General features: G+C 52.8%; 5 protein-coding genes across 9 annotated transcripts; 3 read left to right on the top strand and 2 right to left on the bottom strand.

Annotated features, from left to right (window-relative positions):
• Positions 1–24819: 24819 nt before the first annotated feature.
• NDN (necdin, MAGE family member) lies at positions 24820–26728 on the top strand. The gene has a single exon (XM_036355832.1). The coding sequence runs from the start codon at positions 24965–24967 to the stop codon at positions 26012–26014; it is 1050 nt and encodes a 349-aa protein (XP_036211725.1). The 5' UTR covers positions 24820–24964; the 3' UTR covers positions 26015–26728.
• Positions 26729–39898: 13170 nt separating this feature from the next.
• Positions 39899–44388, top strand: MAGEL2 (MAGE family member L2). The gene is made up of 2 exons (XM_036355870.1): positions 39899–40210; positions 40508–44388. Exon 2 carries the CDS (start codon positions 40617–40619, stop codon positions 44127–44129), a length of 3513 nt encoding a protein of 1170 aa, XP_036211763.1. The 5' UTR covers positions 39899–40210; positions 40508–40616; the 3' UTR covers positions 44130–44388.
• Positions 44389–55289: 10901 nt separating this feature from the next.
• Positions 55290–58453, bottom strand: LOC118679243 (probable E3 ubiquitin-protein ligase makorin-3). Its single transcript, XM_036355772.1, has 2 exons — positions 56351–58453; positions 55290–55782 (listed from the first exon to the last, which is right to left on the bottom strand). The coding sequence occupies exons 1-2, from the start codon at positions 58421–58423 to the stop codon at positions 55777–55779; spliced, it is 2079 nt and encodes a 692-aa protein (XP_036211665.1). The 5' UTR covers positions 58424–58453; the 3' UTR covers positions 55290–55776.
• Positions 58304–138099, top strand: OTUD7A (OTU deubiquitinase 7A). 5 transcript variants are annotated; one of them, XM_036355767.1, is made up of 17 exons: positions 58304–58529; positions 63209–63370; positions 82348–82486; positions 105257–105429; positions 123688–123782; positions 124677–124769; positions 125543–125697; positions 126075–126257; positions 126957–127175; positions 128013–128114; positions 128873–129000; positions 130072–130187; positions 131125–131252; positions 131676–131825; positions 133351–133465; positions 133581–133665; positions 135055–138099. In XM_036355767.1, the coding sequence occupies exons 7-17, from the start codon at positions 125547–125549 to the stop codon at positions 136504–136506; spliced, it is 2829 nt and encodes a 942-aa protein (XP_036211660.1). In that variant the 5' UTR covers positions 58304–58529; positions 63209–63370; positions 82348–82486; positions 105257–105429; positions 123688–123782; positions 124677–124769; positions 125543–125546; the 3' UTR covers positions 136507–138099. The 5 variants fall into 5 exon arrangements, with proteins under 5 accessions (XP_036211660.1, XP_036211661.1, XP_036211663.1 ...); XM_036355768.1 differs by lacking the exon at positions 123688–123782; XM_036355770.1 differs by lacking the exons at positions 58304–58529; positions 63209–63370; positions 82348–82486 and adding an exon at positions 103966–104109.
• On the bottom strand, positions 69310–92304 carry CHRNA7 (cholinergic receptor nicotinic alpha 7 subunit). Its single transcript, XM_036355773.1, has 10 exons — positions 92170–92304; positions 91823–91962; positions 81580–81624; positions 79341–79450; positions 77719–77798; positions 76984–77151; positions 75711–75905; positions 74573–74659; positions 73820–73929; positions 69310–69843 (listed from the first exon to the last, which is right to left on the bottom strand). The coding sequence occupies exons 1-10, from the start codon at positions 92213–92215 to the stop codon at positions 69310–69312; spliced, it is 1515 nt and encodes a 504-aa protein (XP_036211666.1). The 5' UTR covers positions 92216–92304.
• Positions 138100–140931: the final 2832 nt, after the last annotated feature.

Below are 140931 nucleotides of genomic sequence, written 5' to 3'. Positions count from 1 at the left end.
TTGTTCCACTTATTAATGCATTCATTGGTTGCTTCTTGCATGTGGCCCGACTAGAGATTGAGCCCGCAACCATGGTGTATCGGGATGAGGCTCGAACCACCTGAGCCATTAATTTATCTGAGAAGCTATTAATTTCTGTGAGAAGCGATTGATTTCTGTGAGAAAAAATGCTCAGTGTTCCCAGGCTCCGAAAATAACCCGAAAATCATACCAAGTATCACATGAAATCTGCAATCACAGCAACACACAGCACGCGGAGGAATGCACAACGTAAATTGAGATAAAGCCCAGATGTTTAGACGCAGTTCTGAGAGCAGCGATGGCAGTGTCATGCTTACACTAGGGGTCTGGTCCCTGGGAAGAGGCCTGCCATGGCCATTCTCACCGCCTCTATTTGTGGCTGCAAAACAACACTGGACACTGTGTTTGCCTTTTGCCCTTTTATGGGTAAAAGTGAAAACCCTCTTTGACTTCCTGAACTCAGTGAAAACAGGTACTGGTGTAGGCCTTTTGGGAAAGGGAAGTGGTGTTTGCAACCTTTCGAAAAGCAAGAGGTACCTGGTTCTACACGGGAATACTATTCAGCCATAAAAAGAATGAAAAACCTGTCATTTATGACAACCTTGAGGGCATACGCTGAGTGAAGCGATTCAGCCAGAGAAAGACAACATGGATGGACCTAGAGCAGCGGTTCTCAACCTGTGGATCGCGACCCCATTGGGGGTCTAACGACCCTTTCACAGGGGTCGCCTAAGACCATCAGAAAACACATAGATAATTACATATTGTTTTTGTGATTCATCACTATGCTTTAATGATGTTCAGTATGTAACAATGAAAATCCATCCTGCATATCAGATATTGACATGACGATTCATCACAGTAGCAAAATTACAGTGATGAAGTAGCCACGAAAATAATTTTATGGCTGGGGATCACCACAACATGAGGAACTGTATTAAAGGGTCGTCACGGCATTAGGAAGGTTGAGAACCACGGACCTAGAGGGTATTATGCTAAGTGAAATAAGCCAGAGGAAGAAAGAAAAATACCGTATGAAATAAACCAAACAGAAACAGACTCCTAACTATAGAGAACAGACAGAGGGTTGTCAGATGGGACAGGGGTTGGGGCACTGGGTGGAAAAGGTGGAGGGACTGAGAAGTGCAGCTTGGTAGAGTCGATAACTATGTGACAACTATGCTTTGGTGCCAGGTGGGTGCTGGAATACGGGGGGACCAGTTTGTAAAGTTTCTGATTATCTAACCGCTTACGCTGTACACGTGAAGCTAATACACAATAATACCGAATGTCAACTGCAATTGAAAAAAATAAAAATCATAAAAGATAGATAAAGAAAGAAATAAATAACAAAACCAAAAACACACACGAGAACAGACTGGAGGTTGCAATCACAAAAGTTATGATGGGTATTTCAGGTTTCAAGGTTATTTCATGCCTTTTTGGTCATAAGGACAGTTATAGTTATGCCAACAGGAAGCCAATAATTGTCTCTCAAGTGGTTTTCATGTACTGCCCTGTCTGGAAACTTTCTGGTTGAAAACCTCAGCAATCACGGTGGGGTGAGTCCCATAGGTTTTTGCCATAAATTCCAGTTCTGCATAACTGCAATTTCCAGATACTTTCAAAATTATATCTGAGTGTGGATCGTAAGGGCCCAAAGGCATTGATGGGAGACTGGATAAAGAAGATGTGGTACATGCTATACATGGTGGAATCCTACGCAGCCATACAAAAGAATGAATCATGCTATGTGGAAGAAGTCAGATGGAAAAAGATAAGAAGCATATGATTTCACTCTTATGTGGGACATAAGACAGGAAGCAACAAATGAAAAAAGCAAACTCACTCATAGACACAGACAACAGAATGGTGGTTACCCGAGGGAAAGGGGGTGAGGAAAGATGAACAGGGTACAGGAGTCACAGATATAGTGACAGGAGATTAATCTTTGGGCAGTGGGCACACAATGCAATATACCGATGATACATCATGGAATTGTACGCTGACACATATCATGGTATTAACCAATGTCACCCCAACGCAGCAGAACCTCGTTTCTTGAATGTCTCCCATCTTGAACAATTCGCTTCTCAATCTGACCACCCTTTCATGCTGATATGATCAGTCACGCATCCCTCAGGCGACAAAGGAGAGAATTCGCGAATATGAGTCAGTTTCCCACTGTTCAAATCTCAGGATATTGTGCTGTGAATATTTTCATGAGTTGTTATTTTTTGTGTTTTTGTTTTGTCTTGTTTTGTTTTGTGTTTTTTTGCTTTTGTTGCTGCTTAGAATGATTGTTAAACTTTTTAAATATACATTTCCTTTCTGTCAAATGTTCATTTACATTCCATGTCTTTCTTGTTTTTAAAGTGTTCACTTCTAGATGAAACGGTACAATAGACATGCACAGGGAAAGATTATCACAGGGAATCACTGGGGGGGTTGGAATGGACTCGTTCCACTTACATTCTTTCTAGTGGGAAAAGATGGTTCGGATTTCGAACAGCCTTCCGGAATCAACGAAGTTCGAGAAACGAGGTTCCACTGGACAATTAACGATGACAACCACAAAAAAGGGGGTGCCTGGGCGAAGTCCGAGAGCAATCACCAGCAAGCTTTCAGTTGTCCTCTCCCAGGGGAGCCATAAGGATGGGCCCATTTCCTGGGGCAGCAGCGTGTGAGCACAGGTGGGAACCCCTATCCATGAGAAAGCTCGTGGGAACCTTTGTGTGGGGGGGAGGGGGTGTCCCGAGGGCCACTCATGGGCGCCCCATCCTCAGAACTAACCAACAGCCCTGCAGAGCACGCTAAGCTGTTGACCATCAATCACACAGTTAGAATAAACTATCTTATCAGCGTGGTATGATGGGGTCCAAGGCCGCCCTACAAAACCGCGGCTTATCAAGACAGGATATTCCAAGGGTTTTAAGAGATAATCTCCCGAGACTGGCCAAGGATGGGCCCTGAAGACATGTTTTTCTTGGGAAATATTCAGGGTTGAGCAACTGTGGCCTGCTGGGTTAACCCTTTCCTGCACATTCCCTCTCGCATGGTATGAATCCATCATTACCTGGATTTAAAAAAAAAAAAAAAAGGAATTACAGAAATGAAAAGGCCAAGATGGAACACCAATTGTCCCCATGAACACAGCCGCAAAAATATTTAACAAACCGTGAGTAAATTGAGTCCCAAAATATTTCCAATGTCCAATCCATGAGGACCAAATAGGGTTTCCCTCTGAAGTATAAAGTTAGCTGCACACTTAAAATTAACCAACGTAGCCCTCGCTGGTTTTGCTCAGTGGATAGAGCATTGGCCTTTGGACTGAAGGATCCTGGGTTCGATTCCGGCAAAGGCACATGCCCGGGTTGTGGGCTGAATCCCCAGTAGGGTGTGCAGGAGGCAGCCGATCAATGATTTTCTGTCATCATTGATGTTTCTATCTCTTGCTCCCTCTCCCTTCCTCTCTGAAAGCAATAAAAATATTTTAAAAATTAACCAATGTAATTTACCATATTTATATAATAAGTGAGAAAAATCATATGACCATCGTAGTAAATGCAGAAAATTCATATAACTAGATCACAGCCATTTATGATAAGATTTGTCAAAAATATATGATTAGAAGAGAGGTCTTCAAGCTGATTTTTTTTAAAAATCTATGAAACAACTACAAATAGCATTAAAACTTACTGGAGGAAATATTGGATGCGTTCTGCTTAAGACGAGAAACACAGCACAGACATCCTCTCTCACCACTTCTTAGTCAATGTTGTATCCCAGTTTCTAGTCACTGAAATCAAGCAAGAACAACAAATAAAAATCCAGACAGGTTAGAATATAACAGGCAAAACTTCCTTTATATGTAGATTAAACGTGTATCTCTGTGGAGAAACTTATTCTAAGAAATCTTAAACAAAAAAATAACTACCAGATTTAGTAATGAGTATAGCAAGTTTGCAAGATTAAAAAATATGCATAAATCGACTGGCTGGTGTAGCTCAGTTGTTTGGGAGTCATCCTTGCACCAAGAGGTTGCCGGTTCGATTCCTGGACAGGGCACATGCCCAGGTTGCTGGCTCTCTCTCTCTCTAAAATCAATAAAAACATGTTTATATATATATATATATATATATATATATATATATATATATATACACAAATCAATTTTATAGCTATACCATTTAAAGTTGGAAAGTATAATTTAACACAGCATTTAGAATGCCACTGAAGTATATATTAACTATATATTATTTTAAATGCCATGTGTGTGTGTGTGTGTGTGTCTGTGTGTGTTATTCAAGATAAATGAAAACTTGCACCTGATTTCTATGGGACATCACCCTTTTTTTCTTTTTTTAGACTTTAACATTGTATTTTACTGTAATAAATAACATTGTGAGTAAACAGCCTGTCTGAGTCCTGTGAGTCAGTTTAGTTAGTCACTGGGCCTGAGGGACTCATTTTATAAACCTAGTTCTCAAGTTGGTGCCAGAAATATATATAATATTATCTATAAAATATTAGTAATAAGTTTAACAAAGTGTGTGCAGTAGTTCTACATTAAAAACTACACCTCATTGCTAGAATAACTTAAAGATAACCTAGCCTACCCTAGCCAGTATGGCTCAGTGGTTGAGCATGGACCCATGAACCGAGAGGTCATGGTTCGATTCCCAGTCAGAGCACATGACCAGGTTGCGGGCTCAGTCCCCAGTAGGAGGTGTGCAGGAGGCAGCCGATCGATGTTTCCATCTCCTTCTCCCTTCTCTCTCTAAAAAATCAATAAAAAAAAATACTGAAAAGACAACCTAAATAAGTTCATACACTGGAGACTCAGTTTTACTGAGGTGTCAGCTCTCTGAAACAGATCTACAGTTTCAATGAAATACAAAATAAATCCCAGTAGGGTTTTTGTTCTGTTTTGGTAGAAATTACCAAGCTCCTTCTAAAATGTACACAGAATATGAGAAGTAGGCAAATATTTTTCCGATTGGCCGTTTTCTTAAAAAGACATACAATAAAGCCACAGTGAGAGAGTTGGTTCCTTGCCTCAGGATAGACATGGAGATGAATGGATAAGAAAAATAAATCCAGTCCGGCCAGCATGGCTCCGTGGTTGACCATCGACTCATGAACCAGGAGGTCACAGTTGGATTCCCAGTTCAGGGCATGTGCCCGGGGTGTGGGCTCGATCCCCAGTGTGGGCCGTGCAGGAGGCAGCCGATCCATGATGCTCTCTCATCATTCATGTTTCTCTCTTTCTCGCTCTCTCCTCTCCTCTCCTCTCCCTTCCTCTCTGAAATCAATAAAAAAAAATAGATTAAAAAAAGACAAAATAAACCAGCAATAAACCCACACTTCTCTGGTCAATCGATCTCTGACAAAAGTGCCAAGTTAACTCAATATCGAGTAAGGACCATCTTCTCCACTAATGATCCTGGAAGAACAGCCACAAATGAACCTCAAATATTTTTTCCCCCCACCGTCTACAAAGGGCCCAAAAAAATAAACCTTAGCCCTAAATGTGGGAACTAAAACTATTAAGATTTTGAGAAGCCAGAGAAAGATATCACCAGGCAGGGATCAAAGATCATCGCCGATGTCCGCTGGCAAAACCACACCCAGAGCGGGCCCCATAGCTTAAAGGCCATGCATGCCTACGGCTCCAGATTCCTGCACACACACCACCACCACCACCACCACCCCGCCCCCCCGCACATGGTGCTGTTTCTTCTCACATTCCATCAGCTCAGTCCCACTTCAGCCCCAGCAACACGGATTTCACAGACGGCCTTGCGTACCAGGTTCTGAAGGGAATCGTGTCTGCCTCCTAAAAAATATATCCAAGTCCTGGACACAGAACACGACGTGACCTTAATTTACTAAAAATAGGGGTGTGTTTTTTGCAGATGGGGTCAAGTTCAATATTGGGGTTCAGATCATCCTGGGTTTAGAGTGCCCCCGAATCCCAATTACCTGTGTACTTCTGTGAGAGGCGTGACAGGGAGTCAAGACTCGGGAACACGCAGAGAAAAAGCAGAGGTTGAGGAGCTACAGCCTGAAGCCAAGAAAATGCAAGGATTGCTCACAATGGCCGGAAGTCAGGAGAACGGCCTGGAGATAGGTCTCCCCCACAGCCTTCAGGGGGACACAAGCCTGCTGGCACCCTGATTTGGGATGGTTGCCCTCCAGAACGGTAGAGGGACAAATGTCTGTTGTTTCTGCAATCTTTTTTTTTTAAATATTTTTTTATTGATCTCAGAGAGGAAGGGAGAGGGGGAGAGAGATAGAAACATCCATGATGAGAGAGAATCGTGGATCAGTTGCCTCCTGCACGCCCCGCACTGGGGATGGAGCCCCCAACACAGGCATGTGCCCTGACTGGGAATTGAACCGTGACCTCCTGGTTCATAGGTCGATGCTCAATCACCGAGCCACGCCAACAGGGTGTGTATTATCGTGTGTGTTTTTTTTGTTTGTCTGCAGGATATTTGGTGATGCATCATCTTTTCATTTCTGAAATTTCTAATTTGTGTATCTTCTTAAATTTATTTGATTAGTTGTACATTTACCAACTTTATAAACCTTTCTAAAGAATTCATAATATACCATCCCACCAAGAAAAAGAAAAAGATCCCACCCATGTAGCTTCGCTGGTGAGTTTTATAAAATTTAAGGACGATTTTATATCAAACCTACCGAAACTCTCATTATAAAGGGAGGACGGAACCTTTTCCAACTTACATTTTTGTATTAGGATTATTACCCTGATAACAATATGAAAGACAGGCATTCCAGGGGAACTTCAAACTAATTTCCTCATGAGCACAGATATAAAACTTAATAAAATATTAGCATAATAAATCCAGCAACTGTACAAAATATAATAAATGAGGATCTAGCGAGGATTTTGCAAGTTAGGTTTAATATTAAAAAGTCAATCCTTATAATTCATCATATTTACAGACTAAAGGGAAGGGATTATATCATCATCTCAGGAGATGTAGAAAGGTCATTGGGCAAAATTCAACCATCCCGGCTTGATAAAATTTCTCATCAAACTCGGAATGGAAAAAGAACTCCCTCAAACTAATAAAAGGCATCGAAGATAAACCTACAGCTAGAATTATACTTAATGATAAAAGATTGAATGCTTTTTTAATACTTTCACGAATAAGACCGGGAAGTCCATTTTCACCATTTCTAGTCAATATCATACTGGAAGTTCTAGCTATGGCAATAGGTCAGAATTTTTTTTTTTAAATCTATATTTATTCCTTTACATATTAGGAAGGAATATTTATTTATTCATATATATGGGACCTGTATTATATATAAAGAAATAAAGCTGTATTTACTCACAGACAACATGATCATATATCATATATGTAGCCAGTCTTATGGAAACTACTTATACTACACTTGATTTTAGCCAAAAGGCTGAGAAACGATAGAACTACTTATAAATAATAAGTGAATTTAGCACAGTTGTAGAACACAGGATTCACGGGATGAAGTCAATAGAATGGACAGAATAGAGAAAAGTACCCAGGAACTTAATGACAGGACAATAGAATTTATCCAATCTAACCACAGAGAGCAAATAGACTTTAAAAAATAAAGAGAGCCTTGGAGACCTATGGCTCTATAATAGAAGATCTAACCTGTACATCTTTGGAGGTGACGTGAGAGACAGGGAGGATGAAAAAAGAAGTAATGGCTGATTCCACATAGATGTGAGATTGTGTGACATTTTTTTCTTTCTCTGATTGGCTTATTTTACCAGTCACACAACTAATCTCCAGGTCCATCTAGGCTGTCACAAAAGGTAAGATTTCCTTCTTTTTTATAGCTGTGAGGTATTCCACTGTGTAACCGTACCCACAGATTTTTTAATGATTCTCTCTCATCACTGATGTTTCTATCTCTCTCTTCCTCTCGGAAATCAATAAAAATGTTTTTTTTAAGAACCCATATAAAATAGAAAAGTGTGCCCTCGCTGATTTCGCTCAGTGGATAGAGCATCGGCCTGTAGACCAAAGGGTCCCGGGTTCGATTCTGACCAAGGGCATGTACCTCGGTTGTAGGCTTCTCCCCAGCCCAGGCCCTGGCGTCTGCAGGAGGCAACCAATCAATGTGTTCCTCTCACATCGATATTTCTCTCTGTCTCTCTCTCTTTTCCACTCACTCTAAAAATCAATGGAAAAATATCCTTGGGTGAGAAATAAAAATAAATTGTAATAATCTCGTCATATCTATGTGGGCACTTGAAACATCAGAAGGAACGCTTTGTACAATGTAAGATTGTCTAACTGCTGTACAGTACACCTGAGACTAACACAAAATAATATTGAATGTAAACTGTAATTGGGGGGAAAAATCACGAATTAGGCTCAACGTATTCTGCCTGCGCGCCACAAAGAAAACAGCAAAGTCTGGATGACAGCACATCTGTTTGCAACATGGTTTACTGAATATTTTAAGCCTAATTTTGAGAACTCCTACTCAGAAAACAAGATTCCTTTCAACATGTTATTGCTCATTTACAATGTGCACGGCCCTCCCCAACCCAAGAGCTCCGATCAACATGTACAACAAGATTAAACGCCTTTTTCATGCCTGCTAATACAACATCCTCTCCACAGCCCGTAGATCAAGGAGGCATTTTGACATTCACGTCTTATTCTCACCTCTCGCACGGGCCCGAACCATTTTCAGTGGCTGTTAGTCACAAGAGGCTGGCCTCGCCTATGCTGTAGACTTCCTTAAAATCTCCGGAGGGTCTCAAAACCCCAAACGAGCAGCATCTGGCTTCAGGGTGCCCGGTACCTCATGCTAAGTGGCTCCAGGCAGCAGCTGACCGGGGCCTCCACCAGAGCCTCACCCAAGAGGCCCAGAACCGACACACCTGCTGATGGGCTTCAGACCACACCAGAGCCCAGTGATGGCGAACCTATGACACACGTACTCATTTTTTTGGTTGATTTTTCTCTGTTAAATGGCATTTAAATCTATAAAATAAATATCAAAAATATAAATCTTTGTTTTACTATGGTTGCAAAGATCAAAAAATTTCTATATGTGACACGGCACCAGAGTTAAGTTAGGGTTTTTCAAAATGCTGACACGCTGAGCTCAAAAGGTTCGCCATCACTGCCACAGCCCCACTCACTTAGCTGGCAAATGACACACCCAGAGGGTTTGCAGAGAATCCCAGTCCATGGGGTCAGCCCCGTCATAACAGCTCACCTTCTGTAATCAGAGCCAGTCCTCGCAGCCTGTCAGCTTGGGGGTCAATTCCCAACCCACTGACCTGCCAACAGAAGTCAATAAAGAAATTTTTTATAAAAGGAAATCAAGGCTCACCTACATCACATCAATCTCAAAAAAAAAACAAACCAGAGGATAATTTAAGGGACAACATTAAGGATGCCAGCATTCACATCACAGGGGTGCCAGAAGGAGAAGAAAGAGAGCAAGGAATTGAAAACCTATTTGAAGAAATAATGACAGGGAAAATCTCCCTATCCTGGCAAAGGAAACAGACAAGTCCAAGAAGCACAGAGAGTCCCAAACAAAATGAACCCAAGGAGGCCCACACCGGATGCATTATAATTAAAATGCCAAGGGTTAATTAAAGACAAAGGGAGAATCTTAAAAGCAGGAGGAGAAAAGCAGGTCGTTATGTACAAGGGAGCTCCCACACGACTGTCAGCTGAGTTCTCAACAGAAACCTTGCAGGCCAGAAGGGACTGATGAAAAGCAAGGTCCTAGCAACCAAGATTACTCCACCCAGTAGGGCTATCATTGAGAATGGAAAGAGGAATGAATTTCCCAATCAAGGACAAAGCTGACAGAGTCCATCGCCATCAAACCAATATTACAGGAAACGTTAAAGGGATTTCTTTACGAAGGAGGGGGAAATTTTTTGTAATATGAATAATAAAATGGCAAAAACCACATCCCTATCAGTAATTACTTTGAATGTAAATGGGTTAAATGCTCCAATCAAACAGATGGATGGTTTCCAGGTGGGAGGGGAGTGGGGGGGCTGGGTGAAAAGGTGAGGGGATTAAGAAGTACAAATTGATAATTAAAATATGGTCACAGGGAGTAAAGGACTGCATAGAGAACACAGTAAAAATACATACACAATATTATATGTATGTATTAATACCTATGTATGGTGGACAGTAGGTAGACTTCTTGGGCGGATCACATCGTCAGTTATATAAATGTCTAACCACTATGTGCACCTGAAACTCCTATAATATTGAATGTCAACTGAAATAGAAAAATAGAAAATAAATAAAAAATTAAAAAATAAGATAGAATATGTTAAAAAAAATTTTTAATGATTGTAGGGAAACTTTAACCCAAAAAAAGGACATAACCCCTAGCTGTTTTAGCTCAGTGGATAGAGCATCATCCTGGGGACTAAAGGGTCCTGGGTTCGATTCTGGTCAAGCGCACATACCCAGTTGTGGGCTCTATCCCCAGTAAGGGGCATGCAGGAGGCAGCCGATCAATGATTCTCTTTTATCATTGATGTTTCTATCTATCTCTCCCTCTCCCTTCCTCTCTGAAATCAATAAAAATTTTAAAAACAAACAAAGAAAAGGACCTAAGAATATGAGGATGCAGCCATAGGAACTCCGTGGATACTTATGGGGTCTGTGTCTTGGCGCAAGAGTCATATCTTGAAGACAATGTCTGGAAGCTTCTACTTTGCAATTGTTGGCCCCTATGATAAATAAATAGCCTGGAAAAGTTGCAGGGGCGGGGGAGAATGAGGACGCTAAATAGCAGGAAAGCCTATAGGGCATCGGTTCTCTACCTGTGGGTCGCGACCCCTTTGGGGGTCAAATGACCCTTTCACAGGGGTTGCCTAAGACCATCGGAAAACACATCTATAATTACATATTGTTTCTGTGATTAATCACTACGCTTTAATTATGTTCAATTTGTAACAATGAAAATACATCCTGCATATCAGATATTCACATTACGATTCATAATAGTAGCAAAATTACAGTGATGAAGTAGCAACAAAAATAATTTTGTGGTTGGGGGTCACCACGACATGAGGAACTGTATTAAAGGGTCGCGGCATTAGGAAGGTTGAGAACCACTGCTATAGGGGAAAAAACAAAGAACTCCCTCCACCCCTGCCAACAACCCCTGCGCAGCGACAAAAGCTAAAAGGAACATAGCAGGAAATCTGCATTGTTGCTGTGTCCAGTCATCGAGTGTTCCCAGGGACTATAAGAACAGATAAGCAATGTATAATCAAAGGATATGAATGGTTTTGCTCCCAGTTACGTACACACACAGTAAAACCCGTAGATAAGTAGAACCTGGTAAATTATTAAACGAAATCAAAGATTCTACTTGCTATATACTCGTCCAGCTTAGGAACGGTGTTTATTCCTTAAATGGAACATGAGCTCAGGTCGCTGTCAGGGGTTTTCACGTCTTGCTTATGATGCGGTAACACACAATGATGACGTATTACGCAATAATACACAACAATGATGCAATGATGTCTTGAGAATGATGCCACACAAGTATTTTCACTCTTTTCTCCACGGACACTCTCCCATAAAGTTTATCTGCGAGTAAAATCAGTCAAAAATGGGGGTACAGGGAATGCCAACTTAGGCCCAGACCTTCCACATCCCTCAAAACAACCCTGAAGAATTGGAAGCAACCTGAATGTCTAACCACAGGATACAACGATTAATTGAATAATGGAGACCATGTGGTGCAGAAAAAAAAGAATGATTAGGGCTCTCCAGCACTCAGGAAAAGGCTTGTGAAATTATGGCTAGGTGAAAATCAGCATATAAATTATATAGAGTAATCATTTCAGCTACTTGAAAGACATTTTTTTTCCATATGCAAAAAGGACGGACCGGGCGCACACGCGATATTACAACGTGTATTAGGAGTGTGGCATTAAAATTCATTTGATGAGGGAGATAGAATAATGGGAGGGAATGAGAAGAGAGGGGAGAAAAACCGGTCCTCGGGCAATGAGTGGAAACTGTTGCCAGGGAGACCGGTTTCTAGGCTGAAATCGTGTAAATGGGAATTGATGAAATTCTACACCAAGGCAGAGGCGGTGGAGATTTAAAAAAAAAGAAAGAAAAAGAAAGAAAAGGAAGCATCGAGGCTTATTATTTTTTGTCAAAGAAAAGCCATGTCGGAAAGGAGGAAGAATTGTTTTTCTTCAAGAAAAAACTCACAGGGGAAAGAAAGATGTTCCGTGGCCCTTCTGACGATTAGAATAAATTAAAACGGTGATACTAAGTAGTGTTCATTAATTACTTCATCAGTGGTGGCAATTACCGCTTGTCATCTTTTTGTGCAGCCAATGAGGTTGTTTCCAACCGTATCTTCATTTTAAAGAGGAGATGATGAAGGTGGAGAGAGCCGAATGTCTTGTTCTATATTACACAGCCAGTGATTGGGGGTAACTTCTACCAGATAGCGAAACATAACTTAGACCAGCGATGGCGAACCTATGACACGCGTGTGAGAGGTGACACGCGAACTCATTTTTTTTTGGGGGGGGGTTGATTTTCCTTTGTTAAATGGCATTTAAATCTATAAAATAAATATCAAAAATATAAGTCTTTGTTTTACTATGGTTGCAAAGATCAAAATATTCCTATATGTGACGCGGCACCAGAGTTAAGTTAGGGTTTTTCAAAATGCGGACACGCCGAGCTCAGAAGGTTCGCCGTCACTGACTTAGACCCTGAACTACATGCTCAGAGCCTGGACAAGGATGGTGGGATACACAGGCCCGGACCAAAACTGACAGTTTAGAACCAACATTCCTTCCTTCCTTCCTTTCCTTCCTTCCGTCCTTCCTTTCTTCCTTCCGTCCTCCTTCCTTCCTTCCTTCCTTCCTTCGTTCCTTCCTTCCTTCCGTCCTTCCTGCCTTCCTTCCTTCCTTCCTTCTTTCCCTTCCTTCCTTCCCTTCCCTCTCTCCTTCTTCTTCCTTCCTCTTCCTCTTCTCCTTCCTTCTCCTCCCTCTTCTTCCTTTTTCTCCTTCTCCTCCTCCTCTTCCTCCTCTTCCGTTTTCTTCTTCTTCACCATATTTCTGGAATCCTTGCTCTTCCTCATGCTTGTTCCTTTGCTCTTCTGGTGGTGGGGCTTTGCAGTGTTTGCCTCTCTGGGCAAGGTGAACAGTTAACAGGCGTACAGAACGAAGACTTAGGAATTGTCTCCCAAATTATTCGAGTGAAAAGTAAAAGGGGAGTCAGGTTCACCCTTCAAATATTTGTTGGGGGTGGGTGAGGGGAGCTGAGAAGTCAGAGGTGCGGGTGGTGGGTCTAAGGGTCTATCAAAATGTGGTCTCTCGGTTGTGGCTCAGGGGTTGAGCATCAACCTAGGAACCAGGAGGTCAGGGTTCAAGTCCCAGTCAGGGCACATGTCCGGGTTGTGGGCTCGATTCCCAGTGTGGGGTGTGCAGGAGGCAGCCGATCCATGATTCTCTCTCATCATTGATGTTTCTATCTCTCTCTCTCCATTTCCCTTCCTCTCTGAAATCAATAATTACATATATATATATGTAATTATATAGACAAGAAGAGGAATACGATTCGCCCCCAAGCACACACGACGAAGATGGGCCCCAGGAGAACTCTCCCAAATTCAAAGCGGTTGCATCAGAGCCCATGGATCATAAGAGTGTTTTCTTTCTGTCCCGTGTTATTCACATCTCACAATGAAAATCTACACTAGACATAAAAGTGGCTGAAAACCCAAGGAACTGATTTGCTACCTTTCACGGCCTCGCCCTGGGACCGACGTATAGAAGCACGGACTCGGTCTCCAGGCGAAGCCGGGATGCCACCCGTGCCCTTGAATTGATCATCTCGTCGCGGGTTCCTCTCTCAGGTGTTTGTTCTTTGAATCTTCTCGTGCATATCCTCCAGAGTCACTAACCAAGGTCCTTTCGCCAGGACAGTGCCCCTCAAGGCTGGAATATTGCTCCCAGTGTGCATAACGGGTTTCATCCTATATCCAAGTGGAGAGAACAGCCCGGGGAAGGCCGGCCGTAGATGAAACAGAAGACGCAATCACAGCAGGAGACTGATTTTGACTTACAACTACTGTGCTAAATAAGAAACAGTGATACGATTGACAAGCAAGAAATAAAAATAATGAGGGATTATCTGCCCTCTATGTGGTCAACAGGTAGTTAAGATCCTGACCTTACCGATAAGTAAAAGGCAAATAAAAATTTTAAAAAACCATGAAAATCCCTTTGCAAAGTAATTCAGAGAAGCAAATATTAACTCAGAGAGACATCCATTGTAAGGTGGCTGGCCTCATTGGTATGGAATACATTTATCTTTAGACGGTGAGTTATCAGTAGACCGTGTTAATGTATGCGAGAGAAATCGACATGAAGGGCATACTGGTGGACTCCAAACTTGTGAAATGTATATGAAGGCAATTGGGCAATATATGAACAAATAAAATATAATTTATATTCTTTAATACAGCAATTCCATTTCCAGAAATATGTAAATTAAATATTCAAAAATGAGGGCGTCTATTGTGTCAATTAATACCAGTAAAAATGGAAAAATATTCCTAAATGTCTACCGATAAGAAATGTTTTAAATATTCTCTGCCTAGTGGACATAATAAAATGTTGAGCATTCCTTAAAAAGGTATTGGCATGCAAATACATTCTCAACATTACAAGTAATATAAACATATATATTATTCCTTTTTTTTTTTTTACAGTATATACATGTGCAACACCATTGCTATTACATAAGCTAAATTGTGGTTATAATGAAATATGGAATTGCTGGAGTGTTTTCTCTTTACACAATCTGTGTTGTCATAATAATTTACACTTTAAATTAATATATTTTAAATTTTTGTTTGTTTTTTTATTGATTGATTTTTTGAGGGAGAGAGAGAGAGAGACATCGATTTGTTATTCTACTTATTTATGCATTCATTGGTTGACTCTTGTATGTGCCCTGACTAGAGATCAAATCAGAAACCTGGGAGTATCAGGACAACAGTCTAACCAAAGCTACCTGGCTAGGGCCAAAGCATCTCACATTTATAAGACAATATTGTACTGTGAGAAAAATAAACCATAAACACTTAAAATGGGCAAAGACAGAAACATCAGAAATATAAATAAGTATAAGACAACTGTCTGGCCTTCCAAGTAATTAAACAAATTCAGAGTGATATACCACTTCCATATACCCAATTGTCAGCGACGAAAAAAATAGGCACTGCACTATTGAAGAGAAAACATAATATCTTTCGCCCCCCTGGACATTAACGAGGCAAACCCCAGCAAGTGCACTGAAAGTGCCTTACTTTTTCTGAGTCTCCACATTCAGGAATCATTATACAGCGAACAATAAGAGACTAGACACTAACTTCTTTTTAAAAAATATATATTTTTATTGGTTTCAGAGAGGATGGCTGAGGGAAGGGAGAGGGAGAACCAATGATCGGCTGCCTCCTGCACGCCACCTACTAGGAATCGAACCAGCCACCGAGGTATGTGCCTTGGACTAGAATCGAACCCAGGACCCTTTAATCCACAGGCCGACGTGACGCTCCATCACTGAGCCAAACTGGCGAGGGCACAAGGTGTATTTTTCTACCTTCCTAGGATGACAGTGGCACTTACCCTGATTCAACCCAGGGTTAACAACTTTCATGTACCTGGGGGCCATCTCTCCAGAGAAAACTCTAATGACATCTGGCTTGCAGGGTGACATTTTTGCTTACCCATTTATCAGGCGTCACGAGGATAATGTTCCTACTGTGGAACGCGGCTCGGGGCAGAAATATGAACTTTGTTTTTGAAAGGAAAGGTCAGGGCGCATTTTTCACCTGCCATGCAGTTCTTTGATGGGGCGGGGCAGGCGCCGACTCCTGTTTTTCCCCCACCTTGGATTAGAAGGCAAAGAAACATCACTGCTGGTGTTTCTACTTCTCTATCCCTCTCCCTTCCCCTCGGAGCTCAATAAAAATATATTTTAGAAAACAAGTAAATAAAGTGTACCCTAGATCTAATGACCGATGTGCTTATCGGAGAAAGGAGAAGACTATTCGAGCTACAGAGACTCAGGGGGAGGAGGCAGGCCTGGAAATACCCAAGGAAAGATGGAGGTAGAGATTGGAGTTACTTGGCCACAAGCCAAAGAATTTCTCCAGAATCTGGGAGAGGCAAGGAGGGACTCTCCCCTCCAGCCCTCGGTGGGAGCGTGGCCGTGCCATCACCGGGTCTATTGTATATTGACAGAAGTAGGAGAGAAAAAACTGTTATTTTCAGCCGCCCACTCTGGTAACTTGTTACAACAGCCCTAAGAGACGGATGTGGGGCAGTGGGCTCACTGTTGGCAAAACAATTAATGTGATTAACAGCCACCAAGCCAAGGATGAAAAATCATGTGATCACCTCCATCGACGACGAACACTTTCAGCGAAGTGGAGACAGAAGGAATTTACCTCAAAATGATACAGGCTACCTATGACAAGCCCACAGCCGACATCATACGCAATGGGGAAAAGCTGAAAGCTATTCTTACGTAAGACAAGGGTGCCCACTGTCACCACGATCATTCAATATAGTATTGAAAGTCCTAGCCACAGCCATCAGGCAAACCTTTTAATACGATTAATAAATGAATTCAGCAAAGTAGCAGGATACAAAATTAATATACAGCAATCAATCATGCTTCTACACATTAATAATGAATAATCAGAAGGGAAAAATGGAGAAAACATTCCCATTTACGACTGCATCAAAAAGAATAAAATGGCCCTAACCGGTTTGGCTCAGTGGGTAGAGCGTCGGCCTGCGGACTCAAGGGTCCCAGGTTCGATTCCGGTCAAGGGCATGTACCTTGGCTGCGGGCACATCCCCAGTAGGGAGATGTGCAGGAGGCAGCTGGTCGATGTTTCTCGCTCATCGATGTTTCTGACTCTCTATCCCTCTCCCTTCCTCTCTGTAAAAAATCAATAAAATATATTTTTTTAAAAAAAGAATAAAATGGCTAGGAATAAATTTAACCAAGGAGGCGAAATACCTGTGTTCTGAAAATGACTAGACACTGGACAATGGAGTGAACACAAATAAGTGGACGGATATTCCATGGATTGGAAGACTTAATATCATTAAAATGTCCATACTGCCCCCAAAAATCTACAGATCCAACGCAATTTCTATTGAAATACCAATGGCATTCTCTCAGCATTAGAAAAAAAAATAATCCTAAAATTTATATGGAACCAAAAAAAAGACCCCAAATTGCCAAAGCAATCTTGAGGAAGAAGAACCAAGTTAGATGTATCATGGGCTCTGATTTCAACCTATACTACAAAGCTATAATAACCGAAACAGTGTGGTACTGGCACAGAAACAGACACAGAGAACAGTGGGACGGAACCCTCAACAAAATATCAGCAAATTCCAACAATATGTGAAAAAAAAAAAAAGAATCATGCATCCCAAACTTGAACCCGGGTTTAACTTCAACAGGATTTAACTTCAAGAAGGGCGTTGAAGATGAAGCAATCTATTTTGATAGGTCCCATAAATAGATAGATACGGAGAGGAAAATCATATGACCATCTGGTAAGGGGCTAAAATGACCTGGGCCTGTTGGTCGTTTCTGATTGTGGGTATTTTTCCCCCAATGGTTCTCAAGTGGTGTCGGGAGAAGGTCACCTTTGGGCTCTTCTTCCACTTCATGTTCGTTTTCTCCATGCCTGGAGGGCATTTAATACGCGTGCATATGGGGACAGAGGTCTTAACCTCGATGGCGTGCATCACACTTTCACACAATGAAAAATTAATCCACCCTTGTGCCAGGAGGGCTCCCTTTGAAGACCCCCCCCGCCCTCGAGGCACTCTCTCTGGGTGATGTGATGTACTTCCTTCCCCTCCCAAACGCTGGTTCCCTCTATTCCCTGCCACAACATTGTGTCTCCTTCGCAGTATGCATTGCAAAAATTATTTTTTAAGAATATCCCATTTCTAGGAGACATACGTAATACTTTCAACAGTAAAGAATAATAAAAAAAAAGAATGTCGCCCTGACCGGTTTGGCTCAGTGGATAGAGTGTCGGCCTGCGGACTGGGGGGTCCCGGATTCGATTCCGGTCAAGGGCATGTGCTTTGGTTGCGGGCACATCCCCAGTGGGAGGTGTGCAGGAGGCAGCTGAATCGATGTTTCTCTCTCATGGATGTTTCTGGCTCTCTGTCCCTCTCCCTTCCTCTCTGTGGAGAATCAATGAAGTATATTAAAAAAAAAAAAAAAAGAATGTCCATGTCTTGTTTTTTTAAAATACTGTATTTTTCTTTCTATATTTTTATTGATTTCAGAGAGGCAGGGAGAGGGACAGAGAGAAACATCAACGATGAGAAAGAATCATGGATCGGCTGCCCCCTGCACAAGCCCCACGGGGGAGCGAGCCCACAACCCAGGCACGTGCCCTGAGCGGGAATCGAACCTGATCTCCTGGTTCATAGGTCGAAGCTCAACCACTGAGCCACACCAGCTGGGCTCAGTCAGCTTATGGACTGAATGCCATTATTTCATGACTCCTTTGCTTGTTTGCTTAGCGCCCTTTTCTTCCCACCCCTTCCCCTTCACTAGGGATTGCAGAGACCTCGCTATATCCCAGGAACAACGCCCCAAAGGCAGCAGCGTGTCACAAATAGTTGCACAGATAGTTGCAGAGCGAAGATGAAAGCCCTCGTTTTTCCTTCCCTCCATGGCGCCACTGGAAAGGCCTCTTATCCACCTGCCATCTTATCTCCGATTCCAGGTGACCTTTCTAAAGAGCAGGCCCTCCGTGCAGGCAGACCGGCTGGCTGCCTTGTGGGTCGGGGCGTTTCAGTCCTTGGGCCTCAGCTGGCCAGGCCTGCACAATGTCCCCCCTTAGGGATCCTGGAGAGGCCAAGGGGCCGAGGTGGAGTCCCCCTCCCCGCCCAACTGTGAAAAGCGGCAGTCCCTGGCCTCACTTCTTCTTTTCTAGCAAAAAGCGGCCAGGCTGCCAAACAGCTACTCCTCTCCGATGAACTTCTGCCAGCCCTGCTGGGGTGGCTCGGTGGTTGAACACTGACCCATGCATGAACCAGGAGGTCACGGTTGGGTTCCCACCTGGGCTTGAGTGTGGGGCGTGCAGGAGGCAGCCGAGCGATGATTCTCTCTCATCGCGGATGTTTCTCTCTCTCTCTTCTTCTCCCGTCCTCTCTGAAAGAAAAAAATGCATATAGATACATATTTTTAAAGAACTGAACTTCTCCCAGGCACATAATGGACATTGCTCAATAGCTGCTGAGCACATTCCTGAGAGAGCTCTTTCGCAATCCTCTGGCCTGTCTTTGGGGCCAGGATGGGGGCTCCAAGCTTGAGGCTGCAGCCAGCAGCCTATGTGGACAGGAGGGAGCCAGAAGGATTCACATTTCATGCGGGATAGGGGCAGGGGGGTGCAGGAGGGGGAGGCCTGGGCCTCTGTGCCGGGAGCATGCGCACTGTCCACTGGAGTCTCTGGGGGCGACCCCCCCTTCCCCTGGTCACTATGGAAACCAGCGCTGGGACAGGGCTTCTCCTAGTCCCGAGCCTGCCAAAAACAGCCTGTCCACAGCTGTGTGATCTGTTTCACATTACAGGGCTGGAGGGAACCCACCCCCAAAACCGTCCTGCACCAGAAGGTATCATGACAATGTCTCCCTGGACTTCCTGCACCCCTGGAGCCTGATTGACAGAATCCCGATGTAAAAGAGTCACCCCTTTTCCTGCGTGCGACTGGCAGGTGCTTTTGCAAACGCCAGGGCCAGGCTTTCGTTTCTAAGCCGCTGGCCCCTGAGATGACTTATCTTCCGTATCGAATAGGGTCGACCTGGGAGGACCCAGCCCAGCCAACGTCATCCCTGGAGCTCCAGACCCCAATCGTGACCTTGAACTGAACAAGTCGTGGAAGGCCCTGGCCGGGTGGCTCAGGTGGTTAGAGTGTGGTCCAGATACGCCAAGGTTGCAGTTCCCATCCCGGGTCAGGGCACACACAGGAATCAACCAAGGAACGCAAAATGAAGTGGGACAACAAGTTGATCTTTCTCTCGCTCTCTAAAAAAAAGAAAGAAAAAAAAATTTAAAAGGAAGTTGTGGCTGCCTTGTGAGGACTGGCTTTCTCTCCTTTCCCACAGGGACACGGGTCCTGGGAGAAGGTCTGCATCTCTGTTTTACGGGCAGGCACCTCATTCCATAGCGAGCAAGCTGCTGACCCCTCCCCACCCCCAATGATACTTTCTGTACGTGTGAAGCCTGTCCCAGGCTTTCCACTTTCCCCACCACCCGCCTCTCCGTGACTGTTCTTCTTGGTGGGAAATGCAGCCTCACCAATAGATCTTTTCCTGGGTAGAAAGGCTGTCACCTTATCAGACATACAGCTGGGCTCCCAGGATGGGCAGCACTAGGGGATCTGTCTACCTAGTACGTGGTTCCAAACTTGAGCCTCCGGTCCAATGCTTTCAAACCAGGGGTGGGGAACCTTTTCCTACCAAGGGCCATTTGGATATGGGTTAACACCATTTGAGGGCCAAACAGAATTTATCCACTGAAATATTAAGCCTGGTCGCGTATTTACAATAGCTAAGATCTGGAAACAGCCCAGGGACCCAGGGATCCATTTATCCCTATCAGTAGATAAATGGGTAAAAGTTCTGTGGGACATTTACACTATGGAATACTATGCAGCTGTTAAAAAAAAGGGGGGGGATCTCCTAGCCTTTGGGACAGCATGGATGGACCTGGAAACTATTATGGTAAGTGAAATGGGCCAAACGGAGAAAGACAAATTATCACATGGTCTCACTTGTTTGTGGAATCTAATGAACACAATGAAGGGAGACCAATAAAATAAAACCCGAAGCCGGGAGCCATGGAACAGACTGACATACCTGGATGTGGGGTTGCGAGATAAACCAAAGAACTTATATATGCATACGCACGGCCCATGGACACGGGCAAGAGATTAGTGAAGACCTGGGGGTGAGGGGGTGGGTAAGGGCTGGGAGGAGGGGGAGCAGGGGGGAAATGGGAGATATCTGTAATGCCATCAACAATGAAAAAATATATTTAAAAAATGAGGGTAAACATTAGCCTCCTCTATTTGGCCAAACATTTCATCAACTCGCCCCTCATGCCTTGGCAGGGCCAGACCAAATGATTTCGAGGGCCTTCTACGGCCCCCGGATGGATGTTCCCCACCCCTGCCTTAAACCCTCTGAGCGTAATACCTCCTAGTGGTCCTAACGCTCAGGCCCTGGTACAGTGTTGATATCTCCTGGCAGCGGGAGCTTTTATAACTTTACTTAGTGGCCCCGGTGCACGAAATTCGTGCACATTAAAAGGGAATTAATTAGAGGAAATATGTTAATGTTGCTGCTTGCCCTTTCTCTATAATAGAAGTGTCAGAAATGAAAGAAAATTGGTAAAATGTATATGAAAATCTCCCTACTGTCAGAGTCTGGGGCGCGGCCTCAGGTCCCCGGCCCCAGCGCGAGGGCGTGACAACCATTTGCATATTAGCTCTTTATTATACAGGATGACTGTTTTTATAATAACCACGTTTATACTTTTTTTAATATACAACAGTGTTCATGCTTTCACAATTGTTGTGCCCAAGTTTGAAGTGTAGTGTCGTGAATCCATTAAATCCAGGTGGGTAAAATAGGAGGATGCAACTGTCATAACCTTACAATGGCAAACACAATGGCCCATGGCCCACGCTGAGCTGAGATTTCAATAACTGGCTCAAAAATTTTCATTAGAGGGGAGAAAAAATTACTTTCCATGAACTAACTAGTTTGCGGGAGTCATTAAAAATAATAAATGTCCAAGTGAACAGAAGAAAAAAATAAAGGAAATGAATGGATATAAAATGCAAGAAGCGAGGATGATCTTGAAGAAGAACGTGGACAATAAGTGGATGCCGAGCCATTCTTAAATAATAAAAAATAATGTAACTGAAAGCACTCTTGTCGGATGTACTGAGAAAAACAGAAATCTACAAATTAAAGAAGGACATGAAAGATGGAAACAATCCAACTAGGACATATCTGAAAGGTAGGTAGGAATTAACCTTGGGAAGGGAAACGTTAGGAAATCCTATTGGAGAAACGGGGGTGGGGGTGACCCCCGTAAAAGTGATACAAGCGGGAAAATCCAAAGAGAGGGAAACAGTGTGGAAAATCCTTCCAAGTCAACCTGCTCGAGAAAAAAATAGAGAAATGAGAAATGGGATGCAAGAAATAGAGAGAGTCCTAGAAATGCCCAGACCACATTGGATATAAGCTTTGGGTTTCAAGGGACAATAATAACCAGACACAAGATGGCATATTTATTTTCTTCTCCCTTTTTTTTTCTTCCTTGTTTGGGTGGCATATTTAATTGATTTTTTTTTTTTAGAGCGAGAGAGGAAGGGAGAGGTATAGAGAGACAGAAACAGCATTATTGATCTGCTGCCTCCTGCATGCCCTGCCCCCCACCCAGGGAATCGAGCCCGCAAGCCGGGCACGTGCCCTGACCGGGAATCGAACCAGTGGCCTCTTGGTTCCTGGGTGGACACTGGACCCCTGAGCTACACCAGCGGGGCCAAGGCGGCTTATGTCATCGGCCCTGGCCGGTTTGGCTCAGTGGATAGAGCCTCAGCCTGCGGACTGAAAGGTCCCAGTTCGATTCCTGGTCAAGGGCACAAGCTAGGGTTGCGGGCTCCCTGCAGGATCCTCTCTGAAATCAATAAAAAATATTTTTTTAAAAAAAAAAAAGAAGACGCTTTCAGCTTGAGGAAGTCCAGGAAGGGCTCACGTCATGGATGCTTCCCTGGGGGGGTGGGGGGGGGGGGTAGTGGGGGGTGTCAGCTTTGTTTTGCCCTTTCCAGACCTGTTTTCAGAAATTAGAAAATACAAAAAAGAAAAAGAAAAGAAATTAGAAAATACAGCCACCAGTATGTCACCTCTCTTGCCCGTCATGTGAGCGGGAGGCCAGATACCATCTATGCTACGGGGTTGGAAAGCACGTTCCGGGCGTGGCGGGCAGGTTGGGACCCGCCAGGCGCGCGGGGAGGAGGTGGAGGCAACCTTTCCCCGGGGACACGGAGCGCAGGTCGCAGGCCGTCAGGGGAGGAAGGGTGCCGGGCACGCGGGGTACAGGGACCCTACAAGTTCCTGCGAGTCAACATGGCCATCTTGAAAGGATGGGCACTTTAATGAAAAAAAATAAATAAATAAAAATAAAAAACAAAAATGACCCCGGGGATGCGGGAAACAAAAACCAATGGCTTAGCCCCCTGGCCGGGTGGCTCAATGGTTAGCGTCCCGGCCCCGAGGGTCGCGGGGTCCCCTGGGGCGGCTGAGGTGCATGCTGGGAGGCGGCCCCTGAGGCCGAGGTGCATGCTGGGAGGCGGCCCGTCCAGGTGCCGCTCTCACGTCCATGTTCCTCTCTCCCTCCCTCCCACTCTCGCTAAAAATCAAGGGGGAAAAATAATCGCAGAGTGAGGATTAATAAAAATAAACATATAAATGGATATTTTTTAAAAAAGCAACGGAATGACTATGCCCTGGTAGGGTTCAATAAAATACGTTTTAAAAAAATAAAATCAGATCAGTGACGGCGAACACACTATACCAGCGTCGCCCTGGCAAGTCCCATGCGCCCATGGGGGTGGACGACATTCTGCATTTCTCTCATTTTTTTTTAAATTGTTATTGGTTGGGTGATCCGGGAGGGAGCGAGGGAGGGAGGGAGGGGGAGAGAGATGTGTTGGTGCCATTTATTTGTATTTCTGCAGCCCTGGCCAGGTGTGGGCCTGGACCCCGGGCCTGGGCTCGAACCCGCAACCACGGCGCCGCCGCTGGACGAGTGGCGCGGCCAGAACTGCCCTTTTTTTGTTTTACTTTTTAATTCTTTGCTGCTGAAAGCATTGCCTCTGCCCCCTCTGTTTGCATTTCTTCCTTTTGCACCCCCTCTGGCCGGTCTTTTCTCGGGGTCCCCAGGTCGGGCCGACCCCGGCTTGCCCGCCACGGAGACACCCGGACTCCACCATGGCGTCACCTCGCACCCTCGGGGTCCGGACCCCCACGCCGGCCGACACCCCGGCCCGGGTCTCTCTGGGGGGGGGGGGGGGGGGGGGGGGGACTCCTATCTCAGGTGATTCTGCGTAAAAACCACGGCCATTTCGCCTTTTCCTCAGAAACGCGTTTTCCTCAGCAGCGCCTTGCCCTGGCTCGGCACCTCAGCCGTCAGGGAGCGCCTTACCTCTTCCCTGTCCACCTTCGGCGGCGCTCAGCCTTCTCCCTCCCTATCTCCCCACGACGCGCTGAGGGCACACGGGACATTTTGGGGGGGGGAAGGGGGGTCATGGCGGCTATTCATTCCAGGGGGGTCTGTACCTTGTTGAGGGGGGGGGCCTCGCCTCGTTCCCGCCCCGTCGGGCGCGACGCCCCGCCCCGCCCCCTCCGCAGCTGGAAAGGGCGGGCTCGCGGCCGCGCATGCGCAGTAGGCCCGGCCTGGCCTTGCTCCCGCCCCGTCGGGCTCCGCGCCACGCCCCCTCCAGCAGCTGGAGCGGCTGGGCTCACGGCCGCGCATGCGCAGTGGCCCCGGCTGGCCACGCTCTGGCCCCGTCGGGCGCCGCGCCACGCCCCCTCCGGCAGCTGGAACGCCCGGGCTCGCGGATGCGCAGGCGCGGTGGGCCGTCCAGCCGCCGGCCCCGCCCTCTGCCCGCCCGCCGCTACGGAAGGCGCCGCGCGCCCAGCGACGCGCACTTCCTCTCCAGGCGCCCGTCTGCGAAGGAAGCGCAGAAGGCTCGACGAGCTGCTTTGCTGGACGCGGAGGCTCCTCTGCCCTGGTCGCCCGGAGCAGACATGTCCGAAGCAAGTAAGCAGGGGTGCGACCCCGCCTTGGCAGCCGAGGCCGCCGCCCAAGCCGAGGCGTGCGGCGGGCCCGGGGTTCCCGGGGGGCCCCCTTCGCCCGCGCTCGCGACCGCGTCCGCGTCCCAGGCCGCGGCGGGGTCCGACAGCCCTCCCGTAGGCTCCGGCGACGCCCCTGCCGCCTCGCCGCCGCCGCCCGAGGTCTGGAGCGACGAGGAAGACCCGAAGGCCCTGCTGCAGGCCGCGGAGCAGGAGCAGGAGCAGGAGCAGGAGCCGCCGGAGGAGGAGGAGGAAGAGGAGGAGGGGTGCGCCCGCCAGGCCCCGAACGCGGCCCAGCCGGGCCCCGCGCCGCCGCCCACCGCGGCGCAGCTGGTGCAGAAGGCGCACGAGCTGATGTGGTACGTGCTGATGAAGGACCAGCGGCGCATGGTCATCTGGTTCCCCGACATGGTGCGCGACGTGCTGGGCAACTACAAGAAGTGGTGCCGCAGCATCCTGCGGCGCACCAGCCTCATCCTGGCGCGCGTCTTCGGGCTGCACCTGCGGCTCACCAGCCTGCACACCATGGAGTTCTCGCTGGTGAAGGCGCTGGAGCCGGCCGACCTGGAGCGGGTGGCGCTGGGCGGCCGCATGCCCATGATGGGCCTGCTGCTCATGATCCTCAGCCTCATCTACGTCAAGGGGCGCGGCGCCCGCGAGAGCGCCGTGTGGAACGTGCTGCGCATCCTGGGGCTGCGGCCCTGGAAGAAGCACTCGACCTTCGCCGACGTGCGGCGGCTGCTGACGGAGGAGCTGGTGCAGCAGAACTACCTCAAGTACCAGCGCGTGCCCCAGGCGGAGCCCCCCGAGTTCGAGTTCTACTGGGGCGCCCGCTCCACCCGCGAGATCACCAAGCTGCAGATCATGGAGTACCTGGCGCGCGTGTTCAAGAAGGACCCCCAGGCCTGGCCCACCCGCTACCGAGAGGCGCTGGAGGAAGCCCGGGCCCGGCGGGCGGCCGCGCCCCCGACCCCCTGCCCCCGCAACAGCTTCTCCGAGGACTAAGCTGGGGTCCTCGGAGGGAAGGGAAGGGAGAGAGGGAGGTGGGGAGACCCGCCCCAGGTGTCTGACCCTCTCTCACCAGTCTGGAGGGGATAGGGGGGGTGGGGGGTGCGGGAAGGGGCATTTTAGCGTCTTAAGGGGGTTTCACGCTTGACACGTGTTAAGTTTTCCGTGCTTTTATACACCTCTGATTCATGCCATGTTATTCCTTTCTGTCCCCTTCTTAAAAAAAAAAAAAAGAACGAAAAAAAAAAAAGTAGTGAGTAGGGAATTCCCTCTGCATGTCTGTTTGATAGCAGTAACCTCTCTGTTGGTGCTTTCAGCTTTTGTGCTGCCTTGAAATTTTTTTTTTTCCTTTTTGTACCAGGGACGTGCTAAAAAACAAACAAACAAACAAACAAAAATAAACAGAAACCGCGCGCGCGCCCATTGAGAAGTTTTCCATCGCAATTCTCTTTCTCTGGGACGGATGACAGGATGTGCATTGGGGTGGACTGTGCCCCCAGGAGGGTCTTGATGGACGAGGAGGACTCCACCCGCAAAGAGCTGGCGACCCCGCGGCGGGCACAGGCGGCATCCGTGTGGCGTGGCCGTCGTGGACTGGACTGGTCTCTGTGTGGGCACTTGGCTGCCTTGTTTACGAAAACCCGAGTTACAGACCCCCGCCCCTGAGTACACTTTAACAAGCAGTAAAGGTTCTTGTGATAACGATCGTTTCTGGAGAGAAGCGTGCTTTTTTATCTTTCCTGCCGCCGCGTGCATGGGGGTTGGGTTGGGGAAACGGGTGGGTTTACAAGGGGCCACAAATGACAACTATTTCCGTGGGGGGTGGGACAGTCACGACTCCTGGTTACAAGCAGTGTGACCTTTTATATAAGTTTTATTTATTTTTTTTAATGCAGCCCACACACACAGGTTCAACACTCAGGCCAATCCAGAAAGGGGTAGAGAAAGCACAGATGCTCAAATCATAGTCCAGAGAAGTAGGAGTGATGAATACGGAGGGTCATTTCCTTTTTCTGTGGTCACTTAAACAGCACTTGCTTTTTTTTTTTTTTTTTTTTAAACTTTACCCTCACAACAGCCTTTTGCACCGGGGAGGGAGGAAGAGCGGGAACAAAGCCGGTATTTTACTTGCCCGAGATCGTAAAAGTTTAACGAGAGGAAGGGCTGGGATTGGAACCCACGCAGGAGACCTCCAAAACTTTTCCCCACCTGCCTACAACTGCCCCCTTCCCCGTCCCTGTTAGCTCATTCCTCAAAATTTCACGTTAGAGTCTCTACCCTTAGTGCCCTACCCCAAATGCATGTGCACACACACATGCACACACACGCACACACATGCACACACACACATGCTAAGGGATCCTCCCATTAATCTTTTAGAGAAAGCACTCACATTCTGGTTGTACACATTAAGAAACTTGGTCTCAGAGAGATAAATGGACCCAATCAAGTCACACTCGGCTTAGCAGTGAAGTCAAGCTTTGAAACACGGCCCTCCCTTGAAGGGCTGAAGTGGAGGCGCCAGAAGAAAATCCGTGGGACTCCCCGGGGAGGGAGGGAGGGAGGCAGGCAGGGTGGGGTGGGGTGAGGGTGGGACGGTTGCCTGTTCGGACATCTGTGGCCCAGCAGTTCTGGAGTTGCAAAGCGCCCCTAGGGAGTCCTCTGAGGGTGGAACAGGGTGAGGGTGGGGTGTGGGGTGGGAGATAAGTCCAGGAAGATTTCAGTTTAGCGAGCGGGTGGGGGGGAGAGAGAAAGGGGCCTTCGCTAGGGCCAGAAATCCTTCACGCTGCAGAAGGCTGGAAAAGACTGGATAAAGCGTGCAGCCACAACGGGTCCGAGGGGTGGGACAGTCACTACCCATCAATGCGTGAATTTTATATAGTTCTGTTTATTTTTAAATGCATCTCACATGCTCAGCCCTCCGACCAATACAGAAAAGGTCTAACTCAAGCACAAATTCTCAATCACAGCCCATAGAAGCAGCAGCTATTAATATCTGGTCAAAACATAAGACAATGAGAGGAATGCATCACCCCCTAAAAGAACTAAACAGGAAGTGATATTGGGGTGAGGGGGTTCTATCCTGCTTTGGGAGCTAGGGTTCCCAACACTTCATGGCAACACCCAACAGGTGGGTGGTTGCAGGTGCTAAAGGTGTGGACTTCGTCCCCAGTTCTGTGGTCTTCCTGTGACGTCTCCCGGGCTGGAGGGGGGCAGATTTCAGCAAAAACTCCAGCACCAGTGACCTGACTTGGGTTCCACCTCTCACCCAGAACCAAGGGGAGTGTATAGAAATCTTAGAATTGTTAAAAATGTTTTTACCCTGCCCAGCCAGCGTGGCTCAGTGGCTGAGCGTCGACCTATGAAGCAGGAGATCACAGTTCAATTCCCAGTCGGGGCACCTGCCCGGGTTGCGGGCTCCGTCCCCAGTGTGGGGTGTGCAGGAGGCGGCCGATCCCTGATTCTCTCTCACCATTGATGTTTCTAACTCTCCCTCTCCCTTCCTCGCTGAAATCAATAAAAAAATGTATTTTTAAAAAATGTTTTACCTAACCTCCGCCGCCCCCCCCCAAAAAAAAAACTTCCAAAAAGTCAAAATCCATTTGCTCCTTGGAATGTGAAGTGACAGCGCTATCCAGGAGGCTCCGTACCTGGGGCAGGACCAGGCCTGTCCCTCCTACCCCGGGGGCATGCTGGTTGTGTTTTCAAATGCCCTCATACTTGATTCCTTGTGCAGTTCTTTTATTCAAACCCAGTCACTGGGCGAGCAGGCCCCTCCACTCCCCCGTGAGCCCCCCGTGTTTGGACTCACGCTCATCTAGGCTATGCGTGAGGGTAGCGGGGACTCCAAAGCGGCCCCAAGCTCATGACACGGGGGCAGGAGCCACACCGTCGAGGACAGACCCTCTGGAGAAGAGTGGGGTCATGAGAATCAAGCAGCTGACCCCAGAAAGTCACATGGGCAGGGCTGCTCAGCTCCTGTCTGCTACGGGGAGAGACTTCCCAGATGTGGAACGGACTTCGTTTCTGATCCCTGGTCCTGCAGCGTCAGCAGCTTGGGGCTCAGGAAAAAGAACAGTCAACGATATCTCCAATTTTTTTTTCTACTTCTCCTTTTTTTTTTTTTTTCGGTCAGATTTTCATGCGAGGCTCCATTCCAACGTTGGAGGGTTAGGCAAATATTGCCCAAAAGGTGGTGCTCTATGTATCTATGAGTCCTTGGTTTGTCTGTTTTATTCATCCTCGCTGGAGGATATTTTTCCATTGCTTCTTTAGAGAGAACGGAAAGGAGAGAGGAAGGGAGAGGGAGAGGGAGAAAGGAGAGAGAAACATCGTCCACATTGATTGGTTGCCCCCCCCCCCCCCCCGCCAGTGCCCTGACCGGAGGCGGGGATCAAACCTGCAACCCAGGTACGTGCCCTTGACCGGGAATCAAACCCACGACCATCCAGTGCCCGAGTCAGCACTCTAACCACTGAGCAACACTGGCCAGAGCGTATGTGTTTGTTTTTCATTCCACTTAGAAGGGAGATGATGCCCTACCGATCTGACTTATTTTCCTTAGCACAACGCCCTCACATTTCAGCCACGTTGCCACACGTGGCAGGATTTCCTTTTTATGGCTGAATTACATACATAGATCTCCACATCATTCTACCCATTCATCGACCGACCCACATTAACGTTGTTTCTATGTCCTGGCTATTACAAATAATGCTGCAATGAGCATGGGGGTGCGGATATCTGCCTGAAATAGCAATTTTGTTCCCTTTAAGTCAGTGTCCAGAAGTAGAATCGCTGGACAATATGGTTTGGTGTTGTTTTTAATTTTTTTTTTTTTTTGAGGAATCTCCATACTGTTTTCCATAGTGGCTCCATCATTCCCACCAAATACTCACCCAGGTTCCCTTTTCTCCACATCCTTGGCAATGCTTATTTCTTGAGATATATATATATTAGCCATTCTAACAGGTGTGAGGTCATTTTTTTGAAGGAGAAATACTGCATCCCAGCTGGTGTGGCTCAGTGGACTGCGCATCGTCCCATACACCAAGAGGTCGCCGGTTGGATTCCTGATCAGGGCACATGCTTGGGTTTCAGGCTCAATCCCCAGTGGGGGGTGGGGGGGGGGCAGCCGATCATCTCTCTGAAATCAATAAAGATATATTTTTAAAAAATAAAATAAGTTGCAACAGCATGGATGGAGATGGAGATATGCTGCGCGAAATAAGCCAGTCAGAGAAAGAGAAGTGTCACATGATCTCACTCATATGTGGAATCTAATGAACAAGATAAACTGATGAACAAAATAGACCCAGAGACGTAGAGGCATGGGACAGACTATGGAATCGCAGAAGGCAGGGGGAGGTGGGGAGGTGGGTGGGTAGGAAGTTGTATGCATAAATGCCTGACCCATGGGTACAGACAATAGGGTGGTGGGGGCCTGGGGCAGGGGGTGATGGAGGCCTGGGGGCGAGGGGCAGGCTAGAAGAGGTCAAAGGAGGAAAAAAAGGGGCATATGTAATACCTTCAACCATACAGATTTTTAAAAATAAAGTAAAATCTTACTACTTTTCCAATTTGATGTGTAAGTGTATTTGCTTACCTATTGATTTAATAGAGACGATTGCCCTGTCACCATATGGCCACATGAGTGCTGGGGTACAGGTCAGTGAATTAGATCAAAATGGCCCGGGCCAATTTTATGGATAAGGGCATCTCGCTGATCAAGCCCAACACAAAGGAAAACAACAATCACACGATCCCTTAAGGACAATGTACACCTTTGGATAAGAAAATCGAAGAAATCACTTGTTCACTTCAGCCGGTTTGGCTCAGTGGATAGAGCTCCGGCCTGTAGACTGAAAGGTCCCGGGTTCGATTCCGGTCAAGGGCACGTATCTTGGTTGCGGGCACATCCCCAGTAGGGGGTGTGCAGGAGGCAGCTGATCGATGTTTCTCTCTCATCGATGTTTCTAACTCTCTATCCCTCTCCCTTCCTCTCTGTAAAAAAAAAATCAATAAAATATATTTTTTAAAAAGTGTAACCATCTTTTATAAAAAAAAAAAGGAATAAAACCTTCAGGTGAGGGTTAAATAAATAAATAAACAGATAAATAAATAAATGTGTTGGTGGTTTTTTTTTTAAAAAAGGAAAGAAAAGAAATGACTGGGTTCACGTGACAGGGCATGGTGGCTAAGGAAACGGACGCCCGCTTACCAACTCGCTTTCTGAAAAAGGTGAAATGTAAGCGGGTACTTAAAGGATTAGCTGGGATCTAAGAATGATCAAGAGGGAACATGAGTCCAGGCAGAAACAAACAAACAAAAAAACAAAAAAACAACCACCCAGCGCAGCACCCACGAAGGCCAGCGCTCGGGGAGGGGACCTGTGGCTTCCCCTCTCGGCGTCCTGGTCGGGCTGACCAGGGAGCAACACCCAACCACTCTTTTTCCCTGAGAAAGTCCAGGCTGCATACTTGGTTTATCAGCCTCCAGGCCACATTCCACACCGGCGCCCTAAGGAAATGTAGGCTTGCACTTTCCCTTCCCGGCTTCCTTTTATTATATATATATATTTTTTTAATTTCGTTTTATTTTATTTTATTTTTTTTAAAATATATTTTATTGATTTTTTACAGAGAGGAAGGGAGAGAGATAATTAGAAACATCGATGAGAGAGAAACACCGATCAGCTGCCTCCTGCACACCCCCCACTGGGGATGTGCCCGCAACCCAGGTACATGCCCCTTGACCGGAATCGAACCTGGGACCTTTCAGTCCGCAGGCCAACGCTCCATCCACTGAGCCAAACCGGTTTCGGCTGTTTTATTTTTTTAAATATACTTTTCTTGATTTCAGAGAGGGAGAGAGAGAGAGAATCATGGACCGGCTGCCTCCTGCACGCCCCCTACTGGGGATCGAGCCTGCAACCCGGGCCTGTGCCCCTGACCCGAATCCAAACCGAACCCAGGACCCTTCAGTCTGCAGGCGGACTCTCTACCCACTGAGCCTGCACCCTTGTATGTCACATGCACAGAGCAAAGACAAGAACACAGCAGGACCCGGCCAGTGTGGCTCAGTGGTTGCGTGTGGACCTCTGAACCAGGAAGTCACGGTTCGATTCCCGGTCAGGGCACATGCCCAGGTTTCGGGCTCCATCCCCAGTGGGGGGCGTGCAGGAGGCAGCCGGTCCATGATTCTCTCTCATCATTCATTATTTTTCTCTCTCTTTCATCGTCAATGTTTCTATCTCTCTCCTCCCTTCCTCTCTGAAATCAATAAAAATATATTTATTAAAACACACACACACACACACACACACACACACACACGACACAGGAGGGACCTCAGGAGCCGGTGCAGCTCTTGGGATGACCAGGATCAAAGAGTTGAACCAGCCCTGGCCAGTGTTGCTCAATGGTTAGAGCATCCACCCTGGGACCAAAGGGTGGAGGATTCGATTCCAGTCCCCAGTTGGGACGCGTGGGGGAGGCAACCCATCGATGTGTCTCTCTCTCACAGCATTTTTTTTTCTCTCTCTGTCACCCCTCCCTCCTCTCACTCCCTTTCACTCTCTTTAAAAAATGAATGGACCCTGGCTGGTGTGGCTCAGTGGATAGAGCGTCAGCCTGCTGACCAAAGGGCCCCGGGTTCGATTCTGGTCAAGGGCACGTACCTCGGTTGAAGGTTCCTCCCCGGCCCGGGCCCTCATTGGGGCTCACACAGGAGGCAACCAATTGATGTGTTTCTCTCACAACCATGTTTCTCTCTCTCTCTTGCCCTCTTTCTCCCACTCTCTCTAAAAATCAATAGAAAAATATCCTCGGGTGAGGATTCACAGAAATAAATAAATAAACATAAAAAATAAAAAATCAATGGAAAAAATATTCCCTGGTGAGGATTGAAAAAAATAAAAAAGAGCTGAACGAATCACAGAGGTGCTGGCCTCTTCAAGCCACTGAACAAATATCAATAGTCCTCTACTTACCTCTGTATCTCTTTTCCTCCCCACCTGGTTGGGATGCGTACGGGAGGCAACCGATCAATGTTTTTCTCTCTCTCTCCCCTCCCCTCTCTCTCTCTAAAATCAATAAAAAAAAATATATCCTTGGGTGAGAATTTAAAAAAAAGAAGAAGAAGAAGAAGAAAGAAAGGAATATCTTCATCGCACCCTGAAAATATATGTATATGAAACCATCACTGGGGACGTGAATCCAAGTCTAGCTGTAAACATCACCAGCCAGATCCCACTTAACTGCCTGCTAGATCATTTAAACGTTTAAATCCCACATACTAAAAAAAAAATTAAAAAAAAAAATAAATCCCAATACTAGTGCTCACACAGAGGGGAGAGTATACGTTTTTTTTCTGGGAGTAACTATTCTATACTTCAGTCTTTCATTGTTTTTAAAATATATGTTTACTGATTTCAGAGAGGAAAGGAGAGGGAGAGAGAGATGGAAACATCCATGATGAGAGAGAATCATCGATCGGCTGCCTCCTGCACGCCCCCCACTGGGGATCGAGCCTGCCACCCGGGCACGTGCCCTGACCGGGAGTCCAACCGTGACCTCCAGGTTTAGAGACATTGATTGGTTGCCTCCCGTACGCATCCCACAGGTTGATGCTCAACCACTAAACAGTCTTTAATGTTTTTAAATTTTCATTTATTGATTTGAGAGAGAGAGGGGAAGAGAGAGAGAGAGAGAGAGAGAGAGAGAGAGAGAGAGAGAGAGAGAGAGACATCAATTTGTTGTTCCACCTACTGATGCCTTCATTGGTGGGCTCTTGTATGTGTCCTGACGGGGATCAAACCCACAACCTTGGCATGGTCGGGACAACGCTCTAACCGACTGAGCCACCCGGCCAGGGCCCATCTTTGATTTTTTTTTTAAATATATTTTTATTGATTTTTTACAGAGAGGAAGGGAGAGAGAGAGAGAGTTAGAAACATTGATGAGAGAGAAACATCGATCAGCTGCCTCCTGCACACCCCCCACTGGGGATATGCCTGCAACCCAGGTACATGCCCTTGACCGGAATCGAACCTGGGACCTCTCAGTCCGCAGGCCGACGCTCTATCCACTGAGCCAAACCGGTTTCGGCTGATTTTTTTAATATATACTGTTTCACACACAATAATAATAATAAAAAAAAAATTCTGCAACATGGGCAGAAACAGGAAAACGTGACCCGTGGCCGAGAAGGGAAGCGAGCACACCCCAGGAAGCCTCGGGGACCAGCCAGGTGTGTAAACTGGGGGAGGAAGACTAGAAGCCCCAGGCTGATCAATACGTGCAAGGACAGAGCAAGATGGGTAGATACCCTACAGGACCAAACGAGAGGCTTCTGCAAAAAAAAAAAAAAAGAAAGAAAAAAAAAGAGAAAAAGAAAAAGATGGGGAACGACAGCAGGGAGTGGAAATGTCTGAGAGAAAAGCACAATTTCCACGCGAGTCATTTCCCCAACGGGCTTCGCAGCGGGCTGAGCCAGCCCGGGGACAAAGGGCCCGGGGACGGAGAGACAGGCTCGCAGAAAGCAGCGAAGCCGGGACAATGGAGAGAGCGGCCGCGACCCCGCGGGCACCGTGAAGATGGTTTTAATGTGCGTCTAATCAGAGAGCCGGCGGACTGACAGCGAGAGGATAATACCGAGAAATTATCTGACGAGATAATAGCTGAGGGTCTTTTTTGCGAAATGCATTAACCTCTCCATCCAATCATCTCAATCAGCTCCTCCAAGGATAAATAAGGGGGACCCACACCCAGGCCCATTAGGATGGGAGGATGAGGGCGGCAGAGAGGAGAGGGGCGCTCAAAAGCGGCGGGGTGGGGACCGTTACATCCAGAGCAAGGAGGCGAAGAATCGTGCCTTCTTGCTGAAATCCCATGGAGGGGCATCCTTAAACGTGCCCAGAGGAAAAGCCAGTGGTGCATCTCTTGAGTCCCATCCAGCAAAAAAAATATCTTTCAGGCCCTGACCGGTTTGGCTCAGTGGGTAGAGCGTCGGCCTGCGGACTGAGGGGTCCCGGGTTCGATTCCGGTCAAGGGCATGTGCCTCGGTTGTGGGCACATCTCCAGTTAGGGGGTGTGCAGGAGGCAGCTGATCGATGTTTCTCTCTCATCGATGTTTCTAACTCTCTATCCCTCTCCCTTCCTCTCTGTAAAAAATCAATAAAATATATATATTAAATATATATATATATATATATATATATATATATATATCTTTCAGGAAGGAAGGTGAGAGCCAAGAATGCACAAGGGAAAACAGCCTCTTCAAGAAATGGCACTGGGAACACGATGGGTAGCCAGCCACGTGCAAAAAGATGAAACTGGCCCTAGCCGGTGTGGCTCAGTGGGTGGAGCGTTGACCGGGAGGTCACCGTTCCATTCCCGGTGAGGGCACATGACTGGGGTTGCAGGCACCGTCCCCAGTAGGGGGCGTGCAGGAGGCAGCCGGCCGATGGTTCTCTCTCATTAATGTTTCTCTCTCTCCCCCTCCTCCTTCTTCTCTGAAATCAACAAAAAAGAAATTTCTAAGAGGGCAGATCTATGCATTTCATTGTCTGTCAATTAAACCAGATTTAAAAAAAAAAAAAAAAGTTTTGGCAGACATGGCCTAATGGCGAAGCATGCTGGCTCTTGGCAACCCCACACTGCAGGCTTTGGTTCCAGAGGGAGGTTGCCAGGTCTGCAACAAGTTCATCACCCACCTCAGCCTCGACTTCTTGATCTGTGAAATGGGCTCAAGCCACCTGTGGGTGTTGTGGGGCACATCCAATGTCTGTAAACTTTTTCGTATGGTATTTGGCCAGACAATAACCATCCAATAGACAGTCATTACACTGTTTTAAGGAACCCCTTGCAATGCTTTCCTGCGCCTCCTACTTGGGATACAGTCTATGTTTTTCTTGCAGGGCTCAGCCTGTTTACTGGGAGAACACTCAGGAATCTCCCCCTCTTTAGAATTGGTTATTTTTTTTTCTTTCTTCTTTCTCTTTTTTTGCTACAGCACACACCCCCACACTCCAAACAGGAGGGAGGATTCCTTTATTTGCAGCAACTGTGACCAACATGAGCTTTAAAAACAATGCGAAACAAATACTACGTGCATATTCTTAGGTGTCTGCAAGGATTTTGCTCTGTAGGTCCACCCAAAATAGATCCTTCGTAAAAGGCGTTTCATAAATAAATAGGTTTGGGCTTTGGGAACATTGTAACAGAGTCTTTGACTCGCTCCTAAACATGTAATTCTAACAGCCTGGGGGGTGGGGGGGGGCCGGAAGGAAGGAAGGTGTGTGGAACGTAGGCAAGCAATTGTGTTGCTACTTCTACACGTTCATCAACAGCTCGTTACTGGCCACTCAGGATGAGCTGGGGTTTGCAAGTGAACAGAAAAAGGCTCCTGCCCGGCCGGTGTTGCCCAGTGGTTGGGCATGGACCCATGAATGGGGGGGGGGGGGGGCGGTGACAGTCCGATTCCCCCATCGGAGCACATGCCCGGGTTGCCGGCTCGATCCCCAGTGTGGGGCGTGCAGGAGGCAGCCGATCCATGATTCTCTCCCACCAGGGATGTTTCTATCTCTCTCTCCCTCTCCCTTCCTCTCTCGCAAAAAAAAAAAAAAAATTTCAATAAAAACATATTTTTCCAAAAGAGAAGACTCCAGCCCTAGCTGGTCTGGCTCAGTGGCTAGAAGCAGGGGTCCTCAAACTTTTTAAACAGGGGGCCAGTTCACTGTCCCTCAGACCGTTGGAGGGCTATAGTTTAAAAAAAAACTACGAACAAATTCCTATGCACACTGCACATATCTTATTTTGAAGTAAAAAAAAAAACCAAAACGGGAACAAATACAATATTTGTATTTGCATGTGGCCCGCGGCGGGCCGTAGTTTGAGGACCCCTGGGCTAGAGCATGGGCCTGTGGACTGAAGGGTCCCGGGTTCGATTCCCAGTCAGGGCACATGCCTGGGTTTTGCGGGCTCCATCCCCAGTAGAGGGCGTGCAGGAGGCAGCCGGTGGACGATTCTCTCTCATCCTGGATGTTTCTGTCTCTCTCTCTCTCTCTCTCTCTCTCTCTCTCTCTCTCTCTCTCCCTTCCTCTCTGAAGTCAATAAAAATGCATATGTAAAAAATTTATAAAAAGGAGAAGAAAAAAAAAGAAGGCTGCAGTCCCTAGGGGAGTCTCCCTTGTTGTGGTGATGCAGATAGTCAGTACACTCACACATCCCCCCTGCTCCCAGCTCAGTGCCTTGCCTGCTTGTGTATACTCCGCCTTCCTCTCCCCGTCTTTCTGGTTTGTTTGGGGTTTTTTTTGTGGGGGTTTTTTTCTGATGAGGCGTGTTCCCCCTTTGGCGATAGACTTATGCAAATACGAGAGTCCTTCCTAATCAGTAGAAAAAACAGGCACGGGCATCCCATGGGTGCTCTGTGTTTGCCTGCGGTGTCCCACTCACCTTGGATTTTGGATCTGTCCTCTGGCGGAGCGAGGAGGAGGAGGAGGAATTCTGGTGCCATCTGGTTCCGAGGTCTGGGGTACAAAGAGCATATAGGCAGGAGAGGGGTTGCGGTGGGGGGCAGAGGGGGCTTCAGAAAGCCAGATGGAACGAGAAGGAGAGGGTTTGGGGGGGAACCTATGTAAAATCCGTGGCCCCAATTTCCCACTGGATTCAGGAGAGTATTGGGTTTCGCTGGCATCCAAACAGTCGATCTGGCCCTGGCCGGTGTGGCTCAGTGGATAGATCCTGAGCCTGTGGACTGAAGGGTCCCGGGTTCGATTCCCAGTCGGGGCACGTGCCCGGGGTTTGCGGGCTCCATTCCCAGTAGGGGGCGTGCAGGAGGCAGCTGATCCACGATTGTCTCTCATCATTGGTGTTTCTCTCCTTCCCTCTCCCTTCCTCTCTGAAATCAATAAAAATATATATATTTTTAAAAAGTCCGTCTCTACAAAGGGGCTGTATGCCACCTGCTTCCTCAGCTGTGTTTCCTGCTGGGAGTCAAGTCACTTGCAAGTCTCTCTCTCTCTCTCAAAAATCAATTTAAAAAAACACACACACATTTTAAAAAAATAAAGAGAGCAGACATGTCATCGGCTGAAATTCACTTGGAAACGTGAACCGACCCCTTTGTCCCCCCAAAGCCACCCATGCCCCGTGACTATCATGGGGACGAGCTGGTGATAGGGGAGCGTGTGGGTTAAGTGTAGACTTGGCCCCTCGGACGTGGTTCTAAACCCCTATCAGGTGGAGAGGTCTGGTGTGGACTGTTAACCCACGAGAGGGACCCAGAAACCCTAAGCCTGCCCGTATCCCAGGATGGGGGCGCCATGAAACATTTAGAGAGCACAACCCCGATTTCTCATTCCGTGGCTCATCGTTCAAACCACTGATCCCTCCTTCCCAAAAGGCTCTCTCAGGACTTCAGGCCAGTGCCCACCGAAACGTGTGGCCCCAACTCCCCCGGTGGACTTGGGAGTGTGTCTACGCTTCCATGGGGACTCAGAAACTCCCGAAATTTGAGAAACGCTGGCCAAGGGTATGCATTCAGGGGGAGTGGGGTAGAGCCCTCTCCGCTCTCTGATGCCCCCTGGTGGCCTTTTTCATATGGGTGTGTTTTTTTTCTGTCTGTCTTTTTTTGGGGGCGTCGCTGTGGACTCTTGCCCCAGGACTGAGTCTCATCCCTTCTAAACGAAACCACCTTAGGATTAGTGTTTTGTGTATTTCTAGAAAACCATTGCAGGAGGACTTGTTGGCAGGAAGCGGTGGAGTGTTCCCAAGTCATATTGAGGCCTCCTGGTGGCTCCTTTCATTCATCCCCTCTCTCTCTCTCTCTCTCTCTCTCTCTCTCTCTCTCTCTCTCGGGTTTAAGCTGATTTGGTCTACCAGGATCCCCCCCCCTCGCCGAGGTATGTGTTTTTCAGGCTTCACGTGGCGCTGTTTTCTTTCCCCTCTAGTACCAGTGGTCGGCAAACTCATTAGTCAACAGAGCCAAATATCAACAGTGCGACGATTGAAATTTCTTCTGAGAGCCACATTTTTTAAACTTAAACTATATAGGTAGGTACATTGTGATTCACTTAATGAGGGTACCCCTAAGGCTGAGGAAGAGCCACACTCAAGGGGCCAAAGAGCCGCATGTGGCTCGCGAAGCCGCAGTCTGCCGACGGCGGCCCTATACATTAACCCGGGATCTTGCAGGTTCGCCCGCTGTATTCCTTCCCGCCTTTGCTGTTGATTTTTACAGCTGCTTTCCCGCGCTGCAACAGATGAAAAACACCAGGAAGAAACCAACCCTAACCCTCCCATCCCGGCCGCGGCTCGGGAACGGTTTCCTGGTGCAAAAAAAAAAAAAAATGCTGCCTTCCCTTGATTTCTTCAACCTCTAGACCTTCTAGGATTTCTTTCCTTCCTCTCTGGACTCTTTGCCACCCATTTCCTCTGCTTGTGTCCAGAAGAAAAAAAAAAACACCCCAAAACACACACAAAAAAACCCCGCCTGTTATTTCTCAAGCCCTGTCTCCTGCACTTCAGGCGCAAACACTGTGCTTCTGCAAACCCTGTGCACGTGCCCAGCTCTCTCCGATTCAGTTTCCTTCTGCATCCCCAGCCATGATACAGGTGTCTGCGGGGTCACGCATTCCCCCCCCCCCCCCCCGGCAGCCCTACAGCCTGGGAGATGCACGCATCCTGATCAATATGCACGCAGGGGGCCTCCCACCGTGTCCCTAAGAGCATGATCTGCAGGGGGGCTTATTCCCCATCCCCCAGGGCAGCCCCGGGGGGGACAGACTTCTCTGCCTTCTCCATCAACTTTGACAATTAGATGGAAGGAGCGGGGGGGCGGGGGGCGGAGGGCGGGGGGCGGCTCAGGCTGACGCGCATCGTAGACGTCTGCTGTTGCTGCGGCTGCGGCTGGGCTGCGGCTGCGCTCAGCCCACGCCATCGCCCCCCTCCTCCTCCTCCCCCCGCGGGTGGATGCCTTCCCCTGCTCCGCGGTGGTCCGCTCCCACTCCGCACCGCAGCGTGGAGGGGTTGCGGAGGCAGAGCCCGGCTCCTGCTCGCCGCCCGCCTCGCTGCTGCCGACGCACCGGCCACATCCCTGGACAGAGCCGGCCCCGGCTGCTGCCTGGCGTTTGGAGACGGGACCCAGAGACAGACAGACAGACAGAGACAGACAGACAGAGGGAAAGAGGTACGTGGTCTCCCAGCCAGGGTGGCTGGTCCGTGCGCCCCCCACGCGCGGGATCCACTTGTGGTGGTCGGGGGGGCGGGGACGGGGCGGGATTGAGCCCCCTTTCCCTCCGCCTTCTTACTGCGCAAAGCCGCTGCGGAGGGCGAGCTGCCGGCGCTCACTTCCTATTCAGCAGCCGCTCAGCAGGGAGGAGAGAGCCGCCGACCAGCCACGTAGGCGCGTTCTCTCTCTCTTCTCTCCTCTCCTCTTCTCTCCCCTTCTCCCCTCTTCTCTCCTCTCCACTGCGCTTCGCTCCAGAGGAAAAAAAAAAGGAAGGAAGGAAGGAGGCCCGGCAGCTGTCGGAGGGAGCCCCATCCATCGGCTCGGCTGTCAGAGCGCAGCAGCGGCGGCAGCGCCCGCACCGGCAATGTCGCAGCTAAGTAAGAATCTGGGTGATGCCAGTCCCCCGGCCGAGGCGCCCAAGCCTCCGGTCTATAGCCGCCCCACCGTCCTGATGCGCGCCCCGCCCGCCTCCTCCCGGGCTCCGCCGGTCCCCTGGGACCCGCCTCCGATGGATCTGCAGGCGTCGCTGGCCGCCTGGCAGGCACCGCAGCCCGCCTGGGAGAGCGCGCAGGTCCAGCCGCCCGCCCCGGTGGCGGCAGCACTGGCTCAGCCGCCTGCCCTCGGGGGTCCCCCGCTGGTCCAGGGGCCCCCGCTGGGAGGGCCGATGGGCAAGCCCCCGACCACCGGGGTCTTGATGATCCATCCGCCCCCTCCGGGAGCCCCGCTGGCGCAGCCTCCAACGCCGGGGGTCCTGATGATGCATCCTTCGGCTCCCGGGGGCCCCCTGGCCCCGCCTCCCCCTCCCGGGACCCCAATGGCGCCTCCTCCTCCTCCCGGGACCCCGCTGGTGCCTCCTCCACCGCCTGGGACCCCCATGGTGCCGCCTCCTCCTCCCGGGACTCCGATGGGGCATCCGGCCCCTCCGGGGACCCCGATGGCGCAGCCGACGGCTCCGGGAGTCCTGATGGCGCAGCCTCTGACTCCCGGGGTCCTGATGGTCCAACCTGCTGCTCCGGGAGCTCCGCTGGCCCAGCCGCCGCCCCCGGCAGCCTTGATCGCCCAGCCTCCGCCTCCGGGAGCCCCGATGGCCAAGCCTCCAGGTCCGGGAGTCCTGATGCTTCATCCGACGGCCGCGAGAGCTCCAATCAACCAGCCAGCAGCGTCTCCAGCCCCGATGGCACAGCCGACGGCCCCCCCTGCGCAGCCCCTGGCATCCTGGGCCCCGCAGGCTCAGCCTCTGATCCTGCAGATCCAGTCGCAGGTTATAAGGGCGCCTCCGCAGGTCCCCCAGGGCCCGCAGGCGCCGCCAGCCCAGCTGGCCACTCCCCCCGGCTGGCAGGCCACCTCGCCGGGGTGGCAGGCTCCTGGGCAGGGCTGGCAGGCCACGCCCCTGGGCTGGCAGGCGGCGCAGGTCACCTGGCAGGCACCCACCATCGCCTGGCAGCCTCAGCCCCCGCTGCGCCAGGTGCCCCCGGCCATCCGCCCAGGGCCCCCGCCCATCCGCCCGGGACCCCCTCCGGTGCGCCAGGGGCCACCTGCGATCCGCCAGGCGCCGCCGCTGATCCGTCAGGCGCCGCCGCCCATCCGGCCTGCCCCCCAGGTCCTGAGCACCCCACCGCCGCTCTGGCAGGCCCTGCCGCCCCCACCCCCTCTGCGGCAGGCCCCCCAGGCTCGGCTGCCCGCCCCGCAGCTGCGGGCGGCGCCCCCGATGAGAGCGGCTCCGCAGGTGCGCCTGGCCCCACAGGTGCAGCTGGGCGCCCCGCAGGTGCCCACGGCGCCCCCTGCTGGCCCGCAGGTGTCCCAGGCTGCCCTGCAGGCCCCTCTGCCGGTCCCGCAGGCTGTGCAGTGCCCCCCCATCATCTGGGAGGCCCCCAAGGAGCCGGCTCCCGTGGCCCAGGAGATGCCCACCTCGATGGAGTTCCAGGAGGCGCCCCAGGCTCAGGCGCTGGCCTGGCAGGCCCCCAAAGCCCCTGGGCATTTCTGGCAGCCCCTGCCCGCCCAGGAGGCTCAGCGGCAGGGCCCCCCTCTGCTGCAGATGGAGGAGCAGCCCTTTCCGGGGGGCCCGGCCTCCCAGAAGGCACTGCAAATGCAGCTACCCCCCCAGCAGGCCCCGGCGCCGAGTGCGCAAGCAGAGCTGCCCGACATGCAACTCCAGCCCTCCTGGCAGCAGGGCGCCGCGGCGACCCTGCCGGGCCAGCCCGCAACCCCCCTAGTGGCGGGAAATTTTCCCGTGGGCCCTGTGAAAGCGCTGGTGACTCCATCGGGGGAATCCAGGGCCTCGTCCATAGACCGTAGGAACTCCTCGTCCAAGGAGCGCCGCACCTCCTCCAAGGAGCGCCGGGCTCCGTCCAAGGAGCGCATGATCTTCGCCGCCACCTTCTGCGCACCCAAGGGGATGGCGACGCGCGCCCCGCCGGCCTGGAAGAGCCTTCCGGCCACCCCGGAGGCCTACGCGCCCACCCCCAGGGGCTGCTTCCCGTCCACCTCCCAGTTCCAGCCGGCCTCGTCTGACGCCTTCAAGGGGCCCCCTGCCATCCCGGAGCTGCCCAGGTCGCTGCCGCTGGCCCCCAAGGATCCCTTTGCCTATGCCGAGGCCCTGCCTGCCGTGCCCTGGGTCCCCCAGCCCAATCTGAATGCCCCCAGCGGGTCCAAGGCGGAGCCCACCATGCTGATGGCCACGGCGGCGGCCCCCCAGGCCATGGCCTTCCCGCAGGAGGGTTCCAAGACCCCCGACGAGCCCCCCCGGCGCCCTGGGGGCAAAGCCACCCGGAAGAAGAAGCACCTGAACACCGAAGAGGACGACGACTACTACGACGAAGACAACGCCCGCGGCGGCCGGGGGCTGGCCATGCGCAACTGGCAGCCCCCGCGTCGCTGGGCCAACATGAACTATAATGACTGGGAGGTTCTGGGGAACTGGGAGGACCCGATCGCCGCTTCCCGCGATCTGAGTGGCTGGGAGGGGCCGAGCACTTCCAGGATCCTGAGTGGCTGGGAGGGACCGAGCACTTCTTGGGCCCTGAGCGCCTGGGAGGGGCCAGGCACCTCGAGGGCCCTGGGTGCGTGGGAAAACCCGGGGAACCCCCACTCTCTGATGCTTTCTGAGCTCTCTGGCATGCCCCTGGGGGTGGGGACCAGCCAGGATGAGCCCAAGGGGGAGGCGGGGCCCGTGTCCCCCCTAGATGAGAGGGCCAACGCCTTGGTGCAGTTCCTCCTGGTCAAGGACGGAGGCAACGTGCCCATCAGGCGGTCCGAGATGGTGAAGTTCATCATCCGGGAGTACAAGGACGAGTCCTTGGAGATTATCAAGCGCGCCAACCACAAGCTCGAGTGTGTCTTTGGGTATCAGCTGAAGGAGATCGACCCCCAGACCCACTCTTACATTATCATTAACAAGTTCGGGGGCGGGCCCGTGGCCTCGCCGCCCCCCTGCCTGGAGATCCCCAAGCTGGGCCTCCTGATGGCGGTCCTGAGCCTCATCTTTATCAAAGGCAATTGCATCCGGGAAGACCTGCTCTATAGCTTCCTGGAGAAGCTGGGGCTGGATGTCCGGGGGGAGCACGGTCTCCTGGGGAACATCAAAAAGCTCATCACCGAGGAGTTTGTCAGGCAGAAATACCTAGAGTACAGGGAGGTCCCCAACACCCAGCCCACTGAGTACGAGTTCCTCTGGGGCCCCCGGGCCTTCATGGAGATCAGCAAGATGCTGGTGCTCAAGTTCCTGGCCAAACTCCATAACAAGGATCCCGAGTGTTGGCCGTTCCACTATTTCGAGGCCCTGGCCGAGTGCGAGTCCGATGATGAGTGGGATTACGAGGAGCTGGGGCCCTACTATGGTCGCGCCGGGGGTCGCTTCCGCAGGTCCCGTCCCCGCTAAGTCAGAAACTTAGCCGCTCTCTCTGTTCCTTCGTGTCCCCCGGGCCAAGAGCCACTCACAGGGTCGTCGTGCGTGTGCGTGCGCGTGTGTGTATCGTGCAGGGTCGGGGGGGAGGGGGTTGTGTCGTTTCGTTTCCTGGTGTTTCTGTTCCAATCCTACCTATGTGTACACTTGGATCTCAGACCTGGTTCCTGTAATCTGCCAAAGCTTTGTATACATCCTCACGTGCTGTTGACTTTCAAGTGGCTACTGTTCTCCTGGGTACCTCTTGGCACTTGTGTACTTCAGTGAGTTGTATGTGATACTCTCTCTCTCTCTTGTTTTTTCGTGTTCGACTCGTTCTTGTGGCTGTACCCGGAGTTGTGCTGGCTTTGTGAAATGAATTGAGACGCAGCCATCCATCTCACCCTGGTGCAAAAAAAACTCTGTAGTGTTGAAAGTAGGTTGTTCTTTGACGTGTAAAACATGACTCATCAGTCACGCTGTCTGCAGAGAAATAAATATCTATATCTATATCTATATAAATATACTTTCAGCATAACACAGAGGAGTTTGTCTTCATTCTCATTTTTTTTACTCGCCAGGGCGGGAGCCAAGTTTTGTGTGTGTGTGTTTTCCCCCCTCTGAATACACCAGAACATCAACACTACGACGAGAGACATGGGGCTACATTCTTCCGAACAACGAAAGGGTTTTAATGGAGCTGGAGGGGGGGGGTGCTGGGGGGCGGTGGAACAGAAGATTGACATCAAACCAAGAGTCCAGACTTCACAAAACCCCTCACAGCGGGCGTTATTACTTCCCATTGTAGGCGAGTGTTTAAATGCAGGTAGATCCATTCAATGACACAGGCTGGGGCCAGGTCAAAAAGGTGGGCATTCAAAGCCGATTTTCTTGAGGTTATGTGGGTAAGAGGGGGCCCTCCACCTTACCTTAAGGTGTCCAGTAGCTCGGGGGGACTTGGGTTGTAGCAACACACGGATTTTGGGGTGGAAACATGCAAAATATCCAGGCTTCTAATAGGAAAGAGGAAACAACAGCCTTCAACCAATGAGGGGGCCTATATATTGGGGGTGATGGTGGAGGGGAAGGGGATCCTAGGGTTAGGGGGCTCAACCCTAACATGCAGGGGACGTCAGCTGCCAATATCGGAGCCCTGGGGTGCAGGGACTGGTGAGGGAGGGGTCACAAGGGGCCAATGTACCATCCTGGGTGTTTAGGTGGAAAGATATTCACGCCTGCACTGGGCTGATGTATAGAAGACTTTCTTGAGGTCATTCTCTCTTCAAGGGGACAGGGATCATCAGCCTTGCCGCCACCCCTACTGTCCTATAAGGATCATAGCCCCCCAACCCTAATCCACCTATCCCCCCATCTCCAGGTAAAGATGAAGTCCCAGGTAGGCGGTCATGGTGATGGTGGAATTCGCCTGCCACCTAGCGGTCGACCCTGGTTCTGTCGCTCCGGCAGCAGCTGGGTGTGGAACGTCGCCCCCCCACCACCACCACCACCAAACACCTGGGTTGTGGCTACTACTTGCCTCATCACCTTTGCCCAAAGCTGTCCCCCCCAAACATGCCTTATTTCCTCTTCTGTCATAGTACAAGGTAAAACCTCTTCTCCACACTTTCTAGGACCATGGGCCTGGCTACAGGGGGGTCTTTGGCAAGTTGTCCACGTGACCAGGGGTCCCTGAAATGTGGGGGCAGGTGGGTTTTTTTTTGCAAACATGCTGGGTCATGGAGTAGCACAGCGTTTCTGCCCCCAAAACAATAGTCAGTTATTTGGGGACCAGCAACTGCCATGAAAGGCAGTTGAGAATGATCCCCCAAAGAGGGTTTGCTGGCTCTTGTTTGTTTCTGCTTCATGCATTATTGTTTCTCTAGTTTCCTCTACATCATTCACTCATGGGTGCGTGGCTGGAGCAAGATGCTCTTTGGGCGTCGCCGGTTCGACTCCCGGTCAGGGCACTTACCCGGGTTGTGGGCTCGATCCCCAATGGGAGGTGTGAAGGAGGCAGCTGATGGTTGTTTTGATCTCACATCAATGTTTCTCTCTCTCAAAATAATTTTTTTAAAAAGGATGTTCTTTGTGTATCAACATTGGAAAGTAGCATCAGATGACACTTGTGATTTATAATCCATCTAAGGCAACAATCATATAGAAAATGGAATGAAGACCCACTTTTCACGGAAATCCCCCGAAATATGTAGTGTCTGGTGCAATGCCGTGGCTGAGCCCCAGACTACAGAACTCACGGCCTTCCCATCACTACATTTGAGAACTTTTTTGTATTCGACTGTAAGGAGAGACAAATTACAATAATAATGAATTTTTAAGTACAAATAAATTAGCCGGATATGCCACTGAAAAGTGTAAGAAAAGAGGGATGATATTATGCAAGCAGGGGCAGAAAACAACATCTGAGGACAGATAGGGTGAGAAGCGGTAAGAATAATTTCAAGACCCATTTATTCGAAAGCACTAACGTGTAGATAAATGTAACGCAAGGCTTTTTATTGTAAAACGGAGGAAAGAATAGAGTCCCCGTAATCAAATGGGGAAAAGTATTAAATGACAAAGAAAAAAGAAATATAAACAGGAAATAACTCTGAAAACTGCTGCACCTCACTAATATCCCAAGACAGAAACATCAGGCCAGTATTCCTGTTTTCATGTCTTAAATTGGCATCGAATAAAATAAAGGCCCGTGGAACACCTAATATACATAAAGTCATGCAACTGGCATCCTTAGGCGCTACGGACGGAAGTGCAAAGTACTACAACCTTCCCTGAGATAGTCAGCCCACTGCGTCTTTGAGATGTTTAACGATATGAATGCTCTTCTACTTAGGAACTCATATGGGACTAGAGCGAATGGAAATAACCTTCCGTGGGAGCAAAGATTTCTTCAAAAAACATGCTTATCAGGGTGGGAGACATTAAGTAGAATATGTACCCCCCCCCCAAGAGAGCCAGTCATACTAACACCAAGTTGGGCTAATGAGTTTTCTGCTGAAAAGACAAAGATTTCCCCAGAAAACAACTTGCCGTTTGCTCCAACGCTTATTGACATTCTGGGAGATCAGAAACATGACTACCTGTGCCTGAAAAATATTTTTTTAAATGTATCTTGATTGATTTCAGAGAGGAAGGGAGAGAGAAACATCGACGATGAGAGAAAATCATGGATCGGCTGCCTCTTGCACGCCCCACACTGGGGACCAAGCCCGCAACCCGGGCATGTGCCCTGACCGGGAATTGAACCATGACCTCCTGGTTCATAGGTGGATGCTCAACTACTGAGCCACGCCGGCCGGGCCTGAAAAATTTTTAAGTGGGGGCCAGTAGACTCCCATCAAAGCCGTAACATTATCTCAACAAAAGCCATTTCCCATGACGCTCTCTGACTCCTGGGGAAAGAGAAATTTAAGAATATTTCTCCAAGTGACCAAGTTCAGGATGTTCAGGTACAAGCGAGTGGCTATCTTAGGATATTTCTCTAAAAGGGATGATCTGATTTGGGGGGATAATTTCTACTCTAAGCGATGCTTCCGGAGAGCAATCAAGATGGGAGCTGGTGCCCGGCGGCCGTGGCTCAGTAGTTGGTCGTCGACCTACGAACCGGGAGGTCCCTGGTTCGATTCCCGGTCAAGGCACATGCCCCAGTGTGGGGCCTGCAAGAGGCAGCTGATCAGCGATTCTCTCTCCTCATCGACGTTTCTCTCTCTCCCTCTCTGAAATCAATAAAAATATATTTAAAAAAAATTTTTTTAAAAAAGACGCAGGCCCGTTACTTGTCAAAGTCGTATATAAAGCAACAACGTTGTCAGCAGACGGGAATGGATGGTTGAAGCTGTGATGGATGGCGCATTCTTCAGGGTCCCTGTGGCCTCCACGGGGCGCGCAGTCCACTTGTGATTCGTTTCCCTTCACACCCACAACTGTAGCACATGGCTCACCCACGGCTCTAAGACTTGAAAGGCTAGGGCGCCCTCTGCTGGGAAGTTCTAGCAACTCTTCGAGTTCCCACATAAAAGCTTGTCACCGTTAGAGAGGACCCCCCCCCCTTCTTAATTTTTTTCTTGTCCCCAACCCACCAAGGGGTAGGGGCACAGAAAAGACATGGTTGGCACAACAGGCATGGCCTCTCTGGATAGAATCTCCATGAGAAGGAAGACTCGAGCAGATGTACGTGGAGAGCCCAGGTTTTGGGTACCCTTTTTTTATTTTTTATTGTTTTATTGCTTAAAGTATTACAAAGGGTATTACATATGGGATTCCCTTTCTTTCCGCCAAATCTTCCGGAAGGTTCTCAGGGTGACTCCCAGGAAGGGACAGTAGAACACTACTAGCTATATTCTCGCTGGTGAGATGTCTGTCCATCCTCTTGGCCCCTTTTCTAAAGGATACATTTTTATTTCATAATGTGGGTTTTCGGGACGTCTTTCACCTGGATTTCCGTCTTCGTGAGACAGGTAAAGCTTGCAGGTGGCTTTTCCTCGTCGTAACCGGGCCTTTCACGCAACGGAAGTTTTCCATTTTGATGACGTTTAATTCGTGGATTTATTTTCTTTGTATGAATCACGCTCTTGATTTCATATCTAAATATCTTCCATCGGATCTTAAGTCCTAAAGATTTTCTCCTAGTTTTATTCTAAACGTTTAGGGGCTTTTGGTTTTTGTTTGTTTGCTTGTTTTTAGTGCTTTTGTACTTTATACTTAAATCTGTAATCCATTTTGAGCTTATTCTGTATACAAGCGTAGATTTATTTCTCCCTGTGCTTTTGCACCTTCGTCAAAGATCCGCTGGCTGCACTTGTGTGGGCTATTTCTGAGCTCTCTAGTCTGTCTCCTTGATGTATGTATCTATCCACCGACACTACCATCTTCACTACTGTAGCTATACAGTCAGCCTTGAAATTAAGCACAGTGATTCTCTATTCTTTCTTTCCAAATGATGTTTGCTATTCTAGATCCTTTGACATGCCACATAAATATTTAAAAATATTTCTTCAATGATTCCAGAGAGGAAGGGAGAGGGAGAGAGAGAGAGACACTTCAAGGATGAGAATCATTGATTAGCTGCCTCTTGCACACCCCATCCTGGGGATCCAGCCTGCAACCCGGGAACCTAACAGTGACCTCCTAGTTCGTGGGTTGATGCTCAACCACTGAGCCATACCAGCCAGGCATCCATTGATTTTTTTTCAAGGAATTATTTGCCAATACAGATCTGCTCCAAGACGGGGGAGTTTCTGCTGCATATAAGCAGTGCCGTTTAGTGGAAACTCCGAAGGGAAGATACCAGCCGGCCCCTTAAGATGATGCAAGAATGGGTGTTGTTTCTTAAACTGTTAGGAGAAGCCAGATTCGGCGTCAGCCCCTGCCTCATGTCTCTGGGCAAAGTCCTGACTCGTGTCTCAAATTCCACATCAGAAGACAGGGAGTTTGGCCTTGGTCTTTGATCTCTTCCTCTTCCTATCTTTTACCCCGTGGGAGGCTCAACCACCTCCCCTTAGGAATTTGTATAAAGAAAAACAAAGATACCAACACTCAACCTCCAACCCAGGAGATCTGGAATTGTTAAAGATACAACCAGAAGATAAAAACAGTTCTCCAATGCAGCCACAGGAAGGCGGTGAGTTCTAGTCTGGGGCTCAGCCACTGGTATCCCACCAGCCACGACCTGTTTTGGGGGTATCCATGAAAAGTGGGTCTTCATTCCATTTTCTCCGTGACCGTCAGTTTAGATAGGATTTTCTTAGCACCTGACTGGTTTTTGCTTTTTGAAGTTTTCCGGATAGTTTTCTATTTTCTTTGTTGTTGTTAACCCTCACTGGAGGATATTTTTCCATTGATTTTCAGAGAGAGTGGAAGGGAGGGGGAGAGACAGAGAGAGACACATTGACGGGAGAGAGACACATCGATCGGTTGCCTCCCGCACATGCCCCAACCAGGGCTGGGGATCAAACCTGAAACCAAGGTATGTGTCTTCGACCTGGAATCAAATCCGGGACCCGTCAGGCCACAGGCCAGTGCTCTATCCACTGAACCAAACCAGCTAGGGCAGTTTTTGATTTTCAACGTGCAATATTCTATCACCTGCTCAGAGAGATGACTTCACGTCTTTCCTTGAAATGTCTGTCTGTCTCATTTTTGTTTCTGTGGGCAACACATTCATTGTTGAAATAATCTTCACTGTCAGTAAAGAGAAGGGACCTCCTTGTTTGGGCCTGATCCAAGCCGGCAGGATTACTTCCCTTTGACTTATTCGAAAGTATAAAAATGCAGCAATATTTTTACTCGGATTTTTTTTTCTCTAATCTTTATTTTTACATTTTTCCAACACTTTTCATAAAGTGGATCACATGGGTGTAGGGGGCGGGGTGGGTGTGTGTGTGTACCGGTTATACTTTGGTGTAAATTATGTCCTACAATGAAATATTATTAAGCCATAAAAAATGCAAGGAAATCCTGCTATTTGTAAAGCCATGAATGATCCTGGAGGCCTTACGCCAAGGGAAGGAAGTTAGACACAAAGACTGTATGATCTCATGTATATGTGCAATCTAAAAGAAAACCACCCAAACTCACAGAAACAGACAACAGGTTGGTGGTGGTTTCCAGGGGTAGAGAGCGGGAGATGAGAGAAGTGGGTAGAGTGATGAGAGAAAAATTCTGAGATGTCCCTGAATGAAATGACATGAGTCAAAGGGTTAGACTGTGGGAGACAGAGACAAGAGTGACTGAAGTTCATTGCTGTGGGCCGGCTTAACCAGAGGCAGCTCACATTTCTGAAGGTATGTTGCAGGTTTTTATTTTTTATTTTTTTTTAATGCATGGGGGTGACATGGGTGAATAAGATTACATAGGCTTCAGGAATACAGTTCTACGGTACATCATCTGTATTTCGTCTCGTGTCCTTACCGTCCAAGTCCCCTCTCATCGCCATTCATCTCCCCTTTACCGTCTCCTATCTCCCCCCTTTCCTCCGGTAATCACCTCACTATTGTCTGTGTCCATGAGCCTTTTTTTTTCCCCAGTGACTCAATCCCGTCCCCCTTCTCACCCAGCCCCCAACACCCTCCCCCTCCGACAGCCGTCAGTCTGTTCTCTGTGTCCATGCGTCTGTCTCCACGTTGCTTGCTAGTTCATTCTTCACTAGATTCCACGGAGGAGTGAGACGAGGTGGTATGTGTTCTTTCTCTGACTGGCTTACTTCCCTTGGCGCAGTGCTCTCCGGGTCCATCCGTGCTGTCCGGCTTCAGACAATGAATGTTGGGGCTTTGAACCAACTTCCAGGCAACTGTCTAGAAAGTAGCTGACCACCCGGTACGGCTACGTCCTGCTTACGTGTGACCTTTCAGAACTGTTGCCCGGAAGCAGTTGAAAGTCATACAGGTGTCTTCCTTAGGGACAGCTGTACTTTCTCCTTTAACTTTGGGTCAAGTTACTACCTTATCTGTTTATTGATTTTTTTTTTCAAAGAAGCAGCTTTTACATTCCTGTTTCCTAACCCACTAATTTTTGCTTTAATCTTGTTTCTGATTATGTGTGTGCGCGTGCTTGCGTGTATGTTGTTGTGTCTTTAAAGTTTACAGATTTGGATACGGATACTTATTTTATTACATAATTGGTCTTTCTGGGCAATGCATTTTGTATCGTATTTAAAGTTGGTTTCACTCTGAGCACAGACCAGCACTATCCTGTAGATCACGGCGTGCATCATTTTTAATTACTCTATCCTGCTGAATGATTCTGCATTCATTCATTCTTTGACCAAATTATTTCTGATACTTAAAAGAATTGTCATGTGGCAGTCGCTTATTTCCTTGTATCGACATCAGAGAATGTCGCCTATACTACTAATTTCTCGATCTCAATTGACAGGCTCATTGTGATCGAATACAATTATTTTTGTTAGCTGTCATTCAACATGGAAAATGGAATTTAGTCTACATTTTCATGGTAAAAAGTCTGATGTATTTTTTTTTGGCACTAGTGCTGGGCCATTTCCCAAGCACCCCTCTCCCCATCTACACCCCAACTCTATTCTATGGGGAGGGTTGTACTTTAGCATCATCTATAGAAACAGAGACCAGCCTCCCCCCAAAAAACTGTTCACAAAACTTACCAAAAAAAAAAGTTTATGAACTGGAAATATTTCCCTTTCCATCACTGAAATTCCATCCATCAAACAGTGATGGGCGAGGCTTAGAGAGGAAAGAGTACCACATAAAGTTTTAGCATCTTTGTAAGTCTATACACCTACTAACTTGAGACACACCAAGTGTAGGCAAGTCAGACTTGCTTCACCCGGGCATTTTTCATGTGGTTACAATCAAATCTTCTGTTCAGACCCCAGGGCTGAGTGTATGAGTCCTCATGGAGGAAGGGCCCACACCCTCTCTGAATCCCTCAGAGCAAAGCTCTGTGTGTGGGGAAGGGTCCTTTTGTTCCTGACCCCAACAAGGGTGGCCAGTTGTCTCCATGGATGGGCCCTGGGGACATGTCACCCAGCCTTGGGGGTCAGTGACATCCCTATCAATTAAGCTCTTTCTGATGGAGCTGATGAGGGACAGGAAATTTCCTACTGGTAAACATCATCTTATTTCTTATTTGACTCATGTAGGCATCCATCCTAAAGAAAACATTTTTGTTGTGTAGTATATTTTCAGGAATAGAATAGCATTTTTAGTTCTACTTGGATGGCTTTTGCTGGGGGGGGGGGGGGGGGGAATTACTTGGGCCTCTTTGAAATTATGGCCAAATGGGAATGAGCCCCCTTTCTATGAACATAATAATAAAAGAATAATGTTACGTTAATTCCAGTTCCAAAGGTTCCCAAAAAGAAAAAGAAAAAAAAACATAGTGGACTGTCAATTCTTGTGTCAGCTCTGATCAGGTCCACAAACATACCTAAGTCCCACTTTCAAAACTGCTGCTTTAAACAATACCACAGGATTCAGGCTCCTTGCCTAATCATGCTTGATCCTCTCAACACCCCTGCAGAGTACGGAACCCAGGTCCCACGGCCCCTCCTGAATGTCATGATCGTTATCTGGTGCAAGATTCTATGGGAATAAAAAACCGTGGCATTTCACAACATCAGGTAGCGTCCGTTAGAACAGAGTTCTCCGAGCTTTTCGGGCTGTTTAAAAATCCCCCTCTGATGTCTTAGCCACCACTCAAAGCTCACGGAGCCTTTGGCATCGGCTCAGTCCTTGAGGGAGGGCACACGCTTAGATTTCACGTCGAACCACTCACCCTGCATGCCAGTAACAGCCAGGCAACCAGGGCCTCCTGATGGGGGAATTCTCTGGATAAGAAGGAATCATGAGGGAAGGGCTACGGCAAGGGTCACAGTGGACACAGGCTGAATGCTGACTCATCGTTGGCGTCACGTCACAGGGGAGAGGCAACGTAAACATACGGGAGGCTGCGAAGTGGACCAAGAAATACTGCGTCTGGCGGCCCACAGAGAAAGCCCAGGACTCCCACACTCTCCTGGAGTTTCGTGACGGCCCCCTTTGTCCCACCTGGCACACCATCCCTACTCAGAGACTGCAGGTGTGCTTCTGGTAGCTAGGGTCACGTGCTCCACCTGCTCGTGGCCATGTATGTGGGGGAATCACAGTGTCTGTGGCCTGGAAATACACTGAGTACCTACAGGTTATTTATACCCACAGGCCACAGTGATATCAGCAAGTAATTTCACCTCTTGGACTCATCAGGATGATGAGGCAGAAAACACAATAAGGGGGAGATGGGGAGTTCTGGGAACTAAACTCATGCTTTGTTGAGTGCTAAGCACATGGTAGAAGCGCTGCAAACACGTGAGATGTCTAATCTCCTGGGACGCGTATTTTCAGCTCCGTCAGCCCAGAGGAGAGCAATCTCAATGAATTCAGACAGGTCCACTCAATGGTTAAAACCATGTGCTCACCTCACATTCTTTCCTTGTTTGTTACTGAAAAGACAACAAAATTGTCTTTTAAAAATTGTTCACTCAAACACTGTAATTTTCCTATTCTTACCAATTATTTATTTGTGCATCTGATGCTGGGTTATTAAATGATTGCAGAGTTGGGGTAGTTTGATCTTCCTGGCACATTTTAACTGAATTATATGCCGTCTGTATTTATCTCCAGGGATGCTTTTATCCTTAATATACATTTTGTCGATAAGAAGGCACAGCCTCCTGTTGGATCGATTTCTTTTTTATCCTATCGCTTTTAATGTTCCTGTATTCTTACATTCGTAGCCGTGTCTTTTAAACAGCATAGAGTTTCATTTTCATTATAATTAAGGCTGGAAAACTGTGGCTTTTAGTTGCTAAGACATGCTCATGCAATCTAATTATGGGGTATTTGTGTTCTAAACTTTTGACATGACTGTTGCACTTAATTCGTTTTTGTTCATTTCTAGATTTCAATTTTTTTTGCCTTTCCAATCTTGTACTCTGACTGGTTTCAATTTTTTTTTTAATTTTTCTATTTGCTCTTTGAAAAGCTTTTCAGTGACATGTTGAAAACTTCTGTCCAAAGCCCCTCGTGCGGAATGTCTAGAGATAACACAAAATATGGACTACAGAGAGCTGTGTCCAGAATTGCGCTGTAATAAGGAAAAATGAGATGGTTGTAAACACACATTTCTTTATTGGTAACAGCAGAGTGAGCTAGTCAAGCCACCACAGAAATAACCAACGGCCTATTTAGCAAGTCCTTTAGGATCTGTGCCGTATTTGGCCAGATCCGTCTGAATAGCTTTTTTCAACAGATGCTAACCACTGACGCCTGTGGAAGGAACACAAGAATTATTCACCACCTCACACTCACACACAACAGCGAATTTCTGTTAGCCTGTGACCTTTAGCTTCCAGCTCAATATTTACTTTACTACATAAACATTATACGATATATCCTTTATAGAGACGTTTTCAAATAAATAACTTATTTGTGGTTATTCATCCTCACCCGAGGACATTTTCCCATTGATTTTTAGAGAGAGTGGAAGGGAGGGGGAGAGAGACAGAGAGAGAAGGAAACATCGATGAGAGAGAGAGAGAGAGAGAGAGAGAGAGAGAGAGAGAGAGAAAGAAAGAGAGAGAGAGACATCGACTGGTTGCCTCCTGCACTTGCCCAGACCAAGGCCGGGATCAGGCCTGCAACCGAGGTACATGCCCTTGACCGGAGTTCAAACCCGGGACCCTTCAGTCCGCGGGCCAATGCTCTATCCACTGAGCCAAACCGGCCAGGGCTCAAATACATCACTTGGATACTCACTTCTACGCACATCGATTGATACGCCAAGTCTGAAATACATACTTCCAAGTAGAAATACGTTCACATCAAGTTAAGCAGGATGAGAACATGTAAACATAGATACCTGGTTCACAAAAAACCACAAGGTCACCACAGTTAAGAAAGTGCACTTGAATCAGGGAAGAAACGCACACGTAAACAGCGGAGACGAGAGAGCAGCTGCCACAGGGCCCCCCCGGGGTGGGTCCAGGTTTCTTAAGGCTGTAGCAGCACAGAGTTCCTCTGTTCAGTTAAGACTTCTCCCTTCACCCTGTCCCACATACTCTCCAGGGGCTTCACAATGAGTGTGGAAGTCCTGTAAACACTAGCCTAGAACTGAGTCAATCCTGTTGAAAACAGAGATGACAAAATAAACCATAAACTGACAGTCAAGAGGCATTGCACCAAGAAAAAAAAAAACACAACACCACCACCACCACACACCAAAAAAACAACAATAACATTAAAGGACTTGGTGTTATTTTGGGGGGGAGGGGAGCACCACACTCCTGGGGGGGGGGGGCGAGTAATGGGGATGGGCGAGAACACGGATGAGTGGCCCAGAGAAATGGCTTCAACAGCTGCTGTACATGGCAGATGGGTCTATCCACGGGCGGATAAAACAACAGGCAACAGCGGATGGTCGAGCCTCAGCACAGAAGCAGTGAACACACGACACCACATGCCACAGGTTCAAGTTGCAATCTTTTTCCCCCCGACCGGCCTCCCCGCTCCTTCCCAAGGAAGCACGTCCCCACGGGTTCTCTGAACAACAAAAAAATGAAAAAATAAAAAATAAAAAGGAGGCTCATTCTCTCCCAGTGAAAGGAAACACTTACACAACCACAGACTGACCAGCCAAAGCGTGACAAGCTCTCGCTGACGGTGGATAAAGGGCATGCTGTCCTCTCCCACCTGCTTAGGCTCCAACTCTTGGCTGCTCGAGGCCCCAGAACCCTGCCTCTCAGGCTCAGGCTCAGGCTCCTGCTCCTCCTCCTCCTCCTGCTCCTCCTCCTGCTCCTGCTCCTCCTGCTCCTGCTCCTCCTGCTCCTGCTCCTGCTCCACCTCCTGCTCCTGCTCCACCTCCTGCGCCTGCTCCTGCGCCTGCTCCTGCGCCTGCTCCACCACCTGCTCTCCCTGGCCCTCGGGCTCCGCATGCCTGTAAAAACAGTTCTCGCCGAACGGGCAGCAATCCCTGACTACAGCGAAGTACCTGCAGGTCTTGGCGCGCATGGCCTCCTTGTACTGCCGGATCAGTTCCTGCTTCGCCGCCGGATCCTCCACCCAGAACTCGCTGGGGATGACCAGGCGCGAGGAGACCCTGCACTGCGGGCAGGATTTGATCACCCTGCTCCTAAACTCCCGGGCCGTCCTCCACGTGCGGATGCACCTGAGACAGTAGGTGTGGTTGCAGTTGGAGAGGATGCCGAAGCGGCGGTCGCCCTCGTTGGCCTTCTCGTAGACCACCTCCATGCAGATGCCGCACACTTTGTCGGCGCTGCGCTGCACGGCGAAGGACAGCTCCATATCCTGCTGGTGGCGGTTCATGCAGGCCTGGATGTGGTCTGCCCTCTGGGCGGCGTCCGCCGGGTGCAGCGCCTGCCGCCCACACAACTCGCATAGCTCGCCGTGGAGATACGCGCAGCTCTCCCCGCGGAAGCAGTGCCCCATGGCGGCGTCGCGGCACAGCCGCCGCTCCCTTTCCATCTCCAAGTTCTGCTGGGGAAGCTCGGGAGCGGGGAACGCCTCGCGGCCCCAGTACGGTTGCCCCGGAACAAATTCAGTGGCATTCGCCCAGCCTTGCGCACCGGCTGCCCAGCCTTGCGCACCGGCTTCCCAGCCTTGCGCACCGGCTTCCCAGCCTTGCGCACCGGCTGCCCAACCTTCTGCACCGGCTTCCCAGCCTTGCGCACCGGCTGCCCAGCCTTCTGCACCGGCTGCCCGGCCTTGCGCACCTGCTGCCCGGCCTTGCGCACCGGCTGCCCAACCTTCTGCACCGGCTTCCCAGCCTTGCGCACCGGCTGCCCAGCCTTGCGCACCGGCTGCCCAGCCTTGCGCACCGGCTTCCCAGCCTTCCGCACCGGCTTCCCAGCCTTCCGCACCGGCTTCCCGGCCTTCCGCACCGGCTGCCCGGCATTCCGCACCTGCTGCCCGGCCTTCCGCACCTGCTGCCCGGCCTTGCGCGCCTGCTTCACAGCCTTGCGCGCCAGTTTCCCAGCCTTGCGCACCTCCGGCCCAGCCGTGCGCACCTCCTGCCCAGCGTTGCGCATCTGCTGCCCAGCCGTGCGCACCTCCTGCCCGGCGTTGCGCATCTGCTGCCCAGCCGTGCGCACCTGCTGCCCAGCCGTGCGCACCTCCTGCCCAGCGTTGCGCATCTGCTGCCCAGCCGTGCGCACCTGCTGCCCAGCCTTCAGCATCTGCTCCCCCCACAGCTCCGAGCGCTGAATCGTCAGTCTCGGCTTCCAAGGAGACCCTGTCAGTGACCAAGCAAATCGCAGGCAAGGCGCCCCAGGAGTCAGGAGGCGGGGCCCACGCCCCTTCCTGAGGCTGGTTCTCTGGCTCATAGTGCGCAGCCGCAAACGCGCCGGGGCCTAGCTCCTCCTCGGGGGCCTGGGGCGGCGGCGACCCGCGGTCCTCCCCGGCCTCCTCCGGGTCCGGGAGGTCGTGGGAGTAGCGACAGTTCTCCCCCTCCTTGCACATCCCATGGCGAAAATACCTGCAGACGACTTGGTTGGTCCAGGGGCCTGGGCGCCGCTGGCTCTGCAGCCAGCTGGGTCCGGGCCCTTCCCTGGGCCTGGCCCCGCCCACAGAGGCGTAGGCCAATCGCAGACGTGACGTGCCGATGGGGGGCGGGCCTCCAGGCTCCATACGCCGGAAGACCGGGTGCGTGCGGTAGCTGGGCCCAGCGGCCGCCTCTTCGGCCGCCGGGGCATCTGTTGCGTCCCCGGCGGCTTCGTGGGGCTCTGAGGGAGCTGCAGCCTCTTCCATTGCACCTTTTGCCCCCTGAAACGGTGCCAAGACGTGTCCGGTGCCCCCTGCGTGCGGGCTTGAAGCCCGGAGGCCAAGGAGCCGTCCCGGAGCTCCAGACGGGAAGGTGTGCCTTTTTTTTCCTTCCGCCCAGCCCTCTACTTCCGGTTGCTGTTGGTTCCGGCTTCCTCCGCCGGCCGGGCGGCGGACACTTCCGGTGGGGACACCGGCTGTCTTCTAACCAGTCCGCGCGGTGTGTAAAAAATCCCGGCGTGGGAACAAAGCCTCGCGCCGGCTTTGTTCCGGGCAGCTGGGTTCCCTCCCCCACTCCGCCCCCACCCCTGCCCCCCAGGCTCTGCAGCGGCAGCGCTGCAGGCGCGCGCGGCCGGAGGATGCAATCGCCACCCGCTGAGGTTTTGATTTTTCCTGTCGCGCCGTTCACGCAGACACACTGCATTTGCTCGTGCATATGCATGTGTCTATTTTTTAAAAAAATCATAAAAACCATAATCCTTGTTTCCCGGCCCCGCACCCCACCCCATGTTGAAAAGTTCGCCTCGTAGTGTCTGAAACATCTGACAGGTGAATGTTACGGATTTTCTGTTCGTATTATGTCGATGTGGGGCTTTTTGAATTGCGATTTGATTCTTTTATTTATTTATTTTTGTCGCTGATGGGAGCTTTAATCGTTCTGCTTTGTTGACGAGATGTGTTGTGGTCTGTGTTTTCTGGGAGTTCCTACGGGCTGGCGTGGGGGATGCTCTGATCTCCGGGGCACGAGCAGGGAGCGCTTGTGATCGGAGCCCGCCTTTCGGGGGGCGGGGGGGGCGGTTTTATTGGGATTTCTGACCGGCCTCTCCCCCATGCTGTGCATAAGCTGCAGACCTCCTTCAGCCCCGCAGCTGGCTTCATCAACGCCCCTCTCCCCCGTGGGCCCCCGGCTTTGATTTTCTTTTGCTGGTTTAAGTCGCGGTGGTTCCTTTGTTTCTCCCCTTTCTTTCCCCGAGGGTCGCGCTGCTTCGTGGTGGGACAGCCTTTCGCAGCATGTTCTCTGCCATCTGCTCGAAGCGGTGCTTTTTAGTCTCCACCTGTGAGCTCTTTGTCATCTTTGCAGATGCATTTGATTCATTGAGTAAAAACGGTTGTGAGTCCTCCTCTGCTAAGTCAGGGTACTGATCATGAATATAATCCTGAATTTTATCATGTCATTTTCTGAATAGTTTTTTGAGATCTTACGGTCCTTCCTCTTAATGTGGTTATTTGCACTGATGGGTTTTTTGTTGTTGTTTTTTAAAGATTTCAGTTACCGTTTTTCCAAGAATAAATTTGTTGTGCTCTATCACCATTTTATATGTTATTAGATGTTGTTTGCTAAAATAAATTTCTGGGAGGGAATTTTATATCCTAGATTTATATTTTAAAATGATTTACCAATAATAAAGTTAAGAAATTAATTAAAGAAAAACAAACATGAAGTAAGGGGGCAGAATCACAAATAAAATCCTTTGAAAATATGATGATGATCACTATTAGTTGAAATGATTATTGAAACTGATAAATTTCTGGTGAGGTTTATTAGGAAAATATATGAATAAGGCACAAATAGCCAAGATCAGATATTTTAAAAATAGTATCACTACATTAATAACACATTAAAATAATGAAACAATTTCAGGAATGAGATTAGCCTATTAAATTAAAAAATCTATATGAAATGGTCATATTTCTAGAAACACATTTATTATTAAAATGACAGGATCAGAAATAAACATACATATCAATCTGTTGCATAAGTGATTCTGTAATTAAGAACAATTCTTTAAATGAAAGCTTTCTGAAAAAAAATAGAAAGGCAAAATGGTCTATATTTATTATTGCAAGCCCTTGCCAGTGAAAAAGGGCAAAGCAAAAAAAAAAATGTTAGAATTGGAAAGGAGTTATTACTAGGAGACAGCAAAAAATTGAGAATAACTGATAAATCTATTAGATTTAATAAGCACATTTAGCAAGGACATCAGATAGAAGTTCAGTGTACAAGATCAGCTGTATTTCCTTCTGTTGTGATATTACATATGTATAATCAATGACAGGAAAACATTTAAAATTCATCGCATTTACAGTATTAAACGTTAGCCATCTTAGGAATTAAGCTAATTAATGTTGTGAAGCTTGAAATCATTTTTGCTCATGAAGTACTTTCCCATGTCCTCCTTTACGTATTTATTGAGTTTTGTATTGGAGGTGCCGGTTCTTCCAAAGTCTCACCCTTCCCTCTGCTAAATGTGTCTGTTAACGGATATTTCCTTGACAGTCCCGGAGCGTTTCACAGGAAAAAGACTTGGAGCTCACATACTAGGCTTATACACCAGGCTTTTCACAGACTCAAAAATCTCAGAATCCTGACTATAAACCTGTTATTTGTTTTAATCGTGCTTTGTTCCCAGCACCTTTTAAATTATTCTCAATCCATCTTTTTTTTTTTTTAATAAACCAGCACCGTCCAATGGAAGTTCTGTGGCTGTTGTATGTATGTGTTGTCCAGTGCATTGGTTACTAACTCAGTGTGGCTCTTGAGCACTTGAGAATGATTTAGGAGCTGAGTTTGTAGTTTTTAAACTTCAGAATTAGTTTAAATAGCCACACAGGGCTAGTCGCTATTATACTAGACAGTGACGTTGCCGGTAGTATTCCACCATCGTATTTCCTCAAACAGGAGGGAACAGGGACGATTTCGTAATTTGGCCAAGGCTGTGCTGCTGGCACGGGGTGGGGTGGAGGGGTGTATTTGCTTTCACATCCCCTCCTGTGTACCTCCTGGTCACGTTCATGTCCTAGCACCTCATAGGGAGCTGTATCATCTTGTTTTATAGTGACGAAATTTCATATGCACCATCAGAAACTAAACTTGTGTCTCCTGATGATAAATATTATATGAGATTGAGTCAGTGGAATTACTGGGTATGCATCTGGAGGGAAATAAGCAAATATTTCCCCATCCCAGTCAAACCACTATTCTCAAATAATTTTCCCTGTCACAGTCCATTTTCCTGTCTCGGTATTTTTTTTTCTTCTGAGCACTGATATTGTTTTCACAGTCCCTGAGAATACACATCTGGCCATTTATCTGGTTATTTGGTTCAGTTGATTCTTCTTTTCCCCCAAAGCGCTGAGGGGCTCGGGCTGAGACTTGACTGAGACAGACTCGTGTACACACTCCAGTCTGCAGGGCTGCACGAGATCTCCTGGCTGGTCAGCATTTGGGTGTCCAAGTAGAAGGAATGGAAGTGCATTCCACTTGAGCAGGCTGTGCTCAGCACCCATCCCCCCATCACCAGGGAGCAGCGTGACCATGTGGGGGGTGGTTTACAGCCATGCAGGGGTGAGACCCAGTCCAGAGAGCATAACAAAAGCCAGAGAGGCAGGAGGCTAGTGCAGAAGTGGAGTGTAGGGACGGATTGAAAAGAACCAAAGGCCCCATCGTCTTTTATTCCAAACAGCTCAGGCCTGCTGGGCTGAGCCCCACATGGCCCCTTTTCTTTCTCTCTTTCTTTCTTTCTTTCTTTCTTTCTTTCTTTCTTTCTTTCTTTCTTTCTTCCTTTCTTTTTCTTTCTTTCTTTCTTTCTTTTAATTGAATTTATTGGGATGGCATTGGTTAATCACACTCTTTTACCTCATCTGGAAAATAATAATACAGTAGTAATAATGAGTGATTAGCCCACGAGTTTACTGTGAGAACTAAATGAGAGAATTCTTATAAAATGATTGCACCCGTTACAAGGGATAGTCTATGAGCTCTCCATAAGTGTTTCTTGATTTATTTTTTCAATCATCCCAAGAATCCTGTAACTGAAGTCACTGTCGATGTGAATCTTCATTTTTGGCTGTCTGCACCTGGCAGCAATGTATCTACAGGTTGTTGGAAGATTCAGGCACGTGAGAGGTAGTGAGCCAATCCTTATTTTCTCTTACTGATAGACCCACTGACTTTTTTTTTATTAAATTAAAAAAATTTGTGTTTTTTTTTTTTTGTTCATTTTCACCCGAGGATATTTTTCCACTGATTTTTATTTTTATTTTTTAATATATATTTTATTGATTTTTTTACAGAGAGGAAGGGAGAGGGATAGAGAGTTAGAAACATCGATGAGAGAGAAACATCAATCAGCTGCCTCTTGCACACCCCCCACTGGGGATGTGCCTTGCAACCCAGGTACATGCCCTTGACCAGAATCGAACCTGGGACCCTTCAGTCCGCAGGCCGACGCTCTATCCACTGAGCCAAACCAGTCAGGACTCCACCGATTTTTAGAGAGAGAGGAAGAAAGGCAGAAAGACAGAGAGAGAAACATCGATGTGAGAGAGACACATTGGTTGCCTCCCACATGCACCCTGATCAGGGCCTGCAACCTAGGTATGTGCCCTTGACTGGACTTGAACCTGAGACTCTTCAGTCCACAGGCTGATGCTCTATCCACGGAGCCAAACCTGGCTAAGGCTAAAAATATATTTTTATTGATTTTAGAGAAGAAGAGAGAGGGAGAGAGACATAGAAACATCAATGATGAGAATCGTGGATTGACTGCCTCCTGCATGCCCCCTACTGGGGATTGAGCCTGCAACCCGAGATGTGCCCTGACCAGGAGTTGAATCATGACCTCCTGGTTCATGGGTCGAGGCTCAACCACTGAGCCACACTGGCCGGGCAAAAAAAACATACTTTTAAAAACCCATTGCATCACTCTCTTTAGTAAAAAGGTCCTGCTGTCCTTAAGTGTCATGAATAATTTTTTTCTTTTAACTGTTCAGGTGCCTGCAACTCAGATAGGATCATATTCATCCTTGGACCCTCCAGCCCTCTCACCAGGACACCTGGGACGCCTGCATCTTCACTCCCAGCTGATTGGTTAAGGAGCTGTCTGGGGGGGAGACTCCTGAGCCAGTGTGCCAATGACAGTCCCTCGAAGCACGGTAAGGACAGAGTTCGATACCTACAATTCTGAAATGCTCTCCGAAGCTGGGCTACGCCCCAGGCTTCGTGAGAAAGCTTCCCGATGGGCTGGAAGTATCCCTTCCTGGCTTCTCCTCCAGGAAGCTCTCGGTCCACTCCGTTTGCCTTCTTGGACCCCTGCCGACTTCATGCCCCACTAACTCCGTCCACCTTTTTAAAAAAAAAAAATTAAAAAAAATATATATATATATATATTGATTTTAGAGAGGGAGTAAGAGGAAGAGAGAGACAGACACATCCATGATGAGAGAGAATCAAGGATCAGCCGCCTCCTGCACGCCCCACCCAGGGGATGGAGCCTGCAACGGGGCATGTGCCCTTGCCCGGAATCGAACCCGGGACCCTTCAGTCCGCAGGCCAACGCTCTATCCACTGAGCCAAACCGGCCAGCGACCACCTCCCTCTTGTTGGCATGATTTTTGCAGAGGGTAATTTGGAACTTCAGCGGCTTTTTGGAAAACCGAAGGGTTCCCAGCTGAGAGCACAAAGGGGGAGTTTACTGGCCTGGGCGCATGCGCACTCGGCTCTTCTCAGCGCCGCGCATGCAGGGGGGCGGGGTGCGCGCTCTGCCAACCTCGCCGCCCTACCCCGACCCTTTCACTTCGGCGCCCACGGGACCTCCAACGCCTAAGACCCAGGCCCGCTCGCAGGGCACCTTCGGAGCAGGGTCAGCTGACTTCCCAGAACCCTGACCGGGAGATCGGAGCGGAGAAACCTGGGGCCGGGCTGTCGGGACTACATTTCCCACAATGCCCCGGGAGCCCTTCCGGTGTCTCGGCTGGCCGGGCTCTGGCTGGGCTCTGGCTCCGCCTGGTGGCCGGTTCTGGCTCCAGCGTGCGATGCTAGTTGTGGAGGTGAAACTGCCTCTCTAATACCTGAACTCCCCGTTTTAACTGTTGAGGAAAGACGGAAGATAGGAAATATATAAAATGGGGTCCCTTTAGCCACGCTGCTGGGATTATTAACACTAGCAAGGAAAGACCCCCTTCTCATGCTAACTAGCCTGGGAACTAAAGATCCATGGGAACTTTGCAGTCCATCCTCCATGCCTCTTAAAATGCTTTTCTCTGTGGGTTTTTGCTTCCCCCCCCCCCCCCCCGTCTGGTGCCTGGCCCCGCAGGTGTCAGCTAACTATTTCCTAGAATAAAATGCTATTAAGTTCTGAGTTTCTTTTTTAAAATTATATTTTTTATCCAGAGAGGAAGGGAGAGGGAGAGAGAGAGATAAAAGCATCCATGATGATAGAGAATCATGCATCGGCTGCCTCCTGCAGGTCCCACACTGGGGATCGACCCCACAACCTGGGCATGTGCTCTGAGCGGGAATCGAAACCATGACTGGTTGATGCGCAACCAGTGAGCCACACCAGCCGGGCAAATTCTGAATCTCTTATTCAGAAATACCTCTCAGTGGAAGTTGGTGCCTGTCTGGTTCTGCTTCGGTTGCCAGTAGAAGAAATGACGTGCCAAAATGAAGTTTCCGAGGGGCAAGGTGTTTGTCCGGTGCTGCTCTCGTCAAGTGTTAACATCTGCCGTTTTGAATCCTAGTTATCACAGACGGGCATCGTAAGGACCCAGGGGATACATCACTGCTGGGATAGACTGTCATTCGTTGAGAGAGGTCTAGTCAACTGTGAAATAACCATGAGGGATAATACATTGACTGTCTTTCCTGACCCCCAGTGGAGGAGCCCTCTTCTTATATAAATCTTGGCTGAGATAGGACAGGCTGACATCAGGACAAGCAGGAAAAATGCCCAGCTCAGGGGTTGGGACGTCCAGCAGGAACATGACCTTTCTTGAAATAGGAACGATAAATAAATCTGATCCGCAGTGGGGCTTCATAAACAGCAATATGTCTCTTGTCTGCGGAAGGGGTTTGGCGGCCAGTTTTTTTCCCCACGTGGAATTCTATAGATCTTGTCAGTGGCTTCAACCTTCTGGGAGTTAAATGCTTGGCTGCTTTGGAGCTGGGATGGAAGAGCATATTTTAGCATAGTAGGAGAGGACACAGAATAGAACAGAAATATCTCCGTACGTCAGTCAAAGTATGTTTATCGTTTTGTACACGCATATATGTGTTTATCTATCGATGGATATGTTTACATAATGATAAGGACAAATCAGAACAAGGCAACTTCTTTTTTTTTTTTTTTTTTTTCATCTTTGGAAAAAGCCAAATCGACGTTGGCAACCCTTGGCGATGAGTGAGTAATGGGTGTAAGTCTTGCTAAGTGATTGTATTTGTTTTCATTATCTTAGTATTGCGGGGCTGCTCTTGGCATCTTTCTGGCTGCCGTTTACTGGTTGGGTGGCCGTGAGCAAGTTAGCTAATTTGTATGTGTTCTGGTTTGCTTCTCTGTAATCTGGAAATACACCATCTCTTCAAAGGGTTATTGAGGAGGTTAGAGACAAAAAGCACTGTGTGCCGTACCTGGTATGAACTGTTCCGGGAACGAGTGGTAGCTTTCAAAAGTACTTAAAATATGTGTGTGTGTGTGTGTGTGTGTGTGTGTGCGCATATGTATATTGATTGATTTCAGAGAGAAAGGGAAAGAGAGATAGACACATCAGTGATGAGAGAGAGTCATTGATCAGCTGCCTCCTGCACGCCCCCCACTGGGGATGGAGCCCACAACCCGGGCATGTGCCCTGATCAGGAATTAAACCAGCGACTTCCTAGTTCATAGGTCAACGCTCAGCACTGAGCTCAAAAGTACTTTTTAAAAGGGTCATTTGTTTCTAGATATCGAACACTCATCTGGCTTTATAAAAATCAGAACTCCTAAAGTATAGCTGAAGAAGAGTTATAAATGAGATTTCAAAATAATTTTTGACAGTGAATTTTTGGCCATTGTTCCCTGAATTCTCACAAAGACCCTATTATTACTGTGTGTGTGTGTGTGTGAGAGGGGGGGGGGGGTTAGTTGAGGGGAGTGTTGACTTGCAGATATTCACATTAATACGAATATTTGATACGAACATGAATAAAGCCTGAGAAATTTGAAGGCATTCATGGAGAGATAATAAAACGGAAATAGACCCAAACATTTAAAGGCATTTAGTTTACAAAAAGGTGGCATTTTGAACAAGTGGGGAAAGGATTATAATTGTGTTGCCAAAATGCATGGTTATCTATTTTATTACACAAGTGACCAACCATTCGGAGAAAAAAAAAATTGCATCTTTACCTCCATTACCTGCAACAAATGAATTCCAGGGAGTTAGAAGATGTAAACAAACGGAACCATAAAGATTTAGCAGAAAATAAGAGTAAGTTTATTTATAATCTCAGAATGGGGAGGGGCTTTTAAAACTAGAACCAAACTCCAAGATCTACAAAGGAAAACATGATCCATTGACAACATACAACTTCACCCTTTCTATATGCCAATCAGTCAGTAACATCAAAGGCAAGTAAACAAATAAAAACACTTCGAGACATAAGACAGAAAGAGTCCCAAGTGCACAGGCGAATTCATTAAGACAACGGCTACTGTTTTCAGGCATTCGCTTTTCTAACCACACGCCCCTCTCCTCCTTATTGCGTTCTTAAATGGCAGAGTCGTTTTTGGTCAAATACGAGCTATTTTGTTCGCTTGTCTATGTTTTTCTCTACAAAATACAAAGCCACAAAGGCTGTTTTCAAAAGCAGATTTGTAGTAGGGATCAGTTTTCAGAGAGCAAGAAGAAATGAAGGGCTCTCTCTCTCTCTCTCTCTCTCTCTCTCTCTCTCTCTCTCAATCCTCACCCTAGGATATATTTTTCCATTGATTTTTGTTTTGTTTTGTTTTAGAGAGAATGGGGGGAAGGGAGGGGAAGAGAAGAGAGAGAGAGAGAGAAACATCAATGTGAGAGAGATGTTTACACCCTGACCGGGGCTGGGGAATCGAGCCTGCCACTGAGGTATGTGCCCTTGACCTGGAATCAAATCCCAGATCCTTCAGTCCGAGGACTGGTGCTCTAACTAACCACTGAGCAAAACTGGCCAGGGCTGAAGCATTTTCTTTATACATCAAAACATTCTACTTGTTTCTAAAGGTAGTTTAATAGGAGAGAGGGATTGGGGGGAACGCTGCGTGTTGTTTGTCCCATGTAAAATGGATGAACTCTGGGGATGCTCTTATTTATCAATTTTATTGTAAACAAGATGTCCGTTCTGAGCAGGTGCACACACGCACACACACACACACACACACACAGCATGTGCAAGCCACCATCCTCGATGCAAAGCAATCTATGTGCGTCACCCAGCAAGGAGTGAAATAAGTGGCCGGAGACATGTCTGCAATTTCTTTTGCTCTGGAAAAATCAAATCTTTGCTCATGATGGATCCATCTCGGGGGGTTAGAAGCAAATTAAAGACCCTGAAAATGGGGGTGTGGCCGGGGGTGTGGGGAAGGAGGGCTTAAAGCCTTCAAGCTCTGAGCAGTTACTGGATGAGACAGTACAACGGGCAATATTTTCTTGTGTCTCCCTCTGATATTAATTAAAAAATAAGAACTATGGGAAGAAGCAAAGTGACTGCTGTCAGCTAGAGCATCCAAGCCAGCGGTCGCCAACCTTTCGGACCTCACAGACCACCAGTGGCCTGAGGACCACCGGTTGGCGACCACTGATCTAAGCAGTGGCTTCTGGCACGGTGTAAATTTAAAATGAAAGTTTCCTTGGCTTTCAAAGCACATCTCCAGGGAGCCCACCCGTTCAGCCAGCTTTCTAATGCATTCTTTTTTTTTTTTAAGTATATATTTACTAGAGGCCCGATGCACGAAATTCGTGCAAGAGTAGGCCTTCCTTCCCCCCGGCTGCAGACACCAGCTTCCCTCCGGCACCCGGGACCCAGGCGTCCCTCGCAGCCCTGGCTTCGTTCGGAAGGACATCGGTCTAATTAGCATATTACACTTTTATTATTATAGATTGATGTCAGCGAGGAAGGGAGAGGGAGAGAGAGATGGAAACATCCATGGTGAGAGAGAATCATAGATCGGCTGCCTCCTGCACGCCCCCTACTGGGGATGGAGCCCGCAACCCGGGCATGTGCCCTTGACGGGAATCGAACCTGGGACCCTTCAGTCCGCAGGCCGATGCTCTATCCACGGGGCCGCACCAGCCAGGGCTAACGCGTTCTTGTTAAAGGATGGATTCATTTGGCTCTGGATGGATTCATTTGGCCAGGCTGCTAGTTCTAATGGAACCCGCCCGTCCTTTGGGGTTTGCCGCATGGAGCAGGCTCGCTGAACTCCCCCGTGTCTCCGGAAATCCGCCTGCCTGGCCTGGGGCCGGGCCTTGTCCAGACGAGGCGGGGCGGGCGGCGGAAATCAGGCAGGGGAAAGGGTCACGGACAAGGTCCACTGTGTCTTTTTTTTTAACATTGAAACAGCACACCACGGTTTCTCTCTACCAACTCTCTCTGGTCACTAAAAGCTGAGTCGTCGGAAAACCAGCTGGTTAAGTTTCTAGGTTGTTGGGCATCCCCTCCCCAGTCAGGTGTCAGGAGGGAGTGAGTGTGGCTTATTCTTACACGCATCCAGTCCAGGGCTGTGCACAGGCAGAAGCGGGGGCGGTGGGGGGTGTTGCTCTCATGGGCCTTGGTGGCGAGGGACATGCAGGCATGCGGTGCCAGCCCCGAGGGCCCGGCGCTGCCCTGGCCACCAGGGCTCACCAGGGAGCAGGGACCAGGCCCAGTGCCCTGTGAGGGGTCCCCCCGACCGGAAGGATGCTCCAGGGATGTCCAGCTGAAAGGATTTAAAAATAAAAAATAAAAAGAAGCGCCGACTGACATCCTAAGACCGAGCGTGACCAGGAGACGTCACCGACAGGCCTCACAGCCACGGGCTCGCGTCCCCACTCACCCGCGCGCGCGCGCGCGCGCCCCCCGCAGGCCCGGGGCCAGCACCCCGTTAGGCGAAGTCCTTGGACACGGCCTCCACGAAGTTGGGCGCGGACATGAGGATGCCGATGGTGCAGAGGATGGTGAAGACGCAGAAGGCCATGAGGCACAGGCGGTCCACCACGCAGGCGGCGAACTTCCACTCGCTGCGCACCGCCTCGCTCTCGTCCTGGCCGCGGAAGCGGTTGGCCAGGTAGCGCACCTCCTCCAGGATCTTGGCGAGGTCGGGGTCCCCCTCGGGGGCCGGCCCCGCGCCGTGCAGCAGGTGCTCGTCGTGCAGGTGCGCGGGGGAGCAGGCCAGGCGGCCGCACACCACCCCGGAGTCGGGCGTCGGGGCGCAGTGCAGCCCGCCGGCGTCCAGGCCGCGGAAGCCGATGTAGAGCAGGTTCCCGTTGGCCGTGGCGGCGGCGGGCACGGCGCTCAGCTCCACGCTGGCCAGGCTGCAGCGGCGCGCCCGGTGCTGGCAGGCGGGGCGCACCTTGTCCTCCCCGGGCCGCTTCATGCGCAGGAACCACGCGCACCAGTTCAGAAGGATGACCCTGGTCTGGGAGACACCGAGGGAATGAGGGGCGGCCAGAGCCCCCCGACCGCAACCCCAGCCCTGCCCGCCCGCCCGCCCAGGAACCAGGAGGTCGCGGTTCAAGTCCCGGTTGCGGGCTCCATCCCCTGCAGGGGGCGTGCGGGAGGCAGCCGACCCGTGATTCGCTCATCATTGATGTTTCTCTCTCCCCCTTCCTCTCTCTGAAATCAATAAAAATGTATTTAAAAAAAAAAAATCTTAATAAAAGCAGGTGCCAGGGAAGATTGGAGAGGTGTCCGGGGCTCACAGGTGCCCGGTTGTCAAGTCTTGTAAGTTGTCTTTAAAAAAAAAAAAAATTATTGATTTTTTACAGAGAGGAAGGGAGAGGGATAGAGAGTTAGAAACATCGATCAGCTGCCTCCTGCACACTCTCTACCGGGGATGTGCCCACAACCCAGGTACATGCCCTTGACCGGAATCGAACCTGGGACCCTTCAGTCCACAGGCCGACACTCTAGCCACTGAGCCAAACTGGTCAGGGCCTTGTAAGTTGTCTTGACATGTATTATTTTTTTTTAATTGCTTTTAGAAAGGAAGGGAGAGAGAGAGAGAAGCATTGATGTGTGAGGGAGACATCGACCGGCTGCCTCCCGACCTGGGTCGAACTTGCAACCTTTGGGCGCAGGGGACAACGCGCCAACCACTGAGCCCCCCGGCCAGGGCGGTTCTGACCTATTTAATAAACAGAACTGCTGGGTATTTCTTTCTCCCGAGGGGCTCTGTGGGAGGGGGGGGGGGGGACACCTCAGGCAGCAAAGGTGTACGAACCAAGGGAGTTTGGGAACCTCTAACCTAAGGCGTTAGGCGGCCAGGAAGCCGGGATAAACTTAGGGGATACGCAGGGAGGTGCTTTGAAACGTCTGAAGCAGGGCTTCTCGACCTTCCTGGACAGGGTCAGATAGTAAGAGTTCTAGCTTGTGGGCCCTGAGGCCTGCTTTTACCCCACTCTGCCGACGGGCAAAACCAGCCATAGGAGCCTGTTTAAAAAAAGAACGAAAGAAAGGCAGGCCGGCTGTCTTCCAATAAATGACATTTGCAAGAGCACTCGGTGGGCTGGATGTGGCCTGTAGCCCAGCCTCCCCCAGAGGCACCGGGACGCTGGGGCCAGAGCTTGAGGGAGCGTGTTGGGCATGAGTGCGTCTGAACCGGAGGCAGCGGGGCCCACGGAGAGCCGAGCCGCGGCGCCGGCAGCTTCTCCCGCCACGTGGCGGGGGGGTGCAGGGGGACTTTGCTTCCCCCCCCCCGGGCCTGTCTCAAGCCAATGCGATCCCTCCCGCCAAGTCGGTGTTCCATTCCGTGGCCCGAGTCGTCAGCTTTCCAGGCAAAAGCGTCTCCGAAGGGAAAGGATGCTCTCGGCACGTGTCACCCTGAGCTGGTGGCCCCTCTGTCGGGTCTCAGTTTTGTCTCCGGCTGTGCAAACGCCACATAACGCCCCCACGCTCAGCGGTGCCTTCGTCAGCCACAGATTGTCCTGAACGGCCCTGGGAGACTCGTTGTGTGTCAGATGCCCCGGGAAGAGAGAAAAACGCGGGTGTTATGTAAACGAGAGAGAGAGAGAGAGAGAGAGAGAGAGAGAGAGAGAGCGCGCGCGCCAGGCCTCACATTGCGCTGACGGTCGTTGGTTAGGACATGGTCTTGTGCTGAGAGGTGGATAATTATTGCTTTTAATTAAGATTGTTTTTTTCTGGGGCAGTCAGCACCACTCGGTCATTAAAAATGGTTTGGGATGGGAGAACCAAGATGGCGGCATAGGTTAACGCTGGAGTTTGCTGCTTTGAACAACTACTTCAAAAGTGAAACCAAAAAACGGAAGGGACATCACCCAGAACCACAGGAACGCTGGCTGAGTGGAAGTCCTACAACTAGGAGGAAAGAGAAACGCATACGGACACTCAGAGGAGGCACAGTGCTGAAGTCAAATTCTGAGGTGCGGAGCGGGCTGGCGGCGGAGGGCGCGGTTGGCATTTTCAATCGGGAGGGAGTCGCAGACTCTGAGCTCCAGATACGGGCGAGTCTTTAGGGACCCAGACTCAAACAGGAGAAGCGGGACTGTCTGGCTTCGGTCAGAGCGAGTGCAGCTTTCTCTCCGAGGTTTGCAGCGGGTGCTGGGACTCAGAGAGGCAGAGCCCCTGGGGACGGGACTGAGAGCCGCCATAACTGCTCTCTCCGGCCCACCCTGTTGATCCTGTTTCACCCGCCCCGCCCAAGCCCCTGCACACTGGCATTTGCCGGATAGCCTCAGGCAAAGGCTAGATTAGCACCTCCCTAGAGGACAGAAGTTCTCTCACTGCTGACACAGCTGATTCTCATAGCCACTTGGCCTGGAGGTCAAACCCTCCCTGGAATTAGCTACAACGATCAAGATTTAACTATAAGACTGTGAACAAAGACCACTAGGGGGTGCACCAAGGAAGCATAACAAAATGCGGAGACAAAGAAACAGGACAAAATTGTCAATGGAAGATATAGAGTTCAGAACCACACTTTTAAGGTCTCTCAAGAACTGTTTAGAAGCCGCCGATAAACTTAATGAGATCTACAAGAAAACTAATGAGACCCTCGATCTTATATTGGGGAACCAACTAGAAATTAAGCATACACGGACTGAAATAACGAATATTATACAGACTCCCGACAGCAGACCAGAGGAGCGCAAGAATCAAGTCAATGATTTGAAATGCGAGGAAGCAAAAAACACCCAACCGGAAAAGCAAAATGAAAAAAGAATCCAAAAATGCGAGGATAGTGTAAGGAGCCTCTGGGACAGCTTCAAGCGTACCAACATCAGAATTATAGGGGTGCCAGAAGATGAGAGAGAGCAAGATATTGAAAACCTATTTGAAGAAATAATGACAGAAAACTTCCCCCACCTGGTGAAAGAAATGGACTTACAGGTCCAAGAAGCGCGGAGAACCCCAAACAAAAGGAATCCAAAGAGGACCACACCAAGACACATCATCATTAAAATGCCAAGAGCAAAAGATAAAGAGAGACTCTTAAAAACAGCAAGAGAAAGAAACTCAGTTACCTACAAGGGAATACCCATACGACTGTCAGCTGATTTCTCAACAGAAACTTTGCAGGCCAGAAGGGAGTGGCAAGAAATATTCAAAGTGATGAATACCAAGAACCTACAACCAAGATTACTTTATCCAGCAAAGCTATCATTCAGAATTGAAGGTCAGATAAAGAGCTTCACAGATAAGGAAAAGCTAAAGGAGTTCATCACCACCAAACCAGGATTATATGAAATGCTGAAAGGTATCCTTTAAGAAGAGGAAGAGGAAGAAAAAGGTAAAGATACAAATTATGAACAACAAATATGCATCTATCAACAAGTGAATCTAAGAATCAAGTGAATAAATAATCTGATGAACAGAATGAACTGGTGATTATAATAGAATCAGGGACATAGAAAGGGAATGGACTGACTATTCCTGGGGGGGAAAGGGGTGTGGGAGATGCGGGAAGAGACTGGACAAAAATCGTGCACCTATGGATGAGGACAGTGGGTGGGGAGTGAGGGCGGAGGGTGGGGCGGGAACTGGGAGGAGGGGAGTTATGGGGGGAAAAAAAAGAGGAAGAAATGTAATAATCTGAACAATAAAGATTTAATTAAAAAAAAAAATAAAAAAAATAAAATAAAAATGGTTTGGGCCCGGCCAGCATGGCTCAGGGGTTGAGCATCGACCTATGAAGCAGGAGGTCACGGTTCGATTCCCGGTCAGGGCACATGCCCGGGTTGTGGGCTCGATCCCCAGGGTGGGGCAGCCGATCCCCGATCCTCTCTCCTCATTGATGTTTCTGTCTCTCCCTTCCTCTCCCTTCCTCTCTGAAATCACTGGAAAATATATTTTTAAAAACGAAGTTCGTGAGCCACCCCGGGCGCCCCGTTGGGGGAGGGCCCCGCGGGCTGCAGGGGAGAGCGGGAGGAACGCACCCACTTGGGCATCTGGCCGCCGTCGGGGTCGTGGTGGTGGTACTGCAGCACGATCACCGTGACGACTACGGAGAGGCCCACGATGATCATGGTGCTGGCGAAGTACTGGGCTGCGGAGAGAGCAGGCGGCTGAGGCCCGGCCGCCGGGGCAGAGGGCGGACCCGGAAAGCCCTGCCTTGGATCTGTCCCGGCCCCAGCATGTCTGTCCTGCTCGCATGTCCTCACAGCGGGTTGTCCCAGGAAACAGCTGCTGAGGGCGAAAGTGGGTGCCCTTCCCATCCTAAGGGAGGATCTGGGGGGGACGGTGGGTACAGCTGACACAGTGAACCTCTAATGCAGTGGTTCTCAACCTTCTGGCCCTTTAAATACAGTTCCTCATGTGGTGACCCAACCATAACACTATTTTCGTGGCTACTTCATCACTGTCATGTTGCTACTGTGATGAATCGTCATGTAAATATCTGCTATGCAGGATGGGCTTAGGTGACCCCTGTGAAAGGGGCGTTCGACCGCCAAAGGGGTTGCGACCCACAGGTTGAGAACTGCTGCTCTAATGGCTCCCTAACAAGCACGGGGGGGGGGGGGCGGGTTAGGGAGGAAGAAGGCCGAACAGCACAGCGGGACCCCCCACTCCCCTTCCCTGTGCCCCGGTGAGCAGAGGCCATGGACCACCCTGCACAGTGACAGCAAGGCCTGGCCTCGGGCGGAAGCCGGGGCGGTGCCGCTCCCTGGCCCATGCCTGGAGGCCCTTACCTATCAGGGGCACCGAGTCTGACGTCGCAGGCATGATCTCGGCCACCAGCAGCATGAAGACGGTGAGAGAGAGCAACACCGTGATCCCTGAGGCAGAGAGACAGGGCGCCGGAGACAGACCGGCCGTGAGACCTCTGTTCCCGCCAACGGGGGCCCTACCCGAGGTTCCAACCACTAGGGCAGCGGTTCTCAACCTTCTGGCCCTTTGAATACAGTTCCTCATGTTGTGACCCAACCATAAAATGATTTTCGTTGCTACTTCATAGCTGTAACGTTGCTACTGTTACGAATCATCATGTAAATATCTGATATGCAGGATGGTCTTAGGCGACCCCTGTGAAAGGGGTGTTCGACCGCCAAAGGGGTCGCGACCCACAGGCTGAGAACCGCTGAACTAGCGGGTGGAGGGAGGGGCAGGCAGTGTCTAAGGCGTTCCTGAAACAACGGCCTGGTTTTCTGTATTTTGGGGGGACGGGGGTTCCAGAGAAGCCCCAGGAGGAGTCGGGTTTAGGAGCCGGAACTTTAGAACCGCACAAAATGCATCATTGACGTTAGCGCTAGTGTCTCTCATTTTCCTTATGACATTCATATGCAGAGGTCGTCTCATGAGGCAGGAAAAGGAAACAGCCAGTCCGGCTGACATGGCTCAGGGGTTGAGCATCGACCTAGGAACCAGGAGGTCACGGTTCGATTCCCGGTCAGGGCACATGCCCAGGGTTGCCGGCTCCATCCCCAGTAGGGGGCGTGCAGGAGGCGGCCGATCCATGATTTTCTCTCATCATTGATGTTTCTCTCTCCCTCTCCTCCTCTCTCCCTCCCTCTCTGAAATCAATAAAATGATATTTATTTACAAACAAAAAGCAGGATGGGGTGACGGAGGGGAGAAACCCCAGGCCCCTCAGGGAAGAACTGGCCCCTACTTGGGTGTTCCCATCCTCCTTGTAGGATCAGCGGCTGCCAGGGTGTCCCATGAGGGCGTGGCATCCGACACAGAGGCGATATCAGGAGCCTGTGTGGTCAGGGAGACCTCCTGGGCTAGGAGTCCCCAGAGCCCCTTGGACCGGGCGCTGTCCATGGTGCTGAAACCCAGGCCGCGCCCTCCCGTCCCCTCTGGCTCCCAGGGAAGGCGGGCACTCACCCAGGGAGATTTTCTCCCCGGAGTCCGCGGGCAGCAGGAAGACCAGCAGGGCCAGGGCGGAGATGAGCACGCAGGGGATGAGCAGGTTGAGGCCGTAGTAGAGGGTCCGCCGGCGGATGGTCACCGTGAAGGTGACGTCGGGGTAGGGCTCCTTGCAGCACTCATAGAACCGCTCGCTGCGCTTGCCCGGGATGCCTCCGTGGGGGCAGGGAGGAAAGGAACATACGTCACCCTGCTTGCTTATTGCACCGCGTGTGACACGCGCACACAGCCATGGAGCTGATGTCTCCCCAAAATTGGGGCTGGCCGGCGTGGCTCAGTGGTTGAGTGTGGGCCTATGAACCAGGAGGGCACGGTTCGATTCCCTGGGTTGAGGGCTCCCAGTAGGGGCCGTGCAGGAAGCAGACGATCCATGATTGTTTCTCATCATTGATGTCTCTCTCTCTCTCCCCCTCTCTGAAATCAATAAAAAATATATATTTTTTAAATTGGGTAATTGGTGTCTGAATGAGCACTCCCTGGTTTACCACCAAGTTCTTTAGGAGTGTATCAGTGATATTTGAACAGCTTAGCAGGGTGTTTTGATGGATTGGAATTACATGCACTATAAACTGAATGTCTGTGTCCTCCCAAAATTCGTGGGTTGAAACCTAACCCCTAATGTGGTGGTGTCAGGAGGTGGGGCCTGTGAGAGGTGATTAGGTCAGAAGGGTGCAGCCCTCCTGGGTGGGATTAGTGCCCTTGTAGCAGAGACCCCGGAGAGCTCCCAGGCCCTCCGTCATGGAGATGCAGTTGAGAAGGCAGCTGTCCATGGTTCGGGAAGCTGTCCTCGCCAGACACCAAATCTGCTAACACTTTGATCTTGGACGTCCAGGCTCCAGAACTGCGAGAAGTAAATGTCTGTTGTTTATGAGCCACCCAGAGTGGACTAGGCCGCCATGACGATAAATAACACACTGTAAACTTTACGCCAGTGTAAATGCAATCTGCTGTTGTCCAGCATGATGGTAGGAACAGAAGATTCGAAGGATGTACGGATGCCTATCCTGGCACCGGCTCATTTAAATGGTCATTACCACAGTCCCCCTGGGAGGCACCGAATCTTCTCATTGCGTTTGCGTCTAATCCTATCGCCCTCGGGGAATCATGGCGAGTGCCGCAGGGTGCAGCAAATACACCGAAACGCAGAGTGAAAGATCCCAAGCCGCTAAGCAAGCCCGGGAATAAAGCCGCTCTCTTCCGGGCAGCGGGCCTCCCGCCCCGCGGGGCTCACCTATGAGGTCCCACTCTCCGTTCGGGATGTAGCCGCTGATGTCCGCCTCCTGCATCTGGAGGTCCAGGGACCACCCTCCGTAGGACCAGGACCCAAACTTGAGTTTGCACTGCTGCACGTCGAACGGGAACCAGCGCACGTCGATGTAGCAGGAGCTCTTGAAGATGCCTGCGGGGGCCACGGGCACCGTCAGGCTCGGGGGAGCTGGTGAGGTGTGCGTGGAACCCACAGCAGCCACGCCCTGTCAGCGGGCGGGATTGGGCATGGGTGCCGCCTTTGTGGAAAGAGTAGGGAGGCTCCTCAAGAACTTAAAAACAGAACTACCACGTGACCCGGTACGTATCCAGAGGAAACAAAACAACTACCCCGTGTTCACCGCAGCATCATTCGCAGGGAGGGCGGCACCTGGAGAGCAACACCTGGGGAGCAACGTCGAGGGGGCAGCACCGAGAGCAACATCTGGGGAGCAACATCTAGGGGGCAGCACCGAGAGCAACATCTGGGGAGCAACATCTAGGGGACAGCACCGAGAGCAACATCTGGGGAGCAACATCTAGGGGACAGCACCGAGAGCAACATCTGGGGAGCAACATCTAGGGGGCAGCACCAAGAGCAACACCTGGGGGGCGGCCCCTGCCCAGAGCTCAGGACTAGCTCCCAGCTCGTGGGAGCAGAGGCAGGGCGGCCACCCCTCACTCGGCTTGTCGCTGTAGGAGAACCCAGGACGCAGCTCACCTGGAGGGAGGTACTGGCAGTGCCCGGAGGAGTTCACTAGCACGTTGGTGTGGAAGGTGGCGTCAAATCGCTCGTCGGCGCTGGGAACGGGAAAAGGGCTCCGTGAGCTGCCACTGCCCCCGGTGCCCTCCGGGCTGTCGTGACCGGGTCCCCGCAGCCTGGAGGGGCTGCCACCTGTTACCCGGCCACGGGTCTGAGAGCGCCGGACGCAGCCGGCCTGGGAGATGGGTCCCCAGGGGCCGCCACCCACCCCCATTTCACAGAGACCCAGAGGGAGGGGGAGAAGAGACATCGATGCGAGAAACCGCCATCGGTCGCCTCCATACCAGCCCCCGACTGGGGACTGAACCAAAATATTTTTTTAAAAAAACAAAATTTCCTTTGGTATTTAAAAATATTTCATCAAAATCCAAACGCTCCAACGCGGCTGAGGCGGCCACCCGCAGCTGCACAGCTCAGGGGCCCAGCTCTCCTGGGCCCAGGCTGCTGACCACCAACACCAGCAAGGCCTGGCCTCCGTCCAGGGGAGACCGTGACAAGCCGCCCTCACTCGGCCCGCTCCTCGCTCAGAGCGCCGCTGCGTTCAGAACAACCCTTGAACCGCAGGCTTGGGGTAACGCAGAGGGAAGCAAGCAAGAAACTCCTGGCTCAGCACCTGGCACGCCTGCTCCTCTTGGCGCCCGCCCTCTCCGCGGGCAGCCCGGCCAGCTGGCTGGCAGCACCGGCCTTGTCCACCATCCGTCAGGGAAATGAAGCAGCCCGTCCGCCAGGACGGACGGCCGGTCTGCAGTAAGTGGCCTCTTTTTAAAGAATATATACTTTTACAATTTCAGAGAGGAAGGGAGAGGGGGAGAGAGAGACACCCAGGATGAGAGAGAATCATCCATCGGCTGCCTCCTGCACGCCCCCTACTGGGGGTCGAGCCCGCAACCCCGGCATGTGCCCTGACTTGGGGTCAAACTGGCGACCTCCTGGCCCATGGGCGGGCGCTCAGCTAACTGAGCCCCACTGGCCGGGTGGAACTCTCTCTCGCTAAGAAATATTTAGCTCCTTGTCACTTTCTAGGCCTCATTGCAACAAGATGTCCTACATTTGCTACGCAGATTAGCCAAGAATTTTAAGGCTTCTAGAAACTGACCCCGCCTGGATACCTGTCTTTGGGGCATCTGGTCTACCAAGCAGATGGCCTTGGGTTACAGACGAAGCCCTCATTTCTTGCTTTCTCAAAGGCCATTTACAGCCCTCACCAGTTTGGTTCAGTAGATAGAGCGTCAACCTGCGGACTGAAGGATCCCAGGTTCGATTCCAGCTAAGGGCACATGCCCGGGTTGCAGGCTTGGTCCCCAGTGCGGGGCGTGCAGGAGGCAGCTGATCCATGATTCTCTGTCGTCATGGATGTTTCTCTCTCTCTCCCTTCCTCTCTGAAATCAATAAAAATATATTTTTAAAAAAGAAGAAATTGTTAAAAAAAATAAGGGGGGGGAGGGCATTTACAACGCCCAGTGGGAGCAGTGTTCCAAGGTATAGATACGCGATCAGGCGCATCCACCAAATGCTCGGACACACGCCGATCGCTACACACAGGCCAGCACACAGCCGCCCCTCCTCCCGCCCGGGCCCACCTGTTGTAGAGAAGGATGTCCGGCTTCCAGATCTGGCCGTCGGGGAAGCGCACGGTCTGCACGCCCGGGTACTCCGACGTGTTCCACTGCAGATAGTGATCTGTCCAGGACTGACACGCACAGTGCCGTCAGGCACACGTATGGCCTTGACCACTGAGACTGATCTAGGACACGACTAGGTAAGCTCAGAGCCGAGAGGAGTGAGCCAGGAGGTCACGGTTCCATTCCAGGTCGGGGCACGTGCCCGGGTTGCGGGCTCTGTCCCCAGTAGGGGGCGTGCAGGAGGCAGCCGGTCCATGATTCTCTCTCCTCATTGATGCTTCTCTCTCTCTCTCTCCCTTCCTCTCTAAAATCAATTTTTAAAAAAAAAAAAAGGGGAAAGAAAGAAACATCACCTTTAACTACGGTTGCTAGCACGGCCCCCAGCAAGCCATGGGCTCGCTTGTCTATGAGCCCAATGTGTGAAGTGACAGAGTTCAGAAATGAACAAGGGAAACGCGTTAGAAATAAATACGGTTGCCCTGGCCGGTTTGTCTCAATGGATAGAGCGTTGTCCTGTGGGACTGAAGGGACCTGGGTTCCATTCTGGTGAAGGGCACAGGCCTGGGTTGTGGGCTCGATCCCCAGTGGGGGGCATGCAGGAGGCAGCCGATCCATGATTCTCGCTCATCACTGATGGTTCTCTCTCTCCCTCTCCCTTCCTCTCTGACACCAATACAAACATATTTAAAAGAAAGAAAGAAATACGGTTCACAGCCTGACATCTGCCATGTGGATGCTGTTGGGCCCATAATTAGAATCAGGAGGTAAAAAGGAATAGAGACGCTTCCCAGGAGGCTTGGACACCGAGAGCCAGGGAGAACGGCCGACATTCCAAGCTCGGAGAAGACAGGTGTTTGTTTTTTTTCTCGACTCGGTGACAAATGTCCCCCGTTTTCAAAGCAGCAGCCGGGAGTGTCTGAGTGGCCAGAAAGTCCCTGCAGGAACAGAGAGGCGCCTGCCGCCTCCCTTCCTGGGTCAAATCAGATGACGGCGGGCAGGCCCCCCGAAACAATACGCTAAGCCATGGAGAACCCCCACTGCTTCCTCCCAGGACCAGAAGGAGGCAAACACCGACATCAGCCGCTTTCTCCTCCGACGGAATCAAGGGCGAGTGGGACGATGGGAAAACAAGACCAATCCCCCGCTGCCCAGGAAGAACTGATCGTGCTGTCGCTGTTCACCTCCCTGCTCTTCTCTTCGGAAGGCGCAGGAGCACCGCGCATCTGCAGGAACATTCACTTTGGGGGGGCGGGGGGGGCTGGGGTCCAGAAGGTGGATTTAGATGCTGGGACCAGGGATTCAGCAACGTGAGACCCCAGGAGCCCAATTTCCTGTCCACACATCCACCCTCCCCCGGAACCCCGGCCTTCCGCCCGCAGCTGCTCTTGTATCTATCGTGTATTTTTAAAAATATGTTGTATTGATTTTAGGGAGAAGGGAAGGGAGAGGGAGAGGGAGAGCAACATGGATGGGCTGCCTCCCGCACGCCCCCTACTGGGAGATCGAGCCCACAACCCCCCAGCAGGTGCCCTGACCGGGAATGGAACTGGTGACCTCCTGGTTCATCGGTCGACGCTCAACCACTGAGCCACACCGGCCGGGCTTTAACCTTCTTTCAGTCTGTAAATCACTCAGCCTGACTGCAGGCGGCTTGGAAGTGGCTGAATAAGTAAACGCGACGAACGGGACGAGTTTTAAAGCAAGCGAAGCGGAGGATGCCGCTGCAAGAGTGAGCCGTGATTAGAGGGAGCTTATTTACGGAGCAACGGACTCGAAATAGTGCCTGGGCGCCCAGGTGCGGGTTCTCCTGGCAACCAGCACCCTTCCGGGCAAACTGCCAAAGCTTTTCCTTTTAATCCTCACCCGGGGATATGTTTTCATTGATTTTTACAGGGAAAGGAAGGGGGGGGGAGAGAGAGAGAGAGAGAGAGAGAGAGAGAGAGAGAGAGAGAGAGGAGCATCGATGGGAGAGAGAGACATCAATCGGTTGCCTCCCGCACACGCCCAGACCAGGGATGGAAGCCACGACCTAAGTAGGCGTCCTGACTGGGAATCGAACCTGCAGCCGTTTGGTGTCCGGGACGACGGGCCTGGCTTTTCTCCCGGGGCCCCTGCTGGCCCTGCCGTCCACACACGGGCGTCTCGGGGCCGAGGGCAGGGGCATCGGAAGGCGAGGGCCACTCCGGCCTCCACTTACCATCTGCAGCCAGATGTTGGTGGTGAGCACCTGGTTCTTCTCGTCCTTTAAAGGGAAGAGGAGAGACTCGTGACTGTGGTGGACCCGGCTTCCGGAAGGGCCCGGCACCGCCGCCCAGAGGGCGGGCTGGTTCCTGGGACTGTGGGGACACGGGACGGCGCCAAGCCTGCCCGAGCCGCACGGCCCCAGAGGTCAGCTTCCCTCTGCGTTCGGAGGAAATACGCACTCGTCACCGAGCCCTGACGAAAGGCTGAAAAGTATCAAATGGAAAATGTAAACCCCGCGACCCCACCGCCTAGAGGTGGCGCCTGCGAATGGCTTAGCTTATTGCTCTTTCTATTTTAAAAATAATTTATGAACCTGAAAGATTAAATTGGGCACAAAGTCCAATTTTTTTAAAAAAATCCTGTATAAGTTTATTGGTTTTACAGAGAGGGAGGGAGAGAGAAACATCCATGATGAGAGCGAATCACGGATCGGCTGCCTCCTGCACGCCCCACACTGGGAACCGAGCCCGCAACCCGGGCGTGTGCCCCGACCGGGAATCGAACCGTGACCTCCTGGTTGAGGTCGATGCCCAGCCACTGAGCCGCGCGGGCGGGGCAAGAACCTGTTCTTTTTAATGGCCTTAAAGTGAGCCAGGCAGTGTTCCACGCAGGTGGCTCGCTTGCTTTTAATTGCGTCGTGTCTGTCTTCTCGGGGAAAAGGGCTTCTGTGGTTTGGGAGCTGATTGCTACCGATCTAATTAAAAGGCTTTCTCCTTCCCAGCATCCTGCCTGAAATCTCATTAGAGCGGAACGGGCTTCTGTGGAGCGCAGCGGCCTGGCGCCCAGACAGCAGCATCTCGACTGCAATCAGCACAGCGCAGCCGGCCGGCGGGCACAGCCTGCGAGTGTCCTGGTGCCAGGTAGGGACGACTCCGGGGGACAAGCCCGCAGAACCGGCAGGCAGGCTGCTGTCTGCATTCCCGGAGGGGGTCCCCGGCCTCCCCTCCCCATCCAGGGACACCTACTCGCTGGCTTAGCCTCTCAGCTCTCTGTCTGCTCCATGACAAGGTGTCACAGCTTCTTTCCACCCCACCCCCCAGTGCAGTACCCCCTCCTCCCCCCCCAGATTCCTACATGGAAACGTAACCCTCACTGTGAGGGTATCTGGAGGCGGGGCCTTTGTGGGGTGATTAGGTCAGGAGGGTGCAGCCCTCATGACTGGGATTAGTGCCCTTATCAAAGAGACACCAGAGCCTGGCTGGTGTGGCTCGGTGGTTGAGCATCGACCTGTGAACCAGGAGGTCACAGTTGGATTCCCGGTCAGGGCACATGCCCGGGTTGCAGGCTCAATTCCCAGTACGGGGCGTGCAGAAGGCAGCTGATCAATGATTCTCTCATCATTGATGTTTCTCTCTCTCTCCCTTCCTCTCTGAAATAAATAAAAATATATTTAAAATAAATAAATAAATAAATAAATAAAAGAAACTTGGGTTAGATCCCTGTCCCCAGTCAGGGCATGTACAGGAGGCAACCAATCAATGTATTTCCCTCACACCATGTCTTTCTCTCTCTCCCCTCGCTTCCACTCTCTTTTGAAAAATAAGTCAATGGAAAAATATTCACTCACTCATTATTCACTCATCCATCCACTCATTCATTATTCACAAATACATACATTCACTCATTCATCCATTCACTCATTCATCCACTCATTCATACATTTGCTCATTCATACATTCGCTCATTCATGCATTCACTCATTCATACATTCACTCATTCATAGTCACTCATTCATTAGTCACTCATTCATACATTCACTCATTCATTAGTCACTCACTCATACATTCACTCATTCCTTAGGCACTCATTCCTTAGTCACTCATTCATGCATTCACTCACTCATACGTCACTCATTCATTAGTCACTCACTCATACGTCACTCATTCATTAGTCACTCACACATTCACTCATTCCTTAGTCACTCATTCACTAGTCACTCAGTCATTCACTCAATCATTCACTACTCATTCATTCAATGAATGCTGATGGAGCTCTTGCTGTTTGAGGCATTTATGCCAGGATGACAGGTAAAGGGGGCCCTAAACCCACATTGTTCCTGAGCTCATGGGGTAGGGGATCACACGATTCAACGTGATAGAAATACAACCACAGTAGTGACAGGTCCTAGAGACGGAGCAGGGCACCGTCACAGGAGGGGACAGAGAGGCAGGTTTCCCAGGGACCAGGAGCAGAGGCCTGCGGAGGAGCCTCCCCGTACACAACCATGATCCCGGAAGCAGGCTCGTGACTTCTAACGCTTATGAGAAATGTCTGGACCTCACCCATCTCCTAGAGTAGCCGAGGAATTCTGGGTCCCAGGCTAGCGACTGACACCCGAGGGAACCCTTTTCTGTGTTCATCCCCAAGGCGGTCCGTGTGAGGACGTGGCGGGCAGAGTCGTCTCGTGGCTCAAACGACAGATTATGGATTGTGTCTCAGCTCTCACCCTCAGCCCTGTGCTCAGAGCCAGGAGCGTGGCTTATTTCACAACTGTGCTAAGCACCGGGCCGGCCTGGCTCAGTGGCTGAGCGTCAACCTATGAACCAGGAGGTCACGGTTCTATTCCCGGTCAGGGCACATGCCCGGGATGTGGGCTCGACCCCAGTAGGGGGCGTGCAGGAGGCGGCCGATTCATGATTCTCTCTCATCATGGATGTTGCTCTCTCTCCCTCTCCCTTCCTCTCTGAAATCAGTAAAAATATATTAAAACAACAACAACTGTGCTTAAGCAGCCCCCTTCCCTCTTGATTATAAAGGTGATATGTGCTCCCTGCAAAAAACACCAGACGTAACAGAGACACACAGAGTTACGTTTGGGGGCTCCCTCACAACCCCTATGACTAAATGAAAGCAGTGGCAGTACTGACTGCCATGTGTATGTGAGAGAGAGAGAGGGAGGGAGGGAGAGAGGGGCATTTAGAAAAATGCGCTCTATTTAAGGTCCCGCCCCGTCATTTTCAGGGTGTCGTTTGCTGATGTCCTTGGTGGTGAGGACCCCGTGCCTGGTCCCCTTTGGCCCATTTTCCTACCGGCTTGCCTCCTTGGCCTTATGGATTGGTAGGAGTTGGTTTCTTATTCTGAATATAATTTTTTTTTTTTTGTCGGCTCTCATATCTCGCTGACTCGGGGGAAAAACACCCTCTCAACTTATTCCTCTTTAAAACGGGGGGAGGGAGGAGAGGGGAATGTGGTCGGTGGAAAGACTAAATGAGGTAGAAGAAGTCGTTCTCGCCGTAAGCTCCAGCGTGCCTCGCAAATGGGAGCTTGTATTACCCAGCAGTTTTCCGTGCAAACAAGAATGTAGAGACAGTGAGATCTACGGTTATCTGTTTCTCCCGACGCCTACACAAGAGCACGGAAGAAAGCGCTGGCAGCTCTGCAGAGTCCTGAGAGCAAGGCTGCCCCGTCGCTTCGGGAAGAAGAATCGCCGTGGAAGTGCAAGACAGCACTTTGCACAGCGCCAGGGGAGCTGTGCTCCAAGCCCATACACGACTCTTCCGGAAGATTGATTTTAAAAAGCATTCGGTACTTAAGGTGTATTTTAAATATGTTTTTATTGCTTTCAGAGAGAGGCAGGGAGAGGGAGAGAGAGATGGAAATGTCAACGATGAGAGAGAATCGTGGATCGGCCGCCTCCTGCAGGCCCCACACTGGGGATGGAGCCCACAACCCGGGCCTGTGCCCCGACCGGGAATCGAACCCTGACCTCCTGGTTCCTAGGTCGACGCTCCACCACGGAGCCACTCCGGCCGGGCAAACGTCATGGGAATTTCTATTAGACGTTCCTCTTCTCTGAGTGGAAGGCTACCCAACCCTAACAAACCGAGGAGAGAAGAGAGATTTCCGTGGGCCTCCCTCCATGTCAGGGATGAAACATGGGCTTGGAGAGAACGGAACCCTTGGGAAACACCGCCGGCAGCCGACTTGAAAGGCAGCGTTTACAAGAGATTCCTGCGGCAGACGTGCCCATGATCCCCAGTCTATACAGCTGAGAGGGCGGTGCTGTTTCTGTCCCAGAGCCACAGAGAGGCTGCGAGGGACAAAGCTCGTTGCATCATAAATCGGGACCCGCTGTCGAGGGGCCTTGTAAACACGCTTTTACCGAGCATTGCCCTTCTGCCGTCCGCAGTGAGGAGCGAGGGGCTCTCACCAACCTCCCGGGAGGACGGAGAGAACAGAGGAGAGCCCGGCCGGTGTGGGTCAGTGGTTGAGCGTCGGCCTATGAACCAGGAGGTCACTGTTCAATTCCTGGTCAAGGGCACAGGCCCAGGTTGCGGGCTCGATCCCCAGTGTGGGGCGTGCAGGAGGCAGCCGATCCATGATTCTCTCATTATTGATGTTTCTGTCTCTCTGTCTCTCTCTCCCTTCCTCTCTGAAATCAATAAAAATATATCTTTTTAAAAAGAAGAAACAAACATAAAATTGGAGAGTAGTTTCAAGACGCCCCAAACGATCGCCATAATTTCACACAGGTCTGGGACACAATTTAAAAATAACCAACCAGGCTTAGCAGCGTCATGAATCATTTCAATAAACGCTTTTTAAACATTTTCTAAAATAAAAAAACTGGAATAGGGATTGAATATGCAGTGATGATGAGAGTTATGTAATAGTGGGACGAGAATACAATTTTATCTTAAAGCTCCTATTGGTTTAGGGCTTGGCCTATTTGTGTCATTTTTAGATTAATGCTTGCTAATTATTGTTTAAGGCGCCATAATGCTGTTAGACCATTTTAATATTTAAATATATTTTTAAATATATTTCTTTATTGATTTCAGAGAGGAAGGGAGAGGGAGAGAGAGAGAGTTAGGAACATCAATGATGAGAGAGAATCATGGATCGGCTGCCTCCTGCACGCCCCCGACTGGGGATCGAGCCCACAACTCGAGCATGCGCCCTTGACCGGAATCAAACCCGGGACATTCCAGTCCGCAGTCCAATGCTCTATCCACTGAGCCAAACCAGCTAGGGCCATTTTACTATTTAAGTATTTCTCTACACATCCTAAAACCATAGAGAAAAGATAGGAGGGACTGTACTGATGTCTTGAGTAGTAGTAATTTGGGTAATCACCTCCTTAGTCCTTTTTATTGTATAATTTGATTTGTGGTCTTAAAAAGTAACACTTCTCACCCGGTCGGTGTGGCTCAGTGGTTGAGCGTCAGCCTATGAACCAGGAGGTCACAGTTCGATTCCTGGTCAGGGTTGCAGGATTGATCCCCAGTAGGGGGCGTGCAGGTGGCAGCCTATCAATGATTCTTTCTCATCACTGATGTTTCTCTCTCTCTTTCCCTTCCTCTCTAAAATCAATAAAAAATATATATATTTTAAAAAATAACACTACTCAAAACATGACTAGGAAAATGACTTCATTGCACCTGGGACTGTCTTTCTAGACTGTGTTGAAGGTGTATGGTTTTGATAGCTAATATCTGATCACATTAAGTTAGAGTGGCGGCATTTTTAAATACCGGCCAGTAAATGCAGACCTGTAAGTCTGACAAGCCAGAACAGAAAGCCCCCACAGAGATATCGGGTAACACACACGCCCGTCGGATCCTGGGCCTCCCCACCACGCCTGCCATCTGCCGTAGCAAACCCCAAACACACCACCGCGGGGTGCTGCTCTCTGGTGGCTAGAGCTTCCCAGAAAGGGAGTCTGCAACCCAGACTCTACAAAAGACCCCAGGCCCCTCAGGCATGACCATGTGCCTTACATATATGCATAAGGGGGCGTGGAATCGTATGTTCATTTTCAGTCGCTTGCCTTCTGAACATGCCTGCATAACTGCGCACTTCTTTTATGCAAATCCACACGTGGGATGGCCTCTAGACGTGTGTGCCCCGGTGAGTGACTGAATGGCACGAGTTAAAAAGAAATATTGTGGGGACGGTCGGCAGTGTAGCGCCTCCCATGTGCATCGCTTCACAGTGACTTCCTATGTATTACCTCATTCCCAGCCCACGAAGTGAATTAATTATCGCCGTGCAGTCAGGGCATGCATTCAGGGATAATTGAGGTCCTGTCGCTTAACACATCTGTCTATGTACCGACGTGAAGTTTATATACACAGTTATATTATGACAGATAACAGGTCCCAAATACCCCTGCAATCGGCCCTTTTCTCCACATTCCCATGGGGACTCTTCTAGTTTCGACCTCCTCGTCCCCTTACACTTTCCTCCTTTCTATAACCTGTTCTAGATTCCTATAATCTATAACAGATTATAGAGTTCTATAATGATTATAGAGTTCTATAACCTATAATAGACTATAGAGTTCTATGATCTATAATAGACTGTAGAGTTCTATGATCTATAATAGACTGTAGAGTTCTATAACCTGTAATAGACTATAGAGTTCTATGATCTATAATAGACTATAGAGTTCTATGATCTATAATAGACTGTAGAGTTCTATGATCTATAATAGACTATAGAGTTCTATGATCTATAATAGACTATAGAGTTCTATAATCTATAATAGACTATAGACTTATATGATCTATAAGAGACTATAGATTTCTATGCCCTTTGACGATGCATGTTTTGTCTTTCAAATGTTTTCACGTCTCCTTTTATTCTCTATCATTCATGCCGGTTGGATTGGATACAAATGTCATGGTTTGGACCGTTTCCACTTCTAGGAAAATATGCTACGGCAAGCTGATTTTGCTGCTTCACCAACACCCTGGCACGCGGCCGCCTGCCGCCCTCGGAGATGCCCAGGCTGGGGCTCCATGCAAAAATCTAAACTCTGCGGAGGCCCCCAGACACCTCGTCCTCTACACCCCTCCCGTCTCTGGACTCCCCTCCCGCGGCTCCTCCCTCCTTCCAACAGGAAGCCCACGCTTTCCCTTGGAAGGTGTGTTTCCAGAACACACTCTGAAGCCATGCCCACCCACCCCGGCTGGGAAGAAAACATTTCCTCCTGCGGGAATCTGCAGCGCTTGGCATAGGCACTTACGCTAACCTAGAGGCCCGGTGCACAGATTCGTGCACTGGGGGGTCCCTCAGCCTGGCCCGCGCCCTCTCGCAATCCGGGACACCTCGGGGGACATCGGGGGATGTCGGACTGCCGCCTCGGCTCGGTAACGGAGAGGCTCATGCCCAGCTGCGCCTGTCAGTCAGCTGAGCGGCGCTCCCGCTGTGGGGGTGCACTGACCACCAGGGGGCAGCTCCTGCGTTGAGCGTCTGCCCCCTAGTGGTCAGTGAGCATCATCGCGACTGGTCAGACGGGCCTCCGGTCACTTAGGCTTTTATATACATAGGTTTACACAGCGAGAACCCTGGAGTTACCTGTCCGTTTCCCTCGCCCCAATGTGGAGCTCTATAAAGTAGAAACTAGCGCTGATTCACGGATGAACCCCAAGAACCGAGCAAAGTGTAGGAGCCAAGCTCAGTGAGTGACTGTGTGCGGAGGAAACCGACGCAGCAGAAAGGACCTCCCACAAGAATAAAATGTGAGCATCCCCGGTCTGGTGCTCATCACCCCAGAGTGGGAATCTCTGCTGGGGCAAGGGGGGCCCTAAGAAGATCGGGGGGCAAGGGCGCCGTCTCTGATACAGCCCCTCCCAAGGCGCACGCGCCCCGGAACTGAAACAGCGAAGGGAGCCTGGTACCCGGCAGGACTTCCTTCCGGGAGCCCCGTCCGACGGGAAGGCAACGGTCGGCCTGCCTCACCGTCCCGGATAGAGCCTCCCCTTCCCCCGGATCTCAGGCAGCCCCAGGCCACCCGCTGCAGCTCGGCCGGTGCAAATAAACTAGCTGACGTGGTTCTGCAAGAAAAGACACCGACTCTAAAGGAGGCACGAGGCCGTACCGGCTGCCCCTCGGGGTACTGGGCACCTCGTGGCGGTGCCCGTCTCTCCCGGTACTGGCGACATCTCGCGATACTGCTGCGTCTCGCGATAGTGACAGCGTCTCGCGATACTGCCTGTCTCTAGTGATGCTGGCAGCCTCTGTTTTTATTGAGAGGAAGGGAGAGAGAGAGAGAGAGACATGGCTTTGTCGTTCCTCCTGCGCTACCCGGCCAGGACCCAGGCAGGTCCCTCAGTTCCTCTTGGGTGAGTCTGCGGCCTCTGCATCCGGGACTCTGAAGCGCGTGACCCTTGACCTGGACGGGCTGCGGCCGCGTGGGCCTCTGGGAGAGCCTGTGTCGCGGTCACGTGTGTTCCGCGTCTCCTGTTGTGGAAGGAGCCAGTGGCCGTGTCTCGGGCCCGGCCGTGGCCATTTGCCCCCTGACCTTGGAGGCCTGAGAGGACTTCCAGCTGCACCGAGTCCGTGTGAAACCTCCGGCTGTGAATTCATTTGAACAGCATGAGCCTCTCCGGTCCGCGAGCAAGGTCTGTCCTCCCTTTATTTCTGTCTCGTTCCGTTTCGCCGTCAGAGTGCACGGCCTCCTTCACGAACATGTGTTCCTGGGTATTTTATACCTTTTTTTTTTTTTTAGTGCAAGTGGACATGGGACTGTTTTCTTCATTTCTCTTGCTGATCATTCATTATCGGTGCGGAGAGATGCGGCCGGTTGTGTAGACGGCGTTTCCGACAGATTTGCTGAGGTCATTGTTTCTAGCGGCTTGTTGGTGGCGTCTTCAGGATTTTCTGTACAGAGAGGGCCAGGCCACCGGAAAATGGTGGCGGTTTTCCTTCCTCCTCTCCGGTCCGGGTGCCTTTTTCTGGTCTGATTGCCGAGGCTGGGACTACACCGCAGGGACCGCGCAGGGAGGCTGAGCACTGGGATAGAGCCCGCCCTCGCCCGCCCCGCTCCCGTGCAGGGGGACCCAGCTGTGCACAGCGCTGCGCCCAGGCCCCTCCGCGCGCGCGGAGCATTCATTCCCAGGGTCCCTGGGCAGCCTCCAGGCTCCTCCATAAAGTCCCTGCCTCGTCCGTTCGCGGTGGAGACGGAAGCGCCTCGTGCGGGCCGCACCTGCGGGCGCCACGTGCCGGTGGTTGTGCAAACAGGAGGGCGAGCCCGCGCATGCGCTCAGGGCTCCTTGGGGCGCCCGCGCACTGCCTGCTGGGAGGAGCCGCACGCGAGTGGGCGGACGGCACGCTGCTCCGCGCGCTCCCGCTGCTCCGAGGCCCAGGGTGCCAGGCGGTGGGGCCGGGACCCTCCGTGGTGACCTTGGGACCCTCCGCGGTGACCTTGCAGGTGGGCCCAGCCGCAGCGGGGGTGGAGGAGGGTGTCGTAAGGGGTGGAAGGGCCAAGGCCCTCGGCCTCCCCAGCGCCTCTGTTCGGCCACTTGCTCCTGCGTGTTGTGCAAAGCTGGTCCCTTTGCGCCGCCGTCTCGCGGGCCACTCGGCCCCCCCCTACCCGCGTCCTGCCTGGTTGCGGATCTCTGACCTGTCACCCACCTTCTGACCCCGCTCATTCGGACCCGCTGCCGGCCTGTGGTCGCGCCTCTTCCCCACCCTGCCTTCCCTCCCCTCCCCCTGCACACCCTGACCCCCGCGCGCGCGCGCCTCGGAGCAGAACCCAGTGCCCCCTGCACACACTCCAGCAGCCCAGGTTCCAGGAGGGAACCACGGGGTAAACTGTGCCGCGGGAAGGCCGTGCCAGTGGAAATGGAATAGTCACAGCAGCCCGGGGCCAGACAGCCAAGTTACAGGGCGATGGCATCCCTCTGGCCCCGGAAGCGGGCGCTGGGGAGCCCGGGGCCTGGGGCGGGCGCCTGAAGGGACACCCAGGGGCCCCGGAGGCTGCGTGCCTCGCTCACCCTCCCGGCAGGACAGTCAGCACGACCCTCAGCAAAAGAGACAACACATGGAAATTGAGGGGGGGGGGGGGGCAAGTGCACACAGCTCGCCCCCTGCCTGGGCATATGAGCCAACTGCAAAGTCCAGAGCCAGGCCCTGCCCATCCAGCTTCATGCCACGGGAAATGCCTGGATGGCGCCGCGCGGGCGCTTCCTCCACTCGCGGGCTGAGATGGGGGCGGTGGGACCTGCTCTTGCTGGTCCCGGGCCCGGGAGACTTTCTCCCGGAGTTTCTAAGCACCAGGCACAGGTGGCGGGGGGTGGAGCAGCGTCACTGGCGCCTCCTTGGCAGGCGGGGAGACTGGGGAGACTGAGGCACGCAGCCGCGGGCAGGCCCCCCTGGCCCGGGCCAGCTAGCGGGTGGCGGCCCAGCCACACCGGCCCCCCGGGGCCCTCGGCGGGGAGGGGGCCGCCGCGGCCGCGCCGGGGACTCACCACGTCCATGATCTGCAGGAGGCTCAGCGAGAAGTGGACGGTGAGCGGCTGCGAGTCGTTGGCCACCGGCCTCTCCAGGGGGTTGTAGTTCCTCACCAGCTCCTTGTAGAGCTTCCTCTGGAACTCGCCTTGCAGGGACCCTGGGGCGGGGAGAGCCCGGCGGGCGCTCAGGAGAGGCCGGCGGGGTGCGCCTGACGCCCCCCTGCCCGCCATCCCCGCGTAGCCCCCGGTGCCCCCCGATGCCCGTAGGGACCCCCGAAGCTGGCCCGGGCGCGGGGCGCACTGAGCCTGAGCCGCCGGCTTGCGCCGGGAGCCGGGGAGGCGGTGCGAGGTGCCCCAGGGCTTACCGTGCAGGAGCGACGCGGCCAGCACCAGCCACACCGAGCGGCGCATGGTGGGTCCCCGAGCTGCCGGCCGGCGCGCCCCGCGTCTCCCCTGTCAGCTGTCAGCCGGGCCTGCGCCTGGGGCCGCCGCCACCGCTCCGCTCGGCGCGCGCTCCTTTAAAGAGCCGAGCGCGCCCCCGCCCCGCCCCGCCCCCCCCCCCCAGCCTCTCCACATGACGATCTCCCCCCCACACACACACACCCAGCCGGCCACCCGGGGAACTGCAGCCCGGGGTTCAGGGGGAAGGTGCACCCGCCCCGCCTGGTCTCCAGGGAGACCTCCCTGCGCAGCGCCCGCCTGACCAAGCCCCGCGAGGGGGGCGCCGGCTCCGCTGTTCTGTTTCCCTCCGCCCCCCCCCCCCCCCCCCCCCAGCCCTCCGCTCGGACAGAGCTGACCCGGGCGAAGCCTTCGGGGGCAGCCGGGTCCTTCTGGTCCATTCTCCCCACGCTGGCGGCTGGGTGTCAGCCTGATGCTGGGCGGGTCTGGGGGACATTGGTAGCGAGGCGGGCGGAGTAGCTGCAGGAGGTGCGAGGGCCCCGGGTCCCCGCTCGGTGCCATCCTCTCTGGAAGGAGATTCGGAAGATGGGACAGTGGACCCCCACCCTCTTGCCTTTGCTGGGGGGCTGAGGGGTGAGCTGGGCTATTTGCGAGCCTGGAGAGAGTGCAGGGCGGGGGGACCTCAGAGCGGAGGGGTGCGGGTGGGTCAGGACTGAGGCGGGTCCTAGGTGTTGCGGGGGCCATGGTTCTGGAGGAGGAACGGGGAGGTACCGGGAGGGGCTCGCACTGGCAGACAACTCCGCCTCTGCCCACAGCAAGCCGGCGGCAGGAGCTGAGTGCGGCAGGTTCCCCGCGCCCAGGAGGGGGCGCTGCCGCCGCCCTTCCTTCAGGCCCACAGCTCAGGCTCCTGGGGCGCCGGCAGAGGCGATGCCCAGCTTTCTGAACGGCATCCGGCACCGGGTTCCGGATGGCACCAAACCCCAGGGAAAGGCTCGTGAACACGTGGCCGCCCCTGAGTGTCCCCCTGGCAGCAGCAGTGGACAGTGATGGGATCTGGGAAAATACCAAGGACGGTGACAGCCTGGAGGGAGGTGTCCTCCAGGGAACCTGCACCTGTCACCAGATGCGGGTGTGGACACACTCATTCTTAGGTGTGATCACCGCGGGAGGAAGGAGGGACAGGAGAGGAGACAGCTGCCCGGGGCCAGGAGACGGGGACCCCAGGGCCGTGTTTATGGGGCGCAGACAGGCGTGACGGAGCGTCATCTGGCCGCTGAGTTGCACACCATCTGTGGCTGAGCTGGCGCCCGTGGAGGGATGAGAGTGGGGTGTTGGCTGCTGGCAGAAAGGGAGTCAGAGACGGCAGAGACGGCCCCGCGGCTGCAGCGCTGGCTGCCCTACCCGTGTCCCCAAAGGGCCCAAGAGCCCTGCCTCCCGGCTGGAGGGATGTGAGCCAGAGGGGCCCCGGGAATTCCTCTATCTTGAGTGGGGTCATGGGGACCCTGTTCCTGAAAGCATGGCTGCCTCCCTGCGCCCCCTGTACCCCATAGTATCAGAGACCTAGAGACAGACCACTTCCCGCGGGACAGCGGGTCAGTATTCCTTTACGGCCCGGGCTCTGCACGGGGCACCCAGTTGACAATGCAGAGCTGACGTGTGGAGAAGTCAGCCCCAGTCAGGCCGTGCCAGTAGGTCCGTCTGTGAGGCCGGCTCTCTATTCACCCCCATCGACGGGACTGTGTTTTTTTTCTTTTTTGTTTATAAAATAAAGGCTTGTGGGGCATCTGGGGAGTCAGGCTGACATTTCCGCTCACTACCATTTCCCGTCAATAAAACGAGAGATGAACACACGTGAGCTTAAAGGGCAGGGCCAGGCACAAGGCGGGAAGTAGGGGAGTCCACAGGCAGAACACGCAGGAGACGCAGTGTCCGGCCCCTCCCCGATCGGAGAGGAGGGGTAACTGTAAGAACCGCGGGGCAGGTGCCTTTAAAGTGTGAAGCTGTCGGTCCCGGCCTCAAGGGAAGCTGGGAAGCAGTCCCCCACCCAGGGCCTGGGAAGAGAATGCAGGCTAAGGGGAATCGGCTCCCCCGATGTCCGTACAGGGCGGGGCCATGGCAGGTTTACAGCCCCGGCCGGCGGCTCAGTGGTCAGAGCGTTGGCCCGAGCACTGAAGGGTCGCGAGTTCGATTCCCGGTCAAGGGCACGTACGTGGGTTTCGGGTTTGATCCCAAGCCTGACTGGGGGCCGGTGCAGGAGGCAACCAATAGATGTGTCTCCCTCCCTCTCTCTGGGTTGGAAGTCTGTTTCTTTAGGAGGGAAAGGCCTTGCTTCTTGCCTGAGGCCATGCAATGACTGGTCTTTGTCTTCCGGTGTTGTGTATGGTCACACCAGATGTCCAGTGGGACCTTTCAGTCCAGAGACTCACGCCCTGCACGTCTGGAATGTCTAGGATTTTCCCACCATCATGTACCTTCTTTTCCTTTTCTTCATCTTTTGTTGTTGTTTTTTTTCCTTTGGAAATTTAATTATTTGCACATTGGCCTTCCCAGGTTGGTCTTTGTTTCCTCAGAGTTTATCTGTTTGTCCGCTTTGCTCTGCACACTTGACGAATAACTCCACTTTATCGTCCAGCCCTGCTCGTAAATGTACTGCTCTTCCCATCATACTCTTCGCTTCCCAGAATTTTTGTTCTCTGGATGCTCTTTAAAAGCCTCCTGCTGTTTCTCTCTCTCCCTCTCCCTTCCTCTCTGAATCAATAAAAATATATATTTTTTAAAAAAATTAAAAGAAAAGAAAAGCCTCCTTTTGTTCCTCCAGGGCTGCAGTCTCCTCTGTTACATCCATTGGCCTCCCTCCCGCCGGCACTTACCTTCCCGGTAACTCAGACACCATTAGTCCTGCACTTTGCTGCGGTTAAGTGTCTAACGTCTGTTAATTGTCTGTTAATTGATGTCATTGTATTTGCTGTGCCCTTCGGCACTGTCAGTGTTTCTCCTTTGTTCTGACATCACTGGAATGTTGAACAGAAAATCCTTTCATTAGAAAAACCTCTAGCCCCGCCCGCCTGTGCGGCTCAGTGGTTGGCGTCGACCTATGAACCGGAGGTCAGGGTTCGATTCCCAGTCGGGGCACAGGCCCGGGTTGCGGGCTCGATCCCCAGTAGGGGGCGTGCAGGAGGCGGCCGATCCATGATTCCCTCTCCTCACTGTTGTCTCTCTCTCTCTCCCTCTCCCTTCCTCTCTGAGATCAATTTTAAAAATAATTATTTTTTAAAGAAGATGAGACCCTGACCAGACCGGGCTCGGCCTCCACGGTGCTCTCACGCCCCGTGCTGCCACGGCCGTCGGCCAAGGCTCCCGGCAGGCGTGCAGTCACTGTCCTGGCCCAGGCGTGTGTGCGCTGACCTTTGACATTAAATCATTCTCAGCTCCAATGTCCCCTCAGCGTGGGGCTAGCACCGCATACTGTGGGCGACCTATATGCAGCCGCTGGTGTGTAATTACAGCCGAATAGAGCATTCGCATGTCCCTCCTTCTCGCCACTTTGAATATCTGAGTCTCCCCCCGCCCCATCCTGGGACTCCTTTTAATAACGGGGCTTTCTGCTGTACCCTCATTCTGTACGTTCACAGCCCTTAAGCACCGCCCGGGCACTCCCGGGGGCCTTTTAAGAGATTATGACTCCAGGATTCTATCCCTCAGAGCACATGAATGTGCAGAATGTTGGAGCGGGGGCTGGGGTTCTCGGAGCCGGGAGCCCACGATTCTGCCAGTGCAGGCCCAGGCCCGCCAGGGAACCTCACTTTCCAACGCGGCGGCTCCGCAGCGTGCCGATGATGGGACCCACGGGAAAGCGTTGTCGAGTGGGCTGATGTCATGGCACCGATTTTCTGTTTGGGCAACACATACCCAGAAAACATAAATCTAAACTTATAGCAGCGGTGCAAAAACAAAAAGAATGCACACCCTCCAATCCATGCCCAAGCCGGTCCTGTTTGATCACAAGAGGTCAGAGGGTATCTGGGCTGGAGGCTCGTGGAGAGGGGGCGTTGGCAGGGGACCCGGGCCTGGGAGGCAGCTTATCAGAAAGACAGAATCCCTCAGTGGGTAGCGCATCGGCCTGTGGGCTGAAGGGCCCCGGGTTCCATTCCGGTCAAGGGCATGTACCTGGGTTGCGGGGTCCATCTCCAGTTGGGGGCATGCAGGAGGCAGCTGATCGAGGTTTCTGTCTGTCTCTCCCTCTCCCTTCCTCTCTATAAAAATCAATAACAAATATATATATATATATATATATATATATATATATATATGAAAGAAACAAGTATTTTTAAAAGACAGAATAAAGATTTTTTTTTTTGTATTAACCTAAGTTTCCATATAATTTGTTGTTCCCCTTAGACCCACAGGAAGGCGACCTAGTTAGTATTTTCATTTTTGATACCCTTTCAGACTGGGAGAAGAGTTGCAAAGATTGTGGGAAGTTACCCCCTCACCCAGCTTCCTTTTATGTTTCAAGCTTAAACAACCATAGAACATGGATCAAAACTAAAACAATTAGCCCGGCTGGTGTGGCTCAGTGATTGAGCATGAACCAGGAGGTCATGGTTCAATTCCTGGTCGGGGCACATGCCCGGGGTTGCAGGCCCCATCCCCAGTAGGGGGAGTGCAGGAGGCAGCTGATCGAGGATTCTCTCTCATCATGGATGTGTCTCTCTCTCCCCCTTCCCCTTCCTCTCTGAAATCAATAAGAAAATATATTTTAAGAAAAGAGTTCTATGGATTTTGACAAGTGAATAGAATCAGCCGCCACAATTTCCTATCAGCGTTTTCCTATCAAGCCGTCCAGTCATCCCCTGAGCTCCCCATATATACGCACCCCTCCTCCAACGCAAGACGCCCTGTGAACTGCTTTCCTCCCCACAGATCTGATTCTCCAAGGTTATGTAAATGAATTACATAACAGGTCACCTTCCGGGTCGTTCTGATTCCACCTGGAAAAATGCATTGAAGAGCCCTCCATAACTTTGCATGCTTGAAATGGTGTGTTTCCTTCCCTCGCTGAGAAGTCTTTCATTTGATGGATGCATCATAGATTAACTATCCATTCATCATCTCAAGGGCATTCGAATACCGGCTTTTGGATGGACAAACATTTTCATTCCTCTTAAAGAAATAGCTGGGCATAAGGACGCTGGGTCAGGGGGTAGGTATACGATTAATTTTATTTTTTAAAAAAGCCCATTTCTTTTCCCCCGTCAAGACCAGGGTCAGATGAGGCAGAAGGAAAAGAGCCCAGTCGCAGAAGCGATCAGGCCCCGGAAGCCCACTTCCCCTTTGCTCACTGCTCAGCCCCCATTCTACCCCTGTCCCTCCACCCTCTGCACGGACAGTCTGAGGCTGTCCACACCCTGCAGAGTCAGCCCCCCTGGCCTCCTCCCGCAGCCAGAGTTATTTTTTTAAATATATTTCTATTGATTTCAGAGAGGACGGGAGAAGGAGAGAAGCATCAGTGGTGAGAGGGAATCATGGATCGGCTGCCTCCTGCGCACCCCACACTGGCGATCGAGCCCAAAACCCTGTGTCCTGACCGGGAATGGAACCGTGACCTCCTGGTTCATAGGTCAACACTCAACCACTGGGCCACGCCGGCCGGGCCAGCTCTCCCATTTCTGGAGAGTGATGAATCCAGGGGCTGTACGCGGCGTAGACCCAGGAGAACCAGAGATGGGGCTGAGGTTGTGCTGACATTCTGCGCATCAGCTCGTCTCTGGTCTGAGAGCCAAGAAAGCAGAAAACCAAGACCCCCCCCACCCCCCACCTCCCCGCCTCCTCCCTTGGCGATCCTAACTCTGCTGGACTTTGAGGTGAGCAGTTCGTGCTGTTTGCCACTAGGTGGTGCCACAAGACCACCTTTTAAAATAAGTGACTTTGCCCTTCCTCCACCGATGAGATTTCTTCTCTCCCTGAAGGTCCAGAGATTTAGTCCCAATAACGATTTAAAAATCACAGCCCCAGCGCCTGGCCAGGGTGGGCACATCGCCAGGGACCGCCGGAGGTTTCTTTACAAAAGCCTGTGCTTTCCCTATAGAAAGGCCAACACCACACAGATTCCAGCGCAGGTGACGGTCTGCCCTTCAGGGCCAAGTGGCCTTGCCCTCGGCCACCACCCCCTTGTAAGGGCAGACGGGCGCTTGGTGAACGTTCACATACACTGTCAGTCATTTTTTTTTTTTTTTTTAGTTTTCTTAGTTTTCAGTATGAGTCCTGCCCATGTTTGGTTAGCTTTACATTAATTCATCATCTTTTTTTTTTTTTTCAGCGAATGTAACTGGTATTTTATTTCCCATTTCAGTTTCCACATTTCACTAACAGTATATACATAAGCAAAATTGATTTCTGTGTGTTGGCCTTGTATTCTGCAAACTCACAAAACTACGAGTATTAGTCCTAATATATATATAAAAATACATACATATATATACATACTCTCTCTCACAGTGTTCCAAAAAATGCATGCACACTGTAACAGCTGATAGCTCAATTTTGAAAATGAAATGTATGTTCATAAACACCGCCTTTATAATTATTCAAAGTGTATGTATACATTTTGGAATATATATATATTTATATATATGTGTGTGTGTGTATATATATATATATATATATATATATATATATAGTAGGTTCCTCGGCCTTCTTTTGGTTAACATTTGTATCTAATATGTTTTCTCATCCCCTTCTTTCAATCTAACTAGATCATTATATTTGAAGTGAGTTTTTCATAGCTTAGGTGTATAGTTGGGTCATTTAAAAAAATCAGTCTCTGTTTCTTAATTTATATATTTTAGGCCATTCATATTTAATGTAATTGCTGATATTTAGGGCTTAAGTCTTCCCATTTATTTTTGTCTTCTCGCTATCCCCCTGTTTGCTTGTTTCTCTGTTTTTATCCTGCTTTCCCGTGGCTCACTGGAACATTTTTTTAGAATTCCATGTTGATTTTTCTATCATTGTTGAGTGTATCTCCTTTTATAGATGCTTTATTGGTTGCCTGGATATTACATGTAGGTGTGAACATGACAAAGAGGAGGAATTGTTGATGAGTATATGTGTTCCCTGCGTCGGTGCGGTGAGCAGGTTGGCATTCTGACTTTTACTGTCATCGGGACTGGCAGGGTCGTCACCGAGAAAGTCTGCATTCCCCACTTGGCCATGAACACGCTGCCAAGAGGAGGACCGGGTTTCGTATTGTGGCCCGTGTGCTGAGGTGCGTGCACCGTGTAAATGCACAGGGAAGCAGCTCCCCTCCCCGGGCGACTCCCTGGCCTCCCTGGGTCTTCCTCTCATGCCCGACCATGGAGTCCTTCCCCCACGGTATCATCGAGTCACAGCGCAGGCACCGCAGACGCCATGTCGAGTCCCACGTTCAAACTGCCAGGTTACTAGGAATCGCGGGGTTCCGATGGGGATTGTCACCCGTTGGCCTCCCGGAGCGTCCAAGAAATCCGCACAGTGGCATCCGAATGCCACGGCCAGCACCACGTCCGTTCTGAGGTGCCAGCTGTGCGGGCAGCAGACAAAGGCTATTGAAATTAGACCCACTGCACCGCACAGCCAGCCTCGTGCTTCTAAACCCCCTCGCGGTGAAGGGAAGTGGGAGCACTGGTGTTCTCAGGGGAGTAGAAGGAGCCGATGCAACGGGTGGGCCTTGGTTGCTGCTGTTCTCTTGCGCCAACAAACTCTAGCAAAATGGCCAAGGACCCAGGATCCGTGAGCTCGGGGTATTCCCTAGCATTTCCTGCTCGCACAGAGCGGTTTTCCTGAAACGTGGGGGAGACTGGTGCCACAAGATGTCAGTTCACAGACTTCTCGAAAGAGAGTTCACATTTCAACGCGTGTCATGACTCATCCTGTTGACTTTGCTAAAAATCTAAGTGTGTGGGTGTTGTGTTTTTTTGTGGGGTTTTTTTCCTGCGTGGGAGGAGCCAGCACCTGTCACCAGTGAGCAGCGCCAGAAAAACCGAACAGGAAGGACGGATGGAGCGGCGTGGCAAGGCTGGAAGCTCAGAGACGCCAGCTACGACGTGTGTTCTTTTTGATAAGCCACGTGCCGTGAACACAGACACGAGGCATCCATCGGGAGGAAAGCCAGCAGCGTGGGGAAAGCATCGAACGCGGTCGGCAGGTCCGCAGTTCCCTCTACGGTGTGGCGCGATTGCAGGATGACTAGGAGTTGGGAGTGGACGACCCTGAAAACAGAGGGGAATATCTAGGGAGGAGTGGTTTCGTAAGGAGGGAAGATGCCTAGGTATTCTGATTCTTTGCATTCTGGTTAGTGATTCATTTGGAACAAACCTTCACAAAACCTGTGTTTGAAAACGATGAACCCACCGGCTGGTGTGGCTCCGTGGTTGAGCATCAACCCACGAACCAAGAGGTCACCGGTTCGATTCCCCATCAGGGCACATGTCCAGGCTGCGGGTTCGATCCCCAGTGTGGGGCGTGCAGGAGGCAGCCGATCGGTGATTCTCATCACTGATGTTTCTATCTCTTTCTCCCTCTCCCTGCCTCTCTGAAGTCAATAAGAATATATTTTAAAGGTCAAAATAATAGCATCTGCGTGGCTAGAACGCTTTTATAGTCGTGGTTTTTGTCCTATCATCACGCCATCTGCTTGCATCATTGCATTTCTAGTCTTCAGACACCCACGGCAGCCCGCCCTCCTTCAATCCTCATGACCACCTTTGAGGTTCCTTGTATCGTCTACAGAGAGATGCTCAGGGGCAGCTGGTCACCCGCCTGGCGAGGACCTGTCCCTAGCTGCTGGCCCTCAGTTCTGCCGGCCCCCTCCCCACCCCACCCTACCCCCAGGCCCACCTCCCTCGGCTCTCCTGCCCTCGCTGAGGCCTCTGGGTCCTTTGCCGCCTCCGCCCACACCCCCCACACTTTCTTCCCTGACTGGGTTACTGTGACAGGATCCGCCAGCCTGGAAACTCCTCTTGGAAAGTTGCTATGGAAACCCCCTGCGGGGATGCTCCGTGGGCTGCAGTGTGACTCCGCCCTGGCTGATGCTGGCGGCGCCAGGAGCTCTCAGCCAAGCCCCCCTGCCTCTCTCAGGAGACATGTGCCCCCCCAGAGGGCCGAGGAGAAAGCCACCTGCCCCTGGCTGTGTGACACTAGCATCGAAGCGAAAGAGGGTCTTTCAGGAAGAGCTCATGAAGCTGGGCCCGGGGTGGCCACCGGCCGGCCGGCCAGGGTGTCAGCGATGCCTCCTGGCCAAAGGTGGGCAGAGCCCAACTCGCCCGTGGAGTGCCACCAGGCCACACCCTCCAGAGCGGGCTGGTGTGCAGGTGGGAGGACCCGCCCCCAGCTGGGTTTTGGGTGATATCCTCCCACCTCTTGCGTCCCCTCAAAGCCTCCTGGTTCTAGCCCAGCCAGTGTGGCTCAGTGGGTGAACATCGGCCCATGAACCAGGAGGTGTCTCAGTTGGATTCCTGGTCAGGGCACATGCTGGTTGCAGGCCTAATCCCCAGTAGGGGGCGTGGAGGAGGTAGCCGATCAATGAGTCTCATCATTGATGTCTCTCTCTCTCTCCCTCTCCCTTCCTCTCTGAAATCAATAAAAATGTATTTAAAAAAAAAAAAGACCTCTAACTGGCCACAGCCAGGAGCCCTGCAGAGGGAGGGACGCAGAGGTATCCTCTGAACACGCAGCTCCACAGTGGGTTTCGAACCAGCAGCCACGAGGCCGCCCATGAGAACGTCACTGTCTGGGTGGGCGGGGCCCGTGGCTGCCAGCCGGGCACTGGGGGCACTGGGTCCCACAGTGTGGACAGAGGACTGGGTTTTCACGGCATCGCCCGTGCAGCGTTCTCTTTTCCTACAGCCCTGACATACCAGGCGCGCCGGTTAATCATGCGGGTTTTTCCCATCGATGGAGTTACACACATGTTGATAGATATGCGATTTGATATGTGTGCTATTTGTTGTATTGCTCCTTCAGATGGCCACTTGTTCCGATCGACGGCGCACGCACTTTCTGAGCGGCCCTTCACAACGTAGGAAGACGTGGAAAATTGGGTCTCTGAATGGTCGGCCTCAAAACCAGAAAAGTTCTATTGGGACGGTCTCCACAAATTCCCTGAAAGATGGGGAAATGTGTGGCTAGCGATGGACATTACTTGGAGTAAAGCACTTTTGATGTTTCTCTGGAAATTACCGTGTTTTCTTTGATGACAAAATCCGAATTTTTCACCGGTTGACAGTTAATCCGCATTAGTAACCGGGACACCTAGTCAATCCTGCTGAAGGGAGGGTTTCACGGAGGAGAAGTGACAGATGTGTCCTGTTCCCCGTGAGATGACAGAGAGCCCACAAATGTTCCCAAGAAGCATGAGCTGGGGAATGTCGGAGACATGGGAGGTAAGGGAGACCGGGAGCAAGTGCAGCTTCTGAAATGCCGTTTGCCCGAACACACACTGAGCACCCCCATGGGTGAGGTGTTGGGCCGGGGAGGGCCAGGCCTCGAGATGTTAGTAAGAGATAGTCCCCTGTTCCGTGGGCAATACAGTGCGGTTAGGGGACCGAGAGACCAGCAAATATAATACAGGGCAGAATGGTAAGAAATACTACAAGGCAGCTGTAAGCTATTTAATTCTCTTTTTAAAGGGAATTAAAAAGACCAAATAGAATATCCAATAATTATTTTACAGTTACATAAAGGTGCACTATATGCATAATGGAAATGCCAGAAGGGTAAGAAAGAGAAAAGCCACACAAAACATTTGAGGTCATGACTGCCACGTCCAAAATTAAACTCAGAAGACAAAGCCACAGACCCAGGGAGGCCAAAGAGCACCAAAAAAGTAAATAACTACCAAAAAATCTATCCCTCGGCGTATTGTATCCAAACTGCAGAAAATTGAACAATAGAGATCATCTTGAAAAGACGTCCAGAAAAAGAAAAAAAAACGACGACTTACTTATAGAGGAGCAAAGGAACGAATGACATTAGACATCTCCTCAGGAACCATGAGAGCAAGGAGAAAGTGGGGTAAACACTGACCATGTTGAAAGAGAAATCGTCAACCACGAATTCTGTACCCAGTGACATTACCCTTCAAAAACAGGGAGGGAGGGGGAATAAAGATTCTCAAACAAGGAATTTATAGCCCTGCCTTTAAAAAGTGCTGGAAGAGAGTCCTCAGAGAGAAGAAAATATTATCGGTGAGAAATTCTGAGCCACACTAAGAAAGGAGGCACATTAGAGGCGGAATAGATGAGGTAAAATAACTACTGGCTCCTTTCCTAGGAGCCAGCACTGGGCCTGGCTAGCCATCGTCCTGGCATCTTTGCTTCCTCGTCCAATGATATCTGTGCTTTATCTGCTTTCCCCTTCTTTCCTTGGGGTTACGCTCTTTTTAAATATATTTTTATTGATTTCAGAGAGGAAGGGAGAGGGATGAGAGATAAGAAACATCTATGATGAGAGAGAATCATGGATCGGCTGCCTCCTGCATGCTCCCTATTGGGGATCGAGCCCGCAACCTGGGCATGTGCCCTGACCGGGAACCGCACCATGACCTCCTGGTTCATGGGTCGGCGCTCAACCAGTGAGCCACGCTGGCCGGGCATACAGGACTTTTTACATTTCAGGTGGGTCTGTCAGCTTCCGGTAAACATACTTGGCATCTATTTTTAGGCCTCATCAGCTTAATGAAAGGAACGCTGAATGCTTCGCCGCCAATTACCGCGCTCAAGATAAATGCATGCATTTATTCACTCTGGGTAGTGACGATTAAGGGGGGTTCATCTCACCGCAGCCTCGCAGACATTTGAAAGACAAATGAACTGAGTGCAATGAAGAGCACCCCGCCCCAGCCCAGCCTGAGGAACACGCGGCTGCAGGTAGGGCTCGCTCGTCCTGCTAGCGTGAAATCGCTCCCCTGTTCCTCCCTGTGCATTGTGGGCATGAGATAAAGCACAAGCCAGACAGATGCCACTCAAAGACGGGGCCTGGCCCAGACGGCATGGCTCCGTGGCTGAGCATCGAGCTATGAACCAGGAGGTCACTGGTTCGATTCCCCGTCAGGGCACATGCCCGGGTTGCGGGCTCGATCCCCAGTAGGGGGCGTGCAGGAGGCGGCCGATCCATGATTCTCTCTCATCATTGGTATTTCTATCTCTCCCTCCCTCTCCCTTCCTCTCTGAAATAAATAAAAAATATATGTTTTTTAAAAAGATGTGTAGGTGTAATTACTGGTAAATGCTTTTTTCTTCTTTTGTTTTATGACTGTATTATAAAATATTTTATGACCAAAATATCAATTTTCAATGCTCACACAAATATAGGGTATCCCCAAAAAATGTGTATGCACATTTTGAAAATGCATTTTGTTTTCAAAATTGAACTATTCAGCTGTTAAAGTGTATATACATGTTTTAGGACACCCTGTATATGTATTTGTTAAATAGTATTTATTTATAAATTAAATAAGTTAGTACTTTTTAATTGCTTTTTAAAATTGATTTTAAAGAGAGGAAGGGGGAGAGAGAGAGAATCATGGATGTGAGAGAAAAACATCGATCAGTTGCCTCCCGCACACATCCTGACCAGGGCTGGGGATTGAACCCGCAATGTAGGTATGCGCCCTGACCAGGAATGGAATCCGCAAGCTTTCTTTCTTTTTTCTTTTCTTTTCTCTCTCTTTCTTTCTTTTCTTTCTTTTTTTTTTTTTTTTTTTTTTTTCCTGTAGAACAATGCTCCATCAACTGAGCCACCCGGCAGGGCTATAATTATTTTTTTAAAGTCACAGTCCCCACTTCAATTCTGCATTCATTTTACAATATTGTCCCTCATTGATGCCTCCATTAAAATAATGTGCTTTATATTTCCTACCACGGAACAGATTTTTATCGCCATCCAATAGCCCCAAGGCTTACTGGTAGACAGAGGTTATATGAAAAGGAGGGCAGGGAGGACTTAAAAGTATTTGCCAAAGCAAACACGTTCTGTGCTCAACAACTGTTTCTTATGCCACTCTTCATCTTCCAGGTGCCAGGTGCCGTCCTAGGAACCGGAAATACCGCATGAGCCAACCCGACCTGCTGCAGCTCTGGTGGGACTGATAGGGCTCCGCTGATGATGAAAGAAGCAAGGGAAGCATATGTGCCCGTGGAAGAAAAGAACCTGACACGGCAGGGAGAGAGGCAGGTGTTTGACTTCAGGTAGGATGTTCAGAGAAGACGTTTCTGGAAAGATATTTAAGCAGAGACTTGAAATCGTGCGAGAACCAGCCATGCACGCTGCCCTCTGAGTGCACTCTGAGCATTCGGAACAGCAAGTGCCGATGCCCCATGCGAATGCTAGGGTGGCCTGGAGACAGAAGAGCAGGGCCCCGGTGAACGGATCTGGGAGGATTGGGGGCTAGGGTCATGAAGGTGGCATGGGCTAGGGTCATGGTGGTGGTGGTGGTGGTGGCATGGGCTAGGGTCATGGTGGTGGTGGCAGCATGGGCTAGGGTCATGATGGTGATGGTGGCAGGGGCTGGGGTCATGATGGTGATGGTGGTGGTGGCATGGACTGGGGTCATGGTGGTGGTGGTGGCATGGACTGGGGTCATGGTGGTGGTGGTGGCATGGACTGGGGTCGTGGTGGTGGTGGCATAGGCTAGTGTCATGGTGGTGGTGGTGGCATGGGCTAGGGTCATGGTGGTGATGGTGGCAGGGGCTGGGGTCATGATGGTGATGGTGGTGGTGGCATGGACTGGGGTCATGGTGGTGGTGGTGGCATGGGCTAGGGTCATGGTGGTGATGGTGGTGGCATGGACTGGGGTCGTGGTGGTGGTGGCATAGGCTAGTGTCATGGTGGTGGTGGTGGCATGGGCTAGGGTCATGGTGGTGATGGTGGTGGTGGCATGGACTGAGGTCATGATGGTGATGGTTACGGCATGGGCTAGAGCCGTGGTTGGCAAACTGCAGCTCGTGAGCCACATGCGGCTGTTTGGCCCCTTGCGTGCGGCTCTTCCTAAGCCTTAGGAGTACCCTAATTAAGTTAATGACAATGTGCCTACCTACATAGTTTAAGTTTTAAAAATTTGGCTCTCAAAAGAAATTTCAATCGTTGTCCTGTTGATATTTGGCTCTGTTGACTGAGTTTGCCGACCATGGGCTAGGGTCATGATGGTGGTGGCATGGGCTAGGATCATGGTGGTGGCATGGGCACGTATTGTAGCAGGACAGTAATGACAAGGAATCAGATCTGAATATGCTTTGAAAGCTGAACCCTCAGGAATATACAAAACTTGCATGCAAACAGTTTGTAGAATAATTACCCATATCATCCTAACTGGAAGCCACCCAAATAACCTTCAGTGAGTGAATAAACAAAATGTGGTGTGGCCCAGCTGGCGTGGCTCAGTGGTTGAGCGTAGACATAGGAACCAGGAGGTCACCATGCGATACCCAGTCAGGGCACATAGCCGGGTTGCAGGCTCGATCCCCAGTAGGGGGCGTGCAGGAGGCAGCCAATCGATGATTCTCGAACATCATTGATGCTTCTATCTCTCCCTCCCCTCCTCTCTGAAATCAATAAAAATATATTTTTAAAGTCAAATAAAGTACTACATTTTATTAAACATACTGGTATATAATGCTTAAAAACCTTGCAAATGTCCTAAGCTTGGAGTAAAATAAGGATTGTCAAGAAGTCCATGAGGGTGGTATTATCTGCAATATTCTTTGCAAAGGGGGCGTGGTTACACCCAGAGAAGATGTGCGTGTGGGCAGAGAGCTGTGGGCAGTCGGTGGCATCAGCCAGGGAAACCACCCGAAGCGGTGGCGCGAGTATTAAGAGGGAAGCGAGAAAGGGGCGAAGGTCGGCGAGGCGGCTGGAGAGGCAGAAGGGCCAACTCTGGATGAGATGTGATGCGTCGGCCCGCAGCGGGGCTGGGAAACGGAGCCCAGACGGGAAGGGTGGGAGAGAGTTTGGGATGCGTAGGAAGGAAGGGTGGACGCAAACGGTGCCAGGCAGCAGAGGGCAAAGGCAGGCTGTCCAGGCAGCGTTATCCGTCGCCCCGCCGGCAGGTGCCCGGGGGCATCGGGAAGGGCGAGCGTCCGAGCGCCCGTGCGGGGCGCGGGGAAGCCGTGCGCTCTCCCGGGTCCTGCCACGAGTGCGCGCGCTCGGCGCGGCGGGGCGGGACGCAGAGCCAGGCGCACGATCGTCCACCCTCCATCGTGGCTGCGGCCGGTGACGTCAGGGGAGGGCGCGCGCAGGGCGGCTGCGGGCGGAGCCGGGAGGCGGGCGCTGCGCGCGGCCGCCAGCGCACGGGCGCGAGGGGCGGAGCAGCGCGCGGGAGGAGGCGGGGGAGGAGAGGCCCCCGGGACCGCGAGCGGCAGCTGGGGAGGGGGCCGCGGCACCGGAGCGGAGCGCGAGCGGAACAGCTGATCTGGTTTTTCTGTAAAGCGAGAGAAAATGGAAGTCGGGTAGCGGCGGCTTCGGTGCGGGGCCAGCGGAGCGCAGAGGCGCGCGTGCGGCAGGTGAGACGGCGCTGGCCGCGGTGCTGACGGCAGCGGCGGGGTCGGGGCCGCGAACCACACAGGTGCTCCGTGCGAGCGCGGGGCGCCGGGTCCCTCTGTGGCCCCGTGGCGAGACGGGTGGGCGCAGAGACCGGGTGGCCCTGGAGCGAGGGCGCGGGGGGGGGACAGGGGCGCCGGGGTCATGGGGTCCGCACTGGGATCGCCCGCGCGTCTGCATTGCAGGCTCTTCCCCGGACCCCGAGGGCTCCCGTGGCCACCGGCTCCAGCCCGGAGAGGAGCGCCTCTCCCGGACAGGGCGCGGCGCTCCGGCCGGATCGGGGCCGGCGGCTCCTCTGGGCCGCTTAGCTGTCCGCACTGGAACGTGAGGACAGGCGTGGGGGCACCGGCCCCTCTATGCGTGCGGACGTGCCCGGGGTCTCGCGAAGCCGGCTGATTCCCAGGCCCGGCCCGGCCCCGGAGCTGTGCGTGAGGCCGCCAGCCGGGCGTCCGGGCTGTGGCTGCGTGGGCCACCGCGGCCCACAGCACTGCTCCCTCGCTCGCTCGCTCGCTCGCTCCGCTGGGTCTGGCTGGACAGCAGGCAAACCGTTCGTGCAGTTTGGCTGTGAACCCCGGAGGCCTTCCCTAGCGTCTTCTCCTGGAGGAGGAAAAAAAAATCGCATCGACTGTGCTTTAAATGCTCCTTTAAATTGGGGAAATGTCAGTGACGTCATCATTAACAAAAACTTTCCTTCATTGGACACAACCGCTCTCGCGTCCCCTCCCCTCCTCCCTGGGTAGCGGTTGCAGCCCTTGGAGAAGCCTTGCCTTCCGTCGGATCGGCTCCCTGCCCGCTGAGCTCCAGCACCTCGCACAAGTGCGGCGCGTTTTCTTTTTTTATTTACGGGCTGGGGATGGATCGATGTGAGGGGAGCCGGAGGGAAACTTGTCGGCTCCTGGCGGATCTGGGAGCTGCTTCAGCCACAGCACAAGGGCCCAGGGACAGTCATGCATGACCCTGTCGCCGCAGGCCTGGGATTTGTAAATGACAGTGGGTCGTCGGGAGCCGGGGAAAAACATTGTAAAGATAGTGTACTGGGTGGGGCAGGTGATGTGTCCAGGAAGAGGTGGACAGTGTCGCCCACATTTCACAGGCCTTGGCGGCTTCAGGGAAACCTCTAGCTCTCCTTCCTTCTCATCGCCCTCCCCCCCACCACAAGCCCCCAGGATGTATCTGGGAACAGCCTGCCCCGAAAAAAGGGGTGGCAGCTTTTCTGTGTCTGTTCTTAAGTTCACACATTTATTTCTTTATTTGTTAATCCTCAGCCGAGGATATTTTTCTGTTGGTTTTTGGAGAGAGTAGAAGGGAAGGGAGGGGGAGATGGGTTGCCTCCCCCACCCACCCCGACCAGGGCTAGGGATTGAGTCTGTAACCTTGACTGGAATCAAACCCGGGATCCTCAGTCCACAGGCTGATGCTCTATCCACTGACCCACACCAGCCGGCACTTCTCTGGGGTTTTTGTGTCCTCACCACAGTAGCTGTGTGTCCCACCAGCGTCCAAGGCCAATTCAACACCCACAGAGGGCAGAGAGCGAGCAGGGCCCGCAGTGCTCCCTACAGCACCCCCCTAAATGTGGGGAGCTGGCCATCATGATGGTGCCTATGGGTGATCCATTAGTGCCGACCATCATGAGAACAAAAGTAAGCAGGTTCCCAAGGCAGTCTGAATGCCTGCTTCAGCCTGTCATTTCTCAGGGCTGCTCCATAAGGGACAAGAATATTGACATTTTTGTATTTAATAATGAATGACCACTCCCCGTTGGTTAAAATACGCTTGCCTTGCCCGGCCACTGTGGCTCAGTGGTTGAGCATCAGCTTACGAACCAGGAGGTCACAATTCAATCCCCGGTCAGGGCACATGCCCGGGTTGGGGGCTCGATCCCCAGTGTGGGGCTTGCAGGAGGCAGCCAGCTGACCCATGATTCTTTCTCGTCATTGATGTTTCTATCTCTCTCTCCCTCTCCCTTCCTCTCCGAAATCAATAAAAATATATAAAAGTAATAATGAAATATGCATGCCTTCCATCACCAGAGTAGCACGCGGGTCTGTAAGGAATGCAATACCACCTGCCACGCAGAAGTTAGAGTCTGGTCAGGGACGCGCAACGCTCGACTCCTGGATGGGCGTGAGGGGGCAGGAAAGCTGTGGTTTACCACAGGCCCGTGGCATTCAGAGTGCCCATGGGTAGAAGCTGTTGCTTTTTACAAATATATATATTTTTTTATGGTACATGCCCTTGACCAGAATTGAACCCGGGACCTGTCAGACCACAGGCCGACGCTCTATCCATTGAGCCACACCAGCCAGGGTGAATCCATTGCTTTATGGAGTCTTGCCGGGTCTGGTTCTCAACTGGATTCTGTGTGGCAGGTGTGCCCGTGAGGGAGGGACTGCTGAGGCCCTCGGCCCTGGTGGGGGCGGCACTGGAGTTGGGGAGACACTGAACCCTGTGTTCGCCTCGTGGAGGAGGGGGAGGCACCACCTCTGAGGCAGGCAGGGTGTCCAGGTGCCTCCCCTCTTGAAGGTGCCACATGTGTCTGCCATGGCCATGCTGGGGAGGCGGGCCTGGTAGCAGAACTGTCTCCGATGTGTGCCTTTTTGGTGACTTTGCCCTGTGGAGTGTTTGTTTGTTGTTTGTTTTTTAATCCTCACCCGAGGATGTTTTCCCGTTGATTTTTAGGGAGAGGGGGAGAGAGAGGGAAAGACAGAGAGAAACATGGATGTGAGAGAGACACATCGATGGGTTGCCTCCTGCACAGGCCCCCGACCAGGGCCCGGACTGGGGAGGAGCCTGCAGCCGAGGTCCGTGCCCTTGACCGGAATCGAACCCGGGACCCTTTGGCCTTAAGTCACGGGTGAGGTTTCCCTGCGATTGAAGTGTTTGTTCTCCATGAAGGAAATGGGTTGTTAAGGCCCTGGGCTGTGAACCTTTTAGAAATGGAGTCTGGATGCAGGTTCGGCCCCCGGCCCGGTCCGGGCACGTGTGGGGGTGGCAGGTCGAGTGTCTCTCACGTCGATGTTTCTCTCTCTCTCCCTCCGCCCCTCCCTCCTTTCCACTCTCTTTAAAAAAAGAAAAGGAAAGAAAGCGGTTCTGCGACACCAGCCTGGCCGCAGAGCCCGTTTCTGTTCACCTGTGGCGGGTGGAGACACTCACCACGCTCCTGGTCCGCTCCCTGCGCCGCTGCGGCAGTAAATACAGACGCGGCCTTCCCGCCGCCAGGCTTGGCGCCGCCTCACATCCGGACCCGCACCCTCCGTCGCCTTCCGCTCCAAGGCGCCAGCCCTGCCCGCCAGGGCTTTTCTTTCCCTTCCCTTTGGGTCCTAAGGTCATGGATTTCCCGTCTTAGGCCCGGGATAGAGGCTGAGTCAGCTCCCGCGGGCCAGCAGGGGGCGTGCTCCACGCGGCCCCCCACCTGGGCCACCTTGGGCCGGACCGCCAGGTTGGGGGGCCTGTGTGAGCTGGTGCGTCGGTGCGCTCACAGGGATGTGTGTGTGCGTGCGCGCGCGGAGCGTGGGCGGGTTGGGGGGATGGAGCAGGCAGAAGGTGGGGCGCATGGGGGGATGGAGCAGACAGAAGGTGGGGCGCATGGGGGGATGGAGCAGACAGAAGGTGGGGCGCATGGGGGGATGGAAGCAGACAGAAGGTGATGCGCATGGGGGGATGGAGCAGACAGAAAGTGGGGCGCATGGGGGGATGGAGCAGACAGAAGGTGGGGCGCATAGGGGGATGGAGCAGACAGAAGGTGGGGCGCATGGGGGGATGGAGCAGACAGAAGGTGGGGCGCATGGGGGGATGGAGAAGACAGAAGGGCTGCTGAAACCGGTTTGGCTCAGTGGATAGAGCGTCGGCCTGCGGACTGAGGGGTCCCAGGTTCGATTCTGGTCAAGGGCATGTACCTGGGTTGCGGGCATATCCCCAGTGGGAGATGTGCAGGAGGCAGCTGATCGATGTTTCTCTCCCATCGATGTTTCTAACTCTCTATCTCTCTCCCTTCCTCTCTGTAAAACATCAATAAAATATATTTAAAAAAAAAAAAAGAGAGAGAAGACAGAAGGTGGGGCGCATGGGGGGATGAAGCAGACAGAAGGTGGGGCGCATGGGGGGATGGAGCAGACAGAAGGTGGGGCTCGTACTTGAACAGCCCGCGGTGGTGGCTTCCAGGAGGTGGGCCTCCCTGGAGGGGGAGGCAGATGCTTTAGTCAGTGGCTCCGTGTCATGTCCTGGGAGAGTGGGGCTGGTTCCCGGCCTCAGAAGGGAAGGAGTGAGCTGGCCTGGCGCGGGTGAGGGCTTGAGGGCGCCAGGCCCCATACTGTCTGGTCTGGGTTTGACGCCTATCGACCTGAAACCCCTGGGACTCGGTGTGGGGCACCTCCCGGTTCATTTGCCGCCTCGCCAGGATCGCTGGCCTCACGCAGGGTGTCTGCGATGGAGACCAGCAAGTGTTCAATCACCAGGTGTACAGGTCCGGCCGGCTCCGTGGTTGAGTGTCGACCTATGAACCAGGAGGTCACGGTTCGATTCCGGTCAGGGCACAGGCCTGTGTTGCGGGCTCCATTCCTAGAGTGAAGCAAGCAGGCGGCCGCCGATCTATGATTCTCTCCCATCACTGATGCTCCTCTCTCTCTCCCTCTTCCTTCCTCTCTGAAGTCGATCAAAATATATTTTACAAAAAGAAAAAGGAAAGAAAAAAACGGGAGACAAGAGACAGCGGTGCCTTTCCCAGGAGTGTGTGTCTGGCCTCAAGCGAGGGTGGTTCCTCGCCAGCAGGTTCCCACCGCGGCCTCTCCTGGCGGACCGGCCTGGGGAGGGAGGTCCTGCGCGCAGGGGCGTCTTGCCCAGTTGGGATGGTGTTTCCCACGGAGGTGAGCACCCCAGCGTCTGGGGAACCTGCCAAAAATCAGACGCTTCTCTTCCCACGGAGCCCCCATGCGAAAGGGGAGCCGTCACCCCCTGAAGGGGACCGATTTCCTACTAAAGAGCTGCCCCTACTCCGTGCCTGGGGGTCCTGTCGAAAATGCGTGGAAGCCCTCGTCGGTGTTGGCTCAGTGGACAGAGCGTTGGCTGATGGACTGAAGGGTCGCAGGTTCGATGGCTTCGATTCTGGTCAAGGGAACATTTCAGTGGCAGGACTGACCCCTGGCCCTGGTTGAGGCGCGTGCTGGAGGCAGCCAATCGATGATTCTCTCTCTCCCTCCTTCCCTTCCACTCTCTCTAAAAATCAATGGGAAAGTATCCTCAGGTGAGGATTAACAAAAAAAGAAAGAATGAAAGAAAGAGTAAAAGCAAACTATTGCTTTCCAGGGGGCAATGGGAATGATGTGTTTTGAGCTTCGGGCTGAGCCAGGCTCTGCACTTGAATTGGCTGCAGGGAGAAGTGCCACTAAATTTTAAAAACAAACCAACAGGTGGCTATTTGTACTGATTTCAGAGAGGAAGGGAGAGGGAGAGAGAGAGAGAAACATCAATGATGAGAGTCATCGATTGGTGGGGCCCCTGACTTCTTCTACCCAAGTTGACTTCACTTATCCCGGGAACAGTCTGTCAGGCACTGTGCTCACCAAAGTGCCATCAGAAAGGGCGCCTGAGGCTTCGGGGCTCCTGGGAGGGGCCAGTCCAGGCGAGACCCCACTGCTCAGCGTGTGGGGTTCATTATTACAATATCAGGATGTGGCTGCATTTAAATTCAACTCCTGCATGTCCGACGTGACTGGAGGGCCGGGAGCATGGACACGGGTGTGGACGAGCGTCTGTGCGTGGCCCTGCTGTCCCCATGGTGACAGGGAGGGAGCACCCGGCCTGGAGAAGGCCCCCTCCTGGCTCCAGCCCTCACTGCGGGCCCACTCCCTAGGCCGTCATTTCACACGTCGAATGAAGACACGCAGCTGCCCGACCTGTGATGTTCCCATTTCGTCCCACGGTTCCATGCAACGTAGCCCCTTCGTTTTCTCCAAGGACTGACCAGTCATTGCTGAGGAAAAGACAAACAAACAAACAAAAAAACACAGTGAGAAAGATGAGATGCCTCTTCAACATATTTGTGTGCGTGTCCCTGGTCAAGGGAAGACAGACACGTTAAGTCCTTACGATTAGAAATGAATTGTGTGGAGCGCGTGCGTCCGCCTGGCTCCTCGTCTCCTGCAGGAGACGTCCTGACTACGTCTCGGAGGTGCCTGTTCAGAACTGGCTCTCCGTCTGTGTTTGATAAAGGCCCTGAGCAGTCCTGCGGGAATTAAACCCAGAAATTGGGTTAGTGTCCCGGAATTGCTGCTCCCGGGAGCTCCGACGGGGCGGCGCTGAGAACACCCCAGGCTTTCCCAACCTGAGCCCCCACGTCGCCAGGGTGGGAAAGAAGCACAACCCAGACCACACGGTGACTCAGGAGCGGGACTCGGTTGTCCGGCAGCACCGAGTTCAGGCTAAGAAGTGATCGTTTCGCCCGGCTGGTGTGGCTCAGCGGTTGAGCGTCCACCCATGAACCAGGTTCAGATTCCCGGTCAGGGCACATGCCCGGGTTGTGGACTTGATCCCCAGTAGGGGGCGTGCAGGAGGCAGCCGGTCCATGATTCTCTCTCATCATTAATGTTTCTCTCTCTCTCTCCCTCTCCCTTCCTCTCTCTGAAATCAATTTTAAAAAATTTTTTTTTTAAAAAAAGGAGTTGTTGTTTTGCTCCAGAACACATCCTCACAAAGGCCCTCTGTGAGATGAAACGAGCTATTGTGTTATAGATTTGGCATTGCCCCGGCCCCAGGCCCTCCCTGCACAGCAGCCTGGGGCGAGGAGGCGCATGGGTGCCACACTAGACCTCTGGCCCCGGTCCCCTTGGCCGCTGAGGCCTGGCCCTACCCCGACCGAGTCCCAGCAGCCAGGGACTGACCACCCGCCTGTGTCTCGGAAACCTCTGTGGCCTGTGGACATCAATCAATAAAGCCTCAGTGAACACTTCCTGCTCTAGTCACTAAAGAATATTAAATGGAGGCCATCAGTTCTAACCGGCAAGAGTAGCCACTGCCCAGCCGGCGTGGCTCAGTGGTTGAGCGTCGACCTATGAACCAGGAAGTCACGGTTCAATTCCTGGTCGGACACAGGCCCGGGTGGCGGGTTTGATCCCTAGTGTGGGGCGTGCAGGAGGCGGCTGTTCCATGATTCTCTCTCATCACTGATGTTTCTTTCTCTCTCTCTCTCTCTCTCTCTCTCTCCCTCTCTCCCTCCCTCTCCCCTTCCTCCCAGCCACTCTCTCTGAAAAGCAATGGGGAAACTATCCCTGGTGAGGATAAACAAAACAAAACAAAAAAATAAATAAGGAGACTCTACTCATCAAGGCTCATTTGTATTTTGTCTTTTTGAGGAAATGCTTACAGGATCCTTGTCACATGGGGGGTTGCTCTTGGCAGATGAAAGCTCCCAAGAGCAATCCCCCCCCAGGAGATGGGTGAGCCTCTGTGTCTGAGGCCCTTCTCCGAGGCGCGTGCCCCTGGGCCATCAGGAGGGTGACCCTGGGGCAGTCTTCCCTGCTGCCGGCCTGGTTCTCCTTCCTCTCGTTCCCCTTGCTGAGTGAGGCCCGAGGCTGCACATGGTGAGGACACCCGGGGCTGATGATCCGCAGTTTCCTATCCCACCCCCAGCCCTGCCCTCGGGGTCCCCATCAGTTCCAACACCTGCCACATCAGCCTTGGGGATCTTCGGGGCCAAGTGGCAACTGTCCACCCATCTTTTTTTTATATATCGATGTATTTTTATTGCTTTCAGAGAGGAAGGGAGAGCGAGAGACAGAAACATCCATGATGAGAGAGAACCATGGATCGGCTGCCTCCTGCACGCCCCCTACTGGGGATGGAGCCCACAACCCAGGCATGTGCCCTGACGGGGAATCGAACCCTGACCTCCTGGTTCATGGGTGGACGCTCACACACGGAGCCACGCCGGGGCCGGCCGGCTGTCCACCCATCCTTTGGAACGCGATGCATTTGGGCTCTGCTGGCTCCGGTAGTAGAGACGCTTTAAATAGGGAAGTGGCGGCGGTGTCACTGGCGACTTCCCGGCACCAAGTAGGTCAGGGTGTTGTCACAGTTCCGGCAGGATCGCAGGTGAGTCAGTGTGCGTTTGGGGAGTCACAGGTCCGTGCGCAGTTGCAATCTGGTTACGTAGCCTCCTCAACCCAGGTCTGCCGGCGTCCTCTGGCCCTCTCCTTCCCCCGTCCCCCCTCCCCACCCCCTGTGACAGAACCACCGCTAAAACAGCCATCAGAGGGCTGGCTGGCCGCCCACAAGAGGCTGGCCCTCCCTGCTGGCTGGGAAGACTCTGTTCCCTTCCCGCTTCACTGCTAGGAAAAGCCACTTCCTGGGGGTGGACAATGGTTAGCACATCGACCTGTGGACCGAAGGGTCGCGGGTTCAATTCCTGGTCAAGGGCGTGTACCTGGGTTCCACCCCTGGTCCAGTCGGGGCACATGCGGGAGGCAACCCGTTGATGTGTCTCTCACATGGATGTTTTTCTCTCTCTCTTCCCCTCCTTTCCTCCCTTACACCGTCAAAAAAAAAAAAAAAGAAAAGTCAGTGGGAAGAATATATATCTCCTCGAGTGAGGATTAACCAAAAAATAAGCCATTTTTAAAATGTGAACTGCAGATAAATATCGGATCATGTTTTAATACAAACTTATCCCAAATATCTGCATGGGACATACGTATAGAAAACACGTGTTGTTTATCTGCAATTCAGATTTCACCAGAAAATCCTGTATCTTATGTCGGACAACCCTCGCTTTTTAAAAAATGTTTTTTTCTCTACTCCGAACCCGGCTCATTCTCATTCAAGCAAAACGCAAAAGTTATAGAAAATGTCAAATTCTGTGGCAGCTGTTTTATTTAGTCTAAGCGAGGAATGGCCTTTTCCTGGCAGGTGAACATGATGGCAGACCTTGTATAATTACTATTTTCTCCCTTGTGGGCGCCTGTGGTGGGGTGTTCAGCCCTGGGCAGGGTAATGCCCCTCCCAGGACTGGCCTGTGCCCTGAACCCCCAATGCCCACACCTTCTATTTGCAGGCATCTCACTCCATTCGTCTTGCCACAGGGCCTAATTATGCAAAGAGATTCTCGCTCGCCCGCATTCACACCTCAGTCCTATCTGTGATGGCCCTTTTATTTTATTTTTATTTTTTGTAATGTTTTTATTGATGTCAGAGAGGAAGGGAGAGGGAGAGAGGGACAGAAACATCCATGATGAGAGAGAACCATCGATTGGTTGCCTCCTGCACGCCCCCTCCTGGGGATCGAGCCCGCAACCCGGGCATGTGCCCTGACGGGAATCAAACCGCGACCTCCTGGTTCCTAGGTCGACGCTCAACCACTGAGCCACACCGGCCAGGCACAAAAGAATATTTTATGTGAATACAGTTGTCAAGTGTAGAAATCTGAGAATCAATGGCAAATGGGGAAAAGGGAGTTCAGTTTTCACAAGGCGTGAAGAAAATGACCCTCTAGAAGCTGCCACTTTGCTTTTGGGGTGGGGGCTCCCCAAAGCATCCCGACCCAGAACCCCACGTTCCTCAGGATCTTGCAAATGAAGCAGGACGTGGACAAGCCTTCGTGTTGGCTGCTGGTGAACCGACCATGATGGCTTCTTGGACTTGCCTTCAGAGGGCGTCTGGCTCTCATGCAAGCAGTAGCTCTAGCTGCTTGTGGCTGGGCTGTCATTCCAGTGGCCTCGGGCGCCCTGAGCAGCCAGCGCCACCAGCAAGAGCAGGGGCGCCTCCTTCTTGGGTGAAACATCCAGCAGACAGAACAGTGCCCGCAGCAAAGTGGTTGGAGCTCACCGCGGTTTTGCCAGCCACTTGGAACGGAATCAAAGGGAAAGGGCACAGAACAGGGCCTGGCTCAGTGGACCCAGGATGCCCAAAGCAGGAGAGAGCAGGCCCGGCCGGCGTGGCTCCGTGGCTGAGCGTCGACCTATGAACCAGGAGGTCAGGGTTTGATTCCCGGTCAGAGCACATGCCCGCGGTGGGCTCCATCCCCAGCAGGGGGCGTGACGGAGACAACGGATCCATGTCTGTCATCATTGATGTTTCTTTCTCTCTCTCCCTCTTACTTCTTCTTTCTCTAAAAACCCATTTTTAAACAACATATAAAAAATAATGAGTGCTGAATTTAGTCAGATATCATTAACAAAAAAAAGATGAGGACTCTGACTTCAAGGTTTCTCATAATGTGTGCGGTACCTTCCTGGCAGTCTTTTGAAACACCATCTCCAACAGCGTCTCTGAACTTCAGTGGGGTGTGTTTCCTTCTTCTTCTCTGTTTTGCTGTCACATCTTCACTTCCCTTTCTTTGTCCGTAATGAAAAAACGCCGCTCCCTCGCCAAATGCTGAGTGTGCGGTCGGGAACACCTGGTGCGCTGGCATGGGGAAGGTGAGGAGCGTTGCTGTGGAAACAAAGCAGGTGAAGGGATGCAGGATCAGAGGTGAGAGGTGTCTGAGGAGGGCCTCTGGGAGGAGACGCTCAGATGAGGCCCAGATGCCGGGCTGGAGGCAGCGGCCGGGGGCTGGGCTCGGGGTCCTGCACAGCATGGGGTGGGGCCCGTTCCGGAAACAGAACAGAGGCCTTGTGTTGGGGTGCCGTGCTCTGTTGGTACTCGAGCAGGGGGTGCGCCTACTGCACCATCCTGTCCCCGCTCTACTCTTCATGCCTTGGACTGTGTCTTTGTTTTTCTGCCTACCTAACTAGCTTTTAGGACTGTCTGGAAGATGCTCAATGAATGTATAAAGCTAGATGAATGGATGAATGAATGAATGGGTCGATGGATGGATGGATGGATGAAAGACTGGGCACATTGAAGGTGTTGGGTTCATGACATATCACAATTTATGCCATGAGCTGCATTTTATGTCTCATTTTAATATTTTTAAAATAGATTGCCTTGCCCAGCTGGCCTGGATCAGTGGTTGAGTGTCGATGATGGAGAAACAGGCCGGCTGCCTCCTGCACTCCCCCACTGGGGATGGAGCCTGCAACCCGGGCCTGTGCCCCGACCCGGAATCGAACCGTGACCTCCTGGTTCATAGACTGACGCTCCACCACTGAGCCATGCCGGCCGGGCCGGCCTGCGGTTTCTGAGCAGGTGGGTACAGGATATGTTGTCTCCGTTCCTCCAGAGGCCGGTCCGTTTAAGCACCCTGTCTCCCGGGCGGGACATCTCCTGGTTTGGTCCCTGGCTGCTTCCCTCTTCCTGTTCAGGCCTCGGCCACCTGTCTGGAATGGCCCTCACACGTGGAAGACCTGAGCAGCTTCGGTGGTCGGGATGGGTCAGTGGATGGAGGAGTGAAGGAGTGAGCGGTCCCTGGTGCTCCGTGCGCAGCCCTGAGAGGCTGGTAGGAAAGAGAAGCACGTCGTGTTCCAGCGGGGCCCCGGCTGGTGGCAGCGTGGGGCAGGTGGCCGGCCCTCATTGCGTCCAGGTCCCCGCTCTGGAGTAAGGACAGCGCGGCCATTGTTGGGCCGATGGGCCACCGCACGGCCGTCGATCTGGGCCAGGGCGGTTCATATCAGCGTAGAGACTCTGTCTGATCCCCTGCTTCTGTGTCTGTCTCCTCACATTGTGCATGCGCGCGCACACACACACACACACACACACACACACACACTGTACCACACAGACACATAAACACACAGACACATAAACACACAGACACATAAACACACAGACACAAACACACACGGTGTGTCACAAAGACACACACCACACAGACACATGCACAACACATGCTACACACATATGCACACACATCCCACACACACACCACATAACAGGTTACACACACACACACACACACACACACCAGCCCGCATCCATGTCTAATCAGTCTAAAGGTCTCCATAGCTCGTTTTCTCAAATGTCTGCCACTCTGTCCGCCTCTTCTCATTCCTGCTATCCTGGCTGCAGTCATCGCTCTCTCTCCTTGACCTGAAATACTATTATTTTTTCCACCAAATGTAATTTAAATTGCTCCTAATGGCAGGGGCTGAGACGGGCGGTTAAATCCAGCATCCCCCTCCGCAGCACCCAATCTGTGTCTATTGTGTTTTCAGCTGGCCCTGGCCCTCTCGCCCCGTTTTTGGATTTGTATAAAATAGAAATCTGAGCCATTTATGTGAGGTCCATGAGAATATCTCAGACCACTTGGCAGTGTATCAATTTGCAGTTGTGTCAAGTGAGCATCTAGCCATTGTTTTAGGGGGTCAGGCACATGGATGACCCCACCTAAGGGTCACCGGTGAGTCAGCTGTGCTTGTAGTAACATGTATTTTTTACTTTTTATTGATTTCAGAGAGGAAGAGAGAGGGAGAGATAGAAACAGCAATGATGAGAGAGAATCATTGATTGGCTGCCTCCTGCAAGCCCCCTACTGGGGGTTGAGCCCACAACCTGGGCATGTGCCCTTGACCAGAATGGAACCTGGGACCCTTCAGTCTACAGGCCGACGCTCTATCCACTTAGCCACACTGGCCAGGGCTGTTCCTGGCCCTGGTTGTCATGTATCCCTCAAGTTGTTTGAAGTAGCACGAGGAGGGATACATTGAGCTCCAGCCTCTACCACATCCTCTCTCTGGGCCAGGCACCCTTGACATCGTCACACACATTTTCTGATCTCTTCTCCTCAGTAACCACACGTGGAAGGTGTCGTTTCCATCCTCATTTTGGGGAAGTAGACGTTAACTAACTTGCCCAGGCGTTGGCAACGGAAGAATAAGAACCCTGGCCGTAGCTGCGCCAGTTGGAGGGTCCTGGTGATCCAGCACCTGGGGCAGCGCCTATAAGGTCAGCGCCCGGGGCAGTGTCTGTAGATCCAGGACCTGTGTCAGTGCCTTGAGTTTCAGCACCTAGGACAGTGGCCTGTGGACTCAGCACCTGGGGCAGCGCCTATAAGGTCAGCGCCCGGGGCAGTGTCTATACATCCAGGACCTGTGTCAGTGCCTGTAGCAGCGGTTCTCAACCTGTAGGTCGCGACCCCTTTGGCGGTCGAACAACCCTTTCACAGGGGTCGCCTAAATACATCCTGCATATCAGATATTTACATGACGATTCATAACAGTAGCAAAATTACAGTTATGGGGTAGCAACGAAAATAACTTTATGGTTGAGGGTCACCACAACATGAGGAACTGTATTAAAGGGTCGCGGCATTAGGAAGGTTGAGAACCACTGGTATAGTTTCAGCACTTCGGACAGCAGCCTGTGAACTCAGCACCCAGGGCAGCGCCTATGGTTTCAGCACCTAGGACAGGGGGCCTGTGGATTCAGCACCTGGGAGAGCGTGAGTTCAGCACCAAGGACGGTGTCTGTGGATTCAGCACCTGGGAGAGCGTGAGTTCAGCACCAAGGACGGTGTCTGTGGATTCAGCACCTGGGACAGCGCTCATGGCCCAGGGTCTGGGCTTGTCTGTCGATTCAGCACCTAGGACAGTATCTGGACTCAGCCCCTAGTTCAGTGGCTTGTAGATCGAGCAACCAAGACAGTGTATATTCAGCACCGAGGACAGAATCTATGGCTTCAGGGCCTGGGACCCCACCTGCTGTTCTGCCCTAGACAGGAAGGAGCAGGAGGTGGGCTATGGGCATGAATTACCGTGGTGAGGTTGGGTTTGTAGCGACAGGCGTGGAGGGTGAGGGCCCTCCATCAGATGCACGCCTCTCTCCCCTCTGCTCGCTGTCCCCTGTTCCTGCCTTACCGCTGCTCCTTGGGCTGAGCAGCACCCCCACCCACCTGGCTACCTGGCCGCCAGTCTGTTGTCCATTGACCTGGGGACATACCTAAGCCCTCACTGGGCAGAAAACCAACAAACAGGTAAGACCGACGCTTGAAGATAAGGAAGCGTTTCCATTAAAATATCATTCTCGTTTGAGCGTTTCTTTGTGTTGCTTAAAGACTCCAGATCTTAGCTTTTTCTTTTACTTTTTAACTTAATTTTTGTTGAAAGTATTACAGATGTACCCATTCCCCCGCCCTCCCCCCCCCCATTGACCTCCTCCACCCCAACCTCCTGTGTTATTTGGAAGCAGGCCTCACGAGTTATGTAGAAGGGTGTGCTAGGTTTGCTCAGCGTTCGGGGACTTGCTGAGTATCTGCCTACCCGAACTGTGGCGTGGCCAGAGAACATCGTTTGTGTGATGTAACCCTTTGACTTTTGTATGATGTGCTTCACATCCCAAAATCCAATAAGTTCTTTATTTTTAAATAACGTAAGTACTGTATTGCCACCCATTGTCATAGAAAAGCTCAAGTGGTAAGTATTTTATAGGTGCTCCGTGTGCGCTGAAAACATTTGGTAGTCGCCAGCTCTTGAGAGCATAAAATTCTATATGTCCTTCGGGTAAAGTGTGTCAATGGCAAGTTCAGGTCTTTTCTGTCCCTGCTCCTATGACGTGTGATTTTATTATTGTGAGGCAGTTCTCTTCATCACCGGTGAATGCCCTCGGCCCCAAAGCCTGTTCTGTCTGACAGTGATCGGCCCCCGCAGTTTTCTGCTGATTGCAATTTGCATAGTGTGTTCCTTTCCCACCGTCTTAATTAAAAATTATTGATGTGAGAGAGGAAGGGAGAAGGAGAGAGAGAGAGAGAAACAACAGTGATGAGAGAGAATCATGGATCGGCTGCCTCCTGCACGCCCCACACTGGGGATGGAGCCTGCCACCTGGGCCTGTGCCCTGACTGGGAATCGCACTGTGACCTCCTGGTTCATAGGTCAATGCTCAGCCGCGGAGCCCACCGGCCGGGCACCTGCCTTTTAAATGTCACCTTTTCTGTATCTGTACCTTGCAGACATCTTCCACAGACAGAGTGTTAGTGAATTTCTCTCCTCAGTCTGCCAATTTATCCTTTCTAACTGGAGCATCTGGTGTCTTTACATTTAATTTAATTAGTGGCACATGTAGGTTAGATCCACCCATCTCATCTTGGGCTTGTTCCTTGCTTCACATCTGCTTTCTGCCCCTCTTGTTTATTGCCTTCTTTTGCATGCCTGTAAAAAATCAGCTTTTGGGAAATATGTCAAGAACTCAACCACTTCTCACCACCCCACGGCTGCCGTCCTCACCCGGACCATCCCCCTCCCGTGGCCTCCTGACTCATCGCCTCGCGCCTCTCCTGCCACCCACTCCCCACCCTCCCTCGACCATCTGCTCTCGAAGCAGCAGCCAAAGTCAGCTTCTCACCATGGAAGCTCCCTCATGCTAGGCCTCGGCCCCAAAGACTGCCACGGCCCTGGCCACTGTGGCTCCGTGGATAGAGCGTCGGCCTGCGGCCGGAAGGGCCCCGGGTTCCACTCCAACTTCAGGGCACAGGCCCAGGTTGTGGGCTCCATCCCCAGTAGGGGGCGTGCAGGAGGCAGCCGATCCACGATTCCCTCTCATCATCAATGTCTCTGTTTCTCTCTCTCTCTCTCTCTCTCTCTCTCTCTCTCTCTCTCTCCCTCTCTCTCTCAAATAAAATCAATAGAAACATTTTTTTTAAAATAAAATGGGGTAGTAACCAAAAGCAAGTATTCTAGGAGAAAAGCACGGGGGTGGGGGTGGGCAGGGAATACTTAGAAGTGAGGAATGCAAGGAAAGACCCCATGCGGTCCTGGCACTAACCTGGCTGATCAGCACCGCGCTTCCCCGTGCTAGTTCTCAGGGAAGCGGGAGGCACTGGGCGAGCCGCCCTTCTGAAGCCAACCAGTGCGGGGGGGGGGGGGGGGGGGCACATGGAGGGAGGAAATAAAGTCGATGAGTGGGGCGTGCTTGTTGGCCACGCTCCAGGAATTCACACAGTGACTCTTAGGTCAGGAGACACGGGTGCTGACAGCCTCCCCCACGGAGGAAGTGGGAGTGAGCGGACAGGCCGCAGGGTGAGCCCTCGGGAACTGTGTCATTCGCAGGTCATGTAGCCGTGAAGGAGCCCGAGGGACTGAGCAGGGGCTGCAGAGTGGCAGGAGTCCAGGTGCAGTGCTGACCTAGGAGAACATGGCGCCAGGTGAGCTCGGCAGGTGGGCGCAGCCGGGTGGCGCAGGCTGCCGGCCAGCGTGGCTCCATGGTGGAGCGTTGACCCGTGAACCAGGAGGTCACAGGTTCCATTCCCGGTCAGGGCACATGCCCGGGTTGCAGCCTCCATCCCCAGTGCAGGGTGTGCAGGAGGCAGCCGATTCATGATTCTCTCTCATCGTGGATGTTTCTCTCTCTCTGTCCCTCTCCCTTCCTCTCTGACATCAATACGGACATTTTTTTAAAAAGAAAAGGCATTCTGACACACGCTGCCAAGCAGGTGAACCCTGAAGACGTTATGCTGAGCTAACTAGGCCACTTACAAAAGGACACATGTGACACACGTCACCTCTGTGAGGTTCCCAGTGTCACCAGCACCAGCCCCAGAGGCAGAACGGCGGTCGCCAGGGGCCGGGGAGGTGACGGGGAGTTCATGTCCAGTGGCTGCCGGGTCTTCGTTTGGGGAAGATTTAAAAAATTCTGGAGGTGGACAGTGGGGGTGGCTGCCCAACAGCAGGAATGCCCTCGGTGCCACCACATTGCACACATACAAAGGGTGAAACGGTAAGTTGTGTGTTACATACGTGTTACCGCAATAAAGGAAAAAAAGCTGAGACGCAGTGTGTCGCTGTGGTGTGTGGTGGAAGGTTACACACAGCTGTGGACTGTGGAAGGTGGAAGGTAGGTGCTGGCTCACACGAGGGACGCTGAGAAGCCCCCGGAAGCAGGGGCCGGTGGGCAGGTGTCTGCAGGGAGCGGTGTGGCCGAGGACAGTTGGCCCAGCTCCACAGGCAGCCTCGTGGAGTTGACGAGAGGCCACGCCTTCCCCACCCGCCTGCCCAGGGTGCAGAGAGTAACTAGCTCTTGTCTCTGGTTTGTCCCCCAGGTGGCGGTGACGAGAGAACAGACTCCCAGCCCTGGCTCTGGGGCATGGACGGAGGGAGGAAGACAGTCTCTTAGTTGGTGCCATAAACATCAGGTCCAATCATTTTCTTCTTTAATATATTTTTATTGTTGATAGTTTCACAGATATCTCCCATTTTCTCCCCCTTTCCTCCCCTCCACAATAATTTTATTTTTAAAAATAATATTTTTAATGATTTCTGAGAGGAAGAGAGAGAGAGAAACATCAGTGATGAGAGAGAATCCTTGATCGGCTGCCTCCTGCACGACACCCACTGGGGACCGAGCCCACAACCCGGGCCTGTGACTGGGAATCAAACCATGACCTCCTGGTTCGTAGGTTGACGCTCAACCACTGAGCCACGCTGGCCGGGCAGGTCCAACAGTTTTCTCACCTTCTAGCTACACCTCACAAAAGTGCCCCCCGGAGGAGCCTGGCGGCTTCAACTGTTAGGATTTAACGTCTGACATGGAGAATCAGGGCGTCGTCCCAAACCCAGCCCAAAACTACGTCCCAGTAGACCTAGCCGGTGTGCTCAGTGGATAGAGCGTCAGCCCTGGCACAGACTGGTCCCAGGTTCGATTCCCGGTCAAGGTCACGTACCTTGGTTGCAGGCTAGATCCCCGGCCCTGATTGGGGCCAGTGCAGGAGGCAACCAGTGGATGTGTCTCTCTCACATCAATGTTTCTCTCCCCCCCCGCCGCCTCCCTTTCACTCTAAAAATCAATGGAAAAGTAACCTTGGATAAGGATGAACACTATATACATAAATCCCCCAGCAGGCGGGAGGGGCTCCGCGTGCCCGGGCACACGGCCGCGCCCTGACCCCGCTCCCCGCCTTCCCCGCAGATGGATGGTTTCTAGCCTGCTCCCCAACCCCCCCTCGGCCGAGTGCTGGGCGGCCCTCCTGCGCGAGCCCATGACGCTTGATATGGACGCGGTCCTGTCAGACTTCGTTCGGTCCACGGGGGCAGAACCTGGTCTGGCCAGAGACCTGCTGGAAGGTAGGCCCCTCCTCGCCCCCACCTCCCTCTCGGGAGCCCCCCTCACCCGGGCGAAAGGGAAGAGGCCTGTCACCGGGCAGCCGTGGCACATGGACTCCAGAATGTGAGAGAAGGCGATGGTGGGGACATGATTTTCGCTATTTTTAAAATATATTTTTATTGATTTGAGAGAGGAAGGGAGAGGGAGAGAAACATCATGATGAGAGAGAGTCATGGATCGGCTGCCTCCTGCAGGCCCCCTACTGGGGATGGAGCCCGCAACCCCAGCATGTGCCCTGACCGGGAATCGAACCGTGACCTCCTGGTTCATAGGTCGGCTGACGTGCAACCACGGAGCCCCGCCGGCCGGGCCACCTCCCGTCCTTTCTCGTCCACAGGCAAAAACTGGGACCTGACGGCCGCCCTGAGCGACTATGAGCAGCTCCGGCAGGTGCACACGGCCAACCTCCCGCACGTGTTCAACGAGGGCCGGGGTCCCAAGCCGCCCGAGCGCGAGCCAGCCCAGCCCGGGCACAAGGCGGAGCGGGCCTGCCTGCCAAGACAGGACGACATCGCCCAAGGTGCCCGCCGGGGTCCCAGCCGGCCGCCGGGTCCCCTGCTGTCCCGCCCCACCCAGTGCCCGAGCCCCGAAGTCCGCCTCCTGCTCAGGCTGTCCCCTGCAGAACCCCTTCCAAGCGTCTGCGTTTCCCGTTTTAAACTCAAAAGGAAAAGTAAAACTCTGAGCAAACGTCTAAAGAAAAATTGGGCCCTGGCTGGTTGGGCTCAGTGGATAGAGCGTCGGCCTGCGGACCAAAGGGTCCCGGGTTCGATTCCGGTCACGGGCATGTACCTTGGTTCCAGGCTCCTCCTCAGCCCATGCAGGAGGCAACCCGTCGATGTTCCTCTCTGTCTTTCCCTCTCTCTCCCACTCTCTCTAAAAATCCATCAGCTCGATCCCCAGTAGGGGGCATGCAGGAGGCAGTGGGTCCATGATTCTCCCTCATCGTATTATTTTCTTACTAAGACGATTCTAATCACTTGGACTTTCTAACTCTATAGTCCTAGCATCTGAAATCATTTCACGTTCTTTCTATTTACACAACGAAATCCATGTGTCTCCTGTTGCACTAGGTCACACACGCGTATGCACACGCACGCACGCACACAGCCCGCCGAACTGTGGTGACTGAGTGTTGAGTTTGATTCTGTTTGCTGGGCCCCAGCGTTCCAGCCGAATTAGAACCTCAGTCTCCCCTCTCCCCCCCACCCCCGCCCCGCAGAAAAGCGCCTGTCCCGGGGCATCTCCCACGCCAGCTCGGCCATCGTGTCCCTGGCGCGGTCCCACGTGGCCAGCGAGTGCAGCAGCGAGCAGTGCCCCCTGGAGATGCCCATCTACACCTTCCAGCTGCCGGACCTGAGCGTGTACAGCGAGGACTTCAGGAGCTTCATCGAGCGGGACCTGATCGAGCAGGCCACCATGGTGGCCCTGGAGCAGGCAGGTGAGCGGGCTGGTCTCACTGACCACAGGGAGCAGGAGAGACGGTGTGGCCCTGGCTGGTGTTGCTCAATGGTCAGAGTGTCTGCCCACGCACCGAAGGGCCACGGGTTCGAGTCCCGGTAAAGGACACATTGCTGGGTTGCAGAGTCTATCCCGGGTCCTGGTTGGGGCGCACATGGGAGGCAGCCAATGCTGTGTCTGTCACATTGGAGTTTCTCTCTCTCCTTTCCCCTCTCCCTTCTCCTCTCTAAGCATATCCTCGGGTAAGAATTAAAAAATAAAAGAAAGAAAAAGTAGCCAGAAAACCCTCTAGCCGGTGTGGCTCAGTGGATAGAGCGTTGGCCTATGGACTGAAGGGTCCCAGGTTCTATTCTCAGTCAAGGGCACATGCCCAAGTTGTGGGGCGTGCAGGAGGCAGCTGATCCATGATCCTCTCTCCTCATTGATGTTTCCTTCTCTCCCTCTCCCTCCCTCTCTGAAATCAATAAAAACTATCTTTAAAAAGATGGAAACCCCTGAGGTTTATGCCAACGTAGCAAACACACTCCCGCTGGTGCCGCGGCTCCAAGCCTCTGTTCTGAAGTGAGCTTCTCGCCCAGCTGGTGTGGCTCAGTGGTTGAGCATCGGCCTATGAACCAGGGGGTCATGGGTCAATTCCCCATCAGGGCACATGCCTGGGTTGCGGGCTCCATCCCCAGTAGGGGGCGTGCAGGAGGCAGCCGATCCATGATTCTCTCTCCTCATGGATGTCTCTCTCCCTTTCCCTCTCCCTTCCTCTCTGAAATCAATAACAATATATTTTTATAAAGAGTGAGGACTAAAGCGCGCTTCTCTGCAGGTCGCCTGAACTGGTGGTCCGCGGCGTGCACCAGCTGCAAGCGGCTCCTTCCCTTGGCCACGACAGGCGACGGGAACTGCCTCCTGCACGCAGCCTCCCTGGGTGAGCTCCTTGACAGGAGGGGGGCGGCGCCCAGGCCTGCTCTGGGCATGGGGAAAGCAGACACCGCTCAGCAGAGCCACGCGCCTCGCTGCCACCAGAGGAGTCCCCAGCAATCCTGCTGTTCTTGCCAAGCGCCAGGACGGTTTAGGGGTGGGGTGTGGGGTGGGGGGCGCGAGACATAGAAAACACACGAGGAAAGACCTGTTGTGATAGAAGGAGGCCTGAGTGGAACTGCTGGGAGGGGGATCTAGAGAAATCAAAGGGGACTTCCTGGAGGAGGCGGGGTTTTACTGAGACTCGAAAGCATGGGAAAGAGGCCCAGCCGGCGTGGCTCAGGGGTTGAGCGTCGACCTATGAACCAGGAGGTCACGGTTCGATTCCTGGTCAGGGCACATGCCCAGTCCGGTTGCAGGCTTGTAGGAGCATGCTGGAAGCAGCCAATCAATGATTCTCTCTCATCATTGATGTTTCTCCCTCTCCCCCTCTCCCTCCCTGTCTCTGAATTCAATAAAAATATATTTTTTTAAAAAGGGGACATTCCAGGCAGGGAGCCCCCATGGGTAAAGCATGAAGGCGGGAATTTACAGGGCACGTGGCGGCCAGGAGCGCTGCGGGCAGATCACAGGGACCCAACAGTGAGGGGTGGGTTAGCTCTGTGCGCGCAGACGTGGGAGGCGCGCCCCTTAGGTCTGGGCGGCTGGCGCCCCTCCCGGCGTGTCCCCCTCCTCACGCACACCCGGACCCCGCCCCCGCTGCAGGCATGTGGGGTTTCCACGACCGCGACCTGGTCCTGCGGAAAGCGCTGTACACCATGATGCGCACGGGGGCCGAGCGGGAAGCCCTGAAGCGGAGGTGGCGGTGGCAGCAGACGCAGCAGAACAAGGAGGTGGGTGCCGCCGCCCCCCTTTCCCCGGGACCCCCACTTCCCCCGGGCGCAGCTGTGGGCGCCCCCAGTCGGGAGCTGGGCCCAGGGCCAAGGTGGAGTGGCTTCTGGGGCGAGTAGGGCACCATCAGCCTCAGAGGTGGACCCGCTGAGGATGAGCCCAACCAGTGAGTGTTCCCAGCGTGGGGCACACGCCCCCAGGGGGCAGCTCGAGAATGCGTTATTCACAGTGAATGGCTCGCATTCCTTAGGGTTCGGGGCCTCATACGCAGGCTTTAAATATATACTGTGGCATATTTATGCATCTCAGTTCTCTGTGATGTGTTTTGAAACTTTATCTGCTATTTTTTCATATCCCTTCATATTATTTTTTAGCAATTCCTTAGTGAGTTCTTCCTCAGTTCGTCCGCTGTCCTTCCGCCCTTTTGTTTTTCTCTCTCGTGGACGCCATGTTCTTTGGCAGCTTGTTGAGACCGAGCTCATGGCCTTTTTGGCCTCCTCCACGTGAACAGGGGTTCACTTTTTGAGTAAGAAGAATTCTGTGTCACGGGGTGGGGGGCCCAGGATGTCAGAGATGCCCAGGGGTGCGTGGCTGGAACAAGGCGGGAAGCACTGGCCTGGCCCTAACGCAGTGAGCGCGCGTCCGCTCCCACCAACGCATCACAAAGACCCACCGTCTCCGCTCTCAGGGGCCACCCTGTCTGCCTGCTGGTGGCGGCGGTTCAGGGCCACGTGCAGCCTCGCCCGTGGTGCTGAGATGCCAGGCGCCCTGCCCACCTGCACGCTGGCACATGGCTGTCCCTGGAGGAGGGATCTGCCTGCTGTGTTGGATGCTGGCCCGCTGGCCCTTTAGGCTTTTTCATGGCCGGCCCAGGCCTTGTGCCTGTGCAGGCGTCCCCCTGGGTGCTGGGTGGACCCCCAATGGCACTGAAAGGAGATTGGGGTTCTGAAAACTATTGTCAGACATGGGGACAGTCGGTGGCCACTCACAGGTGTGCCCGCCAGCGGGCTGCCCGGCGGACCTGGCCGGGGAGGGGGAGGGGCCGCGCCCCCTGACCCCGCGTCCTGTGCCAGTCAGGGCTGGTGTACACCGAGGAAGAGTGGGAGCGCGAGTGGACGGAGCTGCTCAAGCTGGCCTCCAGCGAGCCGCGCACGCACTTCAGCAAGAACGGCGGCGGCTCGGGCGGGGGGTAAGTGCCGCCCCCACTCCCCCTCTCTCCGGGGCCAGGGCGGGGGGCAGGGGGGGGAGCGGAACCAGGGAGCACCTGGCACCCCAAGATCGGGGACACAGACACTCCCGCCTCCAGACTAGATTCCACTCGGGATGAAGGTCTCGGAGCCTGCTCTGCCCGGAGCGGGGGGGGGGTGAGCCCAGCAGGGGGGGGGGTGAGCCAGCGGGGGGGCGGGAGAGGGCCACCCTGTCACTTCCCCTCCTACACTGAGGGCCGAGTCCAGGCAGCCTTCTCGCCGCCCTCGTCCACAGGGGTATTTCTGAGAAAGCCCCTCAGCCCTGGCTGGTGCGGCTCAGTGGATAGAGTGTCGGCCTGCAGACTGAAGGGTCCCAGGTTCGATTCCCAGTCAAGGGTACATGCCCGGTTGTGGGCTCAATCCCCAGTAGGGGGCGTGCAGGAGGCAGCCGATCCATGATTCTCTCTCATCATTGATGTTTCTCTCTTTCCCTCTCCCTTCCTCTCTGACATCAATAAAAAAAAGAAAAGAAAGCCCCTCAGACCTGGTAGCCATGGCCCCAGCGGCCGGTCAGCCACGCCGGGGCAGACCTCACCCTGAGCGGGAGGACTGAGCCCAAGAGCTAGAAGCAGAGGGGGGCCAGGAAGCCAGCCTGCCTCCTGCCCCTGCTGTGTCCCCTTAACGCCCCAGAGGGCCGCCCCCTGTGTTCCCACGAGCTCTGAGTGGCTGCCTCTGCCACCAGGGAGACCTCCGGGCGTGGAGGGGTGGAGGGGTGGAGGGCCGGGACGTGTGTGTCTGTCATCAGTGGGGAGCGTGGGAGGAAGATGGACTCAGTGGCGCTGGTCAGGGTCCATGGAGGTCCGATTGGAGGGAGGCGTCCAGTCTCCAACACCCGCCTCCCATTGGCGCGGTGACAGCTGGCCTTGCTCTGCCCCGCAGTGTGGACAACGCCGAGGACCCCGTGTACGAGAGCCTGGAGGAGTTCCACGTGTTCGTCCTGGCCCACATCCTGAGGAGGCCCATCGTGGTCGTGGCCGACACGATGCTGAGGGACTCGGGCGGGGAAGGTGCGTCCCCACGTCACAGAGCAGGACTGCGGGTGGGGTGAGCGGCCGTGACCTAGAGAAACCAAAGGGGACCTCCTGGAGGAGGCGGGATTTACTGGAAGAACTTGGAAGCCTGCAAACCGGCCGGTGTGGCTCAATGGCTGAGCGTCGTCCTATGAGCCAGGAGTGGTTTGGTTCCCGGTCAGGGTTCCATCCCCAGTAGGGGGCGTGCAGGAGGCAGCCGATCCATGATTCTCTCCATCATGGATGTTTCTCTCTCCCTCTCCCTTCTTCTCTCTCAAGTCAATTTTTTAAAAAACATGGAAACTGAAGCCCCTCCAGGAAACCCTTGGAGGAACCAGGGTCCCGTGGCTCCTGGGGGTGAGGGTGCCGTCCACGTTGTCCCTGCGGGCTCCCCACGCCCTCCCTCATCTGTGTCCACAGCCTTCGCCCCGATCCCGTTCGGAGGGATCTACCTGCCCTTGGAGGTGCCTCCCAACCGGTGCCACTGCTCCCCCCTGGTCCTCGCCTACGACCAGGCGCACTTCTCCGCCCTGGTGTCCATGGAGCAGCGGGACCAGCAAAGGGAGCAAGGTAGGCCCGCCCCCACCACGGGGCCCTGCACAGCATGGTGGCTACAGCAGGTGCGGCGAGGGGCTGGGAGCCTCCCCGGAAGCACGCCTGGGGGTTCCAGTCAGGGCACAGGCCCGGGTTGTGGGCTTGGTCCCCAGTGTGGGCCATGCAGGAGGCAGGGATCCATGACTCTCCCTCATCACGGATGTTTCTCTCTCCCTGTCCCTGTCCCTCCTAAACACTGGGACCGGGAAGTAGCCAGGGGTGGGCAGGCCTCTCCTTACGCCCAAGGTGCCCCTACAGAAACACTTTAAGCTGCTTATTGTTCTAGAACAAAGGCTTCCCGATCCCCCTGCTTTAAAGAGCCCCCTGTTTATTTACAATGTGTCCTCGCCCCAGCCGGTGTGGCTCAGTGGATAGAACGTCGTCCCGAGGACTGAAGGGTCCCGGGTTCGATTCCGATCAAGGGCACGTGCCTCGGTTGCAGGTTGGATTCCCAGCCTGGGCCGTGGTGGGGAGGCGGCCCACCCATGCGTCTCTCCCATTGCTGTCTCTCTGCCTCTCCCCCGCCCTTCCGTTCTCTCTAAAAAACTCCGTGGGAGATATCCTCGGGGGAGGAGTGACAGCAACAACACTGTCGCCCTTGGCTCCTGTCCTGGACCCCCGGTTCGGCGGGCTGAGTGGGGGCTGGAGGGTCCTTTCCCCAGGGCTGCACGTCCTCCTCAGCAGCACTAGAGGGCAGCCTTGAGGCGGTGCGGGGAGATGCAGGCGCTGCGCTCAGCCTTAGATCCTGCTGGTTTAGTGGCCTTTTGTTCTTGCCCGGAATCCTGGGGGACGGGCAGGGGGCCTGGCCAGCCCTGGGGGGAGGGGAGGAAGGAGGAGGCGGCAGGCCCAGGGCAGGGGCGGGGCCTGGGGCTCGCTGACCCCAAAGGCTCACGGGGGCCTGGATCAGGGCCAGGCCACATCTGGCCGGCAGGGGAGGCGCAGGGGAGAGGCCGAGGACTCGCCCTGAGAGAGGCGGCCCAGGCCCCGGGCTGTGGGCTCGGCCCCTGCCCCACCTGTGGGGGTGCCGGCCACATCTGCTTCCCAGGCGGGTGGGAGGCGGAGGTGGAGCCCCGCTGTGAGAGGGAAGGTGCAGGGAGGGTGCACCAGGCCTGCGCCTGCCCCCACGCCTGCGAGGGGCCTTTTTTATGCCCCGTTTTCCCCGGGAGAGGAATACGCACGCCCACTGCGGACACAAACCGTGGGCAAGTCCCCACACAACTCTGCCTGCGAGATGGGAACGCCGTGCGCTGCGCGCCGCGGAGTTAATTACACGCCCTGTGTGGGTCCCTGGGAAACCCCGGGAACCCCGGCCCGGCCGCCGAGTCCTGTGATCCTAGCGCCCCGCGGGCACAGATGTTGTCTGCTCCCTGGGCTTGACTCAGTCACGGAGACATCTGGCCTTGGAACTCCCTTTCCCGTGCCCCCTGGGGTTGCGGGGCGGGGGGCGGGGGGGTCCGTCCGCCCTGGGCCACCTGGCACCCGGCTCTGTCTTCTGCTCCAGCCGTGATCCCGCTGACGGACTCGGAGCACAAGCTGCTGCCGCTGCACTTCGCGGTGGACCCGGGAAAGGACTGGGAATGGGGCAAGGACGACAGCGACAACGCGCGGCTGGCGCAGTAAGCCCTGCCCTGCGCCCCTCCTCCCGCCCCAGACGCCCCCCGGCTGCCCCCGCCCCTCCCCCGACTGCCGGCAAGCCGTTCATGGTTCACTCGGCGTCTTCCTTCCCTGCAGCCTGATCCTGTCGCTGGAGGCCAAGCTGAACCTGCTGCACAGCTACATGAACGTGACGTGGATCCGGATCCCCTCGGAGACGCGGGTGAGCCTGGCGCGGGCCCCGGGGGCGACCGTGCGCACGCGGCCCTGGGCTGGGCGCCCAGCAGAACCGAGGCTTCCTCCCAAGCACTGGGTCCGGGCTACGCGGGGGACCCCACCCCCCGGCCCAGCCTCGCAGGGAACCTCCGGCCCCCCAGGCTCTGGTGGGTCGAACTTCCGGCGGTTCCCAATGCGCATGGTTGCGCGGGCAAGCGCAGCTCCTGCCGGGGGATTTTTTTCTCCTGCATTTTCCCCGGGAGAGAATACACGCCCATTTCGCAAACAAACCGTGGGCAAGTCCCCGCACACACGAGGTCTACGAGATGCGGACCAGGTGCTGCGCGGGGCGGAGTTCATGAGAGGCCGCGTGCACGTCCTTGGGAAGCCGGGGAACCCGCGCTGGTCCCCACGCACCCTGCGTCTCTCCCCCGCTTTCCGGTGCCGACAGGGAGTCCTCTAAGTGTCTGGCTGATATTTTGTTAGCTCAGGAGTGAATTCCCAGGGAAAGGGACTTGTTTAAAAAAAAAAAAAAAGCATACAAATACTTGGTCCTCCCAGACGTCAGTTCATTGGTTGTAAAGCGGGGATGATGTTCGAGGCAGTATGGGGCCCAGGACACGGGGGCGCTGCTCCTAGCGCTGTCACACTTCAAGCTTTACCTGTATTGTGTTAAATATTTTTTATTGATTTTTAGAGAGAGGTCGGGAGAGGGAGAGAGAAAAACATCCACGATGAGAGAGAATTTTGGATCGGCTGCCTCCTGCATGCCCCACACTGGGGATCAAGCCCGCAACCCGGACATGTGCCCTGACACGGAATCGAGCTGGGGACCTCCTGGTTCATGGGTGGACGCTCACCCATTGAGCCATGCCGGCTGGGCCCTTTACCTGGATGTAATCCTCACAGAGGGCCGGTATCATACCCGTTTTACGGATGGCACACGTGACAGTCGGTGGCAGCCTGGCTCCCGGGTTCTGCATGCCCGTCAGGGGCCGCAGTCTGCTCCGCGCTGCTGGGGGTGTACCTGCCCGGGACGGGAGAGGCGTGGCGGCAGCGACTCCCGACCTAGAATCGGGAGGCTCCGGGCTGGGCGCAGCTCGGCTCTGCAATGAGCAGGTCCAGGCCGTGGTGACCCCCACATCCCACACGGGGCCCTGAGCACACAGCCAGGCGAGGACCCTTCCCGCCCTCGGGCACCTGAGCCACTGTGCGCCCCGCCGAAGGGCCTCACCTGAGTTCACCAGAGCTGCCCTGGGGCTCGGGACCGCGATGCCCGCCCTCGGTAGCGAGCGCAGGGCAGGGACAGGGTCTGTCGCATGGGTCCCACTCGGCGACAGCTCCTCTCTGAGCCTCCTCCTGCCCCGCCCTCCCTGTCCGCCTCCTCCTCCCACAGGCCCCGCTGGCGCAGCCGGAATCCCCGACGGCCTCGGCGGGCGAGGACGTGCAGTCCCTGGCCGACTCCCTGGACTCGGACCGCGACTCGGTGTGCAGCAACTCCAACAGCAATAACGGCAAAAACGGCAAGGACAAGGAGAAGGAGAAGCCGCGCAAGGACAAGGACAAGACCCGCGCCGACTCCGTGGCCAACAAGCTGGGCAGCTTCAGCAAGACGCTGGGCATCAAGCTGAAGAAGAACATGGGCGGCCTGGGCGGCCTGGTGCACGGCAAGATGGGCCGCGCCGGCTCCGCCAACGGCAAGAGCGGCGGCGGCGGGGACGCGCCCGAGCGCGCCAAGGACCGGAAGGCCAAGTCGCGCAAGGGCAGCAAGGAGGAGTCAGGCACGTCGGCCAGCACCTCGCCGTCGGAGAAGACCACGCCGTCGCCCACGGATAAGGACAAGGCGGCGGGCGCGTCGCCAGCGGACAAGGGCGGCGGGCCGCGGAGCGACTCCTGGAAGTACAGCACCGACGTCAAGCTGAGCCTCAACATCCTGCGCGCCGCCATGCAGGGCGAGCGCAAGTTCATCTTCGCGGGCCTGCTGCTCACCAGCCACCGGCACCAGTTCCACGAGGAGATGATCGGTTACTACCTGACCAGCGCGCAAGAGCGCTTCAGCGCCGAGCAGGAGCAGCGCCGCCGCGAGGCCGCCACCGCCGCTGCCGCCGCAGCCCCGGCCACCGCCAAGCGGCCGCCCCGCAGGCCCGAGCCCGAGGGCGCACCGGCCTCCGAGCGCGCATCGCCCGGCCCGCCGGCTGGGCCTCCCACGCAGCTGGTGCTCAAGTTCAAGGAACGCCCGAGCCCAGGACCAGCGTCGGGCACGCGGGCTGCGCGCGCAGCGGCTGGCGGCACGGCCTCCCCGGGCCCTGGGGGCACACGGCGTGCCGGTGCCAGCGGACCCGTCCCCGGGCGCAGCCCCCCGGCGCGCCAGAGCATCATCCACGTGCAGACCGCAGGCGCGCGGGACGAGACGTGCGCCCCGGCTGTGGGTGCGCTGCGGCCATGCGCCACGTACCCGCAGCAGAACCGCTCGCTGTCCTCGCAGACCTATAGCCCCGCGCGCGCCGCCGCCCTGCGCACCGTCAACACCGTGGAGTCGCTGGCGCGTGCCGTGCCCGGGGCCCTGGCATGCGCGGCGGGGGCGGCCGGCGCGGCCGAGTCCAAATCGCAGACCTACACCAACGGCTTCGGCGCCACGCGCGACAGCCTGGAGTTCGCGGACGCCGATGCGCCAGCCGTGCGCTCGAACAGTGAGGGTGGCCGTGGCGGCGGGCCGGGCCCGGCGCAGCAGCGGTGCCAGCGGGAGAACTGCTCCTTCTACGGGCGCGCGGAGACCGAGCACCTGTGCTCCTACTGCTACCGGGAGGAGCTGCGGCGGCGGCGCGAGGCGCGCGGGGCCCGGCCCTGAGCGCGCGCCCCGGGAAGGACCGCTTTCCATGCGCTCGGTGTCTTTTTTTTTTTTTTTACGCGCCCTGGTCACCCGGAAGGCCGGCCGGCGACCCCCGTGTCAGTGTCGTGTACGTACGTGTCGGGTCCCACGTTCCTACTGGTGCCTGAACCTACACTGACGCCACTCAGGTAGTAGACGGATAGGAGACAAGTCATACCGCCGGCAGTGGGTGCGCGCGCTCGCGTCCGCCTCGTCCCGTGGACACTCATAGCCATTGCAAGAGTATTTTTGTTCCGAAATAAAGGAAATTTGCAGCCCTTTGTTTTTAGAAGGGAGTGTTTTACATGCTTTTATTTTTATTTTTCCCTTTTTCCTAAGTCAGCCACTGACCTCTTCCATGCAGTGGTCACGTGTGTGCGCTCGGGACCACCCGGATGGAGAAGCGAAGGCGCGCGAGGCTCGGGACTGCGTGGTCGCCCCTCCGTGGTGGGCGCCACCTGCTTCCCCTCCCGGGTCCCTGGAGGAGAGGAGGCACTTGGCCTCGCGCCCACGCCCTGGTGGTTCCCTGCGGCCCTTTAGGCTCCATCTCATAAGCAACACCTCCCCCCACAGGGCCCCGCCCCCGCTGGAGCACCACTCACACTGCCATTGGCCTCGGGCGCCGCCGCTGTTAGGATGGGCACCGGACAACCTACCTCGCAGGGCGTGGGTGAGGTGTAGCGATGGCCCCGGGGATGGGCGGCTCAGGCGGCAGGAGCTGCAAAGACACCTTAGGTCCAAAAAGCAAGGTTCTGAACTGCCCACTTGGAGTTGCCCGCCTCCGAGCAAGGACGCCAGCCTGCTGCCCCATTTCTCCTCCGAAGACACTTCCGTGCAGGCCTGTGGCTGCCCCAGGGGAGAGGCGAGGCACCGACCCTCTGGTCACTGTGGCAGCCCCCACCAGGCGAGGCTGCTGGGACACCAGGCTGCGCCCCTTTCCCACGGGGAGGAAGCCCACCCCCACCCCACCCGCATCTGTCTGGGTTCAGCCAGTACAGGACAGCCATTCCTATTGGGGGGCGGGGGAGCTCCTCATCCACAGGCTAGGGGTCCCCCTGCCTGCGGCTCCACACCACATGGAGGGCGCAGCCCCCTCCCTGAGCGGTCCCCTCTTTTTGGTGCCTCCTACATTTCTTGAGGAAAAAAACAAAACAAAACAAAAAAAAATGTGTCCTTAGCTATAGCCTGTTTTGCGCAGCAATATGCAGCCTCTTGCGCCCAAGATTACCTCTGGAGATTGCGCCCCTGGTCCAGGACGCAGCGTCCACCCTGCCTCGCGGAGGGGAGCCCTTGTTTCCAAGGGAGACGGAGAAGATGGGGGAGTCCTCGCCAGCCTCTCAGGAGGGCCTCCGGGAACCCTCAAACCGGACACGCACAGAGTGTACCCTCAGGACGGGCAGGAGGCAGACCAGCTCGCCATCAGCCAGCGTCTCCTCCAGAAAAGGACGCTAATCCCGGACATAAAGAGCAGCAAAAAAAAAATTATATACACATATATATATATATATACACACACGGGGAGGGGGTATTTTTTACTTGTTTGAAGAATTATAATAAACTAATTTGAGTATCTCCTGTGAGTAATTCTTTCTTGCTTTTTGTTTGTTTTTAAAATATGTTTTTGTTGATTTCAGAGAGGGAGGGAGAGGGAGAGAGAGAGAACCATCAATGATGAGAGAGAATCATGGACCGGCTGCCTCCTGCACGCCCCCCACTGGGGATCCAGCCCGCAACACGAGGCCATGTGGTGTGTGTGTGTGTGTGTGTGTGTGTGTGTGTGTGTGTGTGTTTTCTTGGGTGGAAGGAAGAAAAACCGCCCGCTTCCTGATGGACAGACCCGGTGGGGCGGGGCATTGGGGCCAAGGTCAGCCCAGTGCTGCGCTCTGGTGGTGAGGCACATATAAGCATCAACCAATGAATGCTTAGTAAGCGGGACCACAAAGCCGTGTGTCTCTCTCTCTCTCTCTCTCTCTCTCTCTCTCTCTCTCTCTCTCTCTCTCTCTCTCTCTCCCCCCTCTTCCCCCCTCTCTCTAAAATCAATAAATACACTTTTTAAAAAAAAAAAAAAACAACCCTGCAAGCTCTCCTAAATGATACAGCCGTTTTTGTATCTTTTGCAGCTTCCGGCTGCAAATCCCCACACAGAATCCTTACAAGCCTAGGACTTGAGGGGGTCCCTTTCCCCCAAGACCAGCCTGCTCGTGGGAAGAGCAGGTTCCCCGGCCTCGGCGTGGGAGCGAGAGAGACACAGGCCTTCCCGTGTGTGTGTTGGGGGCGGGGGGTGTCTTTCCCGGGACTTCCCTCTCACGCCCACTCTTCCTCTTTCCCTTGGATCTCGTGCCTTGTGGTTCCAGAGGTCAGGATGCGACAGGAACGGGGGTGGCCCGGGGCTGCCGGAGAGCCGCCTCGCCTCTGATGTGGGGCGCACAGGGCTCGGTTGGGGGAGCGACTCTGTGCCCACGGAAGGCACCTGGCCAGCGGTGCAAGGCTGGGTGCTGGCGGGGACCTTCGAGGCGAGCTTGGGCCGGAGGGAGTTTCCCAGGGGGTCACGTGACGTCCCCTCCCACGCACAGGAGGTCACAGGACATCCCCATCCACCCACAGGAGGGTTTGTGGGCCCCAGGGGGCACGCACAGCTTCTGTCCCGAGGATGTGGACCATCTGGCTCGTTTTCCTCCCAGGTCTGCTCTCTGCTCAGTGGCTCCGCTGTCTTGTGGCTGCTCCCCCCCCCCGCCCCCCCCCCGATCTGCAGCCTCAGCCCCCAGCCCCCCCCCCCCCCCCAACTTCGGGGTGAAAGGCCCAACATCCAAGAGGGAGGGCAGCCAGGCAACATTCAGGACGCTCGGTCGTGCAGCCCAGAGGGCACGCTCACCCGAAAACCTCACTCGCTGCTTCTTGGCAGTCGAAATAGAACTGGGCATCCTGCGTTTTTATTGTTATTTATTTTATTTTTGAAAATATGTTATTTAATTGATTTCAGAGAGGGAGGGGGAGCGGGAGAGAGAGAGAAACATCCGTGAGGAGAGAGATGCCTCCTTCTCGTTCTCACCGGCAGAGGTTGAAACCTGCAGAGACGCCCGGCCGGGGTGGCTCCGTGGCTCCGTGGCTCCGTGGCTGAGCGTGGACCTCTGAACCAGGAGGTCACGGTCCTTCCATTCCCGGTCAGGGCACAGGCCCGGGGTGCGAGTTGGATCCCCAGTGTGGGGCGTGCAGGAGGCAGCCGATCCATGATTCTCTCTCATCATCTCTCTCTCTCTCCCTGCCTCTCTCTGAAATTTAAAAAAAATAAATAAAAATCTAGCCCTGACCGGTTTGCTCAGTGGATAGAGCGTCGGACTGCAGACTGAAGGGTCCCAGGTTCGATTCCGGTCAAGGGCATGTACCTTGGTTGCGGGCACTTCCCTAGGGGGGGTGTGCAGGAGGCAGCTGATCGATGTCTCTCTCTCATCGATGTTTCTAACTCTCTATCCCTCTCCCTTCCTCTCTGTAAAAAAATCAATAAAATATTTTTTTTTAAAAAAATCTAGCAGAGGAAACCCGTCGCCTCCATATCTTTCACCATCACCCTTAGAGCCAGCCACCACTCCCCCCCGGCCCCGCCTCCAAGCCCCAAAGGAACCCAACGAGAGACAAACACTTAAAAGCAGCCAGGGAGCTCACAGGCCGCCCCACCGCCCTTCCCTCGGCGTAAGATACACACAGGAAGGAAGTGGCCTGGTGATTCAAAGCAGCCGAGCCCAGAGGTCTCCAGGAAGAGGGACATTTTCCAACAAGCCCGCCCTGGCTGTGGTTTGGAACAAGATTTCCGACGGAGCTCGGAGCTCGGGCCAGCCTCCCCCACCCGACCCCCTCCCAGCCCGCGTCCTGCCTGCCTGCCTGCCTGCCTGTCTGCCTGCCGTCTAGACACAGCAACTCGCAGGAGGATGCCGGCACGGCCCTGCTCTGTGGCCAGGGACGTGCGGGCGGCGGCCCTGTCTGCAGGGGAGAATCGGACCTCGGCCAGGCCTGCTTCCCTGTGTTCCACCTACTGACCCACCAGCAAAACCGTTTCTTTCTCTCTCTTTTTTAAAATATATTTTTTGGATTTCAGAGAGGAAGGGAGAGGGAGAAAGAGAGAGAGAAACATCCATGGTGAGAGAGAATCTTGGATCGCCTGCCTCCTGCACGGCCCACACTGGGGATGGAGCCCGCAACCCGGGCACCTGCCCCGAGCGGGAATCCAAGAACCATGACCTCCTGGCTCCTAGGTCGTCGCTCAACCACTGAGCCAGGCTACCTGGGCTCCAACAAAATTCTTACAAGTTCTGAGGTCGACCGCCCAGAGCTGGGGGAGGGGGCGTGGACAATGCCCGTTACCCACCCCCACCCCAGAGATGTGGTCAGCCAGGGAGGGGAGGCCCAGCA

The sequence above is a fragment of the Myotis myotis genome, unplaced genomic scaffold (genome assembly GCF_014108235.1).
Source record: "Myotis myotis isolate mMyoMyo1 unplaced genomic scaffold, mMyoMyo1.p scaffold_m19_p_23, whole genome shotgun sequence".
Classification (NCBI taxonomy): Eukaryota; Metazoa; Chordata; class Mammalia; order Chiroptera; family Vespertilionidae; genus Myotis; species Myotis myotis.
This window is presented reverse-complemented; position numbering and strand designations above follow the sequence as displayed.

What these genes read in the sequence shown, in the direction of transcription:
- NDN (XM_036355832.1), top strand. Translation starts at nt 24,965, where the DNA reads ATGTCCGAAGCAAGTAAGCAGGGGTGCGACCCCGCCTTGGCAGCCGAG.
- MAGEL2 (XM_036355870.1), top strand. Translation starts at nt 40,617, where the DNA reads ATGTCGCAGCTAAGTAAGAATCTGGGTGATGCCAGTCCCCCGGCCGAG.
- LOC118679243 (XM_036355772.1), bottom strand. Translation starts at nt 58,423, where the DNA reads ATGGAAGAGGCTGCAGCTCCCTCAGAGCCCCACGAAGCCGCCGGGGAC.
- CHRNA7 (XM_036355773.1), bottom strand. Translation starts at nt 92,215, where the DNA reads ATGCGCCGCTCGGTGTGGCTGGTGCTGGCCGCGTCGCTCCTGCACG. An exon ending in CCAACATCTGGCTGCAGATG is followed by an intron (nt 79,451 to 81,579) that starts GTAAGTGGAGGC and finishes TGTGCGTGTCAG; the next exon opens with TCCTGGACAGATCACTATCT. An exon ending in GCGGCCAGATGCCCAAGTGG is followed by an intron (nt 69,844 to 73,819) that starts GTGCGTTCCTCC and finishes GGTGTCTCCCAG; the next exon opens with ACCAGGGTCATCCTTCTGAA.
- OTUD7A (XM_036355768.1), top strand. Translation starts at nt 125,547, where the DNA reads ATGGTTTCTAGCCTGCTCCCCAACCCCCCCTCGGCCGAGTGCTGGGCG. An exon ending in GGCCAGAGACCTGCTGGAAG is followed by an intron (nt 125,698 to 126,074) that starts GTAGGCCCCTCC and finishes TCTCGTCCACAG; the next exon opens with GCAAAAACTGGGACCTGACG. An exon ending in ACAGGACGACATCGCCCAAG is followed by an intron (nt 126,258 to 126,956) that starts GTGCCCGCCGGG and finishes CCCGCCCCGCAG; the next exon opens with AAAAGCGCCTGTCCCGGGGC.